The sequence below is a fragment of the Phyllostomus discolor genome, chromosome 11 (genome assembly GCF_004126475.2).
Source record: "Phyllostomus discolor isolate MPI-MPIP mPhyDis1 chromosome 11, mPhyDis1.pri.v3, whole genome shotgun sequence".
Taxonomy (NCBI): domain Eukaryota; kingdom Metazoa; phylum Chordata; class Mammalia; order Chiroptera; family Phyllostomidae; genus Phyllostomus; species Phyllostomus discolor.
In genome coordinates, this window is record NC_040913.2 from 79,556,274 (window position 1) to 79,669,509 (window position 113,236).

Consider the following 113,236-nt stretch of genomic DNA (forward strand, 5'->3'; position numbering starts at 1 on the left):
ACGGAGGGAACTCACATTCTGTATAGAAACTCGCATTACGGGAATTTCTCCAGATGCCTGTGGAGTTACTTTCACTCCTGAGAGGGAGTATAGACCATGTCTTTAGAAAGAAAACACGCAGCCCTTTTCAAATAGAAGACATCCAGAGTCCGGACAAATAGAGACTTGAACATCAGAGAGAAGGGAGTGACAGCGCGGGTTGAAACTGACTCACGTCGCAGAAGATAACAGAGACGCAGGGAGCTGACTGATTAGTCACACCACCCTGCTCTAATTGTGATTACAAAAGCCAAACTGTTTTTAATGGGCAACACCCAGTGAGCCAGACTAAACAGGAGGAACTAAGGGAGTTTTTAATAGGAGTGCTAAATGATGACATTAGCCTCTTGCTTCAGAGAACCTACACCAAGTGCAAGCCCAACAGCCTGGAGCGGAGCTGGGAAAATAAGTCTTTCCAAGAGATTAAGGCATCCAGTGACTGTACACCATAGCCAGTGGCAGGAGGGAGGGGCTCTGGGAGGACTGGGTGCTGGAAGCGACCAACAAGACAGATGCCAAGGGTGAGACGCGGAGAGAGGCAGGGTGTCTGGTCCTTGCTTTCAGAGAGCCGAGTTCCTGCGTTTTTTTCCTCACTTGTATCTGTGTTTCTATGTTGCCTGTGTTACCATTCACAATTAAGCAAGCAAGCAAACCAAGCAAGTGCCAAGTGTGAGACCTTGACAGAAAACAAATGAAAACCATATGTAGGTATAAATCTCATAATGGCTTTGTTCTGGACGGATCTGCACTGTTCAGTGTAATAGCTAGTGTGATACAGCAGGGTTATTTTACTTCCAGCTGTAGGCATGAGAAGGGGTAGAACTTCCAGGCGTGAAAAACTAAATTCATTTCCCTATAAGCGAGTCGTTGATGATGAAAGAACATGTGTCCAAAATAAAAGGTGACACATTTTAAGTGAATTTTGTTTATTACTAAGAATTATTTTGGAGGCAGTTCATACCATACAAATGGCCACTTTGGCCCTCTATGGTTCATGTAGCATGTTGAAGTTTTGATTAATAGTGATTGTAGCTCACATTTTGATAGATTGCTACATTGTAAGGAGCGATTCATACACTTTTTCCCAGTTGTTGTCACAATGCACCCTTTCCCCCTTAGCCCAATTTAACTTACATCTTAGACATGTAAAACTAGTTCCTTCTAAGAAATGACCCCAGGGTGAAGAAAACCATATGATACTAACAGTATTGAGATAGTTGAAAATAGCTGGAATTAAAGAGAAATCTAGAAACGACTAAATCCATGGTCTTCTGGCTTGGCCTCCTTCCTGGATTCTGTTCTCAGGCCATACTGGAAGAAGTTCTTCCGTCTTGGCTGTGCTTTTGCATCCTCTTTTAAATCCCAGGCCGCACCCCGATCATATAAATCAGTACCTCTGTGGGTGGAACCCAGGTATCAGTATTGGTAAAGCCTCCAGGTACTTCCAACACGCAGACAAATTTGAGAACTACTGTCCCTGCATAAAACAGTTTTTGATAAAAAAAAAAAATAGGGTTGCGTGATCCTTCTGGCATCCTAAGTTTTGGGATCATATAATTTCTAGTAACATTTGAAAATCAACAGTAAAATTAGACTTTGAGCCCTGACCGGTGTGGCTCAGTTGGTTGAGCATTGTCCCACAAACCAGAAGGTCATTGGTTCGATTCCCTGTCAGGGCACATACCTAGGTTGTAGGTTCAGTCCTCGGCTGGGGCATGTGCAAGGGGGGACTGATCGATGTTTCTCTCACACATCGACGTTTCTCTCCTTCTCATTCTTCCTCCCTTCCCCACACTCTAAAAATAAACAAACAAAATATTTTTTAAAAATTAGATTTTGAGAAAATATTTTATAGGCACTACATAAAAGGTTTCCCCCACATTTGCAATAAATTTGGGGTGGCTTAACCCATTTTGAAACTAACTGAGGGACAATATTAATCAAAGTAATTGGTAAATTATTTACAGACCCTGTATTCCTGCTAAGATAGCAACTTACTTTGTGAATCACTGGATCCAGATTGACGAACAAGTTTCTGAGAGAACATTTACAGGAATGGTAAATGCTTCTAAATGAGTTGTAACAAGCACAAGATACAGATAAATGTCTTTGGGGAGTCACTTCCTCAAAACGAAATATTTAAAATTCTTCTCTAAGTCCATCTCTGACATGGACTCACTCATTGTTCTTTAAGGATTTAGGTTTTTGGTGCTTTAGTTTTCCCATCTGGATAATGGACTATCAGCATCTGCTTCACGGAGGCATCAAATGATTATTTATAATGCACTTTGAAGATGAAAAATACACGTAATTGAATTTCATGAAAATTCCCGTGGGGCTCGCCGGCGATGTGACTGCGTTCATTGTTCTAGCTAGAAGTCTGACTCCCTTTAGCCATATGTTCATTTTCAACTCTTTGTCTATTCATTGATTCAGCAAACATGCAGTTGCAATCTGCCATGTGCCATGGCCTAGGCTATTTGGTGGTGAGAGAAAACTCCCTGTCCTTGTGAAGTATAACCTTGTGTGGGAAACAGACGACATGCAAACAAACAAATAAACATTTACCAGGTAGCGACAAGCACTTGGGGAGGAGGTAGATGGAATGGGTAAAGGAGTAGAGAGTCACACAGGGCGGGAGTGGGAGTCCAGTTCAGTTGGGGTGGTTAGAGAAGGCTCTAGGGGGGACTACAAGAAATAGTGGGGGGAAGAGGTTCCTGAGGTGCCTGCAAACATCTTAGGACAGAGATTCCCAAACAGGGAGCCAAAAGTGAAATGTGATCGGGAGCTTCAAGAATAATACGAAGGCTAGCTAGGCCTGGCTGGTGTGGCGCAGTGGATTGAGTGCTGGCCTGTGAACCAAGGGGTCACCAGGTCCATTCCCAGCCAGGGCACACGCCTGGGTTGCAGGCCACATCAAGTGCCCAGTGAGGGGTGTGTGAGAGGCAACCACACATTGATGTTTCTTTCCCTATTTCCCTCCCTTCCCTTCTGTCTAAAATTAATTAATAAAATCTTAAAAAAATAATAATACAAAGGCTACTACAACTAAGATGGAGTAAGTGAGGTTTATTTTAAATTAATATCAGTCCATGTATATGAGTTAAAGTAATGTACCCAGACTCATTTTCCAAGTATATGACTTGGTTTACAGGTCAGCAAAGGAATTCCAAAAATGGAGTCCTGGATATTCTTTTCTCACTCAAATATTTTTTTGGTACTCATTATTTTCTAGATTGAAATATACAAATTTGGTTCTCAAGAAGTATAGCATTTAGAGGATATATATATATATATATATATATATATGGATATACACACACACACACACACACACACACATAGTTTCACTCAGCTTGGATGAGGAAACTAAATAAAATTAGTATTAAATTTGTGTTGGTGTTTAGGCAGATTCTATGGTAATGTTATGTAATTTTTTTTTAATCTAGCAAAGTTGCAAAGAAAAGTAGGTCATAAAAATTCAAATGGGAACAATTTCTATTTTCTTTATGATCTCAAGCAAGTAACTAGATTAATTAAGCCAAAAGATCATTCAAAAGAACACAGAGAATTCTTTCTAGAAATTTACATGTTACAGACTAGTGTACTGAACAAAGAAAGCATTAAATGTTTACAATCAAAATAATAAGAAAAAGTTTTTTAAAACATTGAGTATTTCAGACAAACAAAAAAGAATAAATATTAATATAATGGATGATACATTTTGATAAAAAAATCTACAATCTACATTTTGGTTTCATTTACCACGTTAACAGCAATACCTGTTTACAGCTTTGATCTTTTATTCTTTCTCTTTCTGAATTTAATCAACTCACAGCCAGAATTGTTCCTCTATACCCTAATGACAAATACATCCTTTTATCTGTAAATATTTCATGTCTCCCTAAAAAAGACACCACCTTTGAAAAAAAGAACAATACTTTCTTTATCTAGTCAGTGTTCAAATTTCTCTGTTGTCTCATCATTTTTATTTTCAAAAATTGTGGTAAAATTTACATAACATAAAATGTACCATTTTAATCATTTTTAAGCATCCAGTTTAGTGGCATTAATATATTCACATTGTTGTTCGACCATCACCATCATTCATCTCAAGAAGTTTTTCATCTTCGACGAAACTCAAGCTTTGTACCTGTTGACTGCTAATGCTTCCCCTCTTCCTCCCTGAGTACGTGTGACAACCACCATTCGAGTTTTGGCCTCCCTGAATGTGGCTGCTCCAGGGGCCTCATGTAAGCTGACTCATGAGTATCTGTCCTTTTGTGATGGGCTTGCTTCGCACAGCACGATGTCTTCGAGGTTTATCCATGTTGTAGCATCTGTCAGCACTTCACTCCTCTTTAAGGCCAAATAATATTTCACTTATGTATACACCACGTTTTCTTGATCCAGTTGTTTCACAATTCTTTTTAACTTTTAAATTTCAGTCTTTATTCAAAAACCCACTTAATTCTTTGGAGAGAAAGCTGCACCTAAAATATGTGGTAGTGATATTTTTCAAAATCCAAAGAGACGAGGAATGTAAGAATCAAATGACAGAATGTAAACCCTTGGTAAGACCTTTATAGGAGCTCTAACAATTCAAAGTTAACGACTTTAAAAATAAAACAAACCGCTCTTCACAGTTCCAGGGTCAGGCTGTTCTGTTAGTAGAGATGGTGTCTGTCAGAGGGAAAGACGGCACTGCCGAGGGCCCAGAACCAGCGAGGCCGTGTGCCCAGACTGATGGGTCGGGAAGAGGACAGCACTCTGGCACGCTGACCCAGTGCCCCTGGCAAAGACGCTGCTGGGGCTGGTTCCCAGACAGAATTCCCCAAAGCACCTGAGGTCAGCTGGCGGGGGCACAGGAGGCTGTGTGTGTGTCATCGCCAGGTCACTCCGGTGCGGTCTCTGGGGAGAGTGAGCAAGTTTCAGAGAGACTGATGTGAACAGACAATCTGATTGTCAATGTCAAGCAGGAAATGAAAATCTGAAGAATCTGGATTTGTTATAGTTAATTGTATATTGATGGGGTTGGGGTCTTGGAATCACAGTTCTATGACTTTTCCCAACTTCTTTTCTACCTACTCTTTAAAAACATAAAGTCAGAATCAGGATCATATAATGATAATACTGTGTAAAATCGTTCTTAACATACACTTTTACTTTTTTTAAGATTTTATTTATTTATTTTTTTAGAGAGGGAAGGGAGGGAGAGAGAGAGAGAGAGAAACATCAATGTGCGGTTGCTGGGGGTCATGGCCTGCAACCCAGGCATGTACTCTGACTGGGAATCGAACCTGCGACACTTTGGTTCACAGCCCGTGCTCAATCCACTGAGCTACGCCAGCCAGGGATATACTAACTTTTAAATATTTTAATTAGATCAGCTAAACTAGTATATCATATCTAATTTCACACAATGGCAAAATTTCCATCACGCCATGAAATATACCAGATGGTTAACAATTTTACTAAGTTTTCTGCATTTTGTGTGTGCATACATATACAAACCCCCGCAAAACTCCTTGTGAATGAGAAAGGAAATAATAATATTCACTTCTCTGGCCTTATCAATGGGAGTCTGGCTTTGCCAATTTGAAGTCTGAGTAAACTTAACCTTATAAAGTCCTTTAATAAGGTAAAAACACTGTTTAAAATATGCATAAGTCAGAATATTAATATTGAATGCTATTTAAAGATTATATATTTCAGGAGGCCATCATTTCTTTGGATTCATGATTTAAGAACCTGATGAAAGCTATGATCTTCCCTCTAGAAAAAATAGTGCATATAGGTAATTTTGCTTATAATTTCACATGTTCATGGACTTTCTGATGCCTGTTGCAGATTTCAAATTAAGCATCAGATGTAATTCAACCCCTTCCTCTTATGGCTGATGGAACTGAGAATCACGGTGGCTATATAACACACCCATAGCCACAGAGTGAGGAAAGGGGGGGTTCACTCTAGTTGCAAAATGATTTTTACTATCACTTTATGAAACTTCTAAGTAAGAGCTCACCTAAGTGAGATCATTAATGTGAGAGGCCCCATTGGCCTAAATGCATTTCCCTGCCCAGCGTCTCACAAAGCCTTAGATTCTCACCTGTGAGGTCCTCGGGTAGCACATCCATGTTAGTGTGAACAGATCACTGTCCTCCACCCAAATGCCAGGTAGAGGCAAACTGGAGTGTGATATAGGTCACCAGCCCCAATTCTTTCTTTGGGAATTCTCCTTTGGGGCTCCTGGCCTCCTTACCTGCTGTTGACGCTGATACATTTATGCATTTGCCAACTTTTCCGAGAGGAACTCGGTGGAACAGTGAGGAGGGGTTAGAGAAATCTGGTGTTAAAAGGGGGGATGGGGCAGAAAGCTCTCCCCGGCAAGATGAAGTTAAGCAAGGGCAGCATTTCCAGAACTTCATCTGCTTCAAACATTATTGCAGCCTGAAGTGAGAGCTCTGGAAATGATCTAGTTATACCAGGCAACCATAATCTCGGTATTGTGGGAGTGTATTTAAAAGTCTTCAATCGAGTCTTGTGCAGTGAACGTGGAGAAACTTGCAGGTGCTGGGCAAGGGTTTTGTTGAGGCCAAGAAGGAAGCTTGGATCGATATTTCAGGAAAGACGGCTTATGGACATATTTACCCCCAAACAAATCAACAATTACAATACAGAAATGTAACATTAAATATTATAAGTGCCTTTTGCGATGGTTTGAACAAAATATATGAATTTCTTTGCAAATATAATGTATTCTAATGATAAAGATAGAACTTATTATAGAAAATCTGGAAAACAGGGGAGAACATTGTAATTCCAGCAAAGAAAAGTAACAACTACTGACAATTTGAGGCATATATTTTTCAGGGTTTTTTAAATAAATATACGTTTAAACACATACACACATATATATACATATCCTTAGGTATGTATTTATATTAAAAGAAGGTCAGGTATTATATGAAGAACTGTATCTTGATGTTTTCAACAAATGTTATAGCATAGGCATTTTTTAGAGTTACTAGATTTTCTTGGAAAACAATTTCTAACGGTTGCAGATTCTATGACATGTGCATGCCAACATTTACTCACCCACCACTCCGCTGCCGGAAGTCCAGGGTGTTTTCAGTTTTCCGCACTAGATGCCCTTCCGTGTGGATCTCTGCTTCACTAGAACAACCCCCGAGAGTAGCACGTTTCTTTAGGGTTTTGTTGCTCATCATGAAATGCCCTACACAGAGCTGTGCCAGCACATCCCTGCTTAATGCCTGGGAGCACCCTCTCCCTTCTCCTGTTGACACTGTGTGTTGAAAATTTTTTCCCCTTTTTCTTTGTATTGTAACTACATTAGGTTATGGATGCTAACTAAACTTTTTGCAGTCATTCACAATATATGTAAGTGAGACCATTACACTGGATGCCTTACACTTAAATAGAGATATATATCAATTATATCTCAATATAACTGGAAGAAATAAAGTTTTGTAGCTATATAAAAAAATCTATGCCAATGTGATGGGCTAAAGTAGTACCCTATTTTAATGTGCATTGCTTTGATTTCTCTTGAGATTAGACTATTTTTATATATTTGCTGTCTATCTGTATTTCTTCTATTGTAAATTGTTTCCCTTGCAGTTTTTTTTTAATTGTAGTACTTATCATTTGCAAACTGATTTGTAGGAATTCCTTGTATAACTTAAGCATATACCCTACATTGTATGTATCAAAAATATTTCCCCTGTCATATTCCTTCACTTCTGATGGCACTTTCCCCACTAATGTATCCTGAAATGTCCCTTGTGCCATTTGAGCTGAACTGCTCTACAGGAGGGCAAGTCTCACCACCCTTATCTGGTGGGACAGGTGGAGGGGGCACTTATGGAGGGTTTGGGGTGTTAAAGCCAAAGTTCTGGAGCTGAACACCTCTGGTTTCAGCACCTGTGGCTTCTCCCAGGTAGTCCCATTCTGATTGTCGAGATTATACATTTTTCTCAATAAACACACCAATTTTAGTTTCAAAATGGTTGTAATATGGAACCCAGGTGTATTTGTTTGTGTCTTTTTAGATGCTTTTTAGACTGACTTGGAGCATTGTTAGGTGGCTGGCTACAGTCAGAAAGGCTCCTGGTACATAAATGCATTCTTCCTCTGCTTCTCTATCTGCTCTTGGCCAGGCCGCCTTGGCCTGAAGCCTCTCTCTGTCTTGATCTCACTGCACTTCCGTGAAAGGCTGCGAAAACTGAACATGAACATGCTCTCCTTTGTTTCCAGGACCACCCACTTCTCACCCCATCTGCTTTGCCATAACCGGTTTCTTTGAAGGTCGTTGCAAACTCACTTCCAGATAAAATTTTCTATGCTAAGATTTGTTTTTTAATTTCAAAGCAGAGAAACCAATTCAAGTGCGCTCTAGCAAAAGCAGAGGATTTATATAAATCTTTGGGGCAGGGATTGTAGCTAAGACTCAAGAAACCAAAATGTTGTTGGAAACCCAAGAAATATGCTGCCATTCTCATATCTGCTATCATTTCCTCTCTGCCCTCCCCTACCCACCTCGGTGAACCGGGTTTTCTCTGCTCCCAGGTTCCTGTGAGAAACTGGAGAAGGCTGCTCATGGCTTTGAACTTGACCTAGGAGGCCCATAGAAACACTGACCTTCCCAGTCTCGGTCCTGAAGGGTAACAGAATATGCCACTCTGGCATTAGGGTTATTTTGAGCCTAAGGGCAATGAAGAAGAAGCAGATATAAGGAAAGCACCCTACTTTCCCCTTATTTGCCTAAAAGCAGGACACAAATTTTCAAAGGTATCTCTACTCCCTTCTCTACCAGGAAAGACGAAATTGAATCCCTGGAGAGAGTTCCAGACCCTTATCAATGGAGAAGGTAGTAACTTAAATGTGCATAACACCCCCCTCCAATGCCTCATGACTGACCTCCCCTGCACATCCCTTAGGCTGTCGGCTGAAATTGCTGTGTAAGTCAGACTTCCAATCCCTCATTTCCCCCTGGTTATCTCCCAGGTATACTTGAGGTAAGCATGTTAATAAGCCTCTGCTTGTTTTTCTCTTGTGAATCTATCTTTTATTACAGGAATCTTCGCCAAGAACTCAGAAGGTTAGAGTGCAATTTTTCTTTCCCTACCATCCCAAATCTAAAATCTGAAGATAGGAATTTCGGCCCAGTCTCAGTGAAGTGCCTGCGTTGGGTCAAATGATCTGAGAGTAAGAGCGTGGGGTCGCATTGTTCACGTGGCTGCCGGGAGCCCACTGCTGCGGAGGAGAGGAGGCGGTCCAACAGGCTTTTGTGGATTTGCACGGATACACACCAGTCAGGCATCACAGTCACTGTGCTTCTATAAGCCATGCCCTGTAACTTCTATCACAGATTTAATATTATAGACCAGGAAATTTAAAAGTCAACTAAAACTATAAAGTTTGAAGACTATCATCTGCAAGAAAGGAAATACTGAAATTTAAGGGGGGGGACCACCCTGGGGGTTTAGGCCTAGTTCCATTCAGTTGTTTGGCAGAGACAAAGCCTTCGGCACATGATGACAAGCAGTGGGGGTAGAGGATTGTGTCAGATGCGGCATGGGACCCAAGAGCAGCAGGAAGACACCCACGACATGACCGTAGGAGTTCAGCACAGGCCTCTTCAAAATATGCTGCTTAACGTGTTGATTCCTTTGAACTACAGACACTTAAAACACCAGCAAATGCAGGGATACCCTTTCTCTGAACCCTCCTTATCTGCCTAAAGATTCTATAAAAGAAACACAGTTGTCATAGGTCCCCTCCCCAGGAGTGTCCGCACCCAGGGAGGACTGACTCATGTCAGGAGAAGGACTAAAAATTGACACCACACCCAGACACACCTTGTCACAAACTGTCACACCTCTCACGTATTCTTATCAGGGCCTTTTCATCTTCTCAAAGATCGTTCACTCTCCCATAAGAGGCCCTCTCCCTCTCCCCCCCCCCCCCCCCCCCCCCGCCCTTAGAGAGGGCATTTAACCTGACTTCTAAGTCACCTTGGGGAATTGGTCACTTTTCCCTGGATATAGGAGTTATATATGTTAATAAACTCCTGTTTGTCTTTCTCTTGCTGATCTGTCTTTCATTACAGAGGCCTTGGCCAAGAATTCAGAAGGGTAAAGGGAAAGTCATTTTTCCTCTCCTACAAACCTAAATTCCAAGTAGAAGACTCATAATTTTTCCAGTTTGCTTTGGAACATATTTTCATTTAATTTGTCCATCATGTTGAACTTGTTGTTGTTGTTTTTAAAATGTATTTGAAAAGCCAAAGGAAAGGAAAAGAATAATACATTTAATATCCTGTGCTAGAGCAACACCCAAACTCCTAATATATAAACACAATATTCTTCATTTTAAACATGTAAATTAAGTGCTAATGTAATTGGATTTGAGAACAGCCACACCCATGGGACACTGGTACCTTGCAGAGGAAGGGAAGGGAAGGGCTTCCTCAAATTGTTCTGAACACCTGAAGAGCCGCTGAAGCTGGGAACAAAGGAACAGGCTGCGGAGTCTGCTAGCGACTTTGTCTGGATGTCTGTTAAGTCTGCCCTGAGAATGTCTGTTTTCCTGTGTCGGAATTTTGAAATAGAACTTTTCTAACTTATGAGAGGATCATAGCTTCTGCATACTGTCACCATTAACACCAGACTACTGCCTTTTTTTTTTCCATAAAGCACCAATGCGAGAACAGAGTCAGAAGCTTTCTCAGGTGGTCTCGTATTCAGGCGCCCTGCACAGGGCCTTTCGTGAACATCAGGTGAATTTGCAATGAGGGCGGGACCAACTGTGACCTTAGATGAGAGCACACCACAGCCCCTGACCATCTCAGGCTCTCTCACGATTTCGTAGGATGGAGTTAGGTAGGTAGGGAATCGGGTTTGATTGTTCTATTCTACTGAAAAACTAACAGAAACTTTTCTTTTTTGGCACAAGAGAAATACATATCAGGAAGAACATAAATGGTCACTTGGGCTTCCCTGTCTTTTAATAAATACATGGCTTTATTATAAGAACAACAATCAAATTATTATAGTTCTTCGGGAGGACTTCACATTTTTTGATGCTACGCTGTGCTTTATGATAAGTGTTATACGATGTCACCAAAGACTTTTTTATTTTCAAAATTATTCAAGATTTTGTGTTTATTTTAGAAATGATACAGGATCATTTATTTAAAAGCTCATGGTTACCACTTTTTGACCTAGCAATCCCACTTCTAGGAATTTATCCAAAGAAACACAAAACACTAATTTGAAGGAAGACAAGCACCCCTATGTTCATTGCAGCATTATTTACAATCACCAAAATTTGGAAGCAGCCCAAGTGTCCATCAGTAGATGTGTGGATGAAACAACTATGGGACATGTACACATTGGAATACTACTCAGTTGTAAAAAAAGAAAAATTTTACCCTTTGTGACAGTATGGATGGACCTGGAGAGCATTATGCAAAGTGAAATAGGCCAGTCAGAGAAAGACAAAACACCATATGATTTCACTCATGTGTGGAATCTAATGAACAAACTGAACTAACAAGCAAAACAGAGACAGACTCAGAGAGCAGGCTGATAGTTACCGGGGAGTGGTCAGGGGATGGAGGGACCTAGCAGAAAGGAAAATGGACTCATGGACGTGGACAACGGTGTGGTGATTGCTGGGGGTAGGAGGTATAAACGGGTTAAATGGTAATGGAAAGATACAATAAAAATAAAAAAAAACTTTTTAAAAAAGCTCAGTTACCTACATTTGTTTTTTTAAAAAATAGGATATATTTTTCAAAACTGTGCGGACATCAGGAAGGTCTTAAACCATTCACCTGACTGTCGCCAAATCTCATGAGCAAACACAGCGTTTCAGACGAGAGACCGAAAGTCCATGGCCAGCGTAGCACAGTTTACACCGCACGCGCCACCCTCGAGGGCGAGACCACCTGAACCCCAGTACCGCGGCGCAGAGCGGCCGGGTCTGCTGGCTCGGCGCCCGCTCTGCCTTCCGCAGAGACACACCACGTGGTGGCTCCCTGTCCGGGGCTTGTCTCCAGCATTAGGCTCGAAGCGGGAGGGCGGGCACCCTCTCTGCCCCATCCTCTCTATTCCCTTCTTCTGAACTTGCGTCATCTCAGAATGCCCAGCGCGCTATAGTTAGCTCCGTGTGTCATAACTATTTCCCAGATGTTTCTCATTTCTCTTTCACTGGAATGATTCTCCCTCTTTTTCTCAGGGGGAAAAAAAAGTTTGCACCAGGATTAGGGTGGTGATTGGTCAGGGGTAAGGTGTGTGTATGTGTATGGGGGGGCAAGTTCTGGAATTCTAGGTGACATTGCAGCCAACCCTTTCTTTGGCCTCCAGAGAAATAGGCTGGATCCTGTGTAGCTTCAGCTGAAAGTACTTCCAACGGATGCTAAAAATACATGGCAGTTTATTTTCCTCAGCGGGGAGCATGTGTGTTCCCACTTGACCTGGAAACACAAAGGGATCCAATGTTAAATTCAACGCTGCGCATTCCAAGATAAATTTGTTTTCTGTGGAGCGAGGGAAAGGAAAAACAACAGACATATTGGTACAATTTTGCCTCTGCTCTCAGGGGGGCTCAGCGTCTCACACGCATTTTTTATACTCCCCGTTGTTAGTTAAGTGACCGCCCTCAGCTTCCTGGCCAATGCTGATAGGAGCTGGCGCTCACTCAGATCAGAGCGAGTCCGAGGCAGACTGATTCAACTTTGGGAAAGCTTTCCCTCCCCGCCCCCTACACAAAAGATGTACTATTTGTACCTAATCTTAGCTGGATATTTTAGTCTTTCATCTACTCTTTTTTTTTTAAATGTTCTTCTCAAAAGACAGGATCTGAAATGCCCTCTAATTGAAATACAGATTTTTACGGACACTTGTATTTCATCCTTTCTCTTTAAAACAAGCACACAAAGAAACAAATCAAGCACAGTTTATCTACAGATGGCAGAGAAATGCTGTTTCCTGCTGTAACCTTTAATCACAAACGTTAAACTCAGTTCTTGTGGTTTGGGGATACTATTTAGTTAGAGCTTTGGGTTGTCCGATATGACACATTCTTCAATACCTATTGCAGGAGCGAAGTTCACTTTCTGCTGAAGGCGCGCAGTCATCCCGGCTGTCCAGCTGGTACCACTTCTCTACAGCTTCAAATACACAGTCAGCTGACGGTGAACTTAGACCCAGTCCCCCCCACTCCCACCCACCCCCGAGAAATAGCACAGTGATTAAAACATGAGCTTTGGACTCTGCCTTGTTTTGAGTCTGGATTCTGCCACTCAATAGCTTTGTCTTCACTTTTCTCCATCTGTAAAATGAGGACAATGGAAACTGCCATTCAAGGCTGTCGTGGAGATGAAAAGCATACAGTATAGTGCCTGAGTGCATAAGACACCTTTAATACATGTTAGCTATTATTACTGGTGATTATTCTTAGACACCTCAGCCATTCCTAATGTCAAGACTTTAGAGGACATGACCTTGAAGATCCCCTGCCATTAAACTGTCCTATGTCGAATTGGGCTTTATTTCTAATCCTTTTCTTTGGAACAAGCCTGAAACAAGCTTTTTAAAAAGCTGTACCTTCCTTCCCCTTGATTTCCTCCACTTTTATTTTCAACAAAGTCAAGCCAAAAGGGGTGTGGCCTGCTTAGAATCACGGAGGTGAGAGAGATTCCAAGGGAAGTGGCTTAACATTTTCAATGATGGGAGGTCAAGGAAGGAAAAAGGGTAAGTGGACCTTCTTTTAGAGAGCCATGTGCTGGCATGGTGGGGATGGAAGCCAGATTACTGGGCCCAAGGAGGGAACCAGTGGAGACAAACCAGACTGGCCCCAGGCCACTTATGGAAGATATTTGGCAGAGAAAGGAAGTAAGGCAATGAGACAGTAGCTAGAGGGTTAGCAAGGTCAAGAAAAAACATCCATCAGGATGGAGGAAAGTCGAGCAAAGAAATCAGGGATGAAAGCTTCCTTGGAGCTTGTTGCTAGTCTAACAAGAGGTGAGAGCACCTGGCCCATCCGGGCTGTTATTGACAGATATGTAAATGGAAGACTCTTGCCCAGAATGCCCAGCAGCCTCCCCTCCAGCTCGCTGCATCTTTAAAGACCTAGCGCAAGAGCCAACCTCTTCCCATGTATTCTCCCACTCCCCTAGAAGACTTGTGCCCTAGCAGAGGGTCCACACTCTGGGAGAAAGCCAGTGTGCATGGGATGTTACTGCAATCCCAGCTAAAGTGAAAATGGTCTCAGAGTCGGAAAAACAGGGTAATAAAAAGATCTGGGAAAGAGTATAGATTAGGTCCATAGCATTGAATAAATATCCAAGGCAAGAAAACTTCAAATAATCAGAGTCCCTTTTCTCCAAAATGAGATGGGGTGTGTGTGTGTGTGTGTGTGCACACACACACACATGCTTTTACAGAAACCTTGATAGGTTCAGGGCCACCTGCATTTGCAGGGCCAGGGCCAGGCTACAAACGAAGGCCCATACACTGTATGCTTGAATGTTTAAATGTGCTACATCAGGCTAATGAATGTGTTTCACCCAGGCCCCTCTCACCCTAACCTGGGCTCCGTCTAGCACAGTAAGGAGCTTGTGGGCGCAGAGGGACAGTCAAACTCCATCCACACCCCGGAGGCCCGGAATGCACACTTCACTCCTGAATGGCTACGAAAGGCTGCCCCACCTTCCACAAGCAGGCTTGAAGCTGCTTGCACAGGGATTTAGGTGTCCTTCATAGCAAGCACGTTCTACAAGGCTGAGGGGGCTTGTCCCTTGTGCCCTGGCCCATCAGAAACCTTACCACAGGGGTGGGGTGAGGCAACGGGAGGCCCAGCTTGGGTGCCCAAGACAGGGTCCTTCTTGTCTGGGTTGAAGAGCCATGCTGGACACATGTTTTTTCTGCTGGAGGTTTATTTTTTTATTTTGTGATTGCATTCTCCTGATCTGACTTTCAAAGAACTTTGGACAAGACTTTTTTTTTCAAAGATTTTATTTATTTCTTTTCAGAGAGGGAAGGGAGGGAGACAGAGACAGAGAAAGAAACATCAATGTGCAGTTGCTGGGGGTCATAGCCTGCAAACCAGGCATGTGCCCTGACTGGGAATCGAACCTGTGACACTTTGGTTCGCAGTCTGCGCTCAGTCCACTGAGTTATGCCAGCCAGGGTAAGACTTTCTTTTTTTACAACAAGGCTTCCTACAATGTTGGCTGCAACAGCACACAGCAAGCCGAGGGGCTCCAAAAGTGATCCTGCAGAGCAAACTCGTTCACACCGGCTTGGGTGCTTCAGAGGGGGTTTCGTGTGGTCCTAGCCAGCTCTCCTCATCAGATAAAGCAAATTACCCATGATCTCCTGGCAAAGGAAGAGCACAATTTTCAAACATTTCAAATGTAAGTGTAATTTTCTGATGGCTTCTAAAGGGAAACCGTTTAGCCTGTGTTGTTTAGATCTAATCCAAGCCACCCTGGGACTTCAGTTCATCCATTTAAGGTAGGAAGCCGAGGCCTTCTCCACTCTCCTTCCACGGGCTGAGGTTCAGATTTGAGTTAGAAGGAGCCGAGGGGCGGAGATGTGGGGCCTGACTGCAAAGGTGATGCATTCAGGGGAATACCTACACATGGGGAGCTGGCATGCCTGACTCAACGCTTTACCTGGCTAGGAAGTTGCTTAATGTGTTGGGCCGGTTTCCTCCTCCGAAGCAAAAAGGGCCAACCTCGAGGACTTAGGATTTTCCTTGTGATGGAAGGCCAGGAAGCCCGCATCTCCCACTGAGTCCTTCCGGTGAACACAGCTCAGCTCTCCCCGGTCTCACACCCACCTTTGGTCTCTAGGACCCGCCTGTGGGAGGGAGCATGCTCCAGCTAAGGGAGGTAGAGCCGGGCTTGATAACCGTCGCTGAGGGAGATTTCCAGCTGAGATGCTTAGTTGCTCTCTTTGAAGAGACAAACGATTACTATAAAATAACTGTGCAGGATATCGGTCCTGGGGGGGGGGGGCTAGCCATAATGTGTTAGTGGCAGATTTAAGCGATTAACACAGTTTTGTATCTCTGGGAAGTATTCGCTTCATTATTAAGTAATCTGGAGGCAGTGACGGAGGTGATAACCGGAGATTAAATATGTTTTAAGGCTCTGGGAAGTTCCGAAGAAATTATTTGCTTAGCATAGAAGTGACCTCAAGGAGGATAGCAACCTTACAAGTGAGCGCTGGACTGTCAGTTTTGCCTCAAACAACTGCCATTTTCTTGAGCCTACAGCATAACAAATCCTGTCCAGTTTGGGGAGACGGTATTTGTTTCACAGAGTTGTAAGTGAGGATAGAACCATGTCCCCACCCTGCGCCCCCACCCCTCTCCCACCCGCAATTGGGCCTGCTGAGAGGCAGGTCAAAGCCTTCCCCGGGGGCGCTGCGACCGTGTCTCAGCTGGTCTGGCACAAAATAGGGCCTCAATAAATATTTATCAAATGAATGAATGGTTGCCCGCATTTCTCCTTTTGTGTGGTTATTAGCTCCCACAATGAAACCCAGGGCCCTGCATTCTGTGAGCTCCACTGCGGTGCGGACGTAGGGTGAGTGGAAGGGGAGGGGGGTACAGAAGGATTAAGGGAAGACAGCGAAGCTGGCGCCCGGGGAAAGAAAAGAAATCCTCGGAGGCGGAGGGTCAACAAAGAGGAGCCCAACCCGGAGGGCCCCGGGGCCTCGGGTCCACTCCCCGCACGCGCCCCGCGCCGATCGCCGTCTGCCTCCCCCTCCCGCACCCGGCGAGTCGCCCCAAGCCTGGCGCCCGCCCCCGGGGCGGCGCCGGCAACACGCGGGGCCTCCGCTGGTCACGTGGGGGCCGGCCCGCCGGGCGGCGCTGCAGCTTCCCGATCGCGACCTGCCAGTGCCGGGGACGCGGCGCTCGCGCTCCCTCCCGGGCCCCGGGAAGCAGAGACAAGGAGGCGCCGCCGCCCCCTCCTCCCGACTGCACCCCGGCCCTGCGCTCGCGACATGCCCGCCGCCGCGCCGAGCACCGCCCTCCTCCGGGAGCGGGCGGAGGCGACGCCGCCGCGGGCCGCGGAGCCGCGGCTGCGAGGGTAGCGGGCCGGAGTCGGCACCGAGGCGCCGCGACGCGGGCGGAGCGGGAGGAGGAGCAGCAGGCACCCTCCGCGGCTCGGCGGGCCCCGGCGCGCCCATGGCCCGGGAGGCAGGAGAATGCGAGCGGCACTCCCCGCCGGCCGCCGCCGCCACCCCCCGCGCCGCGGACTCGGCGCCCCCCGGAGCTGCTCGCGTAGCCGCCGCTCCCCAGCTGCGGGCGCCCGGCCGCCGGCTGCGCTAGGACCCTCAGCCGCTCGTCGCCGAGGCGTGCCGGGGAGGGAGGAGCGAGAGGGACTGGGAGACCGGCCCGCGCCCCGGCGCTGCGCGGCATGTAGCTGTGGGTTCCCGCGCCCGCGTGAGGGTGTCGGCCCGGGGCCCCGCCATGGCTGGGAAGGACAGTGGGAACCTGAAGACTGTGAGGCTTTGGCGGGACGCCGCCCTGCGTGCCAGGAAGCTGCGGGGCAACCTGCGCCAGCTCACCCTCAGCGCGGCCGGGGTCTGCCCTGGGGATGCGGCCGACCAGATCGACTCCCCCGACGCCCCCCAGCTCGTGCTGCCGGCTAACATTGGAGACATCGAGGTGCTGAATCTGGGGAACAACGGCCTGGAGGAGGTGCCGGACGGGCTGGGGTCGGCGCTGGGCAGCCTGCGCGTCCTGGTCCTGCGTAGGAACCGCTTTGCCTGGCTGCCCCCCGCGGTGGCCGAGTTGGGCCACCACCTCACCGAGCTGGACTTGAGCCACAACCGGCTGACCTCCCTGGGCTCAGAGGTGGTGAGCAGCTTGCACGAGCTGCGCAAACTCAACCTCAGCCACAACCAGCTGCCCGCCCTGCCGGACCAACTGGGCTCTCTGGCCCACCTGGAGGAGCTGGATGTCAGCTTTAACCGGCTGGCGCACCTGCCCGACTCCCTCTCCTGCCTCTGTCGCCTGCGCACTCTCGACGTGGACCACAACCAGCTCACTGCTTTTCCTCGCCAGCTGCTGCAGCTGGCGGCCCTGGAGGAACTGGACGTGTCCAGCAACCGGCTGCGGGGCCTACCTGAGGATATCAGTGCCCTGCGTGCCCTGAAGATCCTCTGGCTGAGTGGGGCCGAGCTTGGCACCCTGCCCGAGGGCTTCTGTGAGCTGGCCAGCCTGGAGAGTCTTATGCTGGACAACAACGGGCTGCAGGCTCTGCCCGCCCAGTTCAGCCGTCTGCAGCGGCTCAAAATGCTCAACCTCTCCTCCAACCTCTTTGAGGAGTTCCCTGCCGCACTGTTGCCCCTGGCTAGTCTGGAGGAGCTCTACCTAAGTCGCAACCAGCTCACCGCAGTGCCCTCCCTGATCTCGGGCCTGGGCCGGCTGCTCACCCTGTGGCTGGATAACAACCGGATCCGATACCTGCCAGACTCCATTGTAGAGCTGAGCGGCTTGGAGGAGCTGGTGCTGCAGGGCAACCAGATCGCTGTGCTGCCGGACAACTTTGGCCAGCTCTCCCGGGTGGGCCTGTGGAAGATCAAGGACAACCCACTGATCCAGCCCCCCTACGAGGTCTGTATGAAGGGGATCCCCTATATCGCAGCCTACCAGAAGGAGCTGGCCCACTCCCAGCCAGCGGTGCAGCCCCGCCTCAAGCTGCTCCTGATGGGCCACAAAGCTGCCGGGAAGACCTTGCTCCGGCACTGCCTTACTGAGGGCAGAGTGGAGGGCAGTGAAGGAGGGGACAAGGACAAGAGCTACCCACCCTCACCTCCTCCTGTGAGCAAGGGCATAGAGGTGACCAGCTGGACAGCCGACGCTTCCCGGGGCCTGCGGTTCATCGTCTATGACTTAGCTGGAGATGAAAGTTACGAGGTGATCCAGCCCTTCTTCCTCTCTCCAGGGGCCCTCTATGTGTTGGTGGTGAACCTGGCCACCTATGAGCCCCTGCGATTTCCTACCACAGTGGGCTCCTTCTTGCATCGGGTGGGGGCCCGGGTGCCTCATGCGGTGGTGTGCATTGTGGGCACGCATGCAGACCTGTGTGGGGAGCGCGAGCTGGAGGAGAAGTGTCTGGACATCCACCGCCAGATCGCCCTGCAGGAGAAGCATGATGCTGAGGGGCTGAGCCGTCTGGCCCAGGTGGTGGACGAGGCGCTGGCCCGGGACTTCGAGCTGCGCTCGGCCAGCCCCCACGCAGCCTACTACGGTGTTTCAGACAAGAACCTTCGGCGGCGCAAGGCCCACTTTCAGTACCTGCTCAACCACCGGCTGCAGATCCTCTCCCCTGTTTTGCCGGTGAGCTGCAGGGACCCTCACCAATTACAGCGCCTTCGGGATAAGCTGCTGTCGGTGGCTGAGCACCGGGACATCTTCCCCAACTTACACCGAGTACTGCCTCGGTCCTGGCAGGTGCTGGAGGAGTTGCATTTCCAGCCACCTCAGGCACAACGGCTGTGGCTAAGCTGGTGGGACTCGGCTCGCCTGGGCCTGCAGGCAGGGCTGACGGAGGACCGGCTGCAGAGTGCCCTGTCCTACCTGCACGAGAGCGGCAAGCTGCTCTACTTCGAGGATAGCCCGGCCCTCAAGGAACACGTCTTCCACAACCTCACCCGCCTCATTGACATCCTCAATGTCTTTTTCCAGAGGGATCCTTCCTTGTTGCTGCATAAGCTGCTCCTAGGGACCAACGGAGAGGGCGAGGGTGAGGGCGAAAACTCCCTCGTGATGGCGCTGCCCGCGCCCAGCCAGGACCTGCTGCGGGCCACCCAGCTCCATCATTACGTGGAGGGCTTTCTGCTTCACGGGCTCTTGCCGGCCCATGTCATTCGGTTGCTGCTTAAGCCTCACGTCCAGGCCCAGCAGGACTTGCAGCTGTTGCTGGAGCTGCTGGAGAAGATGGGACTCTGCTACTGCCTCAATAAACCCAAGGGCAAGCCTCTGAACGGGTCCACAGCCTGGTACAAGTTCCCTTGCTATGTGCAGAACGAGGTGCCCCACGCGGAGGCCTGGATTAACGGGACCAACCTGGCCGGGCAGTCTTTTGTGGCTGAGCAGTTGCAGATCGAATACAGTTTCCCCTTTACCTTTCCACCTGGGCTATTTGCACGCTACAGCGTCCAGATCAACAGCCACGTGGTGCACAGGTCGGACGGGAAACTTCAGATCTTTGCGTACAGAGGGAAGGTTCCTGTGGTGGTGAGTTACAGGCCTGCCAAGGGGGTCCTGCAGCCAGACACTCTGTCCATTGCCAGCCACGCGTCACTACCAAATATATGGACGGCATGGCAAGCCATCACCCCCTTGGTGGAGGAACTGAACGTCCTCCTTCAAGAGTGGCCCGGACTGCACTACACCGTGCACATTCTCTGTTCTAAGTGCCTTAAGAGAGGGTCGCCCAATCCACACGCGTTCCCAGGTAAGTGCAGAGCGGGAGGTGGCTCTTCCGTGCTGCGAATTAAGATGCATATGTTTAAAAAAAGATTTTTTGTTTCTCATTTGTAAGATTATTTGCTTCACCTCACAGGCTTCCCAGGAAAGCATCTCCAGGTAAATACAGGGGGTGTTTGGGGACAGGCGAAAGGCCGTAAGTACACAAGCAATATGAAATATGAGGCCCCGTCCCGTACTCTCCTATAAGGAAGATTCGGACTTCCAGAGCGAGTTGTAGTCAGAACATGTGGGTCTCCTTTTCCCCCCTCTACCCCATGTAGCCCGTCTTTCCCGGGAGGAAACTTCAGGTGGCTGGTCAGAAGGTGGTGTCTGGCGTTAGCCTCTTGCTGAGCCTGGGCTCTAATGCTTGTTAGACACACCCCGAAGGGTTTGAGGTGCTTTGAGTTGGACATGGCTGTTGTCATTGTTTTTTTGTGTGTGTTTGTTTAAACTCAGCGTGTAGTCATAAAGTACAAATTCTTGCTCACTTTTCTTAAGAAGCTTCAGAGAAGAATGTTTCGTAACCGGGTCTGGATGAGCGAAGGCAGGGCCGCTGGTGTTGGTGGTGGATTAGTAAAGACAGAACCTTCAGCCTGGCTCATGACTAAGCTCGGGGTCACTGTTTCACTCACCACGCTCTCAGGCAGGAACCACAGACCAGATCTCTGAGGGGACTTTCCTCGGGGATTTCCAGGCAACGTGGTGCTTCGCAGATGTCTTCAGGTTTGTTTTCTGGTGCCAGCGAGCCCCAGGGCGCATTGTCTGGGACTTTGGAGCTTGGTTAACCGGAATCCCTGTTATGGTTTCCCACGTGGGAAGGCATTCTTCGAAGCAGGTCTTCGCACAACTCAGGTGTTTGTGGAGCTGGCTCAGCGGACAGCATTCCGAGTGTCCTGAGGACGAGCCTAATGATGGTATCATTGCCAGTGTCTCCCCTGGGTCCCCGACCCCCAGGGCACGGTCGGAGGTCAGGAAACGGGAGACCGGGCACCACTGCGATCTTTGTCCCTGTCTGAATGCCGCTCGCCCCAGTATCGGCGAGGAATCAGACACCCACATTTCCGAGGGTAACATCTTCCCGTTGCCCTAGATCTAGGCCAAGTTTAATCCTTCAGCTTGGAAAAGGCCACCGTATTCAGTTACCGTCAACTGAGCTGTCCATTCTGTATGATTGTCTGGTGCCTTGTCATAGGCTGAGACTTGGTACACTCTTCAGTTCGCTTTATAGTTGCCATTGTCTTTTCTTCATGAAAGCAGATACTTCTTTATTGTGTTACCAAATTGAACAAAGTGGTTGAGAGTTACATATTCACAGAGTGGCTCACTGAAGGAGCTACCTAAAGGCAGTTCTTAATCCAGATGGAACATTAATGAAACCTATGTTATTAACAGCCAAGAGGAAAACAGAGGTTATTAAACAAGGAAAGATCTGTGCAGAGGAATTCCAAGAACTTTGAGGAGTAAACAACGAGGCTGGAATTATTTTTCCCTAACCTCAGCTGTTTATTTTTTTTTAATAGTCATGCATTCCACAAACAAGTCCATTCTCTTGTTCTCATTGGACCTATTTGCCTGTCAAAGGAAGCACACCTGGTTTGCAGCCCGGGCTCTGTCCAAGGAAGAGATGATTAATTTTCAACGTAACAAACGCATACATGGTTGACAATGGTAAAATTATCTTATACATTGAATAGGAACAAAGCATCAGGCATTTTGATAACATAGACACTGTACAGTTCTGTTTTATTTGTGGTCAGAGAAAGAAGTTATCTTTTTGCTTTGTTTAGGATTTTATTTCTTCTAAAAGTAGCAGAGGGCACAAAAACTGTAGAAGAAGATATGTGGATAGTACATTCATCACATTGGTACAAGGGAAAAAACTGCATTTTCCTTATTCATATTTTTCGGTGATAGCCATCATTTGCTAGTATTTGCACATTTCTGAAAGACTTGGGAACAGCTAAAATAATTAAAAAATTAGAAAGTGATGTAGGAACAGAATGTTGTGTGTTCAAGTAGTTAGGACATACATTTTAAATATGTTCATCTAGTCCCTACATTATTAAAATACAGAGTCCAGAACAAATAATGCCCCCTTTTTATTACAAAATCATAAGCATGGAATTCTGTAACATAACAATATCACACTCAAGCACACCATATGACATTTTAGGTGAAATGTTCAAATTGAAACTATAAATTATTACACCCATATTATTACCTTACCAACCACACTCTAGCAGGGGTTACTTGCCTGGACCCTGGTGATTTTAAGTTGGCAGACACCTTTGATCTATTGGTAACTTTTTAAGAAGTTACAAAGACAAGTTACTTTTTAGAAACATTGAAAAATTAGATACTTAGTTTTAAGTTTTATTCAAGTGTCAAGTTCCCCTGTTAACTAACAATTTTGATTCAATGTGAAAAACTGGAATTTAAATTCTTTTCCCCTTTTGGAACATGGAGAGTAACAAGCAAATCCCTGCCTCCCTTGATTTTGTGCACAAGAAATGCAAAGTTGCATTCATATTTTTGAACCCTGTTTGGTGGGAAAGCCGTGCTGACCCTGTCGCTGCCAACAGGACATCAAGCCCGGCCTGGACCGCACTAGTGTGGTTGGCGGAGGGAAGTATGGTGCTAGAAAGTTCCCTTTGGATTTTGATGAATGACAGAAATGCCGTGTTTGGGAAAATCCTCAGCTGATGACCACTTGGTTTTAAAGGTCCTTGTGAAAAAAAAAAAGAAAAAATCTGATTATGTCGTCAGAGAGAGTATCGATTGGTTCCATCTCAGACAAGTGGGTTGAGTGATGGGAGATACGTTTGGAAATTCGCACAGGGCCTGTAACCAGCCCAAAGGTCAGGGGGTGAGTCTCCCCTGCTTTCTGCCCAGCTGACCATGGGGCCAGCACCAACAGCCAGGCTTCCCTCCACCTTCCGTGTTTGCACGTTCTGGAGTGAGGTTCTTCCTGTGCGATATTCATTCACCTTCTGTTCATTTCCACCAGTTTGGCGTCGAAACCAGAAAAGCTGAGTACTCCTGATGCTGGAGATGTGGGTTACTGAGTGAGCTGCGGCGGCCGGGCCAGGGGCCTGCAGCCAGTTTTTACTCCTTTGCTCTTCCACGGAGGCATTTGAATGAATGCGGCGTGCTTTTAAACTGGGACAGTGCGTCTTAGTGAGCTGAACTTGGGTTCTGCGTAGTTTTTCCACTGATTATCCTACTCTCCAAATGATTACGTGTTATTTGGCATTGTTTTTATTGATTTTTTTTTTGAGAGAGAGAGAGGAAGGTTGAGGGAGAGAGAGGAAACATCGACGTGAGAGAGAAACATTGATTGGTTGCCTGTCACACGTGCTTTGACTCGGGATCAAACCTGCAACCCAACCTGAGTATGTATCCTGACCGGGAATCGACCTTTTGGTGTACAGGATGATGCTCCAACCAACTGAGCCACCCGGCCAGGGCTCTTAAATGTTCTTTTTAAGAACAATTGGGAAGCAACCCAAAGCATTAGACACAGAATTGGTGTGCGGTCTGTAGATGGTTTCTTCCCTTTGCTAATTAACTCGCTGTCTTTTGCCCACGGTCAGGCTCTTTCACACCGGGTTCCGCTCGGAGGCACTGGGCGCGTTGTGCCTTGTTCTGCTGGAGTCCGTGTGTGACACGGTTTGTCTTTGATTGGGTTGTTCCCTTGCTTCCTCTGAGCGGGAGACACGCCCAAGGCTTTGTGGCTTCTCCAAGGGTCTCAGACGTTGGCCGGAGGACTGGGCTTCTGTGAGACATGCCTGTCTTCTTCGTTATTCACATGTTCTGTCACATTCTCAGGTGCTGCTTGTAGCCATGGCCTCACTTTGTCCTGTGTCCCAGCCTCCTTCTCCCCTTGCCCTAGACGCCCCAGTGTCCCCATGGTCACTGCATTGCTGCTCTTTCCCTGGAATAGGCCCTTGGCGGTGACCACACAAGCAAAGCAAAATTCCTGCCTTATTGTAGCTCAGTTTGAGAGGTGCTGAGCATGGCCCTAGTTGTTTGGATGGAGTTAGTCATCGTTTTTAATTCCCCAGAAGTTATTAATTATCTTTTTAGGTTAGTTTTATTAATATTGATGCCTCTTGGCTTTTAGTTTTGGGAACAGTCCCTTTTGAACTCTCCTGGGCTTTGCTTCCTATAAAAATCAAAACCTTACTCATGTAGTGGCGGAAAGAAGTACCATGTGTGCGTGGTAGAATTCAAAGCCGAGAAAGGCCTTTGGAGAGTACATTATGTTAAGTAGTAGGCGCCTGTTCTTCAGCTGTAGAGCAGAATCGCAAGTCCATCCCTGGGCAGGTAGCTGGGGTTGCCTAGAGGAGGCAGTTTTTGGTAACAGAGGTTTCGTATCACACTTTGCCACCTGCTCGTCTTACTCCCCAGTAAACCCCACCCCACTCTTTTCGTTCTTACTCACTGACTTCATTTTAACACCTAAAACACGTATGGTGTGTACTTCGCAGGGTTGTTTCAGGGGTTGGGTGAGAGAATGTGTTGAGAAAAATGTTACTCCCCATGGGTTTGTAAGGAAGTGAGGGCCTTCTGCTCCATTATATGGGGGGTGGGGGGTGGAGGCTGGTGCTGGGGGGACCATTTCTGGGTGCTGTCTCCATCTGCCCATTGATGTCCTTCTCTCTCTGGGGACCTGCTAGGATTAAGGACCTGAGCATTTCTCCATTAGTGTGCTTTATTTTGATTTATCTGTTTTTTGTTTTGCTACCAAGAGGCAGGCGCCATCCTCATCTCTTGCCCTCTCTTGTCTCTTGCGCCCTCGGCCCTCCTGTGCCTGCGGTGCAGCGGAGAGTCACCCTGTGTTTCTAGGCTCCGTGGAAAGCGCTCCAGGTGGGGTCCGCTTGGGGCAGGCCCAGCCGGGGCTCCGCTCTCCCTGGTTCAGCTGTGAGGTGGCGGCCAGCTTTGCTTTCCTTTGGGGCCGCCTTCCTCCGCTTCATCCAGGAGGGAGGGACAAGGAGGCCCCATTTCGGTCTGCATTCCCCAGTCCTGCTTTCGAATTCGTGAAGCTGATCCCCATGTGGCTCCTCCGGTCTGCACGGCCTGTAGACCCCGGAGTGGGCGACAGGCATCCCAGGCAGCCACAGAGCACGCATGATGACGTGCACACCTTTGTCAAATGAAGAAGCCCCCCTGCCCACGTCAGGTGTGGCGCTGACACTCTGCAGGTGCGTGCTGTCTTGTCCGAGGTCTGTGTTGGACGGGATGGCAGGACTCACACCCCCAGATGGGCGCTGGTGCAGGGCACAGCGGGTAGGAAGGAGCTCAAAGTGGAGTTGTTATTTTTTTAAAGAACTCAAGACATTCTGGTGTTTCTTAATGGATTCCTTGGCAAAGTGCCTTTTGCATTGTTTATGATCTTTGTCCTAAAGTGTGTACTTTAAGGCAGGCATATATAATTTCCCACGTGATTTTTCTGGTACATGTATTCCTGCCCTCTGTATCCAACTCTTAACTCTCCCAGAAATTGGGTGGTGGGTGCGCGAGTGGGCAGGGGCGACTCTCAAGGGGAACGAAGGGAAACGAGGAAATGTCTTCAAGCCTTCAGGGGCCCCAACACAGAGAGCCTTTGCACGCCCCTCCCCAAAGCCTGCTGCTCCGCAGCTCATTCTTCCTGACCCCCCTCCGTCCTTGACGTTGGCCTCGCAAAGAGGGAAACGGCAGATGGCGAAGAGGGTGAAGGTGTGATGGTGATGGTGCAGGAAAGATGTTTTTTCTGTGGTTTGTGCCAGCTGTTTTCCCTTCTGCCGCGTGCCATTGCTTTCTAGAAACTCTGTACCTAGTGAAGGTTGCTGGGTTGCCCTCATGGAAGACCCCGGAAGAGTTGCTGCTGCCTGGACTGAACCGGAGGTGGTCCCACGTGGGCTGGGTTCTGTGGAGGACAAGTCTCAGACACTGTGGCCAAGCGGGGCCGACTCACTTGTGGGGAGGGCGAGGGGAAAATCTTTCGTTACTTTTTATTTTTGGCACCGAATGCTTGAAAACATTTCCTCGTTTTCCTCCCTCAACACAACCTCTTAGCTTTGTTTCTTAAAGAGTAAATTAGTAAAAACAAAAACAACCCCCCCCTCCACACCACACAAAAATGCCATCACCAATTTGGTTTTCCTTTAGCTGTAGATGTACAGAAGGCAAAGACTACCGAAGCAGAAAGGGAGTTGGAGGGAGGAATTGGAGTAGGTCAGAGGCCTGGGGGGCGGAGGGGGTGGGCCTGGGGGCCCAGAGGCTCTCTGTCTCCGGAAGGGACAGTCAGCCCCAGGCACCCCGGCTGCTCCAGCTGCTTCCTTTGCTGTAGCAAATCTGTGCCCAAGAGCACTTGAGAGAAGGGCCAGAAGGAAGGGAAAACTGGGCTTGGCCCAAGACCGCCCTTCGGTCTGTGTGTGCCGTTCTGCTCCTGGGTGGGGCGGCGTACGGACGGAGGGCTGCTCCTGCTGCTGCTGCTTCCTCTTCTTCTTCCTCCTTTTACAGAAATTCGCACGCCGTCAGCGCAACCTTTTTGAAAGCAAACAGCTCCATGGCTTTTAGTGCATTCACGGTGCCGTACAACCACACCTGTACATCAGGCTCCTGCTGTGGCTAGGAACCTGTGAGGTGGGTGGCTTCCTGCCTGGGGCAGACTGACTGGGAATTTTTTTTTGCAACGTCTTTGTGACAACTTTCTAAGCAGGGGTGTCCAAACTTTTGGTGTCTCTGGGCCACACTGGAAGGAGAGTTGCCTTTGGCCAGCCATTAAATACACTAATACTAACAGAAAAAGGTTTTAAGTAAATTTACACTTTTGTGTTGGGCGCATGGTCCGCAGGCGTGGCCATCCTGCGCTGCATGCAGCCCCACGTGGGGCTGCAGGTTGGACAGCTCTGTTGGGCAAGGCTTAAGGAGAGAGGGGCTTTTTAGACTAGGCCTTGAGATGCCACATCATTAACCATCTTTTTACCTGGCTGCAAGGGAAGCCCTCTTCATCAGTGCTGGTGAGAGGGCAGGAGGTAGGAAGGACGTGGGGCCTCTGGTCTGTTCTGTGGCCTGTGTGATTTAATGGGGGGTCTGACACCTAAAGAGCCCACGGGAGAGAAGCAACCACGAGGACTGTGCATTCGCCGTCACCTGCAGGGTGCTTTTCTGCACCTGAAAGTTGAGCACAGCTGTCGAGTGATTGGTAAAGCCGCAGGCAGACTCGAGAGATGAGGGCGTTGGAGGTTGCACTGATTCAAAACGAGGTCAGTACCAAATTAGACCACAGTGCACCATACATTTGTTAGCAGGGTTCTGTCATCACTCCCTGCGGAACACCTGCTGTGTACAGAGATCTGTTCTGAGCTGGGGGTTTCAGGAGAGTGAAACAAAACACACAGCCTTGGCCACGGGGAGCTGAGTAGGGACTTGGGTTGATGTGATTGCTGATTCTTGTGTATATGAAATCTGACCACATACAGAGAAATTCATTTGCATGTTAGAGTAATTTCTGGGGCGGGGCGGGGGGGGGGAGCTTTGAATGTCTGAGGGGAAAAAAACATGATCACACTGAGAAGAACCTGCCACAGCTTTGAATTTGCGTGGCGTAGGTGAGTTAGGCGGGAAGTCACGCCCCGGTCATGCTTTTCAATCGATTTGCCGTTTGGATCATTTGTTTGCAAGAGATCTCAGGCAAATCTTCAACAGGCAGGATGCTGAAATAGGGAAATGCATGGCCTCTCAGGATTTCTGTAAGCTTCCAGAAGTAATCAGCATTTTGATGGGAAAAAAATGCCTCCTCTTTCGGAAGGCTTTCCATTTCTCAGAGTTGTTTATGGATTTGCCTTTGTTTGGAGAGGGATTGAGGTCATCGGTGATTCCCGAACCCCAGGGCTGAGCGGACGCCAATTCTGGAGACCACATAAATGAAATTGGACACTGTCATCGTGAAACTGTATGACGGCCACTTAGAGACTTCTTTGATGACGGACGCCTCGTTGAGGTGGTTCTTCCTTCTTAGCATCTTAAATGTTGAGGGAATCAAAGGGTTAATTTTCTTAGATCCTCCCCACTGCTAAAATGAAGCACATAAATTAACATCGCATTAGTACATTGTTACCGTGCTAGTGATTTTTTTGGTAGAAGCACAAACCTCCCTTCCTCCCTCCCTCCCTTTCTTTTTTTGAAAAGAAGGAGTTGAAAAGGAAAGGAATGGAGGAGGAAGAGATAAAATCAGAAAAAGTTCATTTCTCCTAGGTGCTGTTGTTCGACTTACCAACTTTATTATTGTTTCAGTAAGAGTCCCATTTTTTCATGCCATAAGGGTTATTAGTGCATTAATCATCACACCAGTCTTGCTGGGAGTCGAGGGTTGGGGAGAAATATGAGCGTCTGTGCGAGCGTCGGGAACTGTTGAGTTCTCACCATGTTCTAGAGACGGTGCTAAGTGCTTCTTCTTATGGGCGATCGCACTTAACCCTCCCAGGAAACCTAGGTGCTAGGGATTAGCGTTGTCCTCATTCTCGGGCGGAGAAGTTGAGGTTTAGAAAGCTAATTCCCCAGAATTAGAGCATCCTGGCATCTTGGGACTAGAGCCCAGACCCTCTGCTCCTACCCACTGTGCTGCCCTGCTCACTTCTTTCCAACGTACCCGACCTCCCCCGCCCCACCCATTTTCCTAGATGTATCCATTCCATATCACTAAGTGCTGGGCATTGAGGTCTCTGCCGGGCACGTTGGGTCTGGTAATGCATGGGAACTGCCCGTGTGGAGGTCAGTGAAGGTCATGGTCAGGTGCAGGGGAGAGGCGGGGTCTCAGAGGGGTTTCTGAAAGGGCCACCCAGCAGATGAGTGTCGAAGGGTGATCTCTAGTTAACCGTGTGGAGAAGAGGGGACAGGCGTTTCCAATTAGAGTGGCATTTTAAAAGGTGGGGGGAGCAGGGTTACAGGTAGTTCAGCGTGCTCTGTCTGGGGGTGGGCACGTGTGCATAAAAGCATTTTAGCATTTAGCAGTTGTAATAAGGAAGAAGCTTCTTTCTTGAAGTCACATGTATGGACTGTAAACGTTTGCCAGTGACCCCTGCTGGCTTTCGCACCAGGGTCTTGGAAGCCGTGTCCTAGCCTGGTCCTTTCCCGTCGGGCGGGGCTCTGTCGAGACCATGGAAAAGAATTACAGCTGGAAGGACGCAAGGGTGGGGTCAGAGGATTTGCTCCAACTCATGTTCAAGTTGCTGGCGGGCTGACGGTGCACCTGTTGTGTAGCTCCAGGTCTAAGTGTGCCGCCGGAACCGTCCTCCACGCCGAGTCCGGGGAGGACAGGAGTGGTGGTTATCCCAACAGCCAGGTGGCCGGCTGCTTGCTTCCGCAGTCCCTGGGAATGTATCCAAGAACCTCAATTTTCCTTCCTTTACACTTTAACCATCACTGATCCTATGATTAAGGCAAATTTGGCTACAAGACAATTAGCATTTAATTGTAGACTGAGTTTCACTGTCTTTACCCCATGCTTTTTTTTGTGATGCTACAGACTGACTAAAATTACTGTTTTTTTTTCAGATTAATTTTGTACTAGCGGAATACCATCTTTTATGTATTTCGTTCATGTGGACCCTACTTACTCCAGTATGAGAGTGTTTCTTGTATCCCTTGCCTCAAGTTTATCAAAATATACTGAGTTACACTGTAATTGAAATTCTAGGAAGTGTAAGATACTTTACATTTTTATTTTGTTTTTGTTTGACTTGAAACTTTGGGAATTTCATGTTGCATTTCAAAATGGAAACATTGTCATCTAGTGGTTAGTGCAAAAGCTCTTGATGGGGGCTGCTGGGTTCAAGTCCATGTCCCACCACTCGTTAGCTGCATGACTGGGCACCCTAGGAGTTTCTAGCTCGTGTGGAGGCCCTGAAGACTGTGTTAATACACGCAGAAGGCTTACAACATGCCTGATACGTGGCAGGCACCCAAGAGACGTTAGCTGCTGCTGTTCGTACAATTATTCCAGAAAGCTCAGGTTCAAACATATACAAGGGGGTGGGGGCATAAGTAGGTTTACAGTTGCGAGTATGTGAAACACAGGGTTGTTTTTTGTTATTTCTTAATTATTGTATTATTATCCAATCAACTGTAAACCTACTTTTGTCCTTTTCTGTATTTGGAAATCTGATAAACTTATGGATAAAAATCCTGTTTTTCCATAGCAGAATACTACAGTGTGATTCCTATTAATAAATATGATTAAAAATGCTTTTTGCCTTGATCATTAAAACAAATACAAATTTGGAGGGCAAAGAAAAAAGAAGAAGAAGGAAAAAACCACTCGTACCCAGTATCTAACATAATTATATATATATAGCTTTATTTCTTTTCAATGTTTTTACCCTTAAGATTAGGTTTAGTAAAATATGTAATTATAATAGTATTGTTTAAATAATTTAAATATTGTTTTTTAAGCCTAAGCTTCATGGATATGGTTTCGTGTTATTAGTAACTACACAGTAATTATACATGCTTAAAAAGTAGCACATCAAAGGATTTTTACCTTTGCTTATTCAACCATTGGACCCTTAGGTTGTTGCAAGCTTTTGTTGTTGTGAGTGATTCTGCGATGACTATTTCTCCATAAAAGCTCTCTCCTATTTGGGCAGTAATCCCACCGGCGGGGTCATTGAATCAAAGGCAAAGTGTGTGTAAGGTCCAGTCCATGGTGACATTGCCTTTCAAGACAAGCCCCCCTGCAGAGCACGCAGGATTGATTTCACTGCATTCCCAGCACTGGGTACCAGCTTAAAAAATGCACTGACCGCCCTGGCTGATGTGGCTCAGTGGATTGAGCACAGGCCTGTGAACCAAAGGGTCACCAGTTTGATTCCCTGTGAAGGCACATGCCTGGGTTGTGGGAGAGATCCCCACTGGGGGTCGCATGAGAGGCAGCCACATATTGATGTTTGCCTTCCTCTCTTTCTCCCTCCTTTCCCCTATCTAAAAATAAATAAAATCTTTTAAAAATGCACTAACAATGAATGGAAAACAGTATCTCACAGATGGCTCGGATTTTAATTAGTAAATGTGGATGTTGCCTCATTGTGTTGCTTCTTTTGTGAGCTGTGTGATCACGTCTTTCGATGTGATCATATTAGTGGCACGTTTTTTTAACCACAGTGATTTCCGATAATCACAGAGTTCAGTTTATATTAACATTTTATACATTAAAGATGATAACTTTTTGTCTATCGTATTTAAGGTATTTTCTAGCTTATTTGCCTTTTTGACATTTACAAACATGTTTGAAATTTCATCAGTACAATTTGTTGATAGCTTCCTTTGTGATTAAGTAAAGTATTACGATTATCTTTCCAAATCCAAAGATGTAGCAAAAGGCATCGCACAGTGTACCATAAGGTCTCTACCCACGTAAACCTGACTGGCAATAAAAAAATAATATCTGTTCAGAAGCAAAAGCGCACCTTTCGTACATAGTCCCCTCCCCAGGTTGTCTTCTGCTCTGTGCTGTAGTTCTTGAGAATTTCTTTTAAGAAAAAAAAAACATATTTGCATATATTTCAGCCAGGAGGAGATCATGCGTAGTCATTGTTCTGTCTTGCTGTTGGTCACTTAAGATACATTTTGAAGATGCTTCTGTGTGAACAGTTGCAAACCTGTATGTAATTATACACCTACACACACACACATATATCATAATATTTTACCAGTGGATGTACTGCTTAGTTAGTTCTGTATTAACAGACTTTTGATTCTTTCTAGATTCTTTTACAGACGTTAAACTAAGTTCTCCACCTCGCAGAATTTGGGGAAATGCTCAGTCTTCTTTCCTTCAGGGCGGGGAATCCCTCTCTGTGCTCAGAACACTGATGAGATGCAATTAGAAAAAAGACAAATGTCTGCGTCAGAATGGTAGGGCTTAAACAGGGGCTTGGGAATTATAAAGGCTTAACTTTGTGATTTAAAATAAGAGTAATCGTTTGTAATTGGCTTTTGTGATGCATATTGAGTACCATGCTTTTCAGCATAATTATGCATTTCACAGCTTAATTCATCCATTATAATGTGATGTAATGTTTAGACATAGCGATAATTACAAATTTTACATGTGTACCAATAAATACACCACTGGTTGAAACAAGACAGTAGCATACAATAGTGCTGTGTGGATGTGAGAAGTTAACGAAGAACAATCGGTAGTGAGCTGTGTCTCACTGACTCAAAGCCTGGCCTCTGCCTTTCTACCCCAACTGTCTGGTGAAGGAAAGCCCACCTGGGCCAGTGGGGCGGTTCTTATTCCCGCCCCATGGCCAGCCTGCAGCGCCCCGCACTGCAGCTTGGCGAGTGGGGCCCAGGAAATGTGCCTTGGATGCACCCCGGCACCAGCAGGGGCTCAGCATTTGAGAGGTTGTCTGCGCTGCTTGCTCTTCTGTGAGTGTAACGAGTGAAGAATGGGCCTAACCCAGCAGGCTACAATGTGTTTGGCCTGTTAAAAAGTAAACAGTTAAATCCTGCTAGAGTGGCTTTTGTGTTGAAAAGATACTTAATTGCCCATGTTGTTTAAAGTTAACAATTTCACCCAAGAGGCTCTCCGAGAAAGAAAGGTTTTCCCAGGGCTCGTGGAAGTGTTTGCCTTCAGGAGCTGCCACTTCACACGACGTGTCCAGATCAAGGCAGGCGGTAAGGAGGAAAGAGCAGGCCACATTTTCAAACATGCTACTAAAAATATGTATCTGCTGAGCCTCTCTGGGTTCACCTTGGCCACACTTCTGCATGGCAAGGCTGCGGTGCCTCTGATTCGGGCGCTTGTGGCTCACGAACTGCGTGGGAAAGAACGAGAAGGAAATGTGAACTTTCCAGAACACTGTGACACCCGAAGTAGCGCCGTGGTCTGCTGAGAGGGGGGCCATTCCGTGCCCAAAGTACAGCAACAAAACTTGGGATGCGAAGGCCCTGCAGGAGGCACCTGTCCCCTTGCCGTCACCACTCACCCCCAGCTGGCGGGCCCTCTAAGTGGGGGCAGGTGTTTTCTTTGGAATTTTCTCTTGTATTGAGCTTCTGTGACTGTATGCCTTCCCCTCCCCGCAAGAAAAAGACACCTGCACACCCTCTGGTCACTCGGATGCAAGGTGCGTCCTTTCTGGTTGCTGCAGTGTTTCCATCTTCTTTTCTTGGTGTAGGCAGGAGGACATCCACTTGTTTCCCTGTGGTCATTTCAGGAGTTTGCATTTGCGGCCCCGGGGCCAGGCTCCTTGGGGCTGTGTGCGAACCGCCTGGCCGCCTCCTGAGAACTGTCTCTGCCTCCCTCCGAGCTTCTGTGTGTGAAAGGGGGCAGTGCGAGCAGCCCCCCCCCCCCCCAGTCGCAGGGATGACTGCACCTGGCTGCTTGCCGGGGCTGGTAAAACTCTGTCGCTGAGCCAAAAAAGCAGGTACTGCTTCCAGGAAGTGACCCAGGGTGGCGCAGCTGGCCCCGGTGTTCCCAGGAAGGCAGGGGTACGCCCACTGCCCCTTTTTACAGTTCATAAATCTCCTGATTTATCGTGCCATTTGTGACTCAAGGCATGCTAACTCGAACTCGTGGGGGGGATTTCCATTAAAGTGGGAGCCCCCCCCCCCGTAAAACCAGGGAGGAGAATCGGGAATGAAAATGGCATGCGCTGTTCTTTGTTCAGGAAAGAATCCCGTGTCTCTAGTTGTAGACCAGAATCTGCCTCTGAAGAACCTGGTGGCGTGTTGGTGGCTTTGTTCAGGGCCGTGCACAGACACACAGTCTGGCCTTCTGAGGACACAAGTGCACCAATTACAGGAATTACACCGATGAGTTGATAATGCTCGGAATCTGGGTGTGTGCACTGCTTAACATAGGAATAGCTTCCCACTTCCTCCTCCTCTAACACAGCTCATTTCTGGGACGGGTCGGATCTGCACCCCGAGGAGTGCACATAGTTCTCTGGGGAGGGGGACAGAGGACAGATGTCCTCTGGATAGCTGCAGATGAATACTGCCACGCGGCTTTCTTGCATGATGCTTAGTGAGCCTCGGAGAGAGAGGCCTTACATCTTTGATCTCCTAAATGCGGTGGAATAGGGAGCAAAGAAGCCCGGGCCTCTGTTTCTTCATCTGTAAACAGAAGAGAAAGCATCCTGCCAGTTCCTGAGCACTCACTCCTGCTGTCAGAGCCTCCTTTGATGTTGCGAGGGTTGAATGAATGAATGGATGGATGCCGCGTGTCCAGAGCGGTTTTTACCATACGCTTGATAAACGGTAGCTCTGAACACCACGATGCTGTCCACGGCGGAGGAACACTGGGGCACAGGAGGGCTGAGAGACTCGACCCGGGGCACACAGTTCCTGGCAGGGCCCTAGGGGGCCATCCTCCCCCAGAGCCTACACTCTCAGCCCCCACCCTGTACGTAATGCCTCTCAGGAAAATGATAGCAATCCACCTGTCAAAACTGGGTGGTCGGTTGAATAAAAGGCAGAACAGTGTGTATGAAAGGCGTGTGTTTATTATCTCTGGGCAGACATTCACTGGAAATCTGCAATGAGGAGGCACGGAGCAGGTCACGGAGAGTCGGGGGAGCGGGACAGGCCCTGGCCCTGGGAAGCTGCGGTCTGGGGCAGGGGGCAGGGGGCAGGGGGCAGGCAGCAGCCTGCAGTTGCAGGGCTGGGTGAGAAACGCTGAGATAAAGAGATCTTCAGGGGCCAGGCAAGGCCTGAGGAAGGAGCCTTCTGGGGTGGGTGGGCGGGGCTGGATGGACCGGAGCGGGCCTCCACGAAGCAGAGCGGATGTGAGGGGACTCTCTGCAAACCGCCAGGGCCCCTGAACTGCCGTGGAGGAGGGGTGGGGGGCAGAGGGTTGGACGACTTACTGGCAATCAGCAGTTTTCCTTGCAAGTGTACATTCCATGTAAATATTTTTCAGCCTGTCTACCCTGTCAGCTAACATTTTTTTCCCCACCAGAACAGAACTCTTGGCAGCTCTCTATAAAGCTAAAACATTTTCATTTGATTTGATTTTTTTTTCCTCGGGTGAGAAGGAAACATTGAAGGATTAAGTGGGGAAAAGTCCAATTTCCAGGTGGTAAGGTCACCGAGGGTGGCAGCGTAGAAGATGGGCTGGGAGGGAGTGTGCGTGTAGTCGGGGGCCCTCTGAGATGATAATTCACACAGTCGGTGACCAGGCCCAGGGGCGGGTCCTGGCTTGGAGGGAGCACTGCCTGATGCTGAGGAGGAGCAGCCCCGGCCTCTGCCCTGCTGTGAGGTCTTGGACATGCCCAGCAAGGAACCTCTCCTGGCCTCAGAGTCCTGTCTACGTGTGTGGATGTCGTGGGATGAATTTTAACCACAGTGGGAAGAAATCTGGGGCTTTTGTTTTTAAAACAGAAAGCAGAAGTGATTTGATAAGATTCATTTCCAGAGGGCTGACCTGTGCCGCCTGCTGACTTAATTGGTTTGTTAGGGTTGTGGAGCCGCCCTCCTATAATGGACTCCAAGTGAATTCTAGCAGATTTATTGCCTCCTGTTTGTAAGGACTGTCATTTGCAGAATGATGAAGTCCCTCCATTCTTAAATTTGGAAGGGTTGTGTAGAATAAGAGACTTTGTAAGTATCTGGTAACCTTTCACCACTTTAAAATATTGAGAGGTGTGTGCTGCTGATGGCGGCTGGCTCTGCCTCCTGAATTATGCATGCCGTGCGCCCTGGAGTTCTTTATGGCTGTGCTTACCCAATCCTCTTTTGTTCCAGCGTGTTTTCAGTGGTGGTGCTTGTGAAAGCAGAGGTCAAAGCAAACCCATTAAAGAAATCTGTTTGGTGTAGGAAGGTCCCTTTTTGCCATCCTATTCTGTTCGTTGCTTTTGTTTGCGCTTTGTTTATTCATTATCAGATTGGCCTGCCACAGGGCAGGATGGGGGGGGGGCGTGGGAGGAGCCGCCCCTGGGGTGTTAACAGCTGCGGGCTGGGCTAATGACCTGGCGTGAGGCGTGAGGCGGGCACCCCTCCTCCTGGCTGCCAGCAGCTCTACAGCAGCTCCCTTCTTGCCCCCTTCCTCCTCCTCCTCCTCCCTGCTCCCAAGAAGATCTGTACACCATCTGTACAGTAACAGTTTGAGCCTTAGCTACTTTTTAACCTAATCACGACAAAACACCATAGATTGGAATAAGTGATTAAGAACAGGCTCAAGATGTTTGCTCCCACTCATTTTCTCTGGACTCTGGCTGCCCTTGGAGAGATTTAAAAACATGGGGTGCAGCGGAGAATTAGTGTGTCCTTTTTGTCTCCCTTCCTTCCCCCCTCCCCTGATGATTCCTTTAGGGTCTGAGTTTAGGGTCAGAGGTACTGTTTCAATTTCGTACTTGAAGTAATGGTGCCTCTCTGTGGGAGCCACTTGTAACATTGCTTATTTTAGTCATTGGTAACGTTGCTTATTTCTGTAGTGACCAGGACTGCCTACTTTATGAGGGAAGAGCCTGCCGGGCAGATGTCACGCCTGGCCCATCCGGATTAGTTAGGACGGGCTTCCCAGGGTTGGCACTGTGGGCTGGCGAGCCATTTCATCTTCCCTAAGAGGATCGTTTGTGGGATGGTCAGAGGTCGGGATCCCAGCAGTCGGGGCCGAGGGGAACCCAAGACCTAGGCTACCGCTGTTTGGAAGTCCGAGTCTGCCGAGAACTGCCTCTCACATCACAGTTCCCGCGTACAGCCAGCTGAGAAATGCTGGGGTGCTCTTTCTCAGGCATTCCTATGGTTTTAGCTCACACTAGCTGGACAGAAAGAGCCTTGGCCAGAAAACTCGTTTAACCTCGTTTGCCGGTATTATTCACTAAAAGACACCAACCACGTGGTGCTCAGGCCATGTAGAGAGATGGGGTAACTTTTAGAGTCAACGCACAGGAAGGCATGAGGGGGGTTATTTGCCGAGTCCTGTCTTCCTTCAGCAGGAATTTACTGGCGTCTTCCAGCTAGGTGCAGGCGCCAAGCGGGGTTCGGCAGGAACCTCCCTGAGAGTCTGTCCTCGAGGTCCTCGGTCCAGAAGGCGAGATGGGGCTCGTGCGCAGCTGCAGGGCGTCGTCAGTGGCTCTGGACACAGCACCCGCGGGAGTTCAGGAGAGAGAGAGGCCCTTCCAGCGGACTGGGTCTCGGAGGAACTAGAATTCCGTTTACTAGTGGTGAGAAGGGCCCGCCTTGAGTGCAGGATGTTACAAACGGTCTTTTTCCTTCTACAGCCAACATCACATCCCTGGGTTTTTAACCTGTTAGCTGAAAAAGTGCAGTAATTGATAATTTTTTAATTACCATTAGCCTATCAGGCACAGTAAGAGATGAACAACAACTAACAATTCAATGGAAGAATTCCAACACATACGGGAATAAAACTTACGTGAGTGTGATCTCCCTCTCTCTCTTAAAAGATCTTGTTTTACATACTGTACTCGCTCTTTCACTTAAGCAGGGGTGCCCAACCCCCGGCCCCTGGGCCACATGTGGCCCTGGATGGCTGTGAATGAGGCCCAACACAAAACTGTAAATTTGGTGTACTTAGTTTTACTGCTAAGTTTTATTACTCAGATAGGTACATCTTCTATATTAGTGATCACACACTTGGGACCTGCTCGATGATTTTAAAAGGTTATCAGAAGGGCCGCTGCATAAGTAGGGCTATTATGCGAGGACTTTTTGCTTCTCTGTGGTGGTGGATATCATGAAAATTACGCACGGACCTTTTTTGCTCATCCGTTTTCATCAGTGTCGGTGTATTGAATGTGCGGCCCAAGACAACTCTTCTGCTTCCAGTGTGGCCCAGAGGCGCCAAAAGGTGGGACGCCCCTGCCTCAGAGGGAGCACTTGACAGCTCCTCTGTGGCCTGTCTGACTGGTCAGCGTCATCACTGATGTCCTTTGGGGCCACCGCTCAGTGAAGCAGGGGCGGCTGCCACACAAGCTCTGCCCCACCAAGACCGCCGTGGGGTGGCGAATGGGTGGGGAGTGTGTGCAGTGTGGATACTCGGGACAGAGGGCTGAGTCATGTCCCCCGTGAGGTACGGGGCGGGGGGGACCCTGAGATTTCATCGTGCTCTTCAGAACGGTGTGCAACTTAAAACTTACAAATTATTCACTTCTGGAACTTTCCATTTAGTATTTTTGGACCACGATTGACGGTGGGTAACTGAAACTATGGGAAGTGGAACCGCGGATGGGGGCGGGGGCTACCGTACACAGACGTGTGTTTTTACGCACACATTGCTTACGTATACTCCTAAGTGCGGTTGGGGTGGCTAGAGCATTCGTGGCTGGATGGAAAGCCAGAGGAAAGAGCCTACACCCAGAAGGTTCACCTGGGTATTTCCAGGTAGACATCACTGCATGGTCTGGTGTGGAAGACCTCGCTGTGAAGTCGGAGACGGGACAGGGGTGATGAGTTAGAAGCGAGCCTGCCCTGTACTGGACTGGCTGTTGAATAGTTAAGCAGTGGGGCCGTATCTGGAATTTACTTGTTAATCTTTTATGAACTTTCTGTCTAAACCTTTATTGCCTTGAATTGAAACAGGGTTGTGGGTTGTGTGTGTGTGTGTGTGTGTGTGTGTGTTAGTGCTTTGTTTAATGGAGTAAATTTTTAGTTTTGGGTGTTGTACAGTTTTTTTTAAAGAATTTAGCAGTGCTTTCAAAATATTTTCTTCTGCACTGCCCTCAAAACAAAATTATAACCGGGTTAACCTTTTTGTGGTTGTTGTTGATGTATCGTGGAAGTGTTTTTACTCTTCTGACTTGTGGAAGTATCTTGTTTTGAGTGAGTTTTCATGCTGGGCCGTGAAAGCTGAGAATCTGAGTATACTTATTTCTTTGTGTCACCTGGACAATCACCTTGGCTCTTAGGAAAATGTGTAAACAAAACCACGTGGCTGCAAGGTTTCCCGTGTGCGGTAGTAAGCCAATGAGTGCCCATGGTAGGGAGCGAGGCTCATGGGATCGGAAGTTCACAGACACCACCCACTAACTGGTCAGCTGGCCAGACATCACAGGGGTGTCTGCTAAGTGCCCTCCCTGATGGTGCTCAGTGCTGGGGGTGCAAACTTGAGTAGGAGAGGAATGGAAGGCCAATTTTATTTTTGAAAGTGTTAGTATGTTCTGTTTAAAGATTTTATTTATTTACTCTTAGAGAGAGGGGAAGGGAGGGAGAGAAACATCAGTGTGTGGTTGCCTCTCGCGTGCCCCCAGTTGGGGATCTGGCCTGCATGTGCCCTGACTGGGAATTGAACCAGTGACCCTTTGGTTCTCAGGCCAGTGCACAAACCAGTGAACCACACCATCCGGACCCTGAAAGTGTTAGTATTTTTAATACTGGCATATTAAGACCTTGTAAGTAAAGTAACATTCAGCTAATTATCCCATTTTAAGTTCTCGAATGAATGTCTTTGGTATGAAATATGTCCTAGGTTCCTCACCACGGGCCCCAAAGCCTTACCGAATGCACTTGGCAGTGGTCATGCCCTGTTTTCCGTAGCCTCTGGCCATCCTAGCAGAGCACGGGCCCACACCGCCTATTCCTTAGCTTCCTTGCCTCCTTTTTTCCCTGCCCCCCTTTTGCTTTCTCTCCCACAATCTTGAAATCCTGGGGAAAGGAGGTAGCCCCTCATGAGATGGTTCGGGTGATTTTCAGGCAAGAGCTGTTTCAGTGCCGGCTCTGCATATCACGCCTGGCCAAGCACCGTGAAGGGAGAAGGATATGAGCCCGGGGCAGGTTCTCAGGCACTGTCCTTGCTTGACCTCACCTGACCAGTCAACTGTGTGCCTCGCTTGGCTCTCCCGCAGCTGCTAGGCCAAAAAAGAGCTCCAGATATAAAAGGAAAGTTAGTTGTCCAAATATGGGCCCCAAAATCTCACTTTCAGAACTGTGCACATGAGTAGAATGTGGGGAGTCCCTCGTCTCAGCAGAAACGGTGAGGACTTCCTCTGCGCTGGATCCTGAACGGACCAGCTCTCCAGCCAGGCTGGCTCTCAACGCGTGCGAGCGAGGAGGCCCCTGTGGCCGTGTCCACAACTCTGCCTGTTTTCTGACCCGTCTTTGCAGACCTGCTCCGTGGCTGGTGTTCTCTGACTCCTTTCAGATGGCCGTGCCGTCACCTGATTCAGATGGACATGATGGCAGGAAGCATAATACATGGTCTTCGTGGTTGCCCCGGTTACATGTGAAGATGCGTGGTGTTAGTGCAGTTCGGTTTTCTTACCCAGGCGACCCTTCCCAGATGACCCTTACCCACTGCATGCAGACCACATGGCTCTTGGCTCTCGTGTGGGGTCACCAACACAGCTGTGGGGTAAGGAGACAGCTCCCCAAGTTTCAGAAAATGCTTTTGCCGTGGGTACCACTCCCAAAGGGGGCTGACGTCCTGCTAGGGAAGAGCGTGTAGAACACTTGGTAAGTGCATGAGTGGGGATTATAGAATCTGTAGGATATAGCGAGTTCTCGAATAAGAAATTCCATAACGTTCATTTTCTAGGAATAGGGACTTAGGTGCCTAAGTCGGGTTTGACAGCTCCCTTGCCTGTGTCCCTGAAGCACTCGGTCGGCACCTCCAACCTCCACTGGAACCCGTGCTTTTCTTGCTCAGGTCTGGGTCCCACCAGACAGAGGAGTCAGAGGCCGAGTCCTGCTCGTTTTGTTCTCCCAGGTCCCACTGCAGTGGTGGGGTTGCAAGATAAAATATAAGATGCTAGTTAAACTTGAACTTCAGATAAACATCAACTAAGTTTTATCCTAAATTTGTCCTGTATATACATATGTTGTTAAGTTTGAATTTTACAGTAGATAAGCAACAAATAACTTTTTAATATAACTATACATATATCCCATGCAATATTCAGGTTTAATTGGGCATTCTGTATTTTTACAATATTTGCTAAATCAGGTAACCCTATATAAACTTCATTGCTTAGAAACTTTTTTTTGGAACCCTATGGTGTAATTGTACAATGTGATCACAACTAATGCAAACCAAGGTGTTCGCTGGGCTTGGTTTCTTCCGTGGGATATAGGATGGGAACTGTAAACAGGGGTAATTACCTCCTTCACCAACAGTATCGGTGAAGACGGACCATTCCATCACAACGGCTGAGTAGCCTGGACCACAGAAATGCGCAGCGAGGACCCGATCCGTGGGTTTGCTAGTGCGTCTGCCCTCCTCGGACCCAGGTGCTCCTCATCCGGCAGTGACCAGCCATCTTGGGACGTTGTACATATCACCTGATCACAGGGTGGTCTGGGGGTACGGACTCTGGTTTCTGATTCTCTGTGTACAGCCCTCTAGCGCTCCCTGCCCTTCCCAAAATATGGGCAGGGGCAAGTGGGACAGGGGTCTGCCATCTGCTGAGTTAGAGGGAGAGACCTTCAGAGCAAGCTAGGGCAGCATGGGACATTTTAAGTCTCTGGTTTTGTGTGGGGTGTGTGGGTGTGTGTGCATGGGTCAGCGCAAATATACAATATAACTGAGTGAGCACGAGTGGGTGGCCCTACCCCATACTGACAGCAGGAGAAAGTGGGGCAGCAGTAGGTGTGAGGTCAGGGGCATGAGCGCGGGTCCGAAGGCCGAGGCAGGCAGTCGCTGCTGCCGAGAGTACTCTCCGGACCTCCCCTCCTTTGGGGTGTAGGGTGTTTTTAGGTCCTCTTCCCATCCACAAAGTAAGTTTCTGGAAATGAGGACCCATGCTCTTTTCCAGAATGTAATTTGTCTCATTAGGACTAAAAACAACAGGGTCCTGATGTAAGAAACCAGTTAACAGATTTTGTTCTGATGTCAGTCACACTGGAGCTTTGCTTGGTGGGTTGGGCGCTCTGTTGCCTGTTCCCTGTTAGAGGAAACAAAAATAGAAAGCTTTTTCTCTAGACTTCAGAACCAACTTGATGTGTGCTGATTAAGAGCATTGGTGGCAAGCGGCCACGGAGGCTGGAGTCCCAGCCTTAGTGAAGGGAGGGCACAGCACTTAAAAGAAACAAAATGTTTCCATTGGTTTTGAAGCCACTGAAACCAGGAGACGCGAGGTACAAAACCTCATGTGATATGTTTTAAGGGGTCTTCCTAATGACAGGTGTAACGTGCCAGGCACTTCTGAATCTCAGCTCCCTGGAGGAGAGGGTGACCGGTGGGGGGTGGTTCACATAGTATTGGCCCTGATGCTGGCTGTCCTTGAGAGAAAGCTGGTGTCCCACCCCGCTCCCTGTACCTCTGAAACTGGGCTCTACGTGGGTTTCAGAGGAGCTTTCAGTGCTTTGTAGGGATGCCCTGGTGACCTGGAATGTACACGTAAGGTTCAGCTGTGCCCAGAGAGACTGTATGCTGCTCAGTGAGCCCCCAGCCCTCATTCCCCTTGCTGTGTGGCCCCAGGCCCAGCACCAGCAGCAGCCAGCCTAGATCTGCAGCTTGGCTTCACCTGGGAATCTCCAAGTCCAGCAAAGTAGCAACCATCTCAGATTGCTTTATAGCCCAGGCGGGGTGGCCCTGGGCAAAACACAGGTGGGGGCTGGCTTTGGCCTGCATCACTCAGGAAACCCCAAAGCCTATGCACTCAGGGGACAGCTAGAGACCTTGTTGGAGCACCACCACCCTGCCCCTGCACAGCTGATCCTCCACAGAGGGTGGAGGTTGGTGGTCAGTGGTCACAGCCAGTGTTTGCAGCTGACTGGCCTGGGTAAATCCCTTCCATTGACCTGCCAACAGCAATCAAGGCTCAACTACAAGGGGAGGATGAACTCAGTCCACACAAAGGTCTGTGCCACTGGACCCTACAGGACACCTACTACATTAGGCCATGCTACCAAGACAAGGAGTCATAGCAGCTCTACTTAATACATAGAAACAAACACAGAGAGGCCAAAATGAGGAGACAAAGAAACATGGCCCAAATGAAAGAACAGATGAAAACTCCAGAAAAAGAACTGAACAAAATGGAGATAAGCAATCAATCAGATGAAGATTTTAAAACACTGGTTATAAGGATGCTCAAGGAACTTAGTGAGGACCTCAACAGCATATAAAAAAAATCCAGTCAGAAACAAAGGATTCACTAATTGCAATAAAGAACAATTTACAGGGAAACAACAGTAGAGTGGATGAAGCCAAGAATCAAGTCAATGATTTGGAACATAAGGAAGTAAAAAACAACCAATCAGAACAAAAAGAAGAAAGAAAGAATTGCCCAAAACGAGGATAGTGTAAGCAGCTTCTGGGACAACTTAAAGCATTCCAACATTTGCATCATAGAGGTACCAGAAGGAGAAGAGAAAGATCAAGAAATTGAAAGTCTATTTTAAAAAATAATGAAAGAAACTTCCCTAATTTGGGGAAGGAAATAGACATTCAAGTCCAGGAAGCCCAGAAAGTCCCAAAAAAGATGGACACAAAGAGGCCCACTCCAATACACATTGTGATTAAAATGCCAAAGTTTAAAGGTAAAGAGAAAATCTTAAAAGCAGCAAGAGAAAAAGAAATTAGTTACCTACAGGGGAGTTCCCTTAAGACTGTCAGCTGATTTCTGAAAAGAAACTTTGCAGGCTAGAAGGGACTGGTAAGAAATATTCAAAGTCATGAAAAGCAGGGATCTACAGCCAAGATTGCTCTACCCAGCAAAGTGATCATTTAGAATTGAAAGGCAGATAAAGAGCTTCCCAGACAAGAAAAAAACTAAAGGAGTACATCATCACTAAACCATTATTAGATGAAATGTTAAAGGAACTTATTTAGGAAAAAGATCAAAATTATGAACAATAAAATGGCAAAAATATATATATCTATCGACAACTGAATCTAAAAAACTAAGTGAAAAAGATGAACAGAGACAGAATCATGGATACAGAGAGCATTTTGATGGTTGCCAGATGGGAGTGGGGGAGTAGGTGAAGAGATGCGGTGATGAAGAAGTGCAAATAGGTAGTTACACAATAGCCCTGGGGATGTAAGGTGCAGTATAGGAACTGAAGTAGCCAAGGAACTTATACGAATGACCCATGGACTTGAACAAAGCTGTGGGGCTTGCCTGAGGGAGTCAGGGGTGCTGGGTGGAGGGGGGCACAGGGGGAAAAATTGGGACAACTGTAATAGTATAATTAATAAAGTACAATTTTAAAAATGCATATTAAAAATAAATAAATGAGACAAAATAAAAAAGAAACTATTAGCTATCACTGAGGACTTACCGAGAAAGGAGGTCGGGTAGAGCCCTGAAGTCTCACAGGTCAGGAAACCTTTGTTTTATGGAAGGCACCAAAACTTCCTATTTCCCATTATGATAACATCACTGCTAGGGTGTCTTCAGGTTAATTTCCTGTATTTGTTTTTATTTGAAGTGCATTCTTTGGTTACAGTGTCCCTTAGTGAATGGAAAGGGAAAAATTAGGCAAGGGGGAGGGGTATAATATTAAAGAGTAGGTTTGTTCTCATCTGTTTTGCAACAGTAGATAAGTCCTGTGAACTTTCTATCTTCTGGTCCTTTGAGAGCACATTAAAACCCCATTCTGTAGCACCACGTGACATGATGGCTTTGGCTAAACTGCCCACAGATCAGGTGTCTCGTTCAGATGGCAAGCTCCGATGCGGAGTTTGCAGAGGCTGATCTGTCGCCTCTGGACCTCACTCTCAGGAGGTTTCTCCGGCACCTGTTCTCGCATCCACGGAGCAGCTGTTGGCTGACGTCACGCGTCCCCATGAGACTCAGTGTCCTCCTCACTTGCCAGTGTCCTCCTCATCTGAGTGGCAGACACTGTGCCAAGATGAAGCACTGGAAGAATACTAAAGATCAATGTTTGGGATCAGACGACCCAATCTAGTTCCCATTAATGAGACACTCAGGTCTAACTCCTAGCACAGATGAAAGGTGCAGGCTCCTTTTGGTAGAGTTTTATCTTGAAAACAACCCAAGTTTCAAAGAAATAGGATGGTAGACTTTGTACTTTTCATTTTTAGTAATTCATCTAGCTCTGGAACTTTCTTCTAAGCCCTGGAGGGAAACACATAGACATGACCTAGATGAGACTTCTATAGTGTGAAGAAGAGGAGGTTCACTCTAAGGCAAAGCTGATCGGCCGTAGGTGATTGGTTCCAAGGGCGGTGCAAGCCTTGATGGGGCTGTTGGGATGTGTGTGGAACCCTCCGGAAGAGGGAGTGGCAAGTTGGAGATGGACGAGAGGGAAAAGAGTTCTGTTGCAGTTGCCTGAGTGGTGCAGGGTTGTGCAGATGGGTGTGGAGTGCGATGGCCTGGGACTCCAGGGTCTTTTGATATTTCTGCTAATGAACTCCCTGGCCCTGTCTCCTGATCTTTAAAATGAGAGGTTGGGTTAAGTGATCTGTAGAGTGTCTTTCAATTCAAAACCTCTGCTGTCCTTTGGACATACACTAGGAAAACATTAGCACCGTGGTCTACCCATCTCTACCTCCCTAATGCGGGAAGCATTTCCAGGGCAGAGTTACTGTTGCTGCTCGCTCTTTATTAAAAAGTGGGAAATTATTAGTGTGCATTGTCACACCCATGTTAAGCTGTTTGTATTTCAGTAAATGAAAGAGAACTTGGAGTGACTGTGAATATTTGCCAACAGGTGTAACCAAGAGTTGATAGTTTATAAGTGCTAACTAGTTTAATAGCTGGTAGTTGCCACTAGATTTAAAAGTTTACAACGGATTTTTAGTTTTTGTTGCCTGAAACCTAGTCAAGCACAGATGGTTCATATAAAATTATCTTCACTAGCGCAGGCATAGTTTTTTTAGCTATCAGGGTTGCTCAAGGTAAGGACTTCAAACTCTGTTGTTAGTAGGTTAATGACCTAATTTGCTTTGTTTTTCTAAAAGTTTCTACCATCCTGAGAAAGCCCACTGGCTCCTTCAGAGATCTGCTGCTTTGTGCCCCAGAGTGTTTAAGGAAAGTACTTTTTCCCAAGATGCAGTTCTCCTTGGGTAGGTCATGCCAGGCAGCGGGGACTTTGGCCTGTACCAGGGTCTGGCTCCCTTTGGGAGAGAGAGAGCGGAGATAACAGCTGCTCTTGCTAGAAAGTGAAGCTTCTCTACGCCTACCTGTTCTCGGTTTACGGAAAAGGAAAGTCTATTTATAAAAACGCACAGCTTCGCTAACCACAGCAAAGCCGCCCCTTGCTCTGTGTCCAGGAGACGCATTTGCAGCTCCTGGGAGCCCCTTCTGGTGCCCGACTGGGGCTGAATTCTGAGGGCGCCGGGAAGGCATAAATGTGCGACTGGATATGTGTCTTTATAGTAAACCCACCTTCTTCTTTCTGACATGGAAAAAAATGTATAATGTTACTATTTAGCAATGGGTACTACCAAATATATTACTACTATATGTTAGCTTACTGTGTTACTACTATGCCATTGTAGGAATCAATAGTACTGACAGAATGCACACGCACACTCATGCGTGGGTGGGTGAAGAGAGAAAACCCACCCAACTGGCTTGTGGAGTCGTTCCAGCTCGCTGCACCGTGTGCAGCTCTGTGCAGTACCTCCACGGTGGTATTTGGGGGGCAGTGGTAAGATCAGTCAGCCAGCACTTACAGAGGAAAGTCAGCGCCGTGCTGGTTTGAAATCAGAAGTCAATCTCCCTCCACCAAACACACACATAAAGACAATGATTGTTTGATTGAAGCACTGTTTCCCAAAACTACTCTTCTGGGTGGAAGCTGGCATTGTGCTGCGTTTGATAAAAGCAGTTCTGTGGCTGTTCATTTCTCAGTTAATACGGAACGTAGCCTGGGGGCTGGTGGCTTGCTACTCGGTCTGGGGTTTTTCATTTGTCTGCTTGAAAAAAAAAGCCTCGTCTAAGGACAAAAAAGCTTCCTCAGTTCTCTGTTAAATATTTTACTATTGTTTCAAAATGATTATCCAGCTCTGTTATTAGTCAGAGGGCTTCCTTCATCTCATGAATATTTTAATATTTCGATTTCACAGATTTAACGAGGACATTTTGAGTTCCATTTGCTCTTATATTTGTGCCTCTTTACATTAATGGCTTTCATTTTTATTCCTTTGCCTGGGATGGCGAAGGGAAGGAAATCGGATGACTTCCCTTTCATTTTTAAGCCTGACTGGCTCTTTATAAAATGAAAAGTTAGAGTCACTCCCCCAGCATGGCTAACACGCTCAGCTGTGTGTAAATTGGGGCCATAATCCTTTCTTTGAAGCATAGGCGGGGTGCTGTTATGATAAATGTGCTGGAAATCATTAAAGGTTCCAGTTCAGCAGGACACAAGTGGCCCTTTCAAACCTTTTGGTGTCGTGTGGGGCACCCTCTGCGTCCAGCTCAGGGACACAGAGAGGCACAGGGACCAGGCGGAGTGTCCGGCCATGCACACCCAGGTGAGTTTCTGAGCGGTCCAGTTAAACCCGTGTCCAGGCTGTCCTTTGCCTTTGCTCCCCTTTTGTCTCGATGGGGGAAATATCCCCAAATAGGAAGGGGTATCCGTGTAGCCTTTCTATGTATCTTACCTGTTTGTGCCATGCCTGATAGACACCCCCTCGAGGGCTGCAAGCTTTTTCTTATGCATGAACGTGCTGGGAAGTTGAGGTTACTCAGCTACTCCGGCTACACCCAGTATTGCTCGGCCCTTAGTGTGCTTAGTATCCTGAGCGGACATGCCCTCATTGGACTTTCGATGCCTGCTATTTGAGGTGGTTGAGACTGGAGATACTCCCTTCACCCTTTATGACGACAGAATTTTAGTCACTGCACGTTTTCTGAAGGTCTAGATTGTGCGAGGAATTGGCTGCAAAATTGGTTGTACAGTACCTATGTGATGAGGAGTCCTCATTTAGGGGGTTAACACCTGAGAATTTTAAATATAGGTTGTTTTTATTTCTTAGTGTATAATCACTACCTGTCTTATCAATACTGAATTCCTAGTCTAGCCCACATTTTCTCTCTACAATTTAAATAAATCATCTACTTCCAAAAATCTTTTTCTCTCACGACATTTCTAATGAGTTCCTTGGAAACAAAAATCGAAAACCCTGTGGCTCTCTCCCTTCCAGGGACAGTGCATATATTTATACCAGCGCATAAAATCAGAAAGGAAATTAAGAGTCGCTTGTACTCTCACCAAGTCTCTGAGAGTTGGCAAGCCCGTGGGGGTTTCTGAGCTGAGAAATTTTTGTATATTTTTTTTATTTTTTAAAAGATTTTATTTATTCATTTTTTGAGAGAGCGGAGGAGAGGGAGAAAGAGAGGGAGAGAAACATCAGTGTGTGGTTGCCTCCCCCATACCCGCAACCACTGGGAATTGAACTGGTGACCCTTTGGTGTGCAGCCCATGCTCAATCCACTGAGCTACACCAGTCAGGGCAATTTTTAATACTTTTAAAAGGCCGTGGAGGGTGTGGGGGTGGGTGGGCGAGGGACAGCAGGGAGGGGAGGTGGGGCAGGTGCCGCAGTCCAGGCCTGGAGTCCAGGCGTGGGCCCACGGCCCCGAGACTGACCGTGCACTAGCAGCGGAGCGGGGAAGACGTGGTCATATTCTGCATCTGTTTGGAGGACAGCTAAGGTGTTTGTTGTCAGGTCGGCTGTGGACTTTGAGAGAAAGAAGTAAAGGAAGACAGACGGTCTTTGGCCTGAGCCGCCGGGATGATGGAATCGCCATCTGTTGAGCGGGGAAAGACAGGGAGAGGAGACTTTGAGGGAAAAAAGCGAAAGTTGAGTGTAGGGCCTGTCTAGTTCTTTATTATGGTGGTTCTTAAAAACTCTTACGGTCTCATTTAGTCTTCCCAATGCTTTTCCAAAAGAAAGGGATCAGTGTGCTTATGTTAATAAATCTCAGGGCAAAACTAACTGTAGGGATGGAAACATTAAGGGGTGGAAAGAAAAACTCATGGTAAAGCCCAGAAAAGGCTAGTTAGGAGAAGCCCCCCACCCCAGGACTATGACGCGGGCCCCAGCAGGAGGCTCTTTTACCAGGCAGTTTAATTAAACTCGGTTTCTAATTGAGAACCTTGTCCCTGACAGCCTCACAGGTGTCTTTGACGATCTGCTGTTGCTGTGTCTGGCTCGGGCTGCGAGTGCACCCGGTTCTCACGTGGCTACCAAGCGTGCCGTGTGATGAGGCTGATGCTACCACAAAGGAATAGGTGGGGCTTTCGGACGTGTCAGAGACAGCTGTCGTCTTGCCAATATTGGTATTCACTGTAAACGAAGCTTTTCTATTCTGTTTCTTTTTTAATGGAACTGTTTCTGACGTCCATACAAACTAGCCTTAGAAAGCTTTGTAATTTGTTCACCTGATTGCGCCTGAGAAAGAAAGGCAAATGAAACAATGTAAACAACAACAACAAACACCGCATCATTTTCTGCGCTCATGGATGAAAGCAGCCGGCTTAGACCCCTGTCCCTAGCTTTACGGGAAAACGAGCGTGTCCGCATTCACGATACTGAGGGAGATTATAGCTTCGTCTGTGTTGAATGTCTTGATGGTCCTCTTATTCCAAGTAAAATAAATTCTTTTTTTTTCTCTTTCCATCTTTACTTTTTTGGAGTGGTTGTTATTCTTAATTCTACCCAAGAGGTGCTTTGTTACGCTGATAGTGTTTGGGCCTTCCCAGGTGACCAGGGTTGGAACTTACATGTGCTCATGGAGCAGTGTTTGTGGGGCGCCTGTGTGTGCCAGCTGCGGAGAAAGCCAGGCGGCAGCCCCGCGGCCCAGGGTCTGGAAACCTCATCAGGGTGCGGAGCAGTGAGTGGGGTTATCTGCACAGGAGGCACCCGAGGCTGGGATCTGACCTCGAGCCAGCCTCCTGGGTTATGATGGAGATGGTGGGTGGAAGCCAGCCTCACTGTGTCGTTTCAGATCTTTTTGGACAGGAAGCCGGTGCAAGAGTCATGCTGATTTCAAACAGTGACAGGAGTGATGTGCGTGCCCATGCATATTTTAGTTGTATTTTTGTAAAGAAATATGGTTAATCGTGAATAGAGTCCTGTTTTGAAGAGGGCTGTCCTGTTTCCCAAGCTGAACAAATAACACATTTGAAGCCTGCATCTGGCGAAAACACCCGTGGGTTATTCTCCCCATTTCTTAAGAGATGCAGTAATATTGGGACAAGGAGTATATGACTTAGAGCCATGTGGTTATCAGGGCTGAAATGAGAGACCTTTGGAAATGATCGGATCTGACTTCTCCATTTCTTTGACAAAGCCAAGACTGAGATCTGAGCCCAAGGTCGCCCTGCCGGTGAGCAGGCGGCTGGCACTGCAGCCCGGGCCTCCCTGACTCCCGGCTTCCTGTCCTCTCCATCGCCACCCTTGTCCAGGTGCTTAGCACCTGTGCCTCCATGTCTTCTTCCAGCATGCCACCCACACAGGCAGAGTCCGGAGAAGAGCAGGTTGTTGTAGTAAGCTGCTCCTACAAGCATTTATAAAATAGATTTCTGCTCTTTAATTGAATTGCGCCTCATATAATGATAAAACACAGAGAGAATTCCCTTCCGGTTTTGACTCGTTAGCACTGACCTTAGTGTAAAAGCTAAATTCAAGAGGAATGCTAGCCGTTCATTGCAGTCTCTGAAATATGGATGACTTTGCTAGTGTTTGTGGGGAGGGGGCACAAGGTGAAGTCTTCAAGTCCAAGGGCTGGGGAGTGACGCCAGCTCTACCCTCCCTTCTCTCTCCTCCTCCCCTCTCTGCCTTGTCCCGTCTACCCCGCACCTACCCGCCTTTCACTCCTTTTATTTCCCTTGCTCTCACACACCCCCTTTCTCTCTCATGTTCCTACATGCAAACCGGATGCCTACTTTCTTGTTTCCATATTGGCTAAGACCATCCTAATTTGTAAATCAGCATTTCCAAAATACAAGACAAAGTTGAGAGATCACAGGGAATGCCCTGAGTGTCCCTATGTCCTGGAATATGAGCTGGGAATACATACGAAGCAGCATCCGGGGATTTCTTTGCAGAAAGCAAGTGGTTACCAGAATTGTGTCAATGCTCCCCAATCAGGTCTGTGCACGGGAGTCCCCTGGGCATCTTGTTCCAATGGCTGTGGCTGCAGGGGGTCTGGGGCAAGGCCCCAGGTTCTGTATTCCTAATGGAGTCCCAGGGGCCGAGGTGCTGCTGGTGCAGACCACGCTGGTAGCAGATGTAGGAGACGGGCTTCTAGGAGGAGTGACACCGGCCTCCCGAGCCGTTTTGAAGTTGAATGCTTTACTGGGTACTGAGCAAGTGCTACTATCTCAAACTTTATCTCTGGGATTACAGGCTCAGGAGGTGGAGAGGGTGGGCAGTGCTTCCTCTGGGGCAGCCCTTTTAAACCGATGTCCGTCTGTCCTGTTACTTGCATCAATCCTTGGAACAGAAGTGACTGCTCACACCCCCCTCCCACATGGCTTGGCTCCTCATTTCCCTCATTCGTCGTACAATTAGGCTTTGATTATTTTTAACTGCACGCCTTGCTGAGACGGAGGAGGGGTTGTAGTTCCAGGGCTGATCCAGAGCACACACCCCTCTTCCTTCAAATGCAGGAAGTCGTACATAGGGTTGCCAAAGCGGGATGGCATGTTTCCCAGTACTGTGGAGCGGTGGAGGGGGTGACAAGTCCAGGATCAGAGGAGCAAGATCAAGGCTTTTGAACCGTTCACCAGGAGGAGACAAGGTGATGGGGTCAGAGAGGCGTGGTGGAGCGGCAACAAACAGAGAACCAGGGGCCTCTCATTCCTGTTCAGGCCATGCAGCCTGGAGTGAGCTACCGAAAACCCTTCGGGCCTTAGCGTTGCCTTTTCTCAGCAAGGGTTCTCAACTTGGCTGTCCGACAAGGTCCTTGCTAGTTCCCACTGGCCCTGCATTGCTACTTGAGGGGAGCGAGTGAGTGTTGCAACTGTGGTGGGTTCGTTCCCACGGAGTGACAAAAAGGAGTATCTTTGTGCAGCCACCGTCAGTACTTGTAACAAGTACCCTTAAGGAGATGTCACCTGTTTGGTTTGATGAGCTTTGTTAGGGAGCGTTGCTTGGTAATTACCCTTTGTTTTATTAGTAGTCATAGTTATTTAGGGTTAAATTAAGACATTTAAAATATTACATGCCGTTAAACTTGTTAATATCTGAGTTTACATACAACGTGTTTTTGTGCCTGACTTAAAACACACCTCGTAGGAAAATGCATGTCTCTGGAGGAAGTGGGTCAGGTGACACTCTCCTAGGTGCTGTGGGGATGCAGCCCCTGGGGTCCAGGGTCCGGGTGGGGAGTCGGGGAAGTGGCAGAAGGGTGGCTGGGGACAGCCCAGGACATATTTGTTTGGCCTATTTAAGAGATTGCTCTATTCCATGCTAAATTTGCAAAGAGTTTAACTTGAGAAGCTTAGAAAATTCAGTAGAAAATACATTTTCACAGTATGTTAAGCCGGAACAGACTATTTTGAGCTGAGCAGACCTTGGAGATAAACCAGTTCAGCTCCGTCCCTTTGCAGCTGGAGGGCTGAGGCCCAGAGGAGTCGCGCCGTGTCTGGGCCTCGCGGGGAGCTGCTGGTGCAGCCCTGGCCTTGGACCCGGGACTCGCGCCGGCTCCTTGCCTTCCCCGCCCTGCAAACGTGCTCGCCCAGCCTTGGCAGAGCATTTTCCTGGACACGGAGAAATCCGCCGTTACTGTTAAAGCCAAGGTTGCAAGAGTCGTTTTTAATAATAATTTATTAGAGCTATATAATCAGTTGCAAATGATAATAATTTATAGTTAATGGAAGAAATGGGTGTGCTCAGTAAAAAGCCACTTATTAATGGTTGTGCTCTAGTCAGAGCTCTTGAGCTAATTTAAGGGGGACAGCAGGGTTATGTCAAGAGCAGAGCAATCCCCAGAGTCCAAGGAAAGGAAGCCTGTGCGGGTTTTCAGTGCATGAACTGGAACCCGGGACTGGTCTGGGTCACTCTGTCCCCCTCTCCCGGGGTCTGTCTGCGTCTCCTGCCCCAGACCTCCTGTGCTGTCTGTCACTCTCTTTGCCCGTTGCCCTTCTGACCTGGTCTCGGTCCTCTGTCTCTCTGTCCCCGGTACCTACCTCGGTCCCCCGTCTCCCAGCTGCTCCCCCTCCTGTCTTCTGTCCTTCTGCCTCAGGTGTGGTCACCTCTCAGTGCCATTTCTGTGTCTCCCTAACGACTTGCCCTGTTTTTCCTCGTCCCCTCAGACCAGCCTCTCTGCTTCAGCCACTCCCACACTCTAATTCTGTCTCTCACCCCGTTTCCAATTCCCCGGGCAGCCTTCCAGTCCACCCGCCTCGCCTTTTCTCACCGCGCAGTGTGGTCCTCCCACATTTCGGAATTGGCTGCCCCGGCCCAGGCGGTCAGTCCTGCTCTCATTGGGAGCAGGGGTGCAGGTGGGGGGGGGGGCTGCAGGAGTGCTGGGAGGGGCAGCCGGTCCTGTGCAAAATGCCCCTGTATGGGGTCCCATTTAGGCCTCACAACAACCTTGGGGAGGTAGAAACTTGGGCCTCATCCCCTTAGGGCCATCAGCTTAGGGCCCCGATGCCCGGAGATGGTGGCTGCCTGGAGGTGGTGGCACTGGGAGCCAGCCCCTGGAGTGAGCACTGCCCCGTGGTCCCAGCCCTGGGCTTTCGGGAGATGAATCAGGTGTTCCCGACATGCCCAGGCGCTCTGATGCCAGGGAGGCCCACCTGTCCTTGGCACAGGTGTGGAAGGTACTGTTAAGGCACCTGAGCTCTCGGGTTAGGCTTGAGATCAGTAGGATTTTATGAAAACTTTGTTTGAAACCCTGCATGGTAGCTACTAACAGCTTCATACGCTTGGGGTCTGAGGAGGATTCCTTGGATGTAGGTCAAGTCCTTTAGAAACCCTAAAGTAAGGTTTAAGCATTTAAACCTCGCTAGCTGGCTTTGAAATATCCCCTCCACCCCTTTTAGAGAAAAGGTGAAGCTCTGGCATCCGTCAGACTTTGATGAATTAGCGGTGGCTGCCCCGTGTCTGGCACAACCCAGGTGTCTGCCCCTGGAGACTGGGTTCGGACACAGGAACTGCAGGTTGCAAATGATAATTCGGGAGGTCGGTCATCGTTTCTGCACCATCTTGCTTTCGAACAAAGATTTTAAGTACTTTTCTGCATGCCGTGAAATTTGCTGCGATGAACACTAAGAACCAAGAAATGCGGGGTGGCAAGGGGCTCAGTAGCCAGTGAGCTCTCCTTTCCTCTCCCGGCCCCCCCTGCTCTGACCTCCTGCCACGGGGCCCCGCAGGCCTCCTGGCAACTCTGCACAGAAGCTGCTAATCCCCCGGCAGTTCATCGTGGCTCCACAGCAGCTGCTCCCAGGCACAGCCAAGGCCAGGCAGGGAGTGGCCGTGGACCCCGGGGAGTGGCCAGCAGGGAGGTCTGTGTAGCTGGACCCAGGTGCCGTCCCTGACTGGACGGTCACCTCTGCTGGCTTTTCAAGGAAGAGGGGCCGGGCGGGATGCTGAAACTCGAAGGTTTGCTTGGCTTGCCAGAGAGGAGCTTTTCTCTGTCACTTGTGCTATTTTTTTTTCTTAATCAGATGTGTGATTTTGGTTTATGAAAAGCTTCCTGTGGATTCTCCTTTTAGATCCTTTGATTCCATGATGCCAAGGGCTCCTGGGCTTGAGTCTGGAATCACAGCTCCCATGTCGCCTGAGCCCAGTTTCCCTGTTGGGCTGGCTGGCCGCAGTTTGCCCCTGGGTGCCCCTGGCCCTCAGCCGCCCTCAGGGGAGGAAGCAGGCCCAGCGGGGGACCAGCAACAGGTCAGGTGGGGTGTGGGCACGAGACTCACCCTCCCAGGGGGACGCGAGGTTGTTTAGAAACGGGGGTGTTGGTAGTAAATGCCAAACAGATGAAAGGTCCTTATTAAAAAATTAACATGCGGCATGAGTCCATTTATATAAAATTGTGTGTGTGTGTGCGCATGTGCACACAGGCGGCACAGGGAAGAGGAAGAGGCTGAGATTCAAGGAGTGAAGGAATAGGGAAGAAGGCAGCTCTCACTCTAAGAGGGCTGTGAGATAACTTACTATCTGATGAAAGGAAAGAATGTGGCACTTATGCCCTGAGGCACAAGTCAGCCTGGTGGCAGAGAGAGCAGGGAAGGCCTGACTCAGTGTGAGCTCTCTCGGTGTGTCTGAGCAGGAGGAAGGGAGTGAGGGCCGCCCGCTGGCTCCGCCCTGCATCCTTGCCCAGGGGAGCAGGGGGAAGCAATGGTACCTCTGCTTTACCCATCTTATTTGAATTTACTTATTCAAATGAGTACATGCTGACTTTTATAATTAAAAATAAAAGTAAATTTAATGTAAGACTTAAAAAAACCCAAGATAGCCATTTTAGGGAGGAAAAACAGGGAAAAGATTGCAATTCACACCGGAGTAGATTATTTTGTTTTCTGGGTAAGGGATAGTCTGTGTACACGGCCCAGAATTTGGGGTGCACAGAAGCCTCCGTGGGAAAAGGAAGTCGTCTCCCCATCCACGGCCGTCCACTGGCCTCCTGCAGCCAGTTTAGCCAGATTCGTGGGGTCATCGCAGAGATGCTGTATGTTTTTACACATACATATTTGTATGTATCAGTGGAGAAGAGAGAGCCCTCCAAAATGGTAATGTGATAGAAATACTGTTTTGTATCTTTTTTTTCATTGAAACTGCACACTGGGCATAGTGATACATACAGAGCTGTCTGATTGTTTCTTTTCTTTTTTTTTTTAATTGTAGGCTTAGAGTGGTCACTTTTTTAAAAGATTTTATTTATTTATTTTTTCTAGAAAGGGAAGGGAGGGAGAGAGAGAGAGAGAGAGAGAAACATCAATGTGCGGTTGCTGGGGGTTATGGCCTGCAACCCAGGCATGTACCCTGGCTGGGAATAGAACCTGGGACACTTTGGTTCCCAGCCCGCCCTCAATCCACTGAGCTACGCCAGCCAGGGCTTGATTGTTTCTTTAATCAGTTGTGTAGTAGTTAGTTGCATACGCTGGTTTTATTTGACCAGCTTCCTACTGATGAGCACTTGAGTTGTTTTTTGGTCTTTTGCTTCAGAAACAGCACCAAAGTAAATGCGTACAACTGTATCCTGTGACGTGTGTGGTACGTCCATGGACAATTATCTTGAAGCGGAATCATCAAGTTTCTCCCCAGAGGGGAGGTGACATGCACACTTCCTTCCGAAGCGAATGAAAGGACCAGTGTTCTCGAGAGAAGCGCTGCCTTGGAGTGACGGGGACTTCTGGAAGGTGTCAGGAACATCCGACAGGCACTTCTCTCTGGACCTTGGTTTCTCTGTGTCAGATGAAAGCTTTCTGAGGAAGAAATAAACACTTAGTGAGATGCTGCTATGTGCCAGGCTTAGGTTTAGGTCTGCTACAAATGTTATCACTGACTCCCTGTAGCACTCCTGTGAAGTGTGTGTGTGTGTGCACACGCACTTGTGTGTGTGTAGACACATTAGCCACAGTTCACAGGGGACAAGCAGGAGGCTCAGAGAGGCTAAGTAACCTTTCCTAGGTCACACAGTGGATATGCCGAGAGGAGAGGCAGATTTCTGACTTTGTCAAAGAACTTGTGCTCTTTCTGATTCATTCTCTCTCTTTCCTTCCCTCTCTCTCTCCTTCCCTCTCTCTCTCTCTCCCAACTAGAAGTCTCTGTGGCCCTTGCATGGCGGAAAACCTGGGGCTTCACTGGGCAGTGAACCAGGCATATGGTTGGCCTATCACGTTGGCATGGCTTGTGCCTCAGAAGTCCCTTTTCATACATTTGTGGGGTATAAAGAGGAAGCTTGCTGTTGGATTATAAGGATTATTCTTAACCTACAAAGGTCTGTGTTCCAAAAGTTATTTTTTGTTGACTACCTGTGAGGGAGAAGACCGCCCCGGAGCAGCGGTGCTCCGAAGGCTCGTTTGCTTCTGGGCCAAACCACAGGGGCACATACGACCCTCGACGCTCCGACAGAGGACTTCATTCCTCGGTGCGCTCGGTCCACAGGGCCAGGGCCGCAGCGGTGAGGAAGGAAGCCAGGAGCGGTGAGAGCACCCACATTCTCTCGGGAAAATACTGAGGAGTGAATAGCTGTACTGCATGGGGCACGGCTACAATGAGGTGGGCGGCTGGGACCGAGGACACAGGACAGAGGGTGACAGGGGGCTTGCCTGGGCGTGACAGACATCTCTGTGTGGGGAACGGGCCACTCACTACTTTAAAAGTTAGAAGTGTGTCGGTTGGGTTGAAACCCAAAGCCACTTTGGGTTTCAAGTGGCTTTATTAAACTAATAATAACTCCTGATATACATGAGGTTCAGTGAAGGAGCTTGGATATAATTTGGTGCCATTTTTTCAGCTCAAGACATAAAGAGATTTCTTCCTCCCATAAAAGCCAGGATACATTTTTTCGTAGATGATAGGGATTATTATGGCCGTTCTTCATTTTTCTGTTTGTTTTACCAAAAGTGGTGTCGTTCCCAGGCTAGACGGAGAGACAGTGGTGCCCTTTGAGCCAATCTTGTGAGCTGGCCGCTAGGTTCCGCTTTGCTTCCAGACGGAAGGGCCCAGCGTCCTTGTGTCTTCCCAGCCTCAGCCTCATCTTCGCCTGAATGTTTGGTGGGATGGGGTTGGGTGGACTACAGCTCACGGCTCACTTCCCACCTGGCAGTGGGCGGAGAGTGACTTCCTGAAGTGGAAGAGGAGGAGGAGGAGGAGGAAGCCACACTTGTGAGTCTCTAGCTGATTAGAGCCGGTGGGAGTGTGTTTACCTTGACCTACGCTACTGAACGTGGTAGGTCTCACAGAGTGTCCTTCAGCGGTGGTCATTGAGACATTTCTGTGTTGTTGCTGCTCCTTGGAAGTTTATAGCCACCAATTTTCTTTACCTGCTCTGATCTACTGCCTCAATAGCTGTTAGCAGGTAGCACCACCTACCAATTATTATTAGGTACTGGTAGTATCTAGTATTGTTAATATTAGAACTTTCAACATGATGGAGTAGAGCTTCAGCTTGAATTTCATCTAATAGAATCTATACTTTTTCCTTTTCTATATATCACAGTGAGGCACAAATGAAACAATCGTAAGTTGAAAAAAGTACCTCAGCAAACAATATATGCGCCTGTGGCATTTCTGCCTTTGTGGATTGACCTCTGAGATTCCTGGGTTCTTTAGCCTGAAACTCTTTGCATATGGTAATGGTATTCGTCCTCCCTGAGCTCTGCCAGGCCTCTCGTGTGCTTGGGAAGGGTGCTCATGCTGAGACGCCGGTTGATGTTCCTCAGCGATGGTGTAGGTTCTTGGTTAACGGTAGGGCTCCGTCTGGTTGGAGCTGAGACATGGTCAAGATGTAATGGCCTGCAGTGAGATGCACAATTGGAGAGGATACAATTTGGTAAGCTTAGACATCTGCATGTACCCACAGCACTGTCATCACAGTCAAGATAATGAACCATTCCATCTCCCTCAGGAGTTTTCTTTCACTTACTCCTGTTCCTTCCTCTCCCTTGTCCCTCCCTGTCCCCCGCCCCTACCCCAGGCAGCCACTGACCTGCCTTCTGTCACTGCGGATCACCTTGCACTTTCTGGAGTTTCATATAAATGGAGTTGTACAGTAGGGACCCTTTTTCGGTCTGGCTCTATTCACTCAGCACCGTGCTCTCCAGATGCACCGTGCTGCACACACCCGCAGTCCATCCTCTTGTTGCTGAGCAGCACTTCACTGTGCCCTGCACCACAGTCCGTTAGCAGCCCACCTCAATGGACATTCGGGTTGCTGTTCATTTTTGGCCATTTTGCACGAAGCTGCTGTGAACACACACATCTAAGTCTTGGGATGTATGTACGCTTTCTTTTCTTTGGGGTGAATATCCAGGAGTAAAGAGCTGTGTCACACAGTAGGGGTACACGCCAGCTTTTAAGCAGCGCCACCAGCAGCGTGTGCCCTCCACACGCTGACACTAGGCGCGTCAGCCTCTTCCGGTCTCCCGGCCTCCTCGCAGGTGTGAGCGGGGTCTCGCGGCGGGTGTGTATGCACTCCCTGATGATCAATGAAGCCGAGTGTCTCTTCCTGCGCTTATGTGCCATTGGCACGCTTTCTCCGGTGAAGTGTCTGTTCAGACCTCGGCCCGGTTTTCTTTAGTGGGTTATTCTTCCTTTTACTATTATTTTTTTATTATTGTTTTTCTATTACAGTTGTCCCAGTTTTTTCCCTTTTGCCCTCCTCCCTCCAGCCCCCCACCACAGCCCAGCCCCACACTGTTGTCCATGTCCATGGGTCATTTATACATGTTTTCTGACTGTCCCCGTCCCGTTCTTGCCACCCTTACCCCTCTGCCCCTCCCCTCTGGCAGCTGTCAGTCTGTTCGATGCATCCGTGTCTCTGGTTCTAGTTTGCTCATTAGGTTATTTTGTTCACTGGATTCCTCTTCTAAGTGAGGTCACATCATATTTGTCTTTCACCGACTGGATTATTTCGCTTAGCATAATGCTTTCCAGCTCCATCCACGCTGTTGCAAAGGGTAGGAGCTCCTTCTTTCTCTCTGCTGCATAGAATTCCATTGTGTAAATGTGCCATAGTTTTTTAATCCACTCATCTACTGACGGGCACTTAGGCTGTTTCGACATGGAATGGTTGGTTCCATTATTCACCGTCTGTCTAGGGCCTGCTGTGTGCCGAGCTCTGGGGTCCTGGGAAAGGACTGACTTTAGGGGACGGGGCCCACGGGCAGGTAGAGTTTGATTTGGACCAAACACTTCAACATCCAGGTGGCGGGCGATATTCAATGGATGTTTTTGATCTCAGTCTAGTATTCAAGCAAGAGTTCAGGACTGGAGGTAAACTGAGGCCTTGGCGAGGCCAGTGGCCTTGTGAGGTGGTGGTTGCACTGTGTACTGAGCTGCCCCCAGAAGCGGTCCCCCCACACCTTCCCTCCCCCCCGGCACTGCTCCTGCCTCCCACGAAGCCGGTCCTATGTGGCCGTGGCGTACTTGGTAACGGGCTGTAATGCTGCCGTGACTGTGCCCTTCCTTCTCTTTGTCTGCCTGGGTGTAGGCTCGCAGGTGGAGTGCAATGGACAAAGAACTCTTTCTTGTGCATAATTACAACCTTTAAGAGGCTGGAGAGGCTAAGGAGACCTCAGTTTTGATTGTTTGTGCAATTTACTGCTTTCCAGGTCATCACAGATGCTTTTTGCTTGTTGCAATTGGCCTCCAGTCCTGGCTGGACCTTCTGGGAACGAAGCTTGGGTGGGGGAGTGGATGAAGAAAACCTCCTGCTGGGAGAGGCCCCAGCTGGACCATGTCCCCTGTGCTGCCGGGCTGTGCATGTGGGAGATACCACTCACGTGCAGAGTGGGGAGCCGAACCATCACGAGGTCCCCTGCAGCCTTAAGGCTCTGCTGTCCGTCCGACTCTCACTTCCGTGGCCCTTCTGAGCTCCCCCGGCCCTGCCCAACCGACGTTCACCCCTCTTCCTCCTCCTTCCCTCCCTCAGAGAAAACGACTTTGCAGAAACTCGTGTCATCTTCCTTGCTAGGAGACAAGAAGAAAATGAACGGTTTCTGATCCTTTCTGAGGACTTCCAATGGCTCCCTGAGTATGTCAGAATCTGGCCGGTTTCGATAAGGCCTCTGGGGCTGTGTTTCGAATTTCAGTTGAGGCCATAAAAGTTCCTCCCACTTTCAGTTGAAAAGAAAACTAATGTGGGAGGGAGACAGTTTCGGTCTGGATGCTTTTATGCTGTCTGCATTACCGTCTCTGAGCCTGGAACCACTTCCAGCAAGGAGGAGGTGACAGGCCATCCGAATGAAGAGTGGCCTTCTGAAAGCACTTCATTCCAGCCAGTGGGCTTTTCACAATCCTGACTTGCATTTCGAGAACGAGAAGGCCGGGCCAGGCCTGGACTCTGATCTCCCTCCCGCCCCCTCTCCCAAACACACTTTGATCTGTGAAGCGTGTCTAATCCTCGGCCAAGTCTGCTGGAACCTTATCCAGAGCAGGAAAAAGGGAAATATTTTTCCTTTCTTGGGTGGATTTGTATTTATATAAACCCTGAGCAATGAAAATGGATCCAAGTGGCAGGCACACGCATCTGAGGGGAGGCGAGGTGGAGCGAATGAATGGCGGGAAGAGGCAGGGCGGTCTGTGCCTCTGCCCTGAGTCGGCTTGGATGGTGGTCAGATGATGTCTGACCTTTCAAGGGTCAGGGGAGAGGGTGATACAGGACCCCCACGCATTCTCTGAAGGGTGCGTCTCTGTGCAGGACCACTGCAGCACAGCGGGGGCCGAGCCAGTGGCCCGTCCGTTAACTCCTGGTCTTGCCTCCAGTGAGCTATGTGCACAGGGTGGGGCCAAAGTCGGTCGACAGTTGGGAAACACAGAGTTTGCTCTTGTGTTATTAGTTATTGTCTAGTTTTTCATACGAACAACTGTCAACCTACTTTCGCCCCACCCTGCACGTATGTGAATGATTCATTCACCTCATTCCTTTGTCGTGACTGAGGGAAGAGTGTTGCAGGAGGCCTGAGATGTCTCTGACTCAGCCTCAGAAGGAAGCTTTCCCTTCCCGCCACGTGACCCACTCTTGATTTACTTGCATGGATTTGTAGGGCTAACCTTGTAGGGCTAACCTTGTAGGGCTAACCCATCCCACCTCTCCTGGGTAGAGAGCTTTGAAAGTGCGCTTGCCATGGATACGAAGGCTTTCTTGTCGTAAAACCACCTCATTTAAGCTTCAAGTGATGCCTTGTGGTTTTACATTTCTAGGACCCGGGGTGGTTCATTTTTAGTCCTTCTAGAAAAACCTCACACAGAATCTAAAGACAGGATCTCTTGTTTTGGGGTTATTGCAGTGGGTATATTATCTGGTCTAATGTGAAGCTGATGAAGATGCCGAGAACAGGAAGTAGGGAGAACTTTGATATCCAACCATCTTTTATTTTGCTGTTGTTCCCTTTTTTAGAACCAAAAGCAAAGCCCTTCCCGGGAAGGCGCCTTGGCTTCCTGCGACTTCCCTGGGGTGATTTCTCCTACAGACTAATAAAGGCCGCAGGAGCCAGGTTCTCCTGCCGTCCCAGGTGTTTATTCCGGTCTCCGGGATTCTCATTTTGTTGTCAGCGAGAGCCTCACACTTCAGAGTGGAATCTTTCCGAAGTTTCTCTTCATCCCAGTGCTGTGATTTGGTGAAGGAAACCTGTGGGGGACCCAAAACGTACAGAGATCTGAGGCTTTTTCCGCAGGTGGAGAGGGTCTAGGCAGAACAGCGTGGGGGAGGCTTTCGTCCCACTGCAGGTGTTGGCATGAGGGGGCGGGGCCGCAGGGAGGGGGTTTCAGATAGCCGAGCACGAGGTAGCAGTCGGAAAGAAAGTTGGGCGTGTGCCAATAAAGGCAAAAAGAGACATAGGAAAGTGGCGTGTCAGCTTATCATAAGGGGGACGTGACTGAACGCAGGCGGATTTCTTATCCTGGGCCAGACATTTAGTCAGATGCTTTGGAAGAGGTGCGGTGGCCTGAGGTCGCAACTCTTGTGATCCAGAGGAGACCTGAGTGGTTATTGATCAGGGAGGCGCCCCATGGACCAAGTGCCACTCTTCTTGGCTTGGCTTAGCCTACCTGAGGCATCCGGGCACCTTCTGTCCCTCAGACCAACAATGAGAAGAAAGCTTTGTGTAATGATAAGCCGATGTGACTCTTAGGACTGTCTTCTCTGTGAGGAACTGGGCTGAACAAGGGAAAGTTCAGCTTCTTTGCTGCAGACGCCATCAGAGGAAAACTTTAAGCTGTCATCTGTGCCCCCGTGGGGCCTGCGTGTGGCTTCAGTTGCGTTATCCGTCAGGAGGGTCTGAGGACGTCACAGGTGGGGATCATTGGAAGTCACAGAGGTAGTCGAGGGTGTGATGTTCATCTCTCCTTCTGCCTGTAACTGTCACCACGACCACCATCTTGGAGGATGTTGGGAAGAAGTTGAAGCGAAGTGTTCCAATTTAGTTCGTTTCGTGTAGCTGATGACCAGGCCGTGCAAACTCACAGAAGACAGATACTGAGTTCTGCCCCTAGTTCAAGGGCATCTTTAAGAACCCCATTGGCCTGCTTCTGTTTGGCTTATAGATGATACTATATTACTGATAAGACTTTACAAATTGTCCCCAAAGATCACAACACACAAGAGCATTTCTGAGTGTTTTTAAAAAAGAAGTCCCGGCATTCAGCATCAAAACCGGACTTGAGAATTCTACCAATGGCCGGACGCTGGTACATTGCCTAGAACCGGCTGGATTTTGACCTTTTGAGGAACTGCAGGGCTGTGCGGGGAGACTGAAAGTGCAGTTCCGGAAGAGGCTCACGGTTTCTGGTGGTGCATGTGTTTGCAGCTGCCTTTGGAATTCATCCCGTCGGATGTGGCTAGTGAAGAGGTCCTATCAGTGTGACGCATTTCCAGGAGGAACTAACTGAGCCAACAGCAAACTGTGCTCACAGAGAGAACGCAGCATCCCTGCAGTTTGGGGGACCACTCCCTGAATTCCAGAACTCCCTAAGAGTGTACGTGACTGAGTTCTGAACAACATCTGTGGGCACGCCAGCTGACTTCCCAGTGGCCCAGCTGGAGGATTCCTGTTGGATCTGTGGGTACCCCACCCAGCTTTCCTGGGAACGTTGTTGGCCCCCAGAGGACAGGTCCCTGCTGGCTTCCGTCAGCTGGCTGTGGACTAGTCCAGCCTGGAGCAACCCAGCCGATCTCCCCGCCATCTAGGGGGCTGTGCCACGCCCTGTCCAACCGGGTCTGGGGAGGGCTCCCCCACATCCAAAGTTTTCTTCCTTAGACAGACCCCCTCCACCTGAGGGTGTTCTTTAGAGTTCCATTTCCTCTTGATAGTAAATTCCTGTGAAAAAGTCTCTAATTGTTTCTGTGAGGCCTCATTCTGTGCCTTCTGTCTCCTGGTGAGACCCTGACTGACCCGTGCGGTCAGTAAACCTCGTCGGGTGTGGAGCTAAGTCCCCAGAGTCCACGATGTCCTGCTGTTTCTCGAGGACCGGCAAAGGCGTCCAGTTGATTGGTGTGATTAAAGGTGTCAGTTTGCTTTTACATTTTTGATAAAAACCTATTTTAAGTAGCAAACAGTTGTTATTCGCCGTCACTATTTTTAAAGATGGAGTTGCCTACCATGCAGCTGGCTGTCTTCTCATAAAGCCCATCACAGCAAAGGAGTGGGTGGTCTGGTTATCTTTTCAAAATAGCGGTCCAGGCATCGCCCGCCCGCCAGGGTCCTTCGTCATCTTCGTCTCCCAAGCCTCGGGATCTTTCATGGGTCCTTCCCTTTGCTCATCCACTTGCTCCTCCATCTGCCCACCCATTCATTCTGGTAGTTCGGACACGGAGCCTTGGGGAAATCCAAGGAACGAGTCCACTTTCCTAACTGTTGTTCTCAGCGATGGTACACTGAGCTCACAGAGCACCAGTGACAGGTACAATGTAAGTCACAATGTCTCAAAGCGGCGTCTCTGGTCACGGTCCCCATCCACGTCCCACTCCTCATTGAGGCGGAGACTCTTCAGCCAGTTGCACCCTCACCCCCACCCTCCTGCTGAGGCTGCTGCTACCACAGCCCCCGGGGACCTCCCGCCCGCCTCCCTTGTCTGCTGCTATTTTGCTTGTCCGCTCAGCAGAATTTGGTGCAGCTGATTACTTTTTTCCCCCCTTTTGTGAAGCCGCATTCTTGTTTCCCTTCTGCCCCCTGACAGTTCCTGGTTGGTCTCGTTCCCTCCTCCCCGGCCTCTAAATTTTCAGACCCCCAGGGCTTTGTCTGTGGGTCCTTTCTCTTCTTCATCCACTCACTTTTCTAGGCAATGCCATCTACTCTTTCGCCTTTAAATATCACCTAATTGGCCGATCCCTCCCAAATCTCTACCTTTGGCTTTAACCTTTTCCTGAAAAGTCAGAATAGCCCATGTAATTACCTATTCCCACCTCTGTTTAATAGTCTCCACATTGCCCACAGTCTTGCAAATAGTGCCTCCATCTGCCAGTTTCTCAAACCAAAGATGTAGAATCATCCTTGACCTTCTCTGCCTCTGGCCCCCACATCCAGTTCATCGGCAAGTCCTTTCGACTGACCACAAAACACACGGGTCTCTCCGTCTCCCTGGCGCCTCTCCAGGCCGGGTCTCCACCCTCTCCTGCCTGCCCTCCTGCGTGAGCCCCCTGACGGTGCCCCTGCCCTTGGCTTGCCTCTCTGCACAGCAGTCAGAGGTCTCCTTACAACAGGTCTCACGTCATTACGTCGTTTCTGCTTCCTTTGTGCGTGCTCTTAAGTGGGCCCAGTGTCACGTTTTTAGATGTTCAGTGTTTACTTCTCCAGTGTGTATACGTACTTTCTGGACTTTATTTTGTCTGAGGACAAAGCGTCCTTTTATCTCGACCTGGATTTCCTGTTCCATATAAAGGTGACCAAGGAGTTCTCCTGTCCTTGCTGTCTCAGAACACCTGCTGGGCTTGCAAAGGGGGGGACCTTCCTGTCCCTGCTTGTCCACAGGATGCGGCCTTCGTCCCCAGGAGGCCTGGGACACATGCTGTCGGTGTCTCATCTGAGCCACATCACACTCACATTCTATTAACAGACAGCCATGCACTCCGGGCTGGAGGGGTGTGAGCTGTAGAATATTAGAGCTGGAAGAGGCCTTAAAACGCCTAGAGACTATCTTATTTAATAGAACCTATATACCTATTTCAATTTCAAGACTACTGTTACTGTCTGGAGGGCTGGTCATAACCTAGATCATTATCCTGGAGTAGGAAGTGAGGTTTTTTTGCATTGGAAAGAAAGTTTTGGGGCTTTTAGTATTGTGGTTTGGGTCATCAGTGTGATAAATCTTTAGCACTTTCACATGTGTCTAACATTCGAGAGTTCTGATGATAAGCAGAGAAAGTGGAGCTTGTTTCACTTATTCTTGGTTGCTTTTTTTTTAAATCATGGTAAAACTTGGTGTTGTTTCACAGGTTGGAGCTGGGCAGTTTGATGAGTTTGCTAGCACCTTCCTGCTGGAAATCTTGAGCAAGTGTAACTAAGAATAGGTTTCCATAGGTTTAATGGGCACGAGGAAACCGGTCAGGGACCTAACACAGCTTCAGTCACTGCAGACTGTGGTCTGCTCCTCAGGCCACATTCCCGCGTGGCCAGGAAGACCGACCGCATCGTAGCTGCGCATGCACCGAAAGCCTCCAGCAGCGGAGGGGGCCCCAGCAGCTAAAACGGGCACAATTCAGCCTTTTTTTGGTATTCACTCAAACATAAAAGTGAACAAACGGTCTCAGGACCTCTTCATCTGGAATGACCCATTTCACTCGAAATTCATTTGTGTTGCTCTGTCAGTTTATGTTTCCAATTAGGACGTACTTTCAAGTTTACATTTCCACAGTGAAATGTCAGCCTTGTAGTTTTTAATGATGACAGAGAATTCCATCTGATTAATGTGTCATGCTTTAATCATTTCCCCATTGTTACATGTGGGAGGGTTACCAAGTTTTCACTGTTTTATAAACAGTGTTGCTATGAGTTGTCTTTGGATAATTATTGTCAGAAAGCCTGGCCTGCTTCTTGAAGCAAGTTCCTGAAAATGGAAATGTACCAGGTTCCCTGTATACGCCTTCCTTTCTCTCTCTCTCTTTTTTTGGTAAAAGTGACTTAGGCATTGATCTTTTTTATTTGGTCGTGCTGACACATGTAAATAATTCTAAATTTTTTTCATGTGAAGTTTTAAAACTTCTGGTGAGGCGGTGTTTTGCACTTAATTTACGGCCTAATGGTTGTGTATAGCTTTGCCATTAAGAATCTGGGCACTGATCACATATTCACGGGAATTCTTTATATATTTGGAACAGTAAGCTCTTATAAAATCTGATCGCTATAACAACAGTGTCAGGAATTTACTAGAGGCCGGATACGATGTTGAGATTTGCATGTGTTATCTAACGTAGCATCACGACATCCCAGCTACAGACAGGACAGCACTCATCGGAGGGTAAGAGTGGCGTCACACAGTCCTGGGTTCGGATTCTGGCACTGCCACTCCTTCCTTGGGACTGTCCCCGATGAGTACGTGACTCCTCGGAGCCTCACTTTTCTCCTCTTTACGATGAGGATGAGAGTTACACTTGCTTCAGAGGGTTGTGAGGAGGACTCAGATAATGCATTTACGGTGAATGGTAAAAACACATAATAAATAAATGTTCAGTAAGTATTAGCTGCTATTGTGATTACTTTTTTCTTCTGAGGTTAATTGGCATTTTTCAAGTTGATCTGTACGACACCACGGTCCCAGTGAAAAGCACATGTATTATTTTCTACTCTGACCCGACAAATGTGACTGGGTCTTCTGGGTCAGTATTCCTCACTCCTCCATGTCTTTTCCAATCCTGCACGTTAGTATCAGCCTGTCCTTCTCATTGCCTCTCTAGCATCTTGTACAATGTTCCTGGGGGTGTCCATGGTGCAGGACTAGGGTTCTGTTTTTTTGCTTACTTGGCTTTCCAGAGCTGAAGCCCACCACATCCGGGACCTTGCTGTGGACTCCCGCATCCCTCGTCTTCTGCAGCCCCTCGTGCACAGAAAGGGCTCCCTATGTGGATTCTCAGTGCGTGGCTGTCCTGTAGCTTAATCAAATTTTTGTTAAAGAAATTTGAGATGATGAGCTTCTGGGTTTTTTTTTTATATGCTATGAACCACGCTTTGTATTCGTGATAAGATTGGTTTTGTGTGGAGAGGAAAAAGCTGTTTCTGTTATTTTCTTAATCGAGCAGTTGGGCACATTTCTTAAACCCCCAAATGACTGTCTCCGTGCCGTAGTTTTTTTGGAGTGCACAGTTGTACAAGAGATGGTGAACTGTCCTGCTGGCTGCTCAGCTCTCTGCAGTGTCAAGTGCATATCTCACGTGCATGAAACTTCCTGGTGCCCGTAACGAGTGTTCTCTGTCTCGGTGGCTGGCCACGCTCCGAGGCGCAGGACCCGGACCAGACCAGCTGCCTGGTGCTGCTGCACGATACTGGCTGGGGGTCTGGGCGGTGGGGGCAGGGACAGTAAGGCTGCTGGTGTAGTAGAAATGAATAACCAATGCTTTATAGTCCACTGTAACTTATTTTTAAATGCTCTGGCATCTGGCCTGCTCACCCAGCAAGGGGGCCTGCCGAGCCAGGCTGGTGCCAGGGAGGCGCTTGGGGTCAGGCTCGACATCTGTATTTGTACCCTAGGCCCACGGGCAGAGTGCAAAGGTCGGGAGAAACCAGAGAGGTCCAGCCGGGCTATGCTCAGGCCTTGTGGGCACTCGTGGGACAGAATGTGCACATTGAAAATATCACGTGAGGCCTCAGGGGAGGGCGGTCCAGGACCAGGGCTGTTACGAGGCCTGGGGCGCCCAGAGCACCTTCCCGTGGCGGGTCCAGCTCCGTGGCTCATGGCGGGTTGGCCGGTGTGAAGACGCACCGCTCTCTCTGGGCCCCGGAGCAAGTCTGTGTAGCCCAGAGAGCTTCCGACTCGTCAAGTGGTGCTTGGACTGGGGGACTTCCAGGTTCCAGTCCCGCTCTAACATGCTGTTACTGCGGCTTCTTTTCTTCACAGAGGTAACACCTGCTGTTCACATTTTTAACTTGCACTTCTACATTTTGGGGTCTTTTCTTCACTGGTATTGGAGTATATAGTTCAGATACCTATGATATGAGCTAGTCGTGGTAAATTCAATTTTGCAGTATAAGTTTTGGTGTTTGCAGTAGTTTGGTCAAGGAACTCAAATTGCCTTTGATTCCTATGGTGCAGAGCCATGTAAAAAATGTTCAAATTGGGAAATACATGTCTTTCATAAAAGCCACGTCATTGCTTAGTTCGTTATTTAGAAATCGTGTTGTTAGATTGTTCTTCTGGGAAAGATGTGTTCTGATATAAAGAAGCAGCCCCCAGTTTGGGGAGGAATTAGAGGGTGGTAGCGAAGGGTGAGCGCCCATGAGATGGGTCCCCAAGGCCACACACCAGGTCTGCCCCTGGCTGGCTCTGGGCGTGTGGTATGCCAGCCACAGAGCCTGCCTGAGCCGTAGCTTCGTGTCTGTAAAATGGGGGTGAACCCCACGGGGACATTGTCAGGATGGGAAGAGGTGTACATTTCAAGCTCTCGGTTCAGTGCCGGCGTGAGAGAACGTCAATCAGTGTGGGTTCTGCTGAAGGGGAGACGTTCAGAGACACGGGATTTCTGAGGCAAAGGATTTTTGTGTCGTCACATCATGAACTTTGGGGCCCCTAGAATTTTTAATCGGTGGTGCGAGCGACGATACCATGGAGTTGGCTGTGATTTCAGTAGCGCCTCTCTCCCGTTGGTGTGCATTTTGTGTCCTTGGTTTGGTTTACTCACTTCCTGTGCTTAGGGAGGCGAATTTAGGCAATGACGGGCACCGTCATCCGCCAGAAGCTGCTGAGCTCTGCCGGAGCGAGGGCACCGTGTCAGCCGTGGCCAAGAAGAAGGGCCGCTGGGCAAGGGGGTGGACGCCAAGGAATGGAAGTCATCGCTGCTCTCGGGGATTTAATGATCTACTTGGAGAGAAATTCCATCCGGGTCTTGCAGAGTCTACAGATTTCCTTGTAGCGTGGTGGTAGTTCACCCATTATGCTAGTTAACTGTTTTTACTAGACCCCATGACAATGAGATCAGATCGTTTGGTCTTTTCAAATCCGCACCCAGACCTCCTCCCCAGGAAATCCTCTTGCCGGAGGGAAGCTGGGTGTTTGCCTGGGTAACACCTTGTGGCTGCATCTCCAGGTCCATCCCGCAGGGCTCTGTTGAAAGGCCCGCCTCCCGCCTGCCCCGTCCTCGTCAGGAACACCTCCTTGGCAGCCCGTGTTCCTCGGGGCTCTGGGGACCCTGGCTCTGTTTGCCCGACATATAGACAAAGGTGTCCGGAGTCAGTCTGTGAAAAGCAAGGTGGGAATATTGGCAGGTGTTGTCTTTGTCCCAAACGGGGGGCCTTCCTGCCGTGACCCCCAGGATGCTCCCCATGACGATGCCGACGAGTGTGTCGGCAGTGCGCATGGGAGCTGAGCCAAGGCTGCTGTTCCGGTTGGTTGGACCTTTGTTTCGGGGGCCATTGTCTGTGGACCCCATGCTTCCTCACCACCTGCCCTCCCCTCGCTTCCTTCAACCCCAGCTCTGCGTCTCTCTGTTGTCTGGTCCCATTGTGAAGGTCAATCTCACTAATGCATTTTTTCTCTGTCCTCCTGCAGGGGAGCTGCTGAGTCAGCCCAGACCCGAGGGCGTGGCGGAGATCATTTGCCCCAAGAATGGCAGTGAGCGAGTGAATGTTGCCTTGGTTTACCCACCTACACCGACTGTGATCAGCCCCTGTTCCAAGTGAGTTCCTGCCTTGGGGGCCCCTGTCCTGAACTCCCGGTCCTGCCCCAGTAGCTGTGATAACACAAAGCCAAGTGAAATTGTATCTCAGCAGGCCTTGAAGAGCAGCCCCACCCCCACCCCAGGCGGACCTAGCTGTCTGGATGAAATCACTGCCGTGGCTCGTGTAGCAAACAAGGAACTTCTATTTTTTTTCTTATTTGTGTTTTTTTTTTTAACTTTTGCTGAAAAAAAAAAGCCAGAGTACTTTTAACTGCTTTATTGAGATATCATTTATATACCATATATCATTTAGTATATTGGCAGATATACACAACCAAAAAAAAAAGAGAGCATTTTTTTGACGGATAGTCTTAATCTGGGCATTGCAGAAGTAAGTGGGCCCCACTTCAAGGAACAGGGAGGGCCCAGTAAATAAGACAAGCTCACGGAAAAACCTGTGGTAGATTATTTTTCCCCGAGGTCTTTGAATCTGTATCGGTCTTTGATAATCGGAGGCTGTGCTGTTTGCTGTCATCTTCCCCCAAATGATGGAGGATGTTTGTGTGTGAATGCACTTTGGCATACGTCACTAGCTTAGTATTATAGATAAAATTCTTTCTGGTTTTTCTTTTTTGTACTATTAAGAACCAAACTAAAACCACGTTTAAACCAAGATAAGTATCTTACCGCTCATCTTGAAAAATCGTAGCCACAGGTCTGCTTGGAGCAGATCTTGCATCTGGGCACTCTTTTCAGCCAAGTGTCCATGCAGGACACTTGCATTTGTCTTCCTACACAGAACACTTACACTTTTTTCACATGTAAGACTTTACAGGGAGGCTGGGAAGTTTGCCCTTGAGGACGCTGACCTGCCGTCTCACCTGGAGAGGCTTGCTCACAGCTGCATTCCAGAGAGCTGTGTGATGGGGGCCAAGCCTCCGTCCTGTCCCTGCAGAGCCTGCTCCCTTGCCCTCTGCCTGCTCCCTGCAGAGCGGGGGTGGGGTGGGGGTGGGGGAGGCCTGCCTCAGCAACTGCCAGAGTGGACTGCTGTCCTTTTTCTCCAAACTGGGTCACTCATTAGACAAAACACCCCTAATCTCTCTTTTCTGGGAAATATCACTGAACACCCAAAGGGAACTCTTATCTCATGCGATTACGTCCAGAATCCCATTTTTGCTAATGCGAGTGTAGATAATTCCTCACTAACACGACCCAAAGACGTTGTCAAATGTTGAAGTGCTTCTTAAACATTGAGCAGGATTACACAGTAACTTCACGTTAACCAGAAAACTCCCTGTCCTGAATACATCAAACGGCAGAAACCGTGCTGTTCTTTGAATTGGTCTCTTTCGTCCAGATACCTCAGGGTGCAAACGAGGAGCCATTACAGAAACAGCAGCATGTGGCATGGAGAGAAACAGTTGTGCATACACTTTGCATTTGGTGTAGACCTTCCTGAGCCAGGAGAGACGTTAATGTATTTTGCCGTAGACACTTGGCATGTACTAGGCAAGACGGAGTTAGAACGTACCATATCCACTTGCACAGAAATCACAGTGGCGCAGCCTTGTGCCATAGCGTCATCGGTGTGTTCCCACGGGCCCCTTGTTGTACTGCCGCAGAAAGACACCTACACCAGCCCAAAAACATGCCGTCGGCCCCTCTGTCTCACACACAGGTGGTTCTACCTGAACGAACAAGTCTTTAAAGTCCCGAGTGACCAGAGCCACCTGGCCTCAGACATCTGGATGCTGGAGGGAGTGCCTTTAGGACTGAACTGCTTTCCGCAGACCTGTGTGAATGGTTTTATTTTGAAATGGATTAAAAAAAAAGTCACACAACGGATGGCAGGTTGGAATGTAGCTCTCAATTTCTCAATGAAGGAATATCTGCAGAAACAAACAGCTACAGGCCAGGCCCGGGAGGAGGTCGAACTTACAAGTAGATGACAGTGTATTGGGAGCAGGGGACTTAGGAGACTGATGAGGAAAGCTGCTACGGGAGGTGGTCGTACCTCCACACGTCTGGGCCTGAGAGTTAGACTCGGGGTCCCAGCAGACACGAGAGACTGGGAGACGGGCTGTTTCCCTGGCCTTGCGACTCCAGCCAAGTTAACTTGAGCAGGTCACTGTAGAGTGATCATTGACTAATGTCATCCCATGATGTGCAGGTGGGGGGCCCTAAGGGTGGGCTCTCTGGCCCGTGGGCCTTGCAGAGCGTCTCTGGCCAACAACCAATTGGCAGCGCAGAGCTAAGCCGATCCACGCTGCCGGGATCGGCACAACCCGTCCCACTGCAGTTCAGCTTGAGCACTGAACACGTAATTTGTTGTTCAAATCAGGGGAGGACTGAGGGGGACAGGCCGGCCGTAATTATGATGCCAGGACAGTAGGCATCAACCAGAACTGTCGCAGGCCATAGAGTAGTCACCCTGCTCTCAGGTCATCAATCTGGGTCTTAGGGTGGTTTCTAAAACAACATTCCAAGCTCTTCTTGGACCAGTTTTCTGCTCTCCCCTGGAGGCCACGTTAGAGGCTTGCCATTCAGGTGCCTGCTATTTGACCACACACACAATAATGGTGCCGTTATTCGACTGGATATTCCTCGTGGATTTTAAGTGTCTCTGTTGCTCATTTTAAAAGTGTTCTAGGTGTCTTATTCCCCAATCAGGAGTGACAGAGAGTAAGAAGTAGGTAGTGACTTTTTAGAGAATGTCATTTACTCTTGTAACTTGTCTCAGCGGTTGGTGAGACAAGTGGTTGGTGAGACATATGGTTGAGGCCATATAGATGTTCCCCAGGGAGAGGTTACCTGTCCTGAATGGAAGGAAGTGCCTCTCCTCCTGCACCCTACCCTCCAGGGAGAAACCCCGGTGCCCAGGGGCTCCTCGTCCCCTCAGCTGGTTATCAGATAGAGACGTGAGTAATTTCCGTACTTCGGCTCTCCTGGGCTGATTCTCGAGGACATTTGCATTGGAGATGAGATGAAAATTCATCTAGCAGCAGATTTGCTGGGTTGCTCTAAAAAATGTTGACTTCCTTAAGGATATAGATTCCAATACATTTTTTTAAAAAATCCTTACCCAAGGATATGCTTATTGATTTGTGGGGGTGTGGGGGTGTGGGGGGGAGGGGGGAGAAGAAGGAAGAGAGGCATCGATCGGTTGCCTCCTGTGCATGCCTGGCCTGGAATTGTATGCACCTGGACTGGGGCTCGAACCTGCAACCTTTTGGTGTATGGGATGATGCTCCAACCTAGTGAGCCACTCAGGCAGACCTTGATACATTTTAAAAGCTCTATTGAGGTATACCCTGGCCCACTCAATGATTATTAATATATTTGCAATTGTCAACGCAATCTAATTTTAGAACATTTTCATCACTGCAAAGAGAAACGCCCCGCCATTTGTAGTCCCTTGTGTCCAACAGAACACCTGGCTCCCTGCAGTCAATGCACATTTTCAGTATCGCTTTCAGGAATGGTTTTGCTGCCTGTTGTGTTGGCATTGACCAGGGGTGTGGTTTTAAAGAAATTCTTATGAACACTGTTAATCCTGGCCCAGTTTAGTCTAATGGCAGCGAAGTGACTCGCACCCCCCACTGGCAGCCCCCTCTTTCCTGGACAATAGAGGGGAATTAGAAGTGCTCGGGTGGAGAGCAATTTCAAACATGGACGTTGTTTTTAGAGTAGTTTAGGTTCATAGCAAACTCGAGCAGAAGGTCCAGGGAGGTCCCATATGCCCTTTGCTTGTACACACGCACAGCCTCCCCCACCATCAACACCCCCACCAGAGTGGGACCTTTGTCGCAGCCGATGAACCTGCACTGACACATCACACCGGAGTCCAGGGTTCACATTGGCGTTCCCTCTCGGTGGCGCCCATTCTGTGAGGTTGGACACACATATAATGACGTACGTCATGCACATTACAGTGTTGTCCACAGGATTTTCATCGCCCCAAAAGTTCTCTGTGCTCCTGTGTTTATCCCTCCTCCCTTAGCCCTGAGCAGCCACTGGTCTCTTTCTTTTCAGCTTTATGAGGTAAATAATTGACAGGCAACGTTGTAAGATATTTAAAGTGTATGCTGCAGCAATTTAACACACGTGTACGTTGCGGAAGGATTTCTACCACCTGGTGAATGAACACGTCCACCCCCCTCCTGTGCTGGTCCCTCGGGATTCCTGAACGGCAGCCTCACTGGTCCCCAGCCTTCACAGGAAGGGATGCTGAGCCTGGGACATTAGGAGTCGTAAGGGGCAAACCTACACTTTCAGTGGGAAAAGCAAGGAGAAAGTAGAAGGATGGTTTTCAAGTGTTATTTAAAAATGTTTATGTGTGAGTTTCTGTCTCCATCCTCTGGCTCTGCAGGTCGAGCCACTTAAAACTCCAACTCAGAAGGGGAAGGTGTGAGCTGTGGGCAAAGGGCAGCTTGCGCATCTCGTTGTTAGTGCCCTGTAGAATGTCTCTCTCTCTCACTTCCAAAGAGGTTTAGAACACGCCAGCCTCCTACCAATTGAAGTATGTATCCTGAAAAATCTGCTAGATCCCAAGGTATCTGCTGATTTTCGCTTAGAAGACAGAACACGACAGGTGAGCGTATGAACACGCTTTACCTGGGGGCGGTGCAGCCCATGTTCTTCCATGTGACTTCTCGGTGGCCTGATCATCGAACACTCAGGAGATGGGAATACGTCCCTTTCATTTGCTGACAGTTGCCATTTCTCTCGTGCTGTTGGTGCACGTCTGTCTGTCTGGGCTCCATCTGATGCAGAGCAGTGGGGCTGAAAGAGGAACTTCATTCTGATTTTGGCAGGTCGTGTGTTAACAGAATTAGAAAAAAGAGAGGGGCCGGGTTGAACGTTGCTGGGCTAAGCTTTCTCCTTTCCCACAAAGTGCTGCTGATAACAAACAGCAAGGCTGAGACCCCACGTTCCAAAACTGCCCTTTCACCGGGGGTTCTTGTGTGCACGTGGTGGCGTTCCCCCTCAGGCCGGGCCCCCCAAGTCCCCCCCGCAGTTCTGCCTGCTCTACGTATTCTCAGATATGTAGCGGTCACTGCATAGGGATGTTGGCAGTTATATTGTTGTGACATACGGATATTATTGAAATAGCCTTTTATAAAAAGTGGGATGAAGACTTGGTGGCCTTTATCTTGCCAGATAAATGGGCAAAGTATGTTTAACCGCACTCAGGTTCATACGAACGTGATAAAAGAATTTTAAAACAGCGGAGTGAGGGGGAAATGTGGCTGCGTCACAGCGGAGGCTTTGTCGCCGGCCACGGGATGCTGGGAGCGTGGGGGGCGGGGAAGGCTGCCCCGTGGGGTGTGCAGCGTGCAGCGTGTCGACTTGCATTGACCAGCTTGTCCTTTGTGGCTCTCACAGGTGAGGAGGAGGAGGGTTTCTCTGACCGTTCAGTCCCCCATCAGCCGCACTGATGCTGGACTTTGTTCCCTCTCTGCTTAGGTATCTCCATACTTTCTTGGAAAATTAAGTGGAAAGGATAGTGCTACTTTCCCTATGGCATCATTTTTACTGTGCCCGATCTGTGACTTTAGGAGCACCAGTGTTTAAGGGTAAGTCTCTGGGAAGCAGAGAGGGTTGCTTAAATAGACAAGGGCTCCCTCTGGACTCGGAGAGTTTAGGGAAAGGGGGCGGGGTAGGGTTTGGGATGAAAAGATCCTATAGGGCAGGACAGGTGACAGATCTTTTACTTATCCAGGATCAAGATGCACTTGGGAATTAGGGATGAGGGAACTGCTTGATTCTTTTGCCTAATTTACCGTAGCATTGCATATATCAGTAATCAGCTCACTGTGGGAAAAAAAGAAGTCATCTAAAAAATGACACAAATATTATGCAAGAGCATAATAACAGCGGGAAAAGCTCCAGTGGATTAGCATAGCAAATAGCATTCTAAAAGCAGTGTTTGTATTTATTTTCTCCAGGCAGTTGATGGGCTCTGGAGTTAACTTCCCGAGCCCGGGTCTCCCCGACTTGTTCCGCTGTGGGGCAGGCACCTGCCAGGTGCAGGCCTCATGGGGTCACTGTGAGCCAGAAGAGAGACTCCTGCAGGGAAAACGTGTAGCATCATTCCCTACATGGAGTCAACAGCGCTCAGTAAGTTCAGGCGCTGTCATTGCTACTCAGAATTATTAGTGGTGCACACTGCAGACGACGTACGAAGGTAATAACAAGGAACCAAATGTCAAAATGCAAATAGAGACACTTGAGTAAAAGCCACCCTCTGACTTACTAGCAGCGTTTAGCTTGTTAATGAGGTGCCTGCCCAAGGAAGGCCCATGTGAGTGATAGGCAGGGCAGGGTGTCGGCGTGAGCGCCCCTCCACGACCGTGCAGGGGTCCAGGCAGAGCCCGGGAAGGGCTGCGGATGAGGCCCCCTGCCGTCAGTCACTCAGAGAACACCAGCTCCCAGCTCAGCCTCCATGAGCGAGGAGGAGATGAGTGGTAGCATGTCTGTCGTATTATAGTCACACATGCCTACCATGCCTGGATAAACTCGGAGGGGACCCTGACTCATCTGCCCCTCCCGGCAACCCCACACATCCCAAGGGCAGGGAGCACTGAGCCCCAGACTGAGCCACGCGCCCACAGCCCTGGCTCCTGAGTGCACAGCTGGGCCTGAGTCCACACCATGGCTCCTGGGTCAGTGCTGTCTGCACAGCAGGTTCTTCCCTTCATGTTTGCTTCACTGCACGGCGCGTTACTGGAACGCCGGAGGGACAGTGAGGCCGGCAGATCGGGAAGTGGCTGCTGTGGAAAGATAGTTTATTACTCACGTGTCCTTGGAGGACCGATGTGCCATGGGGGGGAGGGGGGCAGAGCTACAGGGGGAATACCGGGCCTGTCATGAGGCAGAGAGAGGGGGAGGACCTGTGGCCAAGAGCTTGTATTGTGGTTTCTGTGGGAAGGCAGGGACAAAGCAGAGAGACCAGGCCTAGGACCAGCCAGTTTGGATAGTTTCAGCGGGCTCTGGGGCACAGGGACTGTCCCTGGTTGCTGGTACCAGGCGCTTGGGGTGATTAGAGCAGGTGTGTGAGAGCCGATAAAGGAGGAGGAGGTGGCTGGGGCGTGGGCTCCAGACCAGCGGTGTGTACAGTATTTGAGAGGCGCGCTCACGCTGGAGGTGTTGACTGTCTCTGGGAACCAGCCAGCACTGGGAGGGCAGACCCTCTGGGGGCAGCAGGGCCCTGGACGCCAAAGCTTCAGAATGCAGGACATAAAAGAACTGGTCAGTACATCAAGGTATGGCTTCCGTGTCAGCCTAAGCTCCGGAATACCTGGAATAATTCTGCTGCATCCCAGAAACGCACGCTCAGTAGTAGCCGGAGAGGATTTGGGTCTAGGACCCGCAAGCTGACCTCTGCCTTGATCTCCAGGCCTGTCTTTCCAGCTTCTGCCCAGCAGCCCCCTTGGGTGTCTTGCAGGCTTCCTAGGTGTGAACTGTTGTCTTCCTCCCCCGCCCTCCCCAGCTCTTCCTCAGCCTGTGCTCTGCCCCCACCTGTGAAGCTAGGAACCTGTCTGTTTCCATATTTTCTGTCTTCCCACCTGTCTGCCAAGATTCCTGTGGTTGAGTCTCAACTGACCTCCTGTCCTCTAGTCTTTTTGTCCTCCAAACCAATATTATCTTTCAACTCAGACCCTATCCCTTTTCTCCCTGTTTAAAAGCTTTGAATGGCATCCTAGTGATTACAGTCTCAAGTTCAAACTCATGGGCATGTCTCACTATCAGACCCCAGCCACCTTGCTGACACGTGCAATACTCCCTTACTGTGGGCAGGGCCAGCCATGCCGCGCCCCTGGCTGGGTCTCAGTCCTCAGCCAGCTGCCACCACTTCTTGCCTGCCCAGGGAAGGCCCGTTAACTCCTAAGGCCAAGGTCATGTGCTACCTTCTGAAAAGCCATCCCCAGCCCTTCTAACTATAATTGGTCCCTCTAAACATCTCTTCAATACTTCTTGTGTATACATTTCCATTATACTAATGAGCTCATAGTAGCCTGGCTACTTTTTTTACCTATGACTCTTTCCTGATATCTTATTAATCATTCATTCAGCAGATCTTTGCTGAGTATTTGCCCTCTACTGGGCATCACGCCAGGTGTTGAGGATGCAGAAATAACGTGAGTAGACCCTGCCCTCGGGAGTCGAGTAGCCTCCTTGGGGAGAACGAGAACAGGAGATAGAGCCAGACAACCCTGTGCGTAATGCCAACTAAAACATGATACCTGCCGCGATAGGGGTATCACCGAACTCTTGAGAGCACAGAGAAGAGAGAGCAAGCATGCTACCCGCCAGAACCGGGACCAGGTTGAGGAACTTGAGTGGGTCCCGACTGACGGAGGAGGACAGTGTTGGCGTGGGGACGCCGTGAGCGGGGTGATTTGACCGATCTTTCCTCTGTAAGAGCCTGAACGTGAAGAGTGGTGTTAATGCGGGAGAATTTCAAGCCAGTTTTCCTTTCACGCCCTTCAGCACTGGAGTATTCCCTGTAAGCGTCCTCGGTCGGGTGTCCTGTGTTTCTCAGCCTTACGTGTGGCTCAGCGCAGCAGACAGCCAGACGAGCTGTCTGCACTTCCGAGGGTCCCTAGAGTCGATGGGAAGAGCATTGACATAGCGCGTCCCTCCCACGAGCCCACCTCTCCCACCACCGAAGGTGCCTGCTTGGCTGTACCGTGCGTGTTCACGCTGCCATCCCCTGTGCAGGGAGATGGATTATACTACTACCTGAACCTGAGGCAGTCTTCCAACCTTTCTCCACCATGAAGTTCCTGTATTAACACGTCTTCAAAGAGTCCTCCTGGCTGAGTGCCATGGAAACAGGGCACTGTCCTTGGGGCCCAGACTGCCCCCCCCCATCGACAGGATTTGGAGGCAGATCACCCCCTTGAGGGCCTGGCTGTGCTGCTTTCTGGTGCACACCCTCCGAGAGCTCACGTAACCTCCTGGAACCTTGGTCTGCTTCCTGGTGAAATGCAGGGGAAGGTGGCACTTGCCTGGTGGGACTGAGGAGCTGATGGCTCGGGGAGTAATGCAGGACAGTGAGTGGCGCTATTCCCAGCGTGTAGCGAGTCAGTAGTAAGTGGGAAGTGCACATTTTTGGTGATATTATTATTATCCACGTTATATTCAGCAGATTCTTCCACTGGCTGGAGAGCTGTCTTGGGTCGATACTAAATCACCAGTTCCCCCCAAAGTCAAGTAGGCTCACGAGAGATGGAGGGCAGAGAGTGAGGCAAGCAGAGCGTAACCCCTTTATGCCTTTGTATGTTTTATTCAGCGTTGCTGAAACACTTCTTAAAATGCCACTGTGCTGCTTCTCATTATAGGAAAGCTGAAATAAGGGTTGGCGGGGGGGGGGGGGGGGGGGGGGGGGGGGGGTCCTTGCCATTTGCTCCTGGAATCATTTTGTCTGAATTGAATGCCACTCCCTTTAATTAGCTGAAGACACAGCAGTTTCTTCATTCTTATTCATTCAACTCCAGGGTTGAGTCTGACAGCCCTGCTTATAACACTTGACGTGAAATCGTGCCGTGTAGTGCAGGTGGACGTCCCGCCGTACTTTTCAGTGCCTATCCCCGCTCCTGGAGGCCTATCCGGGGCGTGTCTCTCTGTGTCTGCCTGAGTCCCGGAAGGGATGCAGCTCTGTGTGTGAGTCTGGGGCTCTGGATGAGAAATCAGGTGACGCGGTGAGGTCACAGTGGAATAAGTGCTTCTGTCTGTCTAATCAGTGTCATCTGTGTCTGAACCTCCTGTCACCAACAGAAATGCTTGACAGGTTCTGGTAAGAGAATTCTTTCCTTTATAGGAATGTTAGTTGCCTGACATTTCCGTTTTTAGAAGGAGTCCTAGAAATAGAGATGAAAGATCTGTGCAAAAATAGATGCACACTATCGCCCCCTGTCCTTGTAAGTGAGAATCGTTACCCGTGGTCATTTCTGGGCTTTCCTCTCCTCTGCCCACACAGGAAGAACGTTGGCGAAAAGCACAGACACCAGTGACCTTTCCGGCCGTGGAATTTCCGTGGAGGAGAAAAGAGAGCCTCAGAACTCGCCCGGACCGTCTTTCCTTCCTGGTACCCCTGCCACGCTCCCAAGTGTGCTCCGTGAACTTGAAAACGCACAGTGTCCAGCTGCTTCCAGAGGAAGGAGTATGCCTGGCCTGCCGACGAGGTCACGAGGGGCGGGGGGAGGAAGGGAGAGAACGTGAAGCAAGCGCTTTACAACCCGAACCTCAGAACCGTGGTCCTCCAAGGAGAGCGCTACTTGAAGAAAAGAAAAAAAAAAGTCGAATGCTTCTCAGGGATTTTGTTTTCTGTGCACATACAAGCCATAGTTCCAGTACAGGCGGCCGTGTCCAGAGCATGTGGACTTCAGTTCTGTTTAATGTGAAAGAGGGATCGACTGACCATTCATTGCTGTTCCGTCACGAGTGTAAAATATGTATATGTTTATCTTTATTTTTATAATATGCAAATACATTTAAATTTATACAGTTGGAAGCTTCTAGCGTTAGTTAACACTGGGTGCAATATTCCGCATGAGAACTGTGCCAAGACGGGGCTGATTTCTTACTTTAGCATAAGACCTGTTCATTCTTTATTTTTTGATCCTTTTCAGATTAAAAAAAAAAAAGATTTCTCTCTGCCCATGGATTAAGTGTTGGTTCCTAGAGGTCGCCAGTAATATGCAAGAATCTTCAAGGCGCACCTCGGGCAATGCCTCCTCCTCCCCTTCTTCTAATGAAAGGACCCAGCCTGCAGCCTGGAAACCCTTGGGTGGGGTGGGCAAGGTCGGGGGATTGTTCCTTTTCTCTTCCTGTCTCCAAGCAGAGCGTTCCTTGCTCCAGGCTTCCCTGCTGCCTGTGCCTCGTCCCTGGGTGATTCGCAGATCGAGGGCTCGTGTTAGGATTCTTCAGCAGAGGAAGGCAAAGGGGTCGCCGAGCCCATGGAAAACCTGAGGCTGTCCATAGCTTCAGATAATCAGGAGTCAGTTCTGAAACATGCAAAGAACCCTGATAATGAGTGCTTTCGTCCCCACTGCCCGCCCCCAAGAACAGAGCCTGTGAAATTGAGCAGAGCACTTGGAAAGCCCTCCAGTCTGGCTGCCAGACCTTAAGACAGTAAATAGCCAAATTGGAGAGCATGGTCCCCCATTGGTTATTTATAAAAATACAGGACCTCCGATTGGCCAGCCTACTGCCAAGAACTAGTAAAAGTCTTGTTCTAAAATCTCCATGAAGCAAAACTCAAAAAGCAAACCAAACGTACTGCTCTGTCTTCGAACCCGAAGGGGGGCACCCGGCGGGCGCTGCGGGAGTGGCACACTGTGTCCGAGGAGCTCGAAGGACTGTCTGCCCCTGCCGCCTCTGCGCGTTGGCCGAAAACGTGCGAGGCTGTTCCGCACCAGTGTAAGGCAGGGCACGTGAGTCAGCCGATAGCGTTCTGGTATCAAGTGTTGCCTCTTGCAATGCCATGGCACACAAAGCCTCAAAAGATTTTTTACAAGAAATAACAAGCAAGCGGCTACACCGCAAAACATCACAAAGCGATTTTTGCAGAATATTTTGTGCCCCGGGAGGTAACTTTCCTAACTCCAGAACCTGCAGTTCAACAAGTACGATGTCTTAGGGTCAGAAAATCAAGGGGAGTCAGATTATTTCTCCATTTTTAAATACTCGAAGATGACACCTCCGGTTTGCGATTTCATTGTCTTAGGAACCATGGTCACAGAATTAATCGGGCTAGTCCTTTTGTCGCAGCTCTCGTGTGTGCATGTGAGAGTGCAGGTGTGTGTGAGTGTGAACCGAATGCTAGTGTTTCATTGCTTTACAGACCAGTGGATCGTTGGGCTTGGAAGTTTTTTCATTGTCCAGAGACGGGTCCTAAACTGTCCAATGAACTGATTTTGACCTGTCTTTGGAAAAGACGCTTAGGTGTGTGACTCTGAGCTAGTTCTCCAAGGGACCATATTAAATGAGAAGACGAGTGTCCTGTGGGTGGCGTGCCCTGCAAAGTGTGTGCTGGTGTCGTGGTCATAAGTGCCCACGTTCTTAGTGTCTGCCGTTTTTGACAGTGATGTGCTGTGCTGTCAGCTGAACCCTAGGGAAGCAGAGTGAGGAGGGATCTTGGTCTTCCGTGTAGTGAAGTGAAAGTCACCGCAGTAGAGGGTCACCTGACCGAAAGCAGCTCCAGAAAAGCTTGAGACCTTGCTTCAGGTTGGGGGGAGGGCTGAAGATACAGAAAACACTCTGCTCCCCAGGAATTTTCGCGTCTGGGCAGGACAGTCTGCCCTCTTTGAGCACTGGGAAGACCCAGCTAGCGAGGTGGACGGGCGGTTCACTAAGCACAGGGGGAGCCTTCCAGCCAGTAGTCCCTGGCCTGGCCTGCAAAAAAAAAAAACAAAAAAAACCCTCCAAGTTTGTTATGGTTTCTATTCCTGCAACCTGTGGTATCAAAACCACTTCCTGGAATTATGAAAGTGCTGCCAGAATAAATGTTTTTCACCCTCCCATGAAAAAAAGGACAGTGCTCACATTCGACACTCGTGCGGTGGACTCTTTTGAATGAATACGGTGAAAAGGGTTCGGTGTCATTCCCGATGCGGGGTGTGTTCTTTCTTCTGCCACAGTTCGTGAGTTGTCATTGCGGCTTCCTATTTAATTGTCATAGCCGGGCAGAAATTTTAAAAAAAATTATCAAAACTTCAATAAAAATATAAATGTTCAAGCGATTATAGTTCCAGAATTTAGTTATTTCTGCTTGTTGTTTTTTTTTGTCTTTCTTTTTTTTTTTAGTTTTAGTTTGATCCGTTAAGGAATCATTCTTCCATATGTTTAGCGAAGTCCCTTGGGAGCTATGGGAGGTGGATGGTGGCCGCCATTGGGGGTTTGAGTCCCGAAGAGGAAAACTGTGTAAAACTCTGCCCTCTGTTTCCAGGCTGGAGACTCAACTCCTGAATATATTGGCTCTGGCCTCTTAAATCAGATCCTTTCTTTCAGTGGTCTGCACTACTCCTAAATCAAAGCTATGGGTGCATGATAAGCTTGCAAGTTCCCTTTCCCCGGGCTCCTTGCAGAAATCCTCGCCACCTCCCTGTAACGGATGACCGGGGAGGCTGAAGGAGCTGACCCAAACGTGCCAGGGTCCGAGGCTCGATTCTCTGTGAGTTAGGAAGGACTGAAAGGACGGTTGAGAAGAGAAGGAAGGGAAAGGGGCGTGGCTGCTTCCTGCTGAAGCCACACCTTTAGGGAGGGACAAAGGGCAGAGAAGTCCCGACCTGGTGTGCTGGGCATGGGGGTGCACAGGGGAGAAGGGGCCCCCTTGACCCGGGGCTTCACCATGAGACCCCTGAGAAGGCGGATGGAGCCACTGGGAGCTCTGAATCCAAACGTGCCTGTGCCAGCGATGTGCCTCACCCATGCGGCAGGCAGAGCAGGGGCCTCTCCTTACCTGCCTGTCCAGGTGAGTGGGGCCTGTGCTCAGCCCCGAGTCTCTCCCAGTGAGCAGAGCCACCATCGTGGGCTGGGCTCTCCTCTACCAAGAACCTGTGGAGTTCCCTAAATTTGGTCGCCAGGTGTCTGTGGTGACAATTCACAGTTCCTGATTTGCCCCCTCCCCAGTCTGTCTCTCTTACTTAATTGTGAGCTTTGTGAAGTGGACTCCAGGTTTGCTTGAGTACCCAGGTGGTTGCCCAGGCGCTGAATTCAGAGGCCCAGGCAGCTTTTGCCTGTGACTGCGTGTGTCACCTCCCGGTCCCAGGAGCCAGGAGCGACACCCCCTGCTAGAACCTGCTGCTGCCGCTGCACCCCGGGCAGGGACAGGACCTGGAAGAGGTGTTAAGCAAGCGGATGACCCTTTGACGTCATCTGGGGTGAGGGCACGAGGAAATTCACCTGGCCACAGAAACCCTGTTTGAATATTTATTTAAACACAAGTAAGAGAAAGATTTTTGAATGACATGAATTTCATCCTAAACACTGAGCAGTGATTCCCCAACTGCTCCATGAAACATCCCTGTCTCCTGAGATACCAATCCTCATTCCTCTGTAAATGGGTTCTAAGATCAGGTAAGCTTGAGAAATGCTGCATTAAATAAAGCTTGTAAGCGTTGTCATTGCAGGCCTCAGAACCTTTTAGATACTGATGCAACTTATGACTGTCCGAAGTGGGGTGGAATGCAGCATTTCCACGTGCATGAGTGTGGGGGGAGCATTTCCCAGGAGTTGTCTGTGGACGTCCTCTGAGACCAGCACCCCCGAAAGTGCACCCCATGAGGTTTGCATTAACCGTATCATTAATAACGTCAAATGTGAGTGAGTTAAACAACTCAATCAAAAGAGGGATCATATGACTGGATTAAAAAAGAGGCTTTCTGTAGGAGGCGGATGTTAATTTAAAAATGCACCAGGACGTGTCCCGCCAGTGCAACCCTAGAGGCCACCATGGCGTCTACCAATAGAGAGTCAGTTCTCTTTGTAGACCTGTTACGTTCCAGGGGGCGGGGGTCGGGGGAGCACGCTGGTTACAAGGTCCAGATGAGCACTCACTCCAGACAGCCACCTCGAGAGTCCTGACTCTGTCAGCTCTACCTGGAGCCTCCGATTCCTCCTGTGTCAAGTGGAGGCGACAGTCTACCTCCTGCATTGCCTAGCACTGGCGAGCACTGACCAAACACAACTGACCTCATTCCTTCTACTTACTTGCATGGTTCTCTTTCTCTCTCTCTCTTTAAATTTAGAAAGCAGGCCTCAAGTTCTGAGTCTGACAGCATCTAGCAAGTTAACAGTTTCTGTTTACATCGTATTTACTGATTGGTTACTTGCACTAGTGATAAAATGTTTGCTTCAAAAATGAATACATTTAGAAGAAAACACTTAAAATATGTTGAAAGAAAAATCTTGAGTAGCAAGTGCAGGTGGTACACAAGAGAAAAATGACAAACACCTGGCAAAACCACAACAGTGGCACGTGAACACCTGGGCAGCAGGGGACACGGTCTCGGCCTACAGAGACCAGGTGGTTTCCCACTGAGTCCGAGGGACCCAAAAGCTTTTAAAGGTACTTCCCCCAGTTTAAAACTTTCTGCCACAACAATTTATTGGAAGATTCTAGAAGAAATATTGGAAAACTAATATTTCTTAAATTTGAATTTTAAAATAAGTTTGTTGTGTTCTTTTTTATTTTGAAGATTTTATATATTTATTTTCAGAGAGGGGAAGGGAAGGAGAAAGAGAGGGAGAGAAATATCAAGGTGTGGTTGCCTCTCACCTGCCCCCACTGGGGACCTGGCCCACAACCCAGGCATGTGCCCTGACTGGGAATCAAACCAGTGACCCTTTTGTTCACAGGCCAGCACTCAGTCCACTGAGCTACACGAGGCAGGGCAGTTTGCTGTATCCTGAAATGTTTTAACACAGCCAAAGATATTTTGAAATTTGAATGTGGAAGTTGATTTGATTTGTGAACACTTGAATGCTTTTTCAGAAGAGCCTTGTAGTACAAATCTGAAGTAGATTCTGGTGAATTAGGATGTATGTTGTTAAGACTTAGAGCACTCTTTAAGAAAATAATTCAAAAATGTATTTAAGAAATTGAAGGAATTAAAATGTTAAACTAGAAAATACCTGCTTAATATAAGCGTAGGCAATACAGGAGAAACAGAGGAACAAAAACTGTAGGAGACGTGGAGAACAAAAGCCAGTGTGGCAGGTGTAAATCTAACCGTATCATTCAAAACATTCAATATGAGTGGGTTGCCCTGGCCCGTGTGGCTTAGTTAGTTGGGTGTCATCCCTCAGGGCGAAGAGTGGCTGGTTCAGTCCCTGGTCAGGGCGCAAGCCTGGGCTGTGGGTTCAGTCCAAGGTTGGGGTGCATACGGGAGGCAATCGATCGATGTTTCTCTCTCACATCGATGTTTCTCTTCTCTTTCTCCCACCCTTCCCCTCTCTCTAAAAATAAATAAATACAATCTTTTAAAAAATGTGAATGGGTTAAACTAAACCAAAAGACTGGGATTGAGTGATCGGATTAAAAATTATGCTCTCCACAGGAGGCAGATTTTAATCCAATAACACACGGAGATGGGAAGTCACAGGTTGCACAAAGGCACGCCAGGCAAAAAAACCCACCGTAATGGAGCGGGAGCGGCTGTGCTAATACTAGACAAAGTAGACATTACAAAGACAAAATGTGACGTGATGAAGAGGGACAGACATGTCATTATGAAAACGGGCATTCCATCGGGAAGAACAGGGAGTTTAGGACATGCATGAAAATGTACAGATTCAACAGCACACAGTACTCAGTCACCCATGGGTCAAAGGAGAAAAACGGTGGTAAGAAAATATGAGGGGAATGCAAATCAACTCTTCAGTGAAACACAGCTTCTCGCTCACTGGGGTGGCCACTGTGACAACACAGAGGGGCCATACGAGGGTTGACAAGGATGCGAAGAAATTGGAACACTTGTATATTGCCGCTAAAATGGTAAAGGTGTTTTGGCAAACAGTTTGGCACTTCTTCAAAATGTTAAACGTTTGACTCCTGCGTTCCAAGTCCATGCCCAAGAGAAATGAAGGTCCCTGTCTATCTCAACAACTTGTCGATGAGTGTTCATGGCACCACGATTCACAGTGGCCAGAAAGTGGGAACAAACCCCATGTGCCTCTATCAGTGGATGGAGAACTAAAATATCGGTGTGTTCATACCGTGGAATGCTATCTGGCCATAAAAAGGATTAAAGTAGTGGTACATGCTATCACTTGGAGAAGTCTTAAAACCACGATTCTGGGTGAAAGAAGCCAGTCACAGAAGACCACACAGTGTATGGCTCCTCTTCTGTGAAATTTCCGGAGTAAGCAAACTCAGAGCACTTGCCAAGGCTGGAGGGGAGGGGTTGGGCATGACTGCTGGTGGGCACAGGGTTTCTCTCAGGGGAGTGTGTCAGGCTGGGTTCTCCAGAGAACCAGAGCCCAGAGCATGCACTGGGGAGAGATTTGTTGTAAGGAATTGGCTCGTTGACTGGGGAGGGTAGCACGGCCAGAATCTGCAGAGCTGATGTCCTGGTTTGAAGGCTGTTTGGCAGGTGAATTCTCTCCTACCGGGGAAAGGGTCAGCCTTTCCTTCTGTTCATGCCTTCAGCTGATTGGATGAGGCCCACCTGCAGTTACGGAGCTGAGGGCACAGCTTCTGTTAGAAAGCCTCACAGAACAAGGGCAGAGTGAGGCGGCCAAACTGAGAAAGGAGTGATGAGTCTTTCAAGTGAAAAGACTCATCAAGGTGCTGATTACCAAACTACAATAAAGGAGACTATTTGGGGGCAATGAGGTGTCCGGCTGCTGGCTGATGTCACAGGAGACTCTGAGGACATGGAAGGATGGAGCACCAACAGCCCCGATGAAAGCCTGTTGCAATGTGCCTCCTGCATGCAGGTCAATTTCTGGGTCATTTGGCATAAATCTAACTGAAGTCTGTTCCCTCTCCAGGGGTACTTGAGACTGTGAGTGCACCCATACCCAAGTCTAAGAGTGACACCCTCGCTCCAACTCCCAGTGCCCCTCTGCCAGGGCCACATTGCTGGCTAACGTAGGCATGGGCACCGGGTGGCCTGGTGTGCAAAAGTTGTCCTGGCAGCAAGTTCCCCACTCCTAGGAATGGACATGGGAAGGATGGGGGCAACCAACAGCAGAAGCAGGAAGAGTGTGGTGATGTGCAGAGAGGGGTCAGGGTGGCCCTTAGGGCCACTTCCAGACCAAAGTTCAGATGGACAGAAACCTGGAGGCAGCTGAGGAAGCTGGGGAGGGCCGGAGGGCTCAAGCATGCAGAAAAGTGCCCTGGAGACCTCCCGACTGTGAGACTGCCCGGAAACAGATCCCTAGAGCTGCCTCCATTGTTCCAGTCCAAATACTTTCCTAAAATGACTCAGCTCCCCTGAGCCCCAGACACTGCTTGAGGAACCCTGAAGGGATCCTGCATTTGCACCGAAAACACCCAAATGAAGCAACGCCTCTTTCCCAGGAATCCCTTCCCTCGATTACTGGGCTCCGGAGATGTAGTACGAGATCAAATGCAGCACTAGTGGCCGGAGACCACAATGTGCGCCGCTCCCATGGGATTACTCACCCCCAGCCCGTGCCCTGCACTTGCACGCGCCCTGTCCACGTGCCTGTGACTCCCTCTGTGCAGAGTTGCTGTAGAATTCTCTTTCCCTGCTAAGCATGTTCCTCCTTGCAGTCCCTCTCAGGCAAAACTCTCTCTCCTGTGCGAGTTAGCGCTTCACCATTCTGGGACACATTCCATGTGGCATCTTGTTGGAGCACATTGGTTAAGCGGAGCTGAATTCACCCTCTGGGGAGCCAGGGAGGGAGAAATGCGGAGGACACTCACCCCTTACCCTCATTCCCAGCTTCCACATCCAAGTCGAAGGGCATGAGCTTCCCTTTATCACCCTGCCTCCTGGAGTAAAGTAGAAATGATGACATACATCTAAAGGCTTCGGTCCAGCTGCCTTCTTACAAGTCCAAAACGTCACCAGTTGACGGACAAGCTAGTTGTTTTTTCAGCCTTGGCATGTGGTCCGGGTTGTCCCGCTAGGAAGAAGGCAAAATGAAATACTTCCAAGTGCTTTGAAGTGGCAAAACTGTGTTTATACAATTACGTGAAAACCCGCTAATGGGGTGGTTTGATGAGGTTTAATGATGTTGAGGTCAGGAAATTACAGTCCCCTGGTTACATGTTTCACTGCAGACTGGTTTGCGTCTCATCGGGAAAGAATCTGGATTTGGAGTGGTTCCTTCGTGCGTAAGGGGCTTGCTATACAGAAGGAGCTGCAAAAATGAGTTCTTAAAGGAATTTTATTTCCTCCTAAGAGATGCAAACGAAGGCACGTGGATAACCTTCCCTGTCTGGGCTGCCCCAGAAAGTGCCACTACTTACGTACAGGTGGTAGCAACATAGTAAATACAAAGCGATGTCTTCTCACACATCCAGGCCTCCCGCTCCACCAGTTCTGCCAAGTGCCATTGACCTTACCGAGTCTCCGTGGACAGGGCCTGGAGACGCAGCTACTGCGGCACTCGAAAGAGCGCTGAGCTTGCCATCGGACAACCTGGGTAGAGACTCAGCCACTGACTAGCGATGGCATCTTGCCCATGCCACTGGACTCCATTAGGCCACAGACTGCTCCTCTGTGTACCCAGTGATGGCTCAAGGTCCCTTCTGAAGTTCGATAGAATGTACGTCGGTTCATAAGGCCATTGTCCCACATCTACAAAACTGCTGGAGCTGACCTGTCAACATTAGGGTCGTTTTTCTAATTGCACTGGTCCACACGCACGTTCTGACCCGGTTCCCCTTGGGACTAACGCTGTGTCTGCCATGCAGTAATGGGAGATTTGGGTGGGGACGGGGCACTGGTTCCTCTTGTTCACACATGAGTGGGGGAGAGCCTCTAGGGGTGGTCTCCTTTGCCGCGGAGGCCTGCAGATAATTAGTGAGCCGGTTCGTGGGATCACTGGTCTTCAAGGATTTTATCACAGCGTTCTTTTTAAAGGCAAACAAAAAGAACTAAATGTTCAAGTTCTCAAGCGGACAAGTTGGGTGATGATGCATTTTCTGGACAAGGGCTGTTGACTCCCCAGGGCACCTGGAGGGTGCTGCTCTGGGAGCCCACGCTTCTAAACACGGCCCGTGGGCGTCTCTGAGGCCAGGCTCCCCAGATGGACCCAGATGGAACTGTGTTTATTTATCAGTGCTAAGAGGGGGCGTGTCAGTAAACCACCTTATTTTTGACGTCTTGTGCAGTCTAGCACTAGGACCTTCCCAGATAACGCGTCCTTCGATTTTGCCTTGTTCACACTCATGTGCTCATACCCAGGCACCACCGGGGCGAGGGACCAGTGAGGAATGGCCACCAGAAGCTGCCGGCGTGTCCAGGTTTAACCCCACTCTCAGGAATCTGTCCCAATGTTGCTGAGTTGTGGTCAGAGATAAGCATGTTTCTCATAAACATGTAAGGCAACAATCAGAAAATCATAAAGTATAAGCCTGTGATAGGAACATCATTAAAATAATGCTCCTGGAGAATGGTTAATAATAATATACAGGAATCTTTGTTACAATTTTAGGTGAAAAACGAAGTTGCAAGGTATAAAGCTAATGTATTTTCAACACAAGTGGACAAATGCACAGAATGAGAGTGTCACTGAAGCCCCCCGCCCCGTCCCGCCCCACCCCATCACCACCACCCTGTGCCCGCTCTGCAGGGAGCAGGCAGAGGGCAGGGGAGCAGGCTGCAGGGACAGGACGGAGGCTCGGCCCCCATCACACAGCCCTCTGGAATGCAGCTGCGAGCAAGCCTCTCCAGGTGAGACGGCAGGTCAGCGTCCTCAAGGGCAAACTCCCAGCCTCCCTGTAAAGACTTACATGTGAAAAAAGTGTTTTGTGTAGGAAGACACACACAAGTGCCCTGCATGGACACTTGGCTGAGAAGACAGTGCCCAGATGCGAGGTCTACTCCAAGCAGACCTGTGGCTGCGATTTGTCAAGATGAGCGGTAAGGTATTTCATCTCCGTTTAAACGTGGTTTTAGTTTAGTGTGGATGGACGACCTCTGTTTCCTCCTCTTTCATACTACACTCTGCTTTTCAAATCACCTACAATAAGCCTTACTTGAAATGACAGTGTCCTTACAAGAAAACTGAGTGTCCCTTAGATAATCGCCCCTCCCTCACTTGAGATGCCTTTGTCTCCCTGCTCATTACCGCCAGTCACTTCTCTCCGCAGACACTCCGCAAATGAGAAAACCAAGGCACGGAGTTCACTGCTGTGATGACTACAGATGTGGTGATATCCGCACCGTCAGCCCCCGCAGAGCCTTCCACACGTGGGCGTGGGCGGAGGAAGAGGACCAGTAGCCACAGGGCTGGACATGCTAATAAAGCTGGTCACGTGCAGTAGCGCCTTTGTGACAGGGGCAGTGACCCCGTTTGTGACTGTTTTATAAGGGCCTAGTGTAACCAGTGGTTTTCCAAGCCTGTGATCATAAAATGTCATAAAGGGCTCCTATATTATTAAGGCAGTAAGACCACAGACCAAACACTCTCTGGATGAAGGTCAAAAAGATGATCACAGTGTTCCCTGGGGAGATGTTCAGCTGTGTGTAGACTTTAGGCCAAACAATGACATGAACTTCATTATCTGCATCCTTGAACATGGCATTGGGTCGGCTGGGTCAGAGTTTAAATGTATCAGGAGAACTAACTCTTTGCAAAGACCCTTAGAGTACATAATTTCAGCAGCATACTTATTTTCTGATTTATATTTTAAATAAACTTCAAAGTTTACATTTTAGGTGCTAGAGGTTATAGCTGCAATGTTTAATAAATCTGTAAAGGTCAGTACATCACTACATCATTTAAAAAAATCAAATGTGTGTGTTTAAGGAATAAATAGGAGAAGAGCATGCAGAGGGGAAATCGAGTCAAATTCACGCAGGTGAAATCATTTGTAGGTTTCTTTCTCAACCTGGTGAATTTTACTACGCGCTTCCTTCTTGTGCTCTCCTTGTCTTGCAGCTGACCAGGTGTATCTTCCTCTGCGTCTGATGGATGGTCGGTCCACCCAGGGCCCAGAAAGGAGAAGAACAAGATGCTCAGGAATAACATCGCGAGCGCCACCAGTGCAAACATCGCCCCAGTGAGCTTCATGTGGCTCCAGATGGAGCGCAGATACAGTTGATTTAAGCCCTTGTTGGTGCCTTAATTCAGGGCATCGGGGGTTCACTTCCTCTTCTCCAAATGCTCGGCTTGCCTGTAAGGACTAAGAGCCTGGCAGGACATGGGCTGATGTCTTCCATGTCTGAGGCAAGGACGAGATGGTCATCCTTACACCTAGCTTACAGATAGGACAACCAGGACATTATAAATGGGGAGCCTTATTTTTAGTGCCTATTTATTCTTTAGAAATATCACCAAAATGGAACTATGTTTTACTACTTGTGGAGGGGGGGTTAGATTATTTTTTCTTAGCATACACTTAAATGAATTCCAGAGGGGAATAAGGAGATTCAATGTAAAAATTTAAAATTAAACCAACAGTAAGAAAACAGTGAATATTTACTTGATTTCGGAACTGGGTTGGATTTTTTAACAAGGGCCGTGAAGGAGATCACCACATTTGATTATACGCATCTTTAAATGTTCTGTCCACCTAAAAACACCACAGAGAAATAAGAAAGCAAAAGCCAAATTTAAAGAAATATCTGCAACATTCAAAAATGAAGAGATGATATACTACAAAAAGAAATCTTAAAAGTTACTTAAATTTAGAAAAATGATTGATAAACTTGGATAATTTACACAAGAAGAAATGCAAGTGGCAAGTACACCTACAAACATGTCAGACTGCATTGTTAATACAGTGCGAGTTAGAACGATCTTACAATTGTGCAAACCACACTAGCAACGACCGTGGAAAATCACCTCTACACCCAAACTATACACAGTGCACGGTGGTCCAGCTGGCCTGGTGGGCAACGGCAATAGGTATTAAGGGTCTGCCTGCCCTTTGTTTTCCTCCCTCCAGGTCTACTTGGTCTTCTAACTTTTTGGTTTTATTGAGGGTATCCTTGGCATCCAGTAAACTGCACCTATGTGAGGTGCACAATTTGGTAGGTTTGACACACGTACACACCCATGAAGCCATCATCACGAACAAGAGGACGACCCCAAAGCTCCCTCGTGTCCCTGCATAAGCTACTCATCTCCCCACCTCCCCCGCCCCCAAGTAACCGAGGCTGTGCCCTCTGCCACTAGAGATCGATTTCTATCTTTACAATTTTATGTAAGTTAAATCATACAGTATATTCTCTCTCTCTTTTTTTTCGGGTCTCTAGTCTCTATTTTTTCACTCAACATAATTATTGTGAGGTTTACCCACGTTGTCATGTGTCTGAGTGCTGCTCCCTGGTGGGGGCGCCATCGCTTCGTGCCCCATTCACCTGTCGCGGGCAGGAGCGTGCCTGCTGCCTTCTAGACATGTTCTAAGGAAACCATCAGAGGCTTGGTCAAAGATTCGTGCACAAAGGTGTCATTATAGCATTATTTAAGTTGGCAAAACATGAGAAGCTATCCATGTGGATTCCTGTGAATTATAGTCAATCCACTCAAAGAAAAGGCAGTATTTTAAAACCATAGTTTAAAGAATTTTTATGAATACAGGAAAGCCTTCATATATAGTGTTGCCTTTAGGAAACAGGATACAAAATTTATTTTATTTGAATTTTGTAAAAATAAAAGCATTGGTGAACTATAAGAAAGCTGAGGTAAATTCTATTGTAACATGCATGCAAAGAAAGGTTTTTTAAGACTCAACATACAGAAGCAAAAAAAGAAAAGATTGATAAAGATAAAAAAATATTTTGCCAAAAAAAATAGAACAAATCAAACTGTACCTGATAAACTGGGAGAAAATATTTGTGACATTTGTCACAGATAAAGGGATAATGTCCCTAATGTATAAAAACTTTTTAAAAATTAAGGGAGGAAAGATAAAAAACTAGATCAAAAAAAGATTAAAAGGTCCAAATAGTTTATCAGAAAGTCTTAAAAAAGACTAAATGTGAAAAATATTCAACCCCGCTCAAAATTAGGGAAATGCAAATTACACTTCACTGAGTTGTGATTTCTCACCTGTCAGAGCGGCGGAAAGCGAGGAGTGTGGCCACACATGCTGCTGGAGAACTCGGGGGAAGCGGCATCCTCGTGCCTGGCTGGGCGGGTGGAACAGGTGAAACGCCTTTGGAAGGGATCTTGCCAGTAAACACTACCTCCCTCTCTCTGTGTAAAACTACCATTTGACCCAGCAATTCCACTTCTCAGAATTTACCCTGAAGATACAACTCCAGCAAAACAAAAACACGTATGTCCAAGTTTATTCATTGCAGTCTTGTTGGTAATTTCAAAATACTGGAAATCACCTGAATGTCCATGATAGGAGAGAGGTTGAATTGATGATGGTATGCCCACATGATGGAGTACTATGCAGCTATGAAAAAGAACGAAGGTCTTAGCATAAACTTATATGGAGTGATTTCCAGGATATGCTTTTAAAGGAAAAAAACAGTGACTTTTAAGACCATGTCTATGTTTCACATACTCAAAGAATAAATAAAAGCATTAATAAGTAGAATCAATGAGGATCTGGCATAAAAACTGCAAATATAAATGAGAAGAAACAAACAATCCTAACACTATTTAAATCAACAACAACCACACAGACAGCAAGCATAGGGAACCAATCATGTAATTTCTGAACACAGTAATTTGGTTTTATACCCTCGGGCTAAAGACAAAAACTATTTGCAATTGTCATTATTGAATTTGTTTTTTTCCGTGTAATTAACCCTGGTAATTGCAAATACACGAAGGAGGTGCTGTGTTGGAATCTGAAGTATGAGTATGAAGGCATGGTTTCTAAATATATAGATACAGAAATCAATGTGAGTCTCAGGACACAAACATACATTCCTAGCTGTTTGCTGAGAGTGACTAAAAGCAATGATATCCCCGTAGCAATGAACTAGGTTTTTAAATATCGTGCTCTGCTAAAAAGAGATAGAGTTCCCTGGAGAATTGGCTGATGTCAGGGGCTGGAGCAGCTTCCCATGCAAATAAGTAAGGACGAGCTCAAAGGCTAAAGACACAGGAACCCAGATGGATGGGGCCCCCACTGGCCAGGTCTGTACCACTTGAGAATCAAAAAAAAAAAAAGAGAGAGAGGCCAATAGCTTATAACTCAAATTAAAACGAGAACCCTTGGATATCGATACTAACATAAGTAAGTGAGTAAATAGACGGGAAAGAGGGGAAGCACTTCCTCACAGTAGAATGCAACCTGACGCACAAGGAATGACGGAATTAGAAAGTCACCAGGTCGGAATTATTATAATAATAATCGATTCCGGCAGACACCATCAAGGAGGGTAAAAGTAATAGGTAAAAATTGGACAGTGAATCGGACGTTTACATAGGATTCACATTATCTCCCCGCAGGACAGTTTTAATCAGAAAGGGTAAACCGTCTCATTTACACCAGAGCACGTTGGTGGGCAGGGCTCGAAGCGGCTGGTCACTGGTCAAAGTTAAGGTCACTGGCTGTGGGCTCCTGCAGACGCTGCCTTTCCTCCGCAGAGCACCTGCCAAAGGTGCTCAGCCTGACTCCAGTCGTGGGGAAGCAATGAACTCAAAGCTGCCCTGCAAGGTCACTGGCCCACTCGCTTCCACAATGTGCAGGACGGATCAGAGAGGCTGAAGAGCAGCCAGAATGAAAGGGCGACGGTGCGGCTGAGGAGGGACCACCTCCTGAGCCAGAACTGTTCTGCTTCGTTAGCTAAAGGAGCAAAGTGAAGTCAGTCAGAGACATGAGCCCGAGAAAAGTGTCCTCACCTGGACGTGGCATCTAAAACAACAAACTCATAAACACAGAGTAGGGGAGGGTTGCCCGGGCTGGCAGTGGGGGGATGGGAGGATGCTGTGGGAAGGCGGAGACTTCCAGTGACCAGGTGAGTAAGTTCTCGGGACCTAGCGCGCAGCAGGGTGACAATAACGAACCAGCATTGTGGACTCGAGAGTCGTTGCTAGGACAGGAGATCGTAGATGCCCTCGCCGCTGCCACCACCACCACCACAAAGGGAAGTATGCAAGGCGATGGCATGTCAACTAACCTGATCTGGTGAACATTTCACAACGTACACTTGTATCAAGCTGTTCTGTTGTTAAACGCGTACAATGTTCAACGTCAATCACGTCTCCATCAAGCTGGGAGGAAAATTTAAAAATAAAATCAACCTTTATGCTTTTATATTTCACACTTACTCAGCCGTGAGCATGTATTTATTTTTATAATATATGTATATTTAAAACCTTAGGAGCACCAGCCGGGCGGTGGCCCCCAGGCGGTTAGGATGGCACCTCGCCAGGGCCAGCTGGCCGGCCCTCATCGTGTCTCTCCCCGGGCAGGGTCACGCCCTCCGGGCGGTACCCGCAGCTGCGGCAGAGCCAAAATAGTCCCGAATGGGATGGTGACTGCAGGACAGCTGTAGTCTCGGTGGCTTCGGATGGGACCTGTTTCCCCCGGAGGCGATGAGGACATCACAGGACAGATGGAATTCTAAAAATGGCCATGCGCACACCCTGTCGTTTTTTAGGGGCATTGGCGTTCCAGAGTGATGAGTTTGGGGAGGTCTGACTGCCTTGTCTAACTGCCGTTGATTATTTTTAAGGCAAATATTATTTGGTGTAGATTCATGGGCCATCCTGGGTGCTTGGGGAAGTATTCTTTTCTATGTAGTTATAGTTCTTAAAAATAAAATTTGAAACAGCACTTCTCACAGTGCCAGGCATCAACACTAGAGCCAGTGAATACCAGTCTCACGAGCTAATCGGAGACTTGGTCAGAAAAGTAGGAGGGACCAGTGAGAACAGAAAACCCCGCCCTCCGGGGTTTTTCCAGCTCCGAAGTTTGGAGTGTGCAACGGTCTGACAGCCTTGGACCGAGGCACCTCGCAGCCCCTGCCCGCGGGACGTGGCCTCCGTGGGTCTCTGGGTTTTCCTCTGGCCTCAGACGGGACCTGTTCGCAGGTCAGGCTCTCGCTGCGCCCTGACGCTCTCCAAAGGGATTTCTCAACTGCAGGCCTGCAAATGTCCTCAATTTTGTGTTGCTTGTAACCCAGATTCCCTGATCGGGCTCATCCTGGCACAAAACCGAGTGTGTGGTTTGTGTGTGTTTATTTAGTCTAGATGCTTCTCATTCCCTCCGGACACTCGGAGAGAGGAGTCCCTGAATTCACTCCCAAAGCCTGCCACACTTGACTGTGGAGAGAAATTCTTGATCTCCCATTTAGAGGAACGAGACAAAAAGTGTGTAGTAACCCAGTTTCTGAGCCGCCTTTCTGCGGGACTCAGGCAGCGCAAAACAAACTCCTGTCAAATGGCACGCTCTTTGGGAAAGCCCAACCAATTTTCTGATGTTTACAAAATATTTAAGAAAGCAAGAGCCGTTAGAACTGAAACCGTGGGGATTTTGAATTTACTTCCCACCTATTAGAAAGAGAATGTATGATAGCAAGCATTTATTATTCTGTATTGAAATCTGGCATTGTCTTTCATCTCTTTCCAGAAAATAAACTGAAGTTATGATGTGAAATGACATCATATGTCATGACATAAATGTAAAAATGTAACACAATTGGTAAGTGGCTTTTGGATCTTAGAATTCAAGCAGCTTGTGTTTGTCTGCATCATAATTACTTCCCTTGCTTTTAGTAGTAACAAGAGCCTTATTAACACATTTTAAGGTGACTCGTATGTAGCAGGTGCTTTTTAGATCGTTTTCACAAAGAGCCAGACACCAAGAGTCAATGACCCAAGGTCCACAGCACAGAAGTGACACAGCCCAGATGCAAAACCTCTTTCTGATCACGCAGCAAACGGTTCAGCCACGGCGGGGGTGTCAAACTCATGTTCACCAGGGACCACATCAGCCTCGCAGTTGCCTTCAAAGGGTTGAATGCAATTTTAGGACTGTATAAATGTAACTACTCCTTAATGGTTAAGCGAGAGCTGGGCACTGCCACCGGGTAGAAACAAGGTGCCGGGTGGGATAAAACAAGGTGGAGGGCCGGATTCAGCCCGAGGGCCTGGTGTTTGCCTCCTGTGAGCTACAGTGACATCAGCAACCTGTTGTGTCTGAATTACTATCGGAAGCAACTTGTCAGGCAAAACTGCTTTCCCCTGCTTCCCAGCACCATTTATGGGCTGCTCCCCTCCTCCTCCTCGCCCAGCGGTATTTGATAAATGTTTACCAACCAGCCCCCAAGAGCTGACTCACAGCGTTTGCCAATTTCCATGGCCAGGTTCGAAGTGGCCAATTTCAGATTTTCAGCTCGAGGCCCCTGGGTGGGGGGCTGGGAGGTGACAGGCAGTGGCACCCACGACACAGGGTTGTATTGTGTGGCTACGGAGGATGTATAAGTAACCGCAAGAGCACAGGGAATAATAAGACGTAATCAAATGAGTTTCAAGTATTTATTATCTTTGGTTTAGATGTAATAGAGGTCATTATACATTTATATAATCTGATTCTAATTTGAAAAAATTGCTTTAATTCCTGAAAAGACAGTAATTGGCTCTCAAGAGCCAGTTGTCTCAGATAATACCTTTCCCGAAAGTACTTGTTAGTGTAAAGTTGAGAGAAGGGTGAAATCAAGGTATTGGGTTACTCTCTCAATGTCGTCTGACTTTGAATTCTCCTGTGGACAAATTTCTGGAGTTACCAGACTTCGAGATTAACAACCAACGAAGGGGTTAGCTGGCTACTGCTGAGAATTTTGCGGTCTGCTCCGCCATCTAGTGGTTGCAACTAGAAATAGCTACATTCCCTGCAGCTGTTTGCACTCAAGTTAAAGGGCTCTTCTCAGGTGGAGAGCCTTTTTTACTGACTGGAATTTTCAGCTACTAATTAGGCTTCCAGTGGGTAATTTAACTCCTGTAGTACCAAGGCCTTTAGGATAAATTCCCAGGCATTGGGCCAAGGGGCACTCGACTCACAAGTTAGCAAGGTTTTTGTCCTCCATGGAGATCCATACCCCAACTTTTGACTCGTGGGGAGGATTTCCAGGTTTGGCTTCTAAACGTTAATCAGAATATTGATGCCCTAACAAGTAGCCCCTTGGTCTCATGAATACACAATTTTCTATTTCTTGGCTATGCTATACTTTATTTTTCTCTCATGTAACATACACATATTCTAAATTATTATTATTATTAGATATAAAGTGCCCCACATCTCAACATTTGGAAAGCCTTTCTATAAACCTTATTTACTTATTCAAAAACTATTTATTGATATCTGCCAGGTGGAAGGCAGTGAGTGGCCCAGGTAACTCAGAGAGTCCAAGAATGGATTGTGATGAGGCAGCGTCCCTGAGTCTGCGATTTGTCAGGGAGTCGGTCGGGGGCCTGCCGGTGGGGGCTGTGCTGTGTCACACGGTAACAAGGGCCCAGTGAGTGGGGCAAGGGCTCTCTATGGTCTTCACCGGTGGGAGCCCGAGGCCACACAGCACTGCCCTTCGCCTCACACTTGACTGTTCGGCCGGGCCTTGATTTCTGGTGAAAGGTCACCTTGATTCAGACACTGGATGGTATTGTTCTACTGTTTTCCTGTTTCCAGGGTCTGAGGTTAAGAAGCCTGACACCATTTGGATTCCTGTTTTTTGTTTTTCCTTAGGAATCGGCATCCTGTTTTTTTTCTGGAAATATTTAGCTTTTCTTTTTATCCCCAGTTCTGAAGTTTATGGGGGATGTGTCCTGTTGTGAGTCTTTATTGTCACAGGGGCTCCGTGGGCCCAGAATCAGGGGAACTGTGTCTTCAGTCTGGGGAGGTTTTCTTCTGTCTGTTGTTGATCATTTATTTTGCACAGTTTCTCTCTCTCTCTCTCTCTCTCTCTCTCTCTCTCTCTTTCCTTCCTTCCTTCCTCCCCTCCCCCTACCGATTATTTTGCCATTGCGCCTCCTGCAATGGTCCTCCAATTGATTTATCTATCACCTCCTGGTGTCTTGAAAAAAAAATCCGAGAATTTTTTTCAACTCTTATAAAAAACATTGGCTGGCAGATTTTTTAATTTCTAAAGTTTTCCTTGTTTTTTTGTTCTTTTAACGGACAGTGTTCTCGTTTCAGCGAAGCCGTGTTTGCTTAATCTGTCTTAGCACGTGCCTTCCTTTTCCTTCTGCTCCCTGCACAGTCTCCGTTTCTTCTGAATTCCTGGCTCCATGCGTTTGGTTTGGTCTCTTTTGTTCTCCTTTTATGTTAGATCTTCTCAAATACCTGGCCAGCCGTGCCTGGCACTTAGGAGCGAGGCCTATTTCTGAGCTGATTGTAAGCTGTGTGCCTTAGGAGGCTGGTGTCGGGTGGGCGTTACTGTAGCTTGATCGACAAGGGACCTCACTGCTTTGTGGGGCGACCCCTTGATGTTACTGCCCCCCAGACAAGGATGCATGTCTCTGGCTTCCCGCCAGAGGGCGTAGGTAAGTCTGCCTGCAGGTGGACAGAGCGGGCAGAGGAAGGGGAAGGGACGGGGTGACGTGTGTTTCGTAGTTTAATATGTGGATTTTCACTTCCTTTTATAATCATCTCTAAAGACGCACGTGGCTGTTCTGTGGGTTCCCTGATGACTTAACGAAGGTGCCAGCCTAAGCCTGTCTACATCGCTGCCCCGCATCCCCTTGTAAGTGCAGCGCGTGGGGGCGTCTGCGGGCAGCCGCGGGCGCTGCGGCCTTGCACCAGGGACCCAGGAGCTCCCGCGCCTTTCAGTTTCCACTCTGAGCTCCTACCTTTCAGTCACGAGGGTCAGGGAAGACAGATCAATAAAGCGCCCATCTTACTGACAACTGCTCAAATACTCGTCAATACAAACTGTCAACCGCAATTATTTACAGCTGATGAAATGGAAAGGCTCATATGACAAGAAAGACAAATTTGTTTATAAATCTGTTTTGGTGATGGGATGTCAGGAATTGGCCAAGTAAAGCCAGCCCCGCGTCTCCAGGTATGGAAATGAGAGTGTGAAGGGACGCCACCACTCCCGCTTCAGAACGCCCCCCCCCCCCCCACAAGCTTAGGGGGTGGAGCTGGGCGGGTCTCAGAGTGCGCCTGGTCTCCCCTCTGTTATCAGCTCCGTGTCCTCAAACTAAGGCCCAGAGTGGTGAGCGCGTGGGGCTCCTCTCCCCAATTAAACCTCATGGGCTTTTTACATTACAGGTTGTTCTTTAAGCAGGGTGTCTCTGTGGCAATGACACTTTCGTGTGTCTGGGATCAGCCTTCGGTTATAGGGTGTGATGAGATATCTTTCCTGGAACACTTGCTAGAGCTTAGATTCATGTGACAGAAGGCAGGGTTTTGCACCGCATGGCGAAAGGTAAAGCTGGCAGAGCGAACTTCTTGAGCTCCTTCACTCCCTCCCCTTCCTCCAGCACAAGCCCCCCAGTGGGCCCCCCACTGACGGCTCCAGATGGCCCAGCCTCTTTGCCTGTTCGTGAGTGGATGGTCCAGAGCCCCCACCCAGAGATGCTCTGGAGGTGACGCGGGTTTGCAGGGCTCCTGCCGCGCCGGTTGGCCAGCGACATCTATTTCCCCGGAGCCATCTATGTCCTTTTTGGCCCACAGCGACCCTTATGAGGTGGGGGCCTGTGAGAGGTAGACACCGAGTTAGGAGTCAATGTGCAAGAGACTTGCGGGGGGCGTGGGGGGATGCATGAAGGACAAGTGAGCAGGGGTGGGTGGGGAGCCTGCAGACCAGATGCGGTCCAGACTCCAGGGGAGAGGGAGAGAGGAGGGAGGGCAGGGGAGGAGGGGCCGCCTTTGCCAAGTGCCTTGCACATATTATCTCACGTCCCGGGACAGAAAGTCTGTAACATGGACATGGCGGGGCAGAGAGGTGAAGCGGCTGGGTCCGTGCCACACAGCCGGCAGGTGCGGAGCCGGCAGGTGCGGCGCCGGCACTGGAAAGTTCTGGGTGAGATCTCAGAGCCTGGGCCGCTGCCACCACCTGGGATCCCCCTGGAGTTAACATTACTTTCTGCCTGAGGACAGGCTTTGTTTTCTCAAGTAAGCTTTACGGAGTTTAAGAACAGAGGATCCAGTAAATATTTATTCTGTAAAATGGGTTTTAAAAGGAGTGAGAGAGAGAGAGAGAGATGTAGATGTAAGGACACGTCTGTGTACCTGTCCTAGCAGACAAGATACAGAATTTTTTTAGACCGCCCGGGGCTGCCACTGCGTCTTTGATCCTGGAGGATCCTTAGGAGGAGAGTGATCTCACCAGGGGCCTTGTCAGGCTCTTGCCCAGGGGCAGGGGTTAAAGCAGGTGGGGGCTGGACCCTTCCAGCCAATAGTCTTGGATGCGGAGTGTGCAAAGGGTGGAAACAAACACCAGCCTGAAAATGGTGTAAGTACACACACAAAGAAATTTTTCTCCCCCAAAGGTGTGTATATGTATATACACCCCCACACGTGACTGTAACAACAGGGGCATGGAACACCACATTTGTAATTAAGTGGGGCTGTTGTGGAGGACGCCGAGGAGCAGGTGGACAGCGTGAAGCCAAACAAAGAAAACGTAGGAAAACTGCCGGGAAAAGTCCCTCGACAGTGTATATCGTAATCACATGAACACAGCTACAATTATAATAATGTGAATGGAAAAAATAAGGAAACGTGAACTCTGAAACAAAGAGCAATAAAAAGAAAGGTCTGCATCATCACGGATGCGTTCTTTGTAGTTTGGGGGAGACATCAGACAGGTTTGGTGAAGGAGGCGTCTGAAGAGGGAGGGGCAGCCGCTGATGTCAGACCAGCGGTGTCCGGTTATGACGCATCCCGCTGAGCCTCGGGGCGCCCGTGTCCACGCAGCCTCTGCTCCGTATTGTCTGCCGTCGCGGGCTAACAAGGCGCGCGCAAGAGGGAGGGAACGGGGGTGGGGGGGGGGGGGTGGAAGGATGCTGTTCCCAGACTGAGACTGTAGGGGGCAGCAGAAGCTCAGGAACGAAGGAAAAGCCTGATCACAAACCCTCCGCAGAACCACTAATCCTTCCGAGGAGCCCTGCGCTAGGGTTTCCTCCGCTTGACTTGCAGAAAGACCTGGAAGACGTTAGCAGCCGCAGCGTTAGTGGATTCAACACACCATTTGAGACCATCCTGTCTGTTCTTCAGCACGGAGATATCTAATATCACGAGTACACACTCTAAAGAATCATACAGGCACGTTTCTTCATGTAAAAAAATACAATGTCCCTCTCAGTATTAGGACACTCTTGTTAATCAACACTCAATGAGAGAAAGCTTTGAAATGATAGCCTGTGGCAGCCATCATCAATCATTAATGCTATGTATTCTGGAACAGATTCTCCCCCTTTGACTGTGTTGCCAAGGAAACGGGGTCGACCCCCCTAGAGGGGAACAGAAGCCGGGAGCCGGAAAAGGGCTCCTCGTCACTGCGAACCCCACGGCCCTCCTAGAGATGACCGACACCAAACCCATTGCTTCTGACTCTCATTTCCTTCGATATTATTCAGTTTGCATAGGCCTGATTTATTTCACTATCCCTTCATTTTTAAACTTGCCGTGAGATTTTAAAGTCACGTGTCTTGTAGCGAGCGCGCAGCTCGCTGAGAGTCCTGGTCCTGTGGAGCTGAGAGCAGCTGGGGCTCGTTTCTCCTGATAGGTCTGCCTTCTGCCTGCCCTCCTGCTTTCTGCTCGCTGTTTACTGGAGCCATTGGTGCTCATGCCTTCTCCCTTTCCCGGTTGCTTCCAATTAATCAGGATGTTCAGTTAGAAATTCTTCTCCCTGCCCTCCTTCCTCTCAGCCATACATGGTTTACTATGTTGCTCTTATATTTTTACTCATGTTTAAAGTTAGAAGCCTGTTTCAATAAAGATCGTATAGTCACTTAACTCCCTGAACATTCAATGTCATTGACCCTCCCTCCCGCCACCCTGAGACTCAGCGATGCTTTCTTTCTGACTCATTTCCACCCCCAATACCTATATTTTCTTCATAAAGTCAGTATTTGCAGTCATGACTGTAAACAAAATGTTGGAAACAATTTGACAATTAGAAAAATAAAAATAGTACAAAGAACGTTTGTAATGCCCTTTATCTAGATTTACGTGTTGTTAACATTTCACCCTGATTCCTCCTATCGTTTGCTTTCTCTCTCTCTGTGTACACCCGCACACACACACAGATGTAATCTGAAGGTAAGTCGTATATATACCCTTACACTGACTGATCCCTAAACACTCTAGAGCATGTTTCCTTAGAAGAATGTTATTCTCTTACATATCCACAGCATAGTGACGTTTAACAAGTGAATGTTGTTACAACGTTTCAAGCTAATGGGTAGCCCATTGCCAGGTTTTTGTCGTTGACTTAATGTCGTTCACAGCACCCTCCACCCCTCCCCCTTGCAGGATGCCGTCTGGGGTGGGTGTCCCATACGGCTGCGTTTCTCCAGCCTGCATCAGTCTGCCCGCTCACAGCCTTGCTTGGTATTTTGTGACATTAACATTTTTTGAGCAGTAGAGTCCCCCTGACATTTAAAAAATAGAACATCATTTATTTCCTGTTTTCTGATGAGCCCGCCGTGATCAGATTCAGCTCTTGCACGCTCCGCTCACCGCTGTCCACTGAGCCTGCTGCCCCTGGGAGACCGCCCCTGCCCTGGGGCGATGTCCGTATGCAGCTGGGGGCGATGCTGACTTCGATCCCCCGCACAGGCTGCTGTTGGCCCTCCACCGTGTGACGATGGTTTCCTTCTTCTCCCTTGCAGCTAAGAAGCATCTGTAGTGACGCACCTTCCTGTCAAGCGACTGTCCTGCTCCTTATCATCCCCGATAGGTGTACGATATCAGCCACGGACGATTCTCCCCTGATCCGGTCATTACTTACGATGTTTGCAGAACAGTGGCTTCCCTGCGCTTTCACTCCCTGCACGTTTGCCAGTCGGCTCTTGGCGTTTTACTGTAAGCAAGAGCCCTGGTTACCCACATCTATCTGTTCATCATCTATCTACCTACCTACCATCAATCCGTTGGCTCATTAAGCCCTGTTTGCAGTGGCTTGTACTTCAGTGCAATGTACTGCACTGTAATTCAGTTACTGATGTCGGTGCTCAAACTGTCCCAGACTTGACAGCGAAAGCCACGTTTGCCTGTCCCTGCTTCCACAGTGAGAACGCGGCTGAGGCAACATCAGCGTGTTTAGTTATCTGCTCGGGGCTTTGCTGCATCTAAAATCATTTCAGACTCACTCTGTCTATGCTGCTGCTAACATAAGCAACCCAGTAAAAAGTGTTCAGGATTTGTTTTCAATTCTCCCTGGAAGAGCTGAAAGAGGACACATTTCTACCTTCTGAGTTTATGTGTGAAGTCCAGAGAGCTGAATAAAAAAGCTTATTATTAAAAAGCTTAATAAATGTCATAGAGCTAATAAGTAGGAAGGCAAGAAAAATAACCCAGATCTCCTAACTTCTAGACTCTGCGTTATCCCCCCCTTCACTGCTCAGGCCTTACCGGGCAGTGACTCTTGTCATTGTTCTATAAACAAATGTGCATGGCTGCTCAGATATTACCAGGACACCTCTAAACCAGAACCAAGTCAAGACAACAAAAATGACCACCACAAAAGAAATAAAGAGAAGGAGAAAAGAAAGGGGGCGTGATAGTGAGGATGAAGGAAGAAAAAATCTGGCAAATAAGTTATCCATCATGCTTTCAAAAGTCGAACAAAATCAAGCAGTTCTATCTTCTCTTAGGCACGATCTTGCAGTATTTGGTTAAAAGAAGCAGAGAGAGAATATTGCTGAGCAAGCCGGGAGGTATCCTTAGAGCAAACCAGGAGGTATCCTCAACTGGGTATGAGGGAATGAAAGACAGCTTGCACCCACATCAGAGAGCAGTGGCAGAGAAATGAACGGCTCAGGAACATTTTGCTGCTGAGCCCCAACTACTGAAGCAGGTGTGTGAGGTCTGAGGGCTGGGCACTGGGGGTGGGGGGTTGGCAGCGTGTGGGGGGAGGGGGGCCTGTGAGGGAGAGGAAGCAGGCGGAAGGTGAGATCGCAGGTGAACATCTGATTAAACAAGTGGTAATAAACAGAACACCTGGACACAGACACTGCCCCCAAACATTGGGCTGCGTCTTTCTAGATCTGTTCCTTCTGTGGCCCCTGCTGGTGACGATTTCATGCTGACCTTTGCCCTCCTCTGTTAAAAGTAGGGACTAATCGTGAACACTAATAAGGTTCTCACTATTTTTTCTGCTCTTTTAATAGAAAAAAATAGCAAGATCTTTTACTCCGAATCTCAGATCAGGTCCTGGGATACACTCTTTGGAGAAACACACCAAAAAGAATTAGATGACTCATTTTAACGGCTCTGGAGAAATGGAAAGTGAAATATTTTAAACTGAAATCATAAGTGACACAAATTTGAGCAAGGAGCGAAAACAAATGAATCCACGAAGCGGAGACTCCCCAAGACACATGGCTACCATCATTGGTGATGAAGCGGGTTGTCACTTAGGAGAGGACAAGCCCGGCAGTTTTCTAAATGTCTCCTGTCACACCAGAGGACATTAGCAATCTGTGCACAGGTGGCCCAGACGGACACCAGCAAGGGAGGCCTGGGAGAGGGGCCCTCTGGTATCACACTCACACAGATGGGACCTCCCAAAGAGATCAGGTTGCCACGTGGTCAGAGCAACAGTGAGGAAAATGAACGCACAGTTGACTTGCTATGCAAATGATCTTCTGTATCATTTTTCTTTCCGATTGCTGCTGAAATTCTACCTCTTCTGTGAAATCTCTCCTGGCTAGTATCTCTCGGCATGCCGCCATCCTGCACTGATTCCCTTCAGCGCCGCACACAGGCACCCACACGGTCCTCTGCTCTCCCGCCCGACACAGAATACGTGTTGGTGAATCTGCTCACTCATGGAGACTCGTGATGCTTAAACACACACAAATGAGCAGATTGACAGAGCTAGCAAAGAAAGTACATACAACACCAAAAAACAATTTTGGTATCTATCATTGGCATACAGCTTTATAGCACTTTACCCCATCATTTATTAGCTTATTTATCATGAATTGCAGGGTCTTGAACCTCTGCCTGCACACGGCACCCAGAGGGGCCACAGGATTCATTACTGTTCGATGCATGGACCGTGCTGCCTACACCCTCCTGTGCTCACAAGTCAGTTGTGCATTTCATTAGCCACACTCTGTTTCTTTAGTACAAATTTATGTTTATGACCAAGGGGGATGCATTTATCTCAGGAATGCAAGGTTCGTTGTACTGTAAATCCCTGACAATTAACTTTTTTTAAAATTGTAAGAGCCTGACATGAAGATTTTGGTTGCTGAGGTATCCACTCCAAAGACATTTATCTAGGGGAAAGAACAAAAACCAACACATTTGCAGCTAACAGCAGGTAAAGGCCTAGGCTGCCCCACCCACAAAGGTCCTCCTTTTAGAAAGCTCCGGCTGAGCTGCACAACTGCCTGCTTTTCTCTACCCATGCTTCAATTCTCACTCTTACGTGTTCAATTTACCGAGAGAGGCTGGACCCAATGAATCCTAAGAGCCCCACTCATGACTCCAATAGGAGTGGAACTTTCTTTGTTCTTGCCTCCTTTCTCCCTCTCCTCTCGCCCTCTCTCCACCCCCCCCCCACTCCCTTGTGTGGGCCCCAGTCTGGAAACTGCCCTCATGATGAAAGTCTGGCCAATCACAGGGCTCCTCTCATTGGTTCCCTTCTCCCTGTGAATCTGCCTGTTGTCCAGTGTCTCCAATAATTCTTTCTCACATTTCGTGCAACTTTCCAGCAGTTTATGGTGGGTGGGTGTTTCCAAACCTCATCATTCCATTATGGTCAGAGTCAAAGTTTTTCTCTTCTCTGCTTTAAACCTTCGCTCATGACAGCGCTCTGAAACGGTCACTCTTCCCCTGCCCTCACCAGCACTCTGTGTTTCTCTTTCCTGTCTTATTTTCCTCCGTGAGCCAGTGGTTCATGAGAGTTAGTTACCACTTTGTTACAAACTGTGAGATGTACTAGCTCCTGCTGTGGACCATCTGTCTTCCCCCATGCATTCCCCAACCACCGTGACTAGAAGGTCAGCTCTCTGAAGGTATGTAGTTTTGACTCTCTTGTTTTCTGATGTTTTCTCGGTGCCTGGAACAGTACTTAGAACATAGCCTGTGTTCGATAACTTGTTGAGTGAATTAAAGGAGGTGAATTTTAAGATGGAGGAATAGGTGGATGCACCCGTACCTCCTCGCACAACCAAGAACAGAACCACAATAATTTACAACAATGATTTGCAGTCATAATATCAGAACTGTCAGAGGATTTATCTAGATGGAAGTCAGACAGCCAAGAAGTTGAAGTAGACCCGTACATCCAGACTGGTAGGGGACGACGCGCCTGTGACCCGGGCTGGCGCGGGTCGCAGGCGCGCAGAGGTCGGGGGAAATTTGGCGCAAAATCGGCGCGACAGCAATCCGGGGCACGGGAATGCAGCGGTGCAGCGGTGATCCCTGAGTACGCAAGCAGCGGCTGGGGGAATCAGTGGGGCAGCGATTGTGGACCAGGGCAGAGCTCACGGCCCAGAAGCCCAGGGAAGTGTCTGACTCCAGGAGAACGGAAGGGTCGCCATTGATCCCTCCTGTCCCCGCTCCCGCTCCCGCCCCTGCCCCCACATATAACGTCACAATCTAGCGACTGGGGCGCCCAGCCCCGGTGAACACCTAAGGCTCCGCCCCCCACCGTAACAAGAGCGACCAGACCGGAGAAAAAATAAATAAATAAGTAAAATAATAGGAGAGATAGGGAAAGACATAAGACATGTTTCCAGCAGAACAGATCAGTCCCCCAGGACTCATCCTTTTGAGTGACCAAGAAATAGCCAATCTATCAGATGCACAGTTCAAAACACTGGTGATCAGGAAGCTCACGGAACTGGTTGATTTTGGATCCAAATTACATGAAAAGATGCAGATTACCATAAAAGGGATGCAGGAAGACATACGGAGGAGAGCCAATTGTGAAAGGAAGGAATCTGAGTCTCAAAACAACACAGTGGACCAGAAGGAAGATAGAATCAACCAAGCAGGAAAGCATGATGAAATAAGAATTCAAAAAATCGAAGAAAAGCTTAAGACCATCGAGGACACCTTTAAACGTTCCAACATCTGAATTATAGGGGTACCAGAAGGGGAGGACCAACAAGTGGAAAAGTTATTTGAACAAATAATAAAGGAGAACTTCCCCAAACTGGCAAAGGGAACAGTCTTCCAAGAAATCCAAGGAGCTCAGAGAGCCCCAAAGAAGTTGGACCCAAGAAGAAACACACCAAGGCACATCATAATTACATTAGCCAAGGTAAAAATGAAGGAGAGAATCCTAGAAGCAGCAAGATGATAAGGGGACAGTAACCTACAAAGGAGTTCCCATAAGACTGTCAGCTGATTTCTCCAAAGAGACCTTACAGACAAGAAGGGGCTGGAAAGAAATATTCCAAGTCATGAAAGACAAGGACCTACATCCCAGATTGCTCTATCCAGCAAAGCTCTCATTTAGAATGGAAGAGAAGATAAAGTGCTTTTCAGATAAGGTCAAATTAAAGGAGTTCATCATCACCAAGCCCTTACTTTATGAAATGCTAAAGGGACTTATCTAAGAAAAGAAGATAAAGAAAAGACATGTATAGTAAAAGGACAGCAAACTCACAAATATTAACAACCACACCTAAAGCAAAACCAAAAGAAACTAAGTAAACAACTAGAATAGGAACAGAACCACAGAAATAGAGGGCACATAGGGGGGCTAGCAGTAGGGGTGGGAGGAGGAGAGAGGGGGAAAAGGTATAGAGAATAAGTAGCATAGAATATAGGTTGAAAATAGATAGGGGGAGGGCAAGAATAGTACGGGAAATGTAGAAGCTAAAGAACTCATAAGTATGACACATGGACATGGACTAAAGGGGGGGACGTGGGTGGGAGAGGGAGCACAGGGTGGAGGGGAGTGAAGGGGGAAATGGGACAACTGTAATAGCATAATCAATAAAATAAAGGAAAAAAAAAAAAGGAGGTGAATTTTTACGCTTGTCATTGAAGGACCTGTATGGCGACATTTGACTAAGAGAATGTAGGAAATACACAGGAGGTATGTGAGGTATATGGTACTTGCCACACTCACGAAGTCTCAGGTAAGAAATTAACAGACCCATTCCTGTTACACCGAGTCCAAGGCCAAGCCTCAGTGCGGGGATGTGGGGCGCAGGCAAGGCCTGTGGAGGAGGCTCCAGGGTGGAGGCGAGATGGGCCGGGTCTTGCAAGGATGATGAGGTTTTGTTAGGTGCGGGGGGCCAGGACAAGCACTCTGAACAGGTTGTTTTTGCTTTTGACAATCCCCTAAACACACACATTTCCACGACCCTCCCGTTGCTGACGAGCGTGATGGACAGTGGAGGGCACAACAAGCTGGAGAAGGACGTGAACCAGGCCACGGGGATCCGTACGGTGTCCTGTTGCTGCTGGAACGGTGACCAAAACAGCGGCTTAAAACAACAGGTTCATCACCTTACAGTTCTGGAGCTCGGGCGTCTGAAAGGGGCAGTACGGGGCAAAATCCAGGTGTTTGGGGGCCTCTATTCTTCCCGGGGGCTGGCTGGAGGGAAGAATTTGTTTCTTTGCTCTTTCCAGCTTCTAGAAGCTCCCCACGGTCTTCAGCTCCTGACCTCCAGCCAGCGACTGCATCACTCTGACCTTTGCTTCCACACGACAGTTTCTCCACTGACTCTTGCCTTCCACTTTCCCTCATAAGGATACTTGTGGCCACATTCAGTCCACTTGAATGGCCCAGCAGACTCTCCCCAGGGCAAGAGTCTGACTTTACTCATGCCCACGGAGTGCCCTCTGGCCCTGTAAGGTAACAACACAGTCACGGGCTCTGGGAATTAGAATGCGACCTCTGGGGGGGAGGTGGCATTACCCTGCTTATCAACGGGCTGACAAAGGCGATTTAAAAGACGAAATGTCAAATGTGGGGAGGGACAGAGAGCACATGTCACTAAGAAAAAATAAGGTTGAACATTATTTGAATTAGTTATTATTTATATAAGTCATGTCTTATATAAAGACATGAATCATTAAGAACTAACATTGAGCGCCTGGCTGGTGTAGCTCAGTGGATTGAGCGCAGGCTGGAATCAAAGTGTCACAGGTTTGATTCCCAGTCAGGCCATATACCTGGGTTGCAGGCCGCGGCCCCCAGCAACTGCACATTGATGTTTCTCTCTCTTTCTCCCTCCCTTCCCTCTCTAAAAATAAATAAATACAATCTTAAAAAGAAGAACTGACAGTGATAGTTTTAAAAAATTTGTTTTCAGTTGCAGTCAACGTACAATATTGTATTAGTTTCAGGAGTACGACGCTGTGGTTAGACATACGATATGTGAAGCGATAAATCCCATCTGACACATCCGTAGTGATGCTGCCTGTGCATGACAGTGCAAAGCTGCCATCCGTATGTCCATATAAAACCTCGCTTTGCTGAGATTTGAACCCAGGTCTCTCGTAGCCCAGACCCAGGTACGTACCACGGGCTTCCGTGCCTCCCTCTGAGGAAAACCAGCCCATGTTCTTATAACACCGAATCGCTCCATCTGTGTCCCTGAGCACCACTGAAGAGCTGAAATGTCGTGGTTCCAAAGCAACATCATTTCAGCAGAAACCAACATGCTCTCTCGGGAGAGGGCTGCTCGAAGCAGAAGGCCTCTCCGGCTCGCGCAGAGCAGACGGGATCTGAAGGCAACTCTGGAGCATATGGCCTTCCGGCGCCTTCCCAGGGTGGGGAGGCGGGACCAGCGGTGAACACGGAGAGGAGGCAGGTTTCAAAGGAAGCTGTTGGAGTCTTGTGTTGCAAATACAGTCTCAGAAGGCACTCGCGATTCCTGTCTCTGTTTCTATTTCCCCCTGGTGTTCTATTGCTGCCCGTCACTCCCAAACACTATAAATGTTCCCTGCCAGATTTACGTGCTAAATTCTGACTCCATCACGTTCTCTCCAAGAATCTGACACTTCCTTCTCCTGGTGTACCGGACAGAAGGCATGTCACAGCTCAGCTAAGTGAGGGCGTGGGAGGGTGGCCTGCGCCTGTGCAAATGTGTCACAGGCTCGTTTTCGTCCACCATCTCATCCCTAAACGGCAGCATTTGGATAACACGACCTCCACATTCTAAGGGTCCCGCAAGTCCACAGCCCTGCAGGGGTTATGTTGGACTCCGGTTTGGGCCGGTCAGATTCCCGGCATGTCCAGGTCCAGTTGTTCGTTAAAGCAGCCCAGGCCTGGCGGTGATTGCGCCGGAAAGGGGGGAGGTGTTTTCAGGGCTTTGGCGACGTTATCCATTGTGGTTGCAGTTTGCGGATCGCCAAGCAAAGAGGACTGATGTCCCGGCGCTGGCGTTGCAGACGCAGGACCAGGAAGGCCGAATTCTGCCGAGGTTTCTGAGAGGGCAGGAGACTGAGGTCCCGGCGACCTCGCAGGCGCACACAGTGATGCGCCGGGCTTGGGAGCAACTAAGCCCTTGCTTTTCACAGTGAGGCCTGAGCACCAGCACCCAAGGCATCACCTACGAAGTTGTTAGGCGCTCAAATCCTGCCCTAGATCTCCATGGGCGCAGCCTGCGTGTTAAGGTTTCTAGGTGATTCCGGGGCACATACAGGTTTGAGAACTCTTTAGGTAAGTGTCGATGACCA

General features: G+C 48.5%; 1 protein-coding gene across 2 annotated transcripts; it reads left to right on the forward strand.

Moving 5' to 3' along the window:
• Positions 1-17,514: 17,514 nt before the first annotated feature.
• On the forward strand, positions 17,515-83,248 carry MFHAS1 (malignant fibrous histiocytoma amplified sequence 1). 2 transcript variants are annotated; one of them, XR_004899971.1, is made up of 4 exons: positions 17,515-20,548; positions 70,740-70,866; positions 76,315-76,424; positions 80,834-83,248. XR_004899971.1 is itself a non-coding variant. In XM_028526525.2 (3 exons), the coding sequence occupies exons 1-3, from the start codon at positions 17,554-17,556 to the stop codon at positions 80,865-80,867; spliced, it is 3,156 nt and encodes a 1,051-aa protein (XP_028382326.1). In that variant the 5' UTR covers positions 17,515-17,553; the 3' UTR covers positions 80,868-83,248. The 2 variants fall into 2 exon arrangements, 1 of the variants encoding a protein (XP_028382326.1); XM_028526525.2 differs by lacking the exon at positions 76,315-76,424.
• The last annotated feature ends 29,988 nt before the right edge of the window (positions 83,249-113,236 follow it).

Coding starts and splice junctions, on each gene's coding strand:
- MFHAS1 (XM_028526525.2), top strand. CDS start 17,554: ATGGCTGGGAAGGACAGTGGGAACCTGAAGACTGTGAGGCTTTGGCGG. Junction 20,549..70,739: donor CAATCCACACGCGTTCCCAG/GTAAGTGCAGAG, acceptor GTCCTCCTGCAG/GGGAGCTGCTGAGTCAGCCC. Junction 70,867..80,833: donor GTGATCAGCCCCTGTTCCAA/GTGAGTTCCTGC, acceptor CTGCCCACACAG/GAAGAACGTTGGCGAAAAGC.